The sequence below is a fragment of the Ochlerotatus camptorhynchus genome, unplaced genomic scaffold, assembly GCF_037179485.1.
Source record: "Ochlerotatus camptorhynchus isolate MF236.1 unplaced genomic scaffold, CSIRO-AGI_Acam_v1.1 ptg000139l, whole genome shotgun sequence".
NCBI lineage: Eukaryota > Metazoa > Arthropoda > Insecta > Diptera > Culicidae > Ochlerotatus > Ochlerotatus camptorhynchus.
The window spans coordinates 93,214-215,109 of record NW_027040629.1 but is presented as its reverse complement, the minus strand read 5'-3'; the positions used below and the strand labels follow the sequence as shown (position 1 = coordinate 215,109).

Sequence of the window (121,896 nt, the reverse complement as noted above, 5' to 3'; positions counted from 1 at the left end):
CAAAATAAGCGCATTGTTTAAAAAACTAGCGCACATACAAAATCAAATTATTTTTCTTTCTTAAGTTCAATTAGTATAAAATACAGACAAATTATTCAGCTAAGCTTCCGGTTGATCGAATCTGAATTGCCGGGCTATTTGGTTGACTCATACCATATTATGTACAGCCACCTCGTCCACTTTGTTCGCTGCAGAACGCCAGTTTGCCTTAAACTGCTTCTCGGTCCCAACAGTTGTTTGGGTCTGCTTCAGGTTCCGCTTGACGATGGCTCAATATTTTTCGATTGGGTGGAGCTCTGACGTGTTGAGAGGGTTCTTGTCCTTGGGTATCACTTGCACGTTGTTGGTGGCATATCACTCCATGGGCTTTTTCCATAATGGCAGGATGCCAAATCCGGCCAAAACAGTACGGAATCATCGTGTTGCTTCAAAAAAGGCAGCAGCAGTTTTTTCAGACACTCGTTCACGTAAATTTTCTGGTTGACGGTCCCGGTTGCAATGGAAATTTCACTTTTCGAGCCACAGGTACAGATAGCCTGCCAAACCAGATATTTCTGAGCGAACTTCGACAGTTTCATATGCTTGAAAATATCTGCCACCTTTCCCCTTCCGGTGGTTGTATAAAACTCCAGTCTAGGAAGCTGTTTGAAGCCTGTTAAAAGATGTTCAAAACTTACTCCTACGTTGTGTCTCACTTTTTAAACAGTTGTGGTAGAGTCGCTTCTTCATAGCAAGTGGCTGACGTTGTGCCACCGAGAGACCAAGGAACTTTTGGCACCTGCTGATGTAATGCTCTTGCGAGCACACCGGACATTTGACCCCCGCTTTGGTAGTAGAAGCACACGAAGTAAGCCGAAACTGCTGCTGTCGTTTTTCCCCATGAGCATGAGCATGATTGACCGCCCTAGGTTGCTACTCTGTTATTGCCAGATCAGCTGTTATTATGCTTGGGAGTAGCAATCATCCTCAATGTGTAAAAACTGCTGATCTCAAACTAGGCAAAACCGGCCGCGCCCGAACGCAGGTCAAGAAAGGAATGGGTAGGAATGTGTTGACGTGACACTCGCTTTGATGGAAACCGAGAAATCCTCTGCACTTCCACGAGGGATCACTGGGATGTTGGGTAAGCGGGTAGGGTTTGCAGCAGGGTTCGTTTTGGTAAACGATAAGCTGAATTGATGTCCGAACGATAGGGAGGGGTTACTGTATAAATAAATAAAAAGGAATGATCTAACCCAAATAATCACGTGGAGCTGCACCAACAGCAACCGGCCTCCTCGTACACTTTCTTCGGCCCATCGCAGGTATCTCCTTAAAACACAGACGTCAAAATTCCGGATCTATCTCGTCGATATATAATTAATAAAATATAACAACATACAAACAACCTCAATTGCAGTCACTCAATTTCTTTAAACTTAAGCTATACATGAATATTTTAATTGCATGGTATGATTGAACTCAACTTTGACTATTTAATGAATCCACAATTCAAGTTAAGAATCAATTTGCTAAAAATCGAGGTTATGCGAGCATACAAGAGTTATTAAAACAAGTGTCCATGAATAATTCTTGAAATAGCAAAACTCTGCAAAGGTAAAACCATTTTAAAACATTAATCTAATGAATGATGATGTATTATTTATTCTCTGGGTAATCCAAATTCGGAAAAACACAGATCATATTATATTAAAATAAAATAAAATTTAAATAACAATGCTATGCTATTTGATACACCTTCAGGTCCTTCAGGATCTGCAGGACAACTATTTTCTATAAATGAAAATTATAGTTATAATGATATAATGAGATTTCAAATATGTGAAGAAAAAGGTAATTTACTAGTCATTTAATATATAAAATATAAAGAATTTAAACTAAACAAGCATTACAAAATACAAATAAGCTGGATTTTAGTTAACCTTAATACATTTAACTGATTTCAACTTTTGATATTTTATTGAAATTGAAACAAACACTTTATTATGCACCATGGAATGGTTTAACACAATATTGAATGCTTTTAAAAATATTGGTTAACTTTAATAATTAATCAATAGTCAGAAAAATCGAGGTTATTTGGACAGTTTTCATGGAACTGTTGCATGGTTGGAATGTTTTTGTATTTTACTAAACGAAGGCTGAAAAAAGTGTGAAGAGCTTTGAGTGGGTTGGTTTATTTCCTTTAAATTCTGTTAAAATTGCTTATCTTTTGACAGATACACGTATTTCGTCTACTTCTTGCAGACTTCATCAGTGCCAAGTACTAGGATTCCGTTAAGAGGTTCGACAAATTAAAAGAAAAAAAAAAAGATTCATTATAATATTAATCTAAAAATGTTCCATCATCGAAGAGCTGCAAATAAACTTAAAGCTTTATATCAACAAATTCTGCCTTAACGCAGCTCCCTCATCACTCATAGTCCAAATCTGAGTAAATATACAAATAAATATATCAACAAGTAATGTAATTTTCTCTCCTAGAAAGGAAAAATAAAATGGTTAATTGTACTATCATATAAACGTTAAACATATATTAGATAAAATCAAATGATGTTACGATGCTTTTTCCAGTTGTGTTTGTTGAAAATTAAATCTCCAATCCGGCGCAACCGGCATCCCGCCCACGAATGCCAACACCATCATCAGATAGGGGAAATTTTCCCCTACCTGATTGCGGTGCCAGCACGTCCGCCACACCAAACCAACCATCAAACGCAGACACGTTCCCTCGAAAATGAAATTGAGAAATGTATTAGAACAATCTTCAACTGGAACGTACTATGATTTGGTGGAATTGGTATATCCGGGAGCGCATTCCCGATGTTTATTTTTCTCTAATCATTTTTAAACAATTCCTCCTCCAGCGATTCCAACAACAATAAATAATAAATATCACTTTTCTTTTTCAAGTCACTCTGTGCACAAAAGCAATGCACATCGCAAAAACCTAAAAGATCAGCACGGTCGAGTCACACCAGCAACAAAGGGAAGCGACAGCACACCAGGCACCTAAGCAACATGATGCGACGAACTTGGAACGGATGGAGGACCATGGTGGTTTACTGAAATGGATTCCAGCACACGTCCAGTCTATAGAAAGAATATTCATGAAATTCTATGAAGAAAGAGCTGTCGCACTGCATGTTTTTGAGTAAAAACGTAATTGCCCCCTACTACAGGTTCCCCCGGGGGTATCCCGTGATTCCGAGAGCTGCCAATGTGGTCACTGATCCATTTGAAGTTTAATGAATGCCTATTCATGAAAAACCATGAAGAATGAACTGTCGCACGGCATGTTTTGGTGTAAAAATGCAATTGTCCTCTGCTCCAGGTTCCCCCGGGGGCATACCGGTGGTCCCGAGAGCGGCCAATGTGGTCACTAATCCATTTAAAGTCTATCAAAAGCCTATTCATGAAAAAGCTTGCAGAAAAAGCTGTCGCACGGCATGTATTGGTGTAAAAACGCAATTGACCCCTGCTACAGGATCCCTCGGGGGTTTCCCGTGATTCCAAGAACGGCCAATGTGCTCAATGATTCATTTGAAGTTTATGGAAAGCGTATTCTTGAAAAACCATGAAGAATGATCTGTCGCACGGCATGTTTTGGTGTAAAAATGCAATTGTCCCCTGCTCCAGGTTCCCCCGGGGGCATACTGGATGTTCCAAGAGTGGCCAATGTGGTCAATGATGCATTTAAACTTTATCGAAAGTCTATTGACGAGAAACCATGAAGAAAGAGCTGTCGCACGGCATGTTTTGAGTGATTAAATGATCTGCCCGCATTCAAAACCCTTCACCAGAACCGATTCCAGGGAAATGGCAATATCTCGGTTGATTATAAGCCGATTTTAGTTCTTGGCATATCATTCGCTTTAAAATTGGTTCTTCTTTTGTTGTATTCACTAAAAATATATAGATTTAACCACCATCATATATAAAATTTCACCAAATGTTAGCACGTTAGACAAGCCCTCCGGAAACCCGGAATATCTCCGGTATCCGGTGACCAGTCGTAGAACAATATTAGTTTTCCAGTCAAATGCTTTTGGAAGATTTAAAATCGGATCATATTTGACGAAGTTACAACACTCTAAAGTTGACCAAAAATTTGCCTATCCTAGTTATTTTGAGTAACCCCTGTACTTGTCGCTGCAGAAAGTCGATGAGGCACGGATAGTCCGGATTCTCCACGGTCGATGCGTGCACCTCCCACGCCTTGAGAGTGTCGTCATGTAGCCGAGTACAGAGCAGATGCTCAAGAATGCTGCTCCATTGACCGGTAGGTTCACCCATCTGCCTCAAGGTCTTCGTGTGGCTTTCGAACTCATCCACCAAGGCGTGCAGTGTCGATGCTGTCTCCTTCTTCATACGCTGAATATCGAAGAGTGGCTGCAAATGTCGTTTCTTCAAAAGATAGTCGTTCGCATAGCGCTTTACCAAGGTATCCCAAGCTGAGTTACGATCGTTTCAATTAGCTGTGCAGCTTCCCCTTTCACTGCGGCTTTCAAGTAATGAAACTTCTGAAGTTCTGGCACGTCGCGATTTGCGTGAATTAAAGCCAAGAACGTGTCATGGAAACCCAACCACTGCATATAGTCCCCATCGAACTCGGAGAGAGAGACTTCTATGAGAACACTCTGGAATGTCGGCAGGAGAATGCGAAACGCGTCATCACCGGTTTACGAAGGCAAGGAGTACTCAGACAGTTGGATATTCAGCTTCGCGCTGAAAGTTTGCCCGGATTCGGTGTCGGTTCAAACCAACGTTCGTGATCGTCCGTCGTGTAGTAACGAAATAGATTCCCCGTTTTCGATCGTGAAATTCCCACTTGCTCTCCATGTAACAACTCTGCTCCAGGAATGGATAGAATCAAGTTCAACTTGCTCAAAAATCTCCCAGACGTCGCGAAGAGATGCTTGTTGAACTTATTCAATCAATTTCTGGAGCACAACATTGTTCCGGATGACTGGAGGCAAGTAAGAGTTATCGCCAATCGAAAACCCGGTAAACCCGCGTCGGATTATAACTCGTACCGTCTCATCGCGATGCTGTCCTGTATACGGAAATTGTTGGAGAAAATAATTCTTTTTCTTCTAGACAAATGGGTCGAGTCGGATGGTTTACTTTCAGACACGCAATTTGGATTTCGGAGAGGCAAAGGAACGAGCGACTGTCTTGCGTTGCTTTCTACTGAAATTCAACTGGCCTATGCGCAAAAACAGCAAATGGGTTCAGTTTTCTTGGATATTAAGGGGACTTTTGATTCTGTTTGTATCGGTGTCCTTTCGGATAAACTCCACGATAGTGGGCTTTCACCAATTATGAACAACTATTTGAGGCTGTTCATAAACTACGTAGACAGTTGTTTGGGATTATTGACCCCCCCCCCTCCCCCTGCGTAGACAATTGTCCATACAAAATTTTTTAAATTTGTATGGGCCGTGGATAATTGTCAACCCCCCCCCCCCCTAAACTGTCTACGTAGTTTATGGACAGCCCCTTGAGCAACTTGTTGTCTGAGAAATATATGAGCATTTCTCATGGAAACTCGACAACTTTACGAATTAGTTACATGGGTCTCCCCCAGGGCTCATGTTTAAGCCCCCTTCTTTATAATTTTTATGTAAAAGACATTGATGGTTGTCTTGATGAAAATTGCTCGCTAAGGTAGCTTGCAGATTACGGCGTTGTGTCCGTTATAGGACCAAGTGCACCGGACTTGCAAGGACCATTTCAAGATACCTTAGACAATTTATCTACTTGGGCTATGAAGCTAGGTATCGAATTCTCTCCGGAGAAAACTGAGTTGGTTGTTTTTTCTAGGAAGCATCATCCTGCACAGTTACAACTTCAGCTAATGGGTAAAAGAATCACTCAAAGTTTTTCTTTTAAGTATTTAGGTGTCTGGTTCGATTCCAAATGCACATGGGGAATACATATTGTGTATGTGAAACAAAAATTCCAGCAAAGGATTAATTTTCTTCGTACAATTACCGGAACTTGGTGGGGAGCCCACCCGAAAGATCTGATCAGGTTGTAAGGAACAACCATCCTTTCGGTTTTAGAGTACGGCAGCTTTTGCTTCCAATCCGCAGCAAAAACACACATCCTTAAGCTGCAACGGATTCAATACCGTTGCCTTCGTATTGCGCTAGGCTTTATGCACTCGGCTCATACGATGAGCCTCGAAGTACTCGCGGATGTTCTCCCAGAGACAGATCGTTTCGCTGAGCTGTCCTTCCGGTTTCTCATCCGTTGAGAAGTAATTAATCCTTTGGTAATAGAACACTTTGAGAAGCTGCTCGACCGAAATTCAATTTTTTTCAAACAAGATTTATGAGTTTGTACTATGAGTACATGACGCTGAAGGTTGGTCCTTTTTCAGCCCATGCAGCGGCAGCCCATGACAATGAAAAACTAGATGATGATGCTCTGCACACGATGATTGTAGAAGCAGAATCCATAGTCTACAGCATGTCGTTGACCGACCTTCCGCTGGACTCTGCGGTGCAGGAAGCAATCACCCCTAAACATTTCCTTCTAGGGAGCTCATCCGGCGCCAAGCAACAACGCACTCTTGAAGCGATCGTGGGCCATGATCCAAGTACGGCTGTACTCGTTTTGGAAGCGTTTGGTACGGGAGTACTTGCCCACGCTAACTAGAAGAACGAAATGGTTTGGCTCGGAGAGGAATGTTGCAGCAGGGGACCTAGTAATAATCATAGATGACACCAAAAGGAATTGATGGACGCGTGGTCGCGTTCTGGAAGCCATAACTGCTGCGGATGGCAGAGTTCAGAAGGCGATCGTCCAAACGAATGGAGGTTTACTCAGAAGACCGGTCTCGAAGCTTGCAGTTCTTGATGTAGCCAAGGAAGATGGAACCAAGGAGGCTCAGTGGTTCCACCGGGGGGAAAATGATGCCACAAAGGCAGACCAGCTGGGAGCCCAGCCACACAATGACGCGAAGGAGCTGCGTTCTCCATGCGTGACGGTTGAACCTGCTGTAGGACGAACTGTCAACGATGACAAAAGGAACGACGAACAATGATATACTGGCAGACGCCAAAGAAACTATTAATATAACGTGTACTAAGAGAAAATATTGAATTTACTAATGAAATTTGCTAACTAAAATTGTTGGATACTGGAATTGTAATATTACCGGTTTATTGCAGCTTAATAGAAATTTGAAATAGGTAATATAAAAGTGTTATTTACGCAAGGTCTAGATTGCAGGTCCTCGACCAAGCCGAACGATCGTAAGATTATTTCTTGGAGATTTGTATTTTCGTAGGTAAAGTTGAATTAGATATTAACGTAATAAGATTACTCACTAACTGAATATTTTTGGGCCCAGTACCTTGAGCTTGAGCTTGATTGACCGCCCACGGTTGCTACTCTGTTATTGCCAGATCAGCTGTAATTACACAGAGAACCAATAGACGATGCTTGGGACTAGCAATCATCCTCAATGTGTAAAAACTGATGGAAGCCGAGAACACCTCTGCACTTCCACGAGGAATCACTGGGATGTTGGATAAGAGGGTTGGGTTTGCAGCAGGGTTCGTTTTGGTAAACGATAAGCTAACGATCATATAACGCGAAGGAGCTTGGGACTAAACCCACGATCTTCTGCTCAGTAAGCGAAAACGTTTGCCACTAGGCAGACGAGCACCTTTTTAATCACCGAGTTGCTGTTATTACCATGTAGTCATATTAACAAATAAAACGATTGACGAATCTTGAATGTTGATGGGCCTAAGATTAGACTCATGATGTTCTGCTCAGTAAGCAAAAACGGTTGCTCTAAGGTCACCGAGCCCCTCATATCACATAATACCGTTGCTCACATTTTTGTATTCATTCAAACCCGGAACCAACGACAACAACGAGTTTCGCAAAATACACGATACACAAGCGATTTTACCATAAATCTCTTTGATATGTAAGGACCTAGGACCGTGTTTTTCTGCTCAGTAAGCAGGCCACTGTAACCGACGATCTTTCAAATCCGAAAACTAAAAACTACGAAAAAGTACTTAGGCCTTCATTAAGTTCCACTTTCACGCGACGTTCAATGTTTCAATTTGCTCTTTACGTATTGTTCAGGCTATAAATAGGCCCTTTTCAAAAGTTACGCGAGAAATACGCACAATCGTCGCCTACCTCGCAAAACTTGTTCCAAACGACAACAAAGGCATAAGCAACGATGGATTGTTGAACTTTGCTGGCTCCAGTGATGTAGTGCACAGCAAAAAAAAAACAAATTTAATATCGATCAACGTACTTCAAGCTGATGATTGAAATAATGATGTAATTGTAATTTTGTAATTTATCAGCACACACCCTGGTCGACCTCTGTAAACCAATCTGCCGTTAAGGTGATACGATACGTCACGCTTTTTTTGCTTCTTCTTCTCTCCTTTCTATGTGTCAGTGAATTGATTATCATTGATGCTGTAGTGGTGTGAGTGTACATCATGCACTACCGCAACTACCGTAAACATAGCGACTAGAGTTCGTTATTATTAGGTCGAATGTGGAACAGTTGAAGAAAAAAATAAGAAAGGTAAAGAATAAGTTATGTCCATCTTACTGTAAATTTCAACCTTCGTCATTTTTAAAAAGATAAAGATATCTCTGTATCATCCAATATTGAGACTATCACTACATTTCTATTCAATTTGCCAATATTATCGACCTACCACCTCACAGGACACCCCTACCTATACAGAAAATAATTATGCACCTAGCCACCAAGTCCAACATGTCAAGTCATCATAGTAGTTAATTGATTCAACATCACACTTTGTACACTTTAGTTACATACGACCTGTCCAAAAGTGATTCCAGAGCTAAAACCTTCAGGTACACGGTAAGAAAAAATATCCCAAAGTGACCCATTTTCACAACCCAAGTAACATTGCAAGCTTTATAGAGGTTTTATAGCATTCTACAAGCCTAAATTATGGTCTACAGAACCCTCATAAAACCAAAATTGTTACTTGGGAAATCTCGGCACTATATTGCAGGAAGCCAAAAGTAGGTAATGTGAGTCGAAGAGTTTTCATTTAATTGTGTTCAATTAGTGTGGAATTGACAATTCGCTTCTACTCAAAAATAGTAAGTTGTACCCAAAAGTAGGTGAATATGATTATACTCCACGTGATTATACTCAAAGTTAAAAGTAGGCAAAAATGAACTGGCCGCTGGATATTTTTTCTTATCGTGTAAGTTTTTGTTTTCGAATCATCCTTTTGCCGCCTTTTGCATATCAGCTGATGGCCTCGAGCAGTGCAACCAAAACGACACATATGTTTTCTATAGAAGATTTCTAGGTTCATTTACTTGCATTTTTTGCCTTGAGAAACAAAATAAGTTTTTGTTTTAAACATTTATTAGTGGTGGTTTCTAAATTGAACACAGTTTAAGCACCTTAAAAGGCAATAAAAGCATTGTTTTTACATACTTTGTTTCAATTAAATCGACAACACTGGATACGATGATAAATGATTTGTACGCACACCTTCGTAATGCGGTGTGTAGGAAAAAGGTAAACAAAACAGTTTCAGCTTGCAAAATTATTCGCGGCTCGCGTTTTTAACGATGCAAATGATATTATTTAAGTAAATGTCGTCTTTAAAAGTGAATTAAGTTGAAAGTGCTTGTAGAAGCACGTGTCGTAATTGTTTTTAGTGTGGTTTTGAGAAGTGAAAGCTAGTGAAAACAGTTATTGAAATTTCATGCCCTGAGCAGAACAAAATTGGCTGATCGTACTTTTTAATGCAAATATTACCAATGCGTGAATGAATTGGCAATATTTTGATGGAAAAGTATTGAAATATGTATCCAGAACTTATTCATACAATTCAGGCCCATTTTTTAAGGTATGTACTTAGTAATTTACTGTTTTGTAGGAAGATGTCTTTCGTACGCATACCAAAACACGTTTATTTAATGATTGTAGGGACAGCCATTGTTGCATGACGTGCCGTATCACCTTAAGCGAGTGTGTACCTACTGAAACCTGGCCGTATGCCTATGCTAGACCGTATAAATAGCATAACGAACTTCTTCCACTAGCCGGCCTGTTTCTGTTTGCACAGGCAGTCCCACTAGTTTCCGATACATTTATAGGGGATATTTAGTAGGAGATTAAAAGAATGGAGAAGAGTTATAGAGGTTTTTTGTTGTTGTTTTGCTGAAAAGAGAGAAACAGAACTATACGAAATTACACCTGCTGAAAAAAAGATAAGTCTATTATTTTGGTTAGTGATCGTTTGGATTTGGGTCACCCCACGTTGTGTTTAGGTTAGTATAAATAAATAATACTATATAGTCATATAAATCACCACAGCTCATTATCTTCAGCGTTATCGGTTTTTGTTTCTGGATCTTTAGTTGCCTCTGTGATATACTTACTTGCGGCATACTATTTTGGGAGTGTATATGAGCGTGTACCATGTACGGTAGCTCATCTCTCATCGTGATGGTGGGACATAGTAGACAAATTAGAGAGAAAACAAGGAGGTATTAGTATTAGTTATATGTAAGCAAACAAAACAAAAGAAGAGAAGAGGAAAGAAGAGCAGAAAAATAAAAAGGGGATAAAGTAGATAACAAAGAAAAGAAACGTAGGCAGATTATTAGAAAAGGCATTATCCGAGACCTCAATCAAATGTCACTCCCGCCGAGACCCGCACAGCCGAGCTCGGTAGAAAAAACTAAGTGTGTAGATAGATTAGTAGGAAAATAAATAAAACTACTTTATGACTCAAAGTGCAATGAATGAGCGTTAGTTTCGGAATCATTTCAGTGTTAGAGTTATGTTAGTTTTGATCCGTAATCAGCCCAGCCGACCCCTCCAACATTAGTTGCAGGCAGTGGTTGTTAGATAATGCAGCACTGTAACTACTACTATTTTAGAGGTATGATTCGTCAAGTTTATACAACTCAATGTTTCAATTGAGGCAAACTATCTATCTTACAATTACAAAAGCAAACCTAAACTTACAATTATATGCAAATTCAAAATGAAATTTGTCAAATCATCGTCAATTCCCTTGTTCCAGGGCAGGGCCTGACGATTTGAATCTAATTTTGATCAGTGAACGGGCACCATATGGTACATTTTCTTACCATGAACCTATCATTTCCAGCCTATCTGAACTATTTAATAAATGGAAGCCATAACATGGGTTACGTTCCCCCTAAGCGGGCCCTCCGCATCCTGTCTCTGTCTTATCTCAAATACAAAATGCCAATGGTATGAATGTATCTATATATAACTAGGAAATGACGTACAATCAAATAAACCCGGCTTCAGAATCGTCCAGTGGGCAGTGCGCTCTACACTCCAAGTTCCCTTTTTTTCAAATTTACCGCAAATTTGATATTTTACCCATTGAGTGTTGATTAGTCACAATGAAACCTTGTGACAGAAGTTGAGGTTACTACTTAAACAATCTAGGTCCTATTTAGGATTATATCTGAAAAATCCAAATCTGGCCAACGCCCACCAAAAAAACCTAAACCTGTTCTAATCCACCTGAAATGACTAACGAATGGATGACTTTGACTACCCAGTAGACTGATGAAAAATTTGACATTTTCGCTCCACGGTGTTCAAACGGTTTCAAATCGGGTCCTGATTAACCTCCAAAAGTTTAAACTCATTTGATTAGAAACTGACTTTGCACAAACCATTTGAAGTTTATATGGAAATTACCATGGGAACACAAAACCTTTTGTTCATTGTCTTTTAGCCTTTTTACATATTATACTGTCAACAAATTCTATTGCTATTCTTATGGGAGTTTTATCAGCTACAACTTTGCAGAAAATCGTTTTTCAGCCAAACGTCAAATTAAATAGTTATTAATTGTTTAAGAGATTGATAATCTTATGGCATGATTAAGCAACTGTATTGTGGGCAACACTGTATTCTGCAGTGTGACATAGTAGCCATGTTTTTTGTCCTCTATTCTACACTCCATAAACACCAATGTTGCCTGCTGAACAGTTGATTGAGCATAATCATAAGATATCAGTGACTTGAATCATTAATAACTTTGGTTCCTTATATTTGATCGAAAAATGGTCTTCGACAAAGTTGTAGCTGAAAAAAATTTCAACAAGCTCAGCTATCATTTTTTAAAGTAGATTGAACTGGTGAATTTTGAGATAGATATGAACCGAAATTATGGTTTCTCCATAGTTATTCCCATATAAACTTGAAATGGTTTGTGCCAAGTCAGTTTCTCACTAAATGAGTTCAAATTTTGGGAGACTAATCAGGGCCCAATTTGGGACCGTTTGAGCTCTGTGGAGCGAAAATTTTAAATTTTGCATCAGTCTACTACCCAGCCATGCAATAGTCTCATTCCGTGCCTTATGGCAACTTGATGATTCTATTGCGCTTATCTTCTGGCACCACCCAGGGGAGACTTGGTCCTGTACCCAATGCTTAACTTATCTCCATTCCACTCAGCTACTCGCAATTTCTTGTGATATAGTGGGCGAAATATTATTATATGAGACAATTCAATGCAGACGTCTTTCCAAATTTGGCAGATCGACAGGTAATCGGTGAGTTACCACGATAGTTGCTATTCAACAACTCGACAACGTCCCATCGTCAACGCCTGCTATGACAATTTCCCATTGCAGACGCCAACGAAATGACGTCATCGAGCTATCGATCAACTACCCTGGTTATCACCTGGTACCTTATAGCACGACGCTAGGAGGCGAACCGGAAGAATCGATGAGCTACCTCCCCCTGAATATTTTTGGGCCCAGTACCATCGATAAAGCATAGTTGAAGTGAGCAGTGGATTATATATTCGAGTAATTGGGCTACTGAATCGTAAGTAAGGTTATGGAGGAAACTAACAGTTTATTAATTATTTAACACCTATTTTAGTTTTGAAGTAACTGATAATAAAGCTGAAGAAAATCAGAACAAGCTCAAACGGATACCCTGCTCTCTCTCTCTCCTAAAAGTGCGAGTAGTTCAAATTTTCACGATGCGTGTGCCAAATGTTGATGCGTTGCTCCTCTTGCGTGGACGCCATTTTGATAACTGAAGAGCAAAGGTTAAAATCAAAATAGCGACATCATTCTGCAGGCACACACCTACAAAAAGAGAGGTGTTCAGGGTTTAAAATGCTCGATTAAAAGAAATGCCTCAAAAGTTTAGGTCGTTCAAATTTTGATCGTAAAACCTTTTAAGGGGGTATTCCCGATCTTTTTTTTTCAAAAAATCAAATTTTTTTTTTCACGTTTTTTTGTACTTTAGACTATATACTTTCATTCCCCCAAGCCGTTTTCCGATCAGCGAATTCGGTGTCCAGGCATAGCTGACTAATGGTAAGAACCCCCAAATGGTTTTAACTAAAGTCAAAACTTTAAACGCGTTTTTCTCGAAACCACATTTTTTTTATCGGGCGAAGATTTTTCTCAGAAACTATAAGAGATATTGACTTGAATCTTTGCGCATTTTGTTCCTTATTAAATTCTTTGGAGCTTCTCCCACTTTCAGCCAAAAATATTAACATTTAACATTGTTTGAAGCACCTTAAAGCTGCAAAAAAGCGGGCTAAAAATCGCCTGTTTTTTCATATGGCCGCCATTTTGTTAATTTGCAAGATTTTTTGCTGCCAACGGGAGAAGCTCCAGAGAATCTTATGCAGATTATTAATTTCATCACGAAATCTGTTTCAGATAAGGCGTTCCAGAGAAAAGTCTTCGCCCGTCCAGGCGTTTGCGACGAACAGGGGTCTGTTTGCCGCCATTTTGTGACGTCAATAATGTCTTTTTTGTGTCGAAAAAAATTTATTTGTAAACTTTAATGTTCAATAAACAAGAATCCCAAAGAGTTAGGCGCATTACTATTCATTTTCCTTGAAAAAAAATTAATTGAAAAACAGGCCGAAAAAAGGCAAAAGATTGGGAATACCCCCTTAAAGTATTTTCAGGAACGCATAGGAAAATAAACAAATAGGTTCTAAAAACTAGCATCGCTAATAAGTGACAATTTTGTGCAACAATGCCTATATTTTTTTATAAATCGACATGTCGGTTTGCTCTATAAAATTTTTTGAAGTAGGTATATCTTTCATTCTAGGCTTGAGTACCATGACTTTTCAAACACCGATTTTTTTCGGGACAGTTTAATGCTCATCTATTTGTTCGATATAAACATGAAACTAACTAATTCCAACCAAACATGAGCATCCCAACTGGCGATAGCTTTTTGATGGTTGTCCATGGTGATTATATTTTCATTGGCCGTGAAGTAAGTTACTCTACAACGAACGCATGAATCGCTATGCATCCACATCACGACTTGTGATCAATGGATGCTGCGAATCCATCGAACGATAGAGCATTGAAAAATTCGACTGTGTCCAAAGGAAAATTCAAAACAAAAAATAGATGCGCGCGCTGTTCTAATAGACGTGGGAAAACCACACCGAAAAGAAACTAAACCCACACGGCCACACACCCCAGTACCGGCAGGCATACTGTCATCAGGTCTATTTGAAACCAGAAAAACGTAAAACAGTGGTAGGTCTAGTGTTCCGGGCCACAGACACTAGTAAGCGAAGCCGAATTTGTTACGAAAAATAAAGCAACGCGATTCGAACATCGCTCGCGTCTTTACCAATGTGATAGACTTTACTCTGTTTCTTCGAGCGTTGAGATTTGCACACAAAACCTCTGTTTTTGTGTTCAGGTTTTTTGTTCTTGGCTTTTTTCGTGTATCCTTGTTTTTACTTCCCCCAACCACATCCTTCCCACACGTGTCCGGCAGTTTGATCTTCCATTATTTTCTTGCCTCGGCAATCGGTTATCGTTTTCACGCACGCACGATCTTCAAATGTACGCTAGTGTTCGCGGTGGCATCAGCGGATTTATCACGCCAACTTCAAATAATTGAATGCGGCTTGCGGCGGTGATCCTAGGTGATACTTTGTGCAAGTGCATCGTGACAGTGTTTTAGATTAAGTACATTTAAGGTGTATGTTAAGCAGCGTATAGTCACGATAGTTTTGAAAGAAGGAAGAAAATCATTCAGTCGAGATATTTTTGACGTTGAACAAGTGTGTGCAAGTGAGTTACAGTAATTTTCGAAGAAGAAAAATCGAAATTTGTGCTCGTTCACGAGAAAAATTCTGCAAAAGAGAATTTTTACTCAGTGCGGCCGACGAGAGGAATGCGTCAACGAAAATTCGCTATAAATAAGTGTGATAGTATATAATTCGCAAAAGGCACCGACAAAAATTGCCGGTTTCGAAATTTGGCTGTTTGTTACGATAAAACTATCCTATAAGTTATGATCAGCTGCTGATCATAATAAGCACCATGGATAAGGATAAAACTGACACCGCCAAAGGTAAGCTCTTAAAATACTAACAATTCTACGTCTTAATTGCTACTCTGCAAGCTTAAATACTCTTCTAAGTCTCCTCCTAAGCCTTCCAAACCTTAATCCTTTGATCCAACCCTATCCTGAAACGAGGACTGCCGTTACAATGAGTCACATTGACACTAGCAGGAAAGCATCTTTTGCTCAGATGTTACTATACGTGGCACCTGTTGTGGGTAAATATATATCGCACGTAATGAAGTTCGATTTGTTCATTTTTCGCCAGCCATTCTCATATATATCTTCTTACTTGGCTCTCAGTTTTGTCTTCGACATACTCTTGTTCGTGTTTGTTCTAAAATTATACATTCGCTTGTCTTTACTCAACCAGCGCATTACATCAAGCAGAACCAGTGTCACAAATGACTGGGTGGCTCCACATAAAAATCCAGGTTCATTTCATCACTCGCGCACTCTTGTGCACCGTAATATTTGACAGAAGTGAAATACAGTGCCGATATAAATACAACTCAGTGGCAATTTTCACACTTGTAGGCGTACGGCTATAGTGGCGCACGTTGATTCACTCACACCGAACGAAAGGTGTGCGCCGGCGAGGTAAATATTTTGGAGCATTGGCAAGCATGTTAATTGAATACGAAAAATATGACTTATTCGATACTTCGATCGCTCTGAATGCCGAATGTTTATCTAAAGCTCAACATGGGAAATTATAATTAATGTTCAATATCAAGTAATCTTCGAATATTATGGATTACTTCTATGCATATTTTCATCAATATATTTTAAATACAAATAAGCTGACCCGAATCAAATGTTAATTGAGTCTCCTCGGCAATAACAATATTCTCACATTGAACATGAAATAACTGATACAAAAATGTTTTCCACATACCTAGCTGCGTCTTTGAACGCGATGTTTAGTTTCTAAATATTGAGAAGCAGTCCTGCTTCAAAGTAGATAAATACTAATGGGAATTTGAATAGCTGAACTGGCCAGAAATTCAATCCACGCATACACGTGTATACCTTAAGAATCTTCAGGTTCTACAAACTATTATTTTATGGTGAAAATAAGAATCTTAGGTCTCCTCATAACACAGAATTTTCTCAGAACTATTCAGTATTCCGAATGAATAAATGCTTAATCTAAGAAATGTATGTGACCTAAGCTCCAGAAATTCTGTAAGATTTGTTTATTGCTCCTATACATCAATGATGTTGGTATTGATAATAGAAATTATAACAATCATAATAAAAGTATTTATATGTTACTTTTATTATGATTGATATAATTTCTATTATTAATACCAATATCATGAATGATGATAATGGTTCCACCTCTTACCCCTACAAAGATTTGAGCTGGACGATTTATCTTTAAGATAATTAAATATGACATTTTTACCAGGTTTGCAAACAAAATCGAACTGGTTTCAGTTACAGATATAAATTCCCTCTACAGTTAACAGTTGCTTCACATCGATATAAATGTGGAAAAGCTCAGGCGTCCACCTCTTAGTTTACCTTTTTGTCCACCTTAAATATTCATAAGTATTACAAGCAATCAAGAGTTAATGAACAATCAACAAAGCATCCTATTATACTAGCAACCCCGCAATCTGATGCTATCATAATTTTCAGCAATGTCAGGAATGCTCACGAACCCCCGTCATTTGCCAGAAAACTTACTACTAACTCAAGGTATCTTCCAAATAAGCTTCAAAATTGCATTTTTATCAAACTTTAAATTCAGTCCTTTATATCCATAATACGCGCGCGAGGCTCAAACCTATGTAGACTACTTTTTTTTTTAAATCTACTTTTAAATCAAATATTAAAAATCCATCATCACCATCGTGGAGAACAGAACTAGTTTCTGCAGTGCTACAATAATTATTTAAATTTCGTTTTGACAGCTATCCATATAAAATAATGCGTTAGCGATAACTTCGTCAAGATACATAATTTGTCAATTCACAAAAAAAATATAACTGTTCAAAAATCAGTTTTGACGTGTGAAATGCAGTGTCTTTTAAATTTTGTAAGTGTTACTGAACGTTTGGTTTGTCTAGGCATCGAATTGAAAACCTTTATTCCTTTAAAATATTATGAATTTTGAGAAGCACAAGTCAAGAAATGTGGTATTCTTATTTCTAACGCGTTTCTAGTATTATATCTACGCAAGTCACTTCCTCTTTCAAGTCGACCACACAAATATCGAGGCAGCAAACCATTAACTACTTTAAAAATGAACACAATTCTTTACTTCACCGACAACCATTGTAAGGCGTCTAGCATCAAAGTTGAGGAAGTGAATCTATTACATCTCAAAATCAAACGCATTATTTATTCTGCAAGCGCTGTAATCTCGATATTTGTGTTTCATTGGCCAGAAATAAAATGAAAGGGCAAAAGTCTAGATGAGGAGAGATAATTGATTTATATAGCTGTATTTTACTGACAATAGTTAAATCGTTTTTCAGTTTCTTGATGACATTGTCAATGTGAGAGTTGAACTTCAGGTTGTCATCAATAATCACGCCAAGATTTTTAATCGCCCGAACGCGATCAATAGCGTCAATTCATCAATTACAACAGAGACGTTCTCATTTAATCGATTCCGCGAAATTACCATACATTTAGTTTTACTTGTATTCAATTTTAACTGCTTGTACTTCAACCGTCTACTTAGAGAACACAAATCTTCATTCAAGTGTAAAACGGCATCATCTAAATCCTTAGCTGCAATGAATAACACAGTATCATCTGCAAAAAGATTAATGTCGTAAAATCGTAAAACACGTCGCAAGTGCATCGTGACAGTGTTTTAGATTAAGTACATTTAAGGTGTATGTTAAGCAGCGTATAGTCACGATAGTTTTGAAAAAAGGAAGAAAATCATTCAGTCGAGATATTTTTGACGTTGAACAAGTGTGTGCAAGTGAGTTACAGTAATTTTCGAAGAAGAAAAATCGAAATTTGTGCTCGTTCACGAGAAAAATTCTGCAAAAGAGAATTTTTACTCAGTGCGGCCGACGAGAGGAATGCGTCAACGAAAATTCGATATAAATAAGTGTGATAGTATATAATTCGCAAAAGGCACCGACAAAAATTGCCGGTTTCGAAATTTGGCTGTTTGTTACGATTAAACTATCCTATAAGTTATGATCAGCTGCTGATCATAATAAGCACCATGGATAAGGATAAAACTGATAATAAGGGCAAAAGTCTAGATGAGGAGAGATAATTGATTTATATAGCTGTATTTTACTGACAATAGTTAAATCGTTTTTCAGTTTCTTGATGACATTGTCAATGTGAGAGTTGAACTTCAGGTTGTCATCAATAATCACGCCAAGATTTTTAATCGCCCGAACGCGATCAATAGCGTCAATTCATCAATTACAACAGAGACGTTCTCATTTAATCGATTCCGCGAAATTACCATACATTTAGTTTTACTTGTATTCAATTTCAACTGCTAACACTTCAACCGTCTACTTAGAGAACACAAATCTTCATTCAAGTGTAAAACGGCATCATCTAAATCCTTAGCTGCAATGAATAACACAGTATCATCTGCAAAAAAGATTAATTTCGCAAAATCGTAAAACACGTCGCAAGTCATTAATATACATAATAAATAACAGGGGCCCTAATACACTTCCATGGGGCACTCCAAGGTTATTCCCCACGGGACTGAAAACAGAATCATTAAAAACAGTCCGTTGAGTTCTGTCAGACAAATTTTTCAAACATATATTGTTTGGATTCTTCCGGTTTAATCACAATGACCGGACGAGTCTCACGATTATTCAGTTTGTTACTGTTACTAATATTTTTATTTGTACTTGTACAATCACGACTAGATCTTTTTACAACAACCGCATTTTCTTGAAAAACATCATCAGTCAAATCGTTGTCACTATTTTGAAATTTACGTTTTTTGCGTCTGGATTTCGGTCCGATTCAGAATGAATCATCGCCCTAGATGTACCATTCGTTGCAGCTTATTTCTTTTCCGTACTAATTTCAAAACAAGAACTATTTATCGTATTCCATTTCTCACTAATTAATTTTTCAAAGCAACTTAAAGAATCGTTCAAATTTTGTTGCATTTTTTTCCATGCCAATTCTCAACGCGTTGTCTATCTGAGCAGTAACGTTGTTTCGTATACCAGTGATAGAGTCAGCAACAGCAGACAATTGCTTCATTGCTTCCCCCATCATTTTGGTATCCGAAACCGATACATTCTGCTCGTCACAACTCTGATCTGACAGATAATTACTACACTTGAATAGAGCATTTGCATTATCTGTGATAAGCTTTGCCTGAGTCCACGTAAGTGTATGCATTTGCAATGAAATACAGGAGCACACTTGCCCACACAGATAACAGGCAAATCACTTACCAAAATCCCCAAATTACATATTACACACTCTATCACTCTATCAGCACCATATCTATCCACATATACACATAAACTTTACATGCAACACTACAGAACCACACGTAAAAATGAACGAAAGCAGCAATTTACAATGCCGCAACTTACTAAAGGGTGCCTATAGCATCGCGGGCGAAGTAAAAAAAAAACCCAAATTAAAAAAGAATCAGCTGCAGCAGCAACCGTTTTCCTACTTATCCACTAAATGATCACTACGGGGCACGTGTAGGATCAATTCTATCGTGGCACAAGCACAATTTCACACTTAATTAATCGAATATTTATCACAGCACTGTGAAATAAACTATAACGTTCGTCATTACACACAATAAGATAAACAAAGCAACATGTTCAAAATATAAAAAGTCAAATTAGAATACACTAATTTTCTCTATCAAAACGGATGAAAACCTTCGACGAAGCGCATCTCGTGTCATGTGGAAGTCGAAAACAGATGCGACTCTGTTAAATGCATACTGTAGCCCACAAATCGCACCGTATTTTAAGCGTCGGTGTATTTTAATGTGACGTCGGTGAAATTCTTGTTCTGAAGATGATTCCTTAAGTGAAGGCGTCTATATAGGACTTAAGTAAAGTCGTATATAAACGCCTTATCGACTACATACGAAATGTGTTACCTGAATGATAGTTCGAATCTAAGACCACACCTAGGCCTTTCACCTGATTCACGCGTTCGAGTGCCGGTTCAAGCAGATCACAGCTGGACACAATCGATTGCTTTATTCGTGAGAACGTTATGGCAGAGCACTTGACTTAGCGACGATCACACCTTCCTTCGAAAGGGATGTAAAGTCGTGATCCCCGGTCCATAGGTAGGGTCTAACTGTGAGAACTGTCTTCCTGGCGATCGACGGAAAACAAATCAAGGAAAAAAAAGCACTTGACTGGGTCCACTACCATACCATTAAAGTAGAAAAATCAACGATCCCAGATGGCTCCCTGCGGCATACCTGATGTCGGAGTTAAATTAAACATAGCCCACTTAGTAATGGAACAACGTCATTTGGGTCTATTTCGGATGTGAATTAACCAAAAGCCTGGCATGTCGTATTCGCATTGTAGCCAGCATTCAAAGTATAACATGACTGGTTTCCATGGTAACACATTCGCATGCATACGTTGTCAGGCTGGGCCCACAGTATGAACCTTTGCTTATGTTGACTACTACCAGTTATTGCTTGTAGAGTTAACTGATTTGAAAACGGTTTTCACTCAAGTGCATACTGAAAATTTAGTCGATTTCTGAATTTATGTATGGGCTTGAAGCGGCGTACAACAATTTTAAATTGGCTTACTACTTGACTAGCCTATTGGTCCCAAGTACATGTATAAGCGTACCCCATTCTAGTCAAAATTCTAGAACTGCATTATGTTTGTTTTGATTCGCTCTGAAAGCTTGATAGATAAAATGCGGGGTTCGTGGATTTTTCTATGTTTCGAGGGATGCATCGATTACCTTGGGACCGAAGAGAGTACCAGAGCTGATCCAAAAAGTTTAGCACGTTTCTTCGGGACCGTCTGGTCTTAGCCATTTTTTTCTTGGAGTACGCCTGTGCTTCGAAAATCAAAACTTGAATGCAATCGATGGTAGCGTCGTTTGCGGGCCCATAAATCCTCATAAAGCGAGTGATGACTACCGAAATGCAGCACTTTACAAATCACACGTTCTACGGGTGCAGTTTGGTTTACGCCGGGATTCAAAATCCTTTTGTGGCTTCTTAAATAGCAGGAGAAAAAAATCTGCCAATTCCACCCAATGTGGTCTTTGACAGCAGGGAGTCCAAGAGGGAAGCAGAAGCGTGCGATTTCTTCGCGACACTTTTTGCATCCGTCTTCCAATCAGAGTCATCGTCCGACGCCGAGGCCAAACTGGCTGCGTCAAACATATCGCTGGACGCAGTTGATATGGACACGTTCGAAATATGCAATGATCCTGGATGGGAATCCTGCTGTTGTTCTCCGTCGCTGTGCAAACGCTGTAACTGAGCCGATAGCCTTCATTTTCAACCACTCGTTCGAGGAAGGAGATTTTCTCATGAGCTTGAAACTGTCTTACATGCTTCCTGTGCCCAAAAGCGGTGACCGTTGAGATGTCAGAAACTACCGTGGGATAACCAGCATTTCTGCCGCTTAGAAGCTATTCGAGATCATCGTCAGCGATCATATTCTGCGTGCTACAAAGACCCACATCTCGACCAATCAACACGGATTCATTCCCGGCTGTTCGTAGCTAGCTACTAATTTGTTGGATCTAACTACCACCTGTTTTACGGCTATGGAAGAAAAAGCGCAGGTAGACGTAATCTATACGGACCTGAAGGCGGCTTTCGACAAAATCGATCACAAAATGTTACTCAGGAAACTATCACGATTAGGATAGACTGGTGTCATGGTTTTCATCGTATCTGACTGGCAGGGGCTGCATATTAAGCACGGATCTTGTGTTTCATCGCCATTTGGTAGCACGTCTGGCGTCCCACAAGGAAGCAATTTGGGACCGTTACTATTTGTCATATTTTTCAATGACGTTGCATCTTCACTTGGTTATAGATGCAATGATCTAAAGATATATGTGGTTGTACGCTGCATCGAGGATTGTCTTCACCTGCAAATGTTGCTCAACATGGTTGTTCACTGGTGTCGCTTGAAACAACTTGTCATCAGCATCGCAAAATGCCACGTGATGACCTTCCATCATTCCAAAGACCCGATAATTTATGAATACCACATCGATGATACTGTGCTTGATAGGGTGGACCATGTGACCGGTCTTGGTGTTGTGTTGGATTCGAAGCTCTCTGGACTGGCCAGAGCCCGAAAAATACGGAAGACCCGGGAAAATCAGGATCGGAAGAACGAGTAAAAAAACGCGTGCGAATTACTTCACCGATTATTCAATTGATTGTTATCTTCCAATTCAATACCTTTGAAGTTGGTTGTAGGAAAGAAAATACAGTAAATGTAAAGAAAAGAGACAAACTTATCGATCAATAACCGCTACAGGGGATGCTGCAGGGAACAACTGTTCATATCTTAGTTGGAAGGGGAACGTCCAGAGATGTCGCTCGAACATAATCCGCCCACCAAATTCCCTATGGGAATTTCCGATAGAAGTCTTCTTGGAACATACTCATCCTAATCCAATGGTATGGCTCTTATCTTCCTGACATCGCGACGAGTAGTACCAGATTCTGTTCGGACTGATACCACTCTGATTGCTCCATCTGCTCCTGGAAAGGTTTCGATGATTCTACCCGTAAGCCATTGCTTTGGCTTCGAATTGTCGTCCACTAGTAGAACGAAGTCGTCGACCGAAACGTTGTGGGATGACCGTTGCCACTTTGCCATCCGCTGCAGAGATCGCACGTATTCTGTCTGCCATCTAGTGCGAAATTCTTGCGAGAGACGCTGAACGAACTGCCAGCGTGACATCGAGCTAATTTGCCGCTCCAGCGGGAACGGTGGTGAGTGCACGACCGATGAGAAGGTGAGCAGGAGTGAGAGGTTGAGCATCCATAGGGCTATTGGAGATCGGTGTAAGGGGCCTCGAGTCCATGGTGGCAGCAATTTGAGCTATCAGCGTGGACAGTTCTTCGAAGGTAAAGATGTAACTGCTGGTGATCTTCGACAAATGCTGCTTAGCAACCTTGATCGCTGACTCCCATAATCCTCCATGGTGTAAAGACTGGAATGAAATTCCATTCAGATCCCTTGTCGGTTAGAAAGTCGACCACTTAATCGTTGTGTACAGAAAAGTTGAGTTGCGCGTACATTTCTCTGAGGTGCTTAGCTGTTGCTCGGAAGTCCGTTGCATTTTCCGAGAATATTTTCGCTGGCAAACCGTAGCGGCTGGAAAATCGAGTGTATGCCGCTAAGAACGCTGCAGTAGTAAGCTCAGACACAGCTTCCATATGCACAGCCCTTGTTGTAAAGCAAACAAAGAGTGCGATGTACCCCTTGCTTTATTTCGCACCTCTGGTCCTACGTTCAACAATGCTGATTGGACCGGCATAGTCCACGCCAGTAATCGCAAATGGTGGATTCGGTTGAACTCGATCAGATGGCAGCTGACCCATTTGTTGATACGTTGGTACTGGCTTAGCACGTGCACACGTCACACACTGACGATAAGCTTTCCTTGCTGCACTTGCACCACTAATGATCCAAAATCTCCTACGGGATACGGCTAGCAGTGTTTGTGGCCCGCAGTGTTTGTGGCCCGCAGTGGTGATGGACGATGTGGTCATGGTTTAAGAGATAAAATATGAGGATAGAATGGCGAGGTATCAATGTAGCATGTTGAACGTCGTAGCTTCTAGGGCTTCGTTGCTATTAGAAGCCCACTTCCGCAGGTGAAATCCCCCGGCAGAAAAGATGATGGAAAGCTCTTGTCGAAGTTGCTTGGCTTCATCAGCAGAATCAGCACCCGTCAGTACGTCGTCGACGTAAATCCCCTTGATAGCCTTCTCGACTGCATCCGGAAATTGCCCTTGATGGGAGAGCAGAAGCTGCTGTACACATTTTGTCGCTAGATACGATGCGCTTTCGGTACCGTAAGTAACGGTATTTAGGCAGTATTCATGGAACGGCTTGTCCTCTGACCAGCGCCACAAGATTCGAATGCAGTTTCGATCCTCATCGTAGAGAAGCACCATTCTATACATCTGTTTCACATCACCGGCGAGTACAACTGGGGGAAACCGGAATCGCAAAAGGATGTTGACCAGAGAATCCTGTAACACAGGGCCCGCCAAGAGGATGTCGTTGAGGGACTTGCCACTGCTTGTTTTAGCTGAGGCGTCGAAGACCACCCGGCCCTTTGTCGTCGAACTATCCTCCTTTACGACGCAATGGTGTGGAAGGAAAACACAATTCTCCGATACTGGTGTAGTGGCGAGACTCATGTGCCCGAGGTCGATGTACTCTCGCATAAAAGAATGGTACTGTTGTTTCAAATTAAGGGTTCCTTTCCAATTTGCGCTCGAGGTGTAGCAGTCTTTTCTCTGCAATTTCCCTCGATTTGCCGAGAGAAGTAGGGCTGTCTAAGTATGGAAGCCGAACGATGAATTTTCCGGACTATTACGAATCGTGTGCTTCGTGAAATGCTCTTCGCATCGGATCTCTTCATCGTTGAAGTGTGGAGATATATTAGTGTATTCCTCCAGTTCCCAGAACTTGCGGAGCTGATCGGAGAGAGGATCATTGGGAGCCGTCAGTAAGCATGAAGGACAGTTAGTGTGTGGTTTATTGTATCAGTCTTCGTAGCCACCAGAAACCACCCATCCTAATTTAGTATTCTGGAGTACGGGAAGGCAGTCATCCAAACCAAGGTTGATTGTTCCAGGCTCGAGCAGCTGGAAGAAGAGTTTGTTCCCGAGAAGGATGCTGACCTTTCCGGGATGGTGAAATTGGGGATCAGCCAACTGAATCGACCCTGGAATTGGCCAATCCGTGATGTTGATCGGCTTTAACGGGAGCTCAGAAGTAAGTCGCTCAAAAATAATGCATGACACTACATTCCGATAGTCTGAGCAACGTGAAGCGAATGTAACCACTGCTCCTTTATTCGCGTGCCCAGAAGTATTAGCAATTAGCGGATGAATCCTGTTGCTGTGCCAGTTGTTGAATGGCTGCGTCGCCATCTTGTGATGCTGCCTCATGGCGGGTCGAAGAAAAATCGAGCCTTTTTTGGAGCTTCAACAGGGTACCTTTCAGGGTACGAAATTACCCTCGAATTCGGCCTGATGTTTCAGGATTTCATCCATATCGTCATCCTTGCAACTATTTACCATTCGCGTGAACCGAGAGATAAGCCGCCCAAATTTCTTGAATGTTATCCAGCTCGGTTTCGATGTCAACGTCATCGATATCATCCCTCTTCTGAAGCTTCTGGATATTTTGCGATGCTCGGTATAAACGTGCTTTGAGCGATCTCCTCTCGCGTAGTAGCTTGTCCATGGTGGGTAAACTAGACGATGATAAATTTCAGTATCACCCACTTTCACCGGGAATGTTCTTTTCAGAGATGATATTCCAACCTCAATCTGGTACTCACTTTCGCGAATCGAAGGACCAATTTATGGAGTGGCCAGAGCCCGAAAAATACGGAAAACCTGGGAAAATCACGATCGGAAGAACGAGTAAAAAAACGCGTGCAAATTACTTCACCGATTATTCAATTGATTGTTATTCTTCCAATTCAATACCTTTGAAGTTGGTTGTAGAAAAGAGAATACAGTATATGTAAAGAAAAAAGACAAACTTATCGATCAATAACCGCTACAGGGGATGCTGCAGGGGACAACTGTTCACATCTTAGTTGGAAGGGGAACGTCCAGAGATGTCGCTCGAACACTCTTCTTCCATTCCTATTACGCATCGATTATTTCCAAGGCAAACCATCAACTTGGTTTTATCTCCAAAATTACCAAGGACTTCACGGATCTACACTGCCTAAAAACGCTATATAATTCCATCGTGCGACCGATTCTAGAAAAAACTTTACTCGTATGGGCTCCAAACGAGGTTACATGGAACCTAAGAATCGAGCGAGTCCATAAAAGATTCATAAGGCTTACTCTCAGGAATCTACCAAGGCGTGATCCGTCTACCCTTCCAGCGTATCCCGCTAGATGCCGTCTGTTTGGTCTTGAAACGCTTGATCGAAGACGAATATTACAACAAGCTACGTTTGTCGTTAAATTACTCAACGGTGACGTCGATTGCTCCTATCTTCTATAGATTGCTCCTTGACTTCCGTGCTTCAGGTAGAATATTACGTCAGCGGTCCCTGATGCAGCCGGGATTTCAGCTTACTCTGTATGGTTATAACCAGCCTATACTGCCCATAATCGCATATCAGTCCCATATGGATAGGAAATCAAGCAAAGATGGGACTGATATGCGATTATGGGTAGTATATCTGCAATGGTTCGTTTTTTTGCATATGTTGAATCCGCGTTCAATTTTGGTATGTCAACGCATCAATTTGTAAATAGAGTAAGAAGATTGAACATAATTTAGATATTCATTAAGACTGTTTTGTCAGATGATTTACTAAACAATAAATAAATCTGAGCTGCTGATTTGATAACTGTACCTTTTTCTTTAAGTTTCCTCTTCATAATTGCCAGAAGTTTTCAGTAGCTCAAAAACATCCATGACATATTAATTAACTTGTTCAGTTGCTAAAGAATCTTTACTGAAAATTTCAAGTTATTTGGTGTAATGGTTAGCTGTTTAGATTTTTTTTCGGGGAATATCTTTAGTTCTTCTTCTTCTTCTTCTTCTTCTTCTTCTTCTTCTTCTTCTTCTTCTTCTTCTTCTTGACTAGACACTCTAACCAGTACTTATGCCTGCTCTCAACTTTAAACCAGTTCTAAAGTTTTAAATTAGAAGCATGCATAGGGTACCACTATATGCCTTTGTATGTGGTAAGCACAGGTACCGAAAAGACTAGAAAACGTCCATCCTGTAAAGATCCATGGCAGGACAGGCAATCAACCCGCCATCAGTACGATCAGTTTTATGACCGTATCTCATTATGCTTTCGACTTTCTACGTGGCTCAGATGGGCAATCCAAAGAAATAGATTCCCATAATATTGACAGTCAGCGATAGTAACAAATTGCAAAGCTAATAAATGAACTAGATAAAAGAGGGATGCTGTCAGTGAGAAGCTGCAGTAATGTTGAAGAAAATGGCATTTAGACCAACTACTTTTACTTCACACCCAGCAACGCTGGCAATTATTTTCGCGATCATAGTTAACAGTTTGGCGTATAAAACACAGGATTATTGCGCTAAAGGATTATGTTCACGGGACGATAAGAAACACATTGGCTGTAATACCAATAGGGTAAGTGAACTGTCATAAAACATCAGCATGAGATTTATGTTCAGACCTTTAATTTTACAGAAATTCGCAAGTACTTGTGACAAACCTAAGTTGATTCCCATGTCTACGAAAAGGAAAAATCTGCTTCTAATGATACATAATCGACTACGAAACAAAGTTGCAAAAGGCAAGCTGAGTAATTTCAAACCGGCTTCGAACATGTCATTGATGGTACTTTATAAAAATTGGGTATGTTTTGGGTAAAATAGCTTATTCTTTGATGTTCACTAGATCTGGGACGACGAGCTAGCATATTTGGCTGAATTGAACGTCATGCAGTGTGAAATGAAGCATGACGAATGTCGGAGTACAGGTAGGCGAAATGCTCTAATGTTGGCCTATGAATCTAACGACCCAACTAACAATTTTAGCTGCAGATAAGCTTATACAGCCAAAATTTGCCTTATGCAGTTAATTTTTGTTTGTATAAGCTTGTCGGCAGCTAAAATTGTTTGTTGGGGATTGGGGAAATTAATGTATGCGCCCAATATTAGGGACACTTAGGCCGACATTGGGGACATTAACACTGGTTCAGAAACCTTGAAAAACGAAACTATTCAATGCTTTAAATTGTTTAGCAAGATTCAAGTACGCCGGGCAGAATTTGGCCCGCTCCTGGACAAGTGGACCACTGAAGAAGCACAATGAAAACATACGGGTAGGCATCCTTGGGTGGTTTTCAGAACACAAAGATGCATCAATGAAGTTCATACGAAAGTATGGATTTACTAGTAAAACGTAAGTTTACTGGAAGTATTGTAGCAGTGACCTAGAATAAATCAATCCCGGTATTTATTTATATTTGTAGGATTGGACATTTCACAGCTTTGGTTCGAGATGTTTCAAGTCACGTTGGGTGCGCCATGTCAGCTTATAGGAAAACGCGTGTTGTTCGTGGGAAAAGTTACAATGGTAATGAATTCCTTTTGGCTTGTAACTACGCAAACACCAACATCTTGAAGGAACCCATATACATCGAAGGGAAACCGTGCAGTGCTTGTCCCGGTGGGGCACGATGTCACCGTGTTTACACGGCACTTTGCGATCATAGTGATTGAAACGATATAAAATTAAATCAGAATTACAGTGGTGGTGATTTGCCTGATGCGTATTTATCGTTATATTTTACCAATTTTATGACAGTGAAATACAAGCTTGATAAATTGCTTCATGTATTTATTGAATAAAATGAGAAAAAAATTAAACAGGGTTTTTCATAGTCAATGCAGCAATAAATTTAAATTCTTCCCTTCTGTATCACATAATGGAAAAACAGACTCAGGGTCGCTTACGGATGCTGAGTAGTAGAATTCCTCTGGTTTTGTCCAATTGAGGAACACGATGTATCTGTTAGAATATTTTAACATTTTTTTAGTTGTTTCGCTAAAAACACGAATAATGTTTGGTCCCTTCCCTTCATTTCGATACAAGCCTAAGCTCTCGTTTGATGGGTGCAAGGTTGTAAATACTCATTTCATAAAAAAATAATTTTTTTTTAAATTATGAAATAATTAGATGCTATGATTATATTTTGAATTGGTAAGATACAAGAAGAGGTTGCAAAGAATGTATTTGACCTATTAAACCTGTTTATTTCACTTCATGAGAGTCACAATCAGCGATTTTTCACACACTCACTCAGCGATCAGCAAATCGCTGATTGTGACTCATAGAAAGCAAAATTTACAGGTTTTATGTTTCAAACGCATACTTTGTAACCTCTTCTAGTAAGTTACAAGTAACACATGTCATCATACCATCTTTTGGTTTCATTATTCTGAAAAACATTAATTTAGCAGAAATGAGTATTTGCAACCTTGGGTGGGTGTTTTAACAATACTGATTTTTTTACGTAGGACTACGTCTGTGATGTTTATATGGGGATACACTTTTTGAAAACCAAAAATGGAACATGTAACGAAATTATGAAAGATTGTGAACGTTAGTAACTTTCACAATCTTTCAATAATATTATCACCAATCGATCAGAAATATTTCTATGCAATGCTTCTGATTGTTGATTTTAAGCAAGAAACTATTGAACAAGTAGTAAATATCAAGCATTGTTCAAAAGCGTTGAAATAACTAACAAATCGACAAATTACGTACATGCATATGCTGCTTCCCCAACACAGTCATCAGAGAATTGTTTCTAGACGAAGCGTGTCGATGTAGCATTGCTGCTTCCCCAACACTGTCGTCAGAGAGTCGTTAGTAGACGAAACAAGTCGAAGTGGCATTCACCTACGATCTTCGAACGTGTGCGAATAGGGAGGATGCAAAAGCGTAATATTTTACACACTCATCGCCATATTCAGAACCACACGCCCCCAACGACAACACAAAATGCTTTCCAGAGTTGTAATCTTGAAACCAAACTTGGAAGCAGGGGTGCATATGATTTTGATCGATTCTCTTAATCGACTTTCTGTTTCGTTAATAACTCGACGGCAAACACATTCATTGATACGTTTGCTGTTCTGGATGATAGAAGAACATAGCAGGAATAATGTGGAATATGTTAGTGAAGCCATGGTCATCAAAAGAGGAAAACGATGAAGAAAATTGACTTTCACTCCTCTGAAAACTAGCATCGCACCGCTTATGTTTCTTGAGTTACACTTGCTGGTTGCAATTCTGATGTTTGACATTTTCGAAGGACCACCAAAAAACATGAAATTACAATATTTTCTAGGGATGCCTAAAAGTTCAACTATTCGATTAACGATTAATCGCAACGATTTTCAAGCTATTCGATTAAAAAATTATCGAATTTTCAATTATTCGAGCGCGTAACCGACAGACAGTTTGATTGCTCGGACCCAAACGGACGTTATTTACACAGATCCTACAGCAGCGTTCGATAAGCTGAACCATGAAATTGCGATCGCTAAGCTTGATAGGCTAGGGATCGGTGTAAATCTTTTGAGATGGTTTCGTTCATACCTTTCGGAGAGAAAACTGACAGTAACTTTGGGTACTTGTCGCTCAGCAAGCTTCTGCGCAAAGTCCGGTATACCTCAGGGTAGCCATCTGGGACCATTGGTATTTCTCCTTTACTTCGACGACGTTCACCATGTTTTCACAGGGCCACGATTATCGTTTGCTGACGATCTGAAAGTTTTTCTGCGCATTCGCTCACTCGCCGACTGCCGTTCTCTCCAACATCAGATTGACATTTTTGCTGACTGGTGTAGTCTAAACCGATTGGTGTTCAACCCAACTAAGTGTACAATCATTACTTTCTCACACAACAAACAACCGATTATTTTCGACTACAAACTACTAGGCACGACTATCGAACGGGTGCATTGCGTGAAAGACTTAGGCGTTTTTCGTCAACATGTATGTCGTCAACAAAGCGTCCAGAACTCTTGGCTTTGTCTTCAAGATTACTAAGAACTTCACAGACTTTACCGGTTGTAAAGTTCTGCCTGATGGTTTGTTGCAACAGGGTGAATCAGCTTCATTGAAGACCTTTAGAAGACAAAACGACCAGATCTGTAATCACGTGACAAGGGATTGGCAAATCCACGAACCCTCGTCCAGTCAACAAATCCTTTGATTCCCTTAGGCTGCCCCCACGTATATAATATGATATTTTAAAATATATGATTCACAGTAATGTTTCACCACATGCTCAAAAATGTGCAGACAATCCATTTGGCGTTCAATGATAATTTCAAAGACACAAAAATGGGATGCGTGGAGAAAACTCCATTAAGAATTTGTCAAATTTAAGAGAATCATGTAAATTTAGTATAAATAGATAAAATCAGATACGATCTCACCAAGTTAGTTCAAATGAATCCACAGGAAGCATCCGTGCTATTTTTGCATTTTAGTTCCAATCAAAGACGGTTCGCTTCATGGTGATCAACATAAACTAGTCCCGTCCTATGTAGAACCAGTTTGAAGTGTCCAAATGTAGTGATCCTCCAGCTTGGGATAAAAAATAATCGACTGTAGCCGATGGCTGGATCCAAGTGAAGGTAGCCAAGTATCAGGTCCAGTAACTTGCAATTTCTTGACACGAATACGACGAACAATGGAATATCTTGTTTCCTCTTCGTTTTCGAAACCGTATGTCAGCGGCAATCACAGTCAGTACAGCAGCATGACGTACAGCCAGTATCCTTTGGGGATGGGATGCAGTTCTCGCAGGGCTTCTTCTGCATAGATTGTTTTATTCCTTTTGAAACGGATAATCGCGTTCTTGGCCACCGCCAAAAATGTTAATCGGATTAATAACCAAATAGACATAAACAAGAGAAAAAAAACGAAGGTCAAGTTCGTTCACACGCGCAGCCTACTCTGACTTCACAGACATTTACTGCTTGAAATCGCTCTTTTCCTCTCTCGTACAATCTACGTTGGAATACTGCTCTGCAGTCTGGACTTCGTCTTGCAAGCTACGAGAATCGCTGCCAATTGATCAATGTCGAGCCATTACGTATCCGAAGAAATGTTTTCAGAGCCTTAACCGTCGCCGATACTCTGCAAGGAAGAATCGACTGCAAAGCAATTCTGCAACAAGTGAACATTAATGTTCAACCTCGATCACTACGCAACAGTCTTATGCTAAGACTTCCACTTCTTCGAACTAATTATAGCTTAGGGAGCGCTATTTACGGCTTGCAGCGAGTGTTCAACCGAGTAGCGTCGATGTTCGATTTCCACTTGACACGGAATATGCTTCGCCGAAGATACTCTGACCGAAGGCGCTTGACGCCCAACAGCTAAGTGAGCGGCGCGCTTCGACCGTCATCAAATGAGAATTTAACATAAACGCGACAATACTAACTTATAGAGAAGAACCACGACGTGAAAGAGGATCATAAATTCGCCGAAAAAAGTGTTGAGTGTCTTTCTGCTAAAGGCTAAGACTTACCAACTTGTTGAGAGAAGGAGTTAAACGAGAAAAACTTAAAATGGGAGGAGCTTTAACTTAACTGATTTTCTGCGGCCTACCAACCTGTCGCAGACGCCAGTTTAACCCCTGGTGATCAGCAGACAGGCCGAGACTCTTGCGAGTGCCTAATCATTGAACCAAAGAATATGGGATTGTCCGGTCCAATTTGCTGATCCAGCTGCCTACACGTCATCATCATCTTCCAAAGGCTTTAAGTTTGTACTACCATCGGCTTTTATCAGGGCCATCAAAGTTTTCCAAAAGAGTTAAATTTCTGAACATGTCCCAACTAAAATTCATATCAAAAGGTGCTTTTCAGAGCAATCATAGTCATACTAAAGAGTATAAACGGAGAGAACACTGCTCAAATTCCTATTTCTACACAGAACAAAAGCTCCTGCTGCAGTTAACAAATAACATTTATTACCTCAAAGGGCTGCCCCTTGTAGGGTTTTAAAAATTAATTTCCTTCATAGACACCGTGAGGGAGACTAAAAGAAGTGCCTTATTTTACACTAATTTACACAACTCATCTCATTTATATGCGACTGCCGGAGGTCGACAACCTTAAAATGCATTGAGAAGGATGAAATCTAATGAAACCAAGTTGAAATGTTCCCACGCTGTGCAGATCAAGGAGCGATATTGCTGAGCAGCTTGAAGTAAACGGAACTACTCAGCCGTGTTTTCGATGGACGAATAATAAGTCTAGAACTTAGAAGAAGTTGAAGGTTTTCACCATCACCATCGATCTAGCCGATACGCAGACCATATCGAACTTTCGTACCGAGTCGAGTTTGAACCTTCTCAGCCAGACCTTCCAACTGGAGAAAGCCGTCAAGCATTTCGACTTCCTCAAGTCGAGCTTCCGTGCATGTATCTGCATGGTACTGCGATCTTCGGAAGAACAGCAATTTGTTAAAGCTGTTGAAGAACGTTAATGTAAATAACAACACGCAGAATGGAATGCCTGGACATGAAAATGGCATGGGTTCTATAAGACCCATTCAAAAAGTAGGATTGAAGGGCATACATGTGAAAACATTGAAAATACATACCACCGACAAACCGACATGAAACTTAAACTTAACTCTTGATCGAGAATCCATAACGACCGATTCAAATGTGCAGCGATCCCATCTGTAAAAACCATAGAAATGTTTAATCTAGATAAAAATAATTTGTCCGAAATAGATTAGACACGAACTCATACATTTTGTACGCGTGTTCGTGGCTAGGAAAAATATTTTCCGCGAACACGGCGGCAGATGCCAGTTTTGTCCTTTGATCAGAAATTTCTTTGTAATCTATATGATCATTCGTGTCGGTTTGTCGGTGTACATACTCCAATTGCTACTAGATTGCAGAAAGTTCTTTCAAAAGATCATTCAAATGGCCTAGAAACTCTTAAAAAAGAGGATTGCACGTTTACTGGATCAGTGGAGGAAACGTTAGAGATAATGATGAAAACACACTTTCCATGTTCAACTTCTAACATCAATAAAGACCAGAATATATATGCAGCAAAAACTGTCTCTATCAGGAAACTATGAACGAGTCGACTGGATCAGATGCTCCAAATCTGGCCAACATATTTTTTACAGAGAAACGAGTTGAATGGGCGATTGATTCTTTTGAACCTTTCAAATAAACAGTTAGGGACGGAATTTCTCCAGTACTACTCCAGAAAGGGAAAGATACATTGACACCTGTTCTTACAGACATGTTTAGAGCAAGCTTAACATTAAGCTATATTCCAATAGCCTAGCGTCAAGTTAAGGTTATATTGATTCAAAAGGCTAGTAAAAAGGATAAAACGTCTCCTAAATCCTTCAGGCCGATTAGTCTATCTTCCATTATGCTGAAGATAATGGAGAAAATAGTAGATGAGTATATGTATGCATGAGTATGCATGTCAAACTGGTAAATCAACAGTAACAGCTACGCTGGTTAAAAAACTAGAAAAATCTTTTGAATCAAAAGATTGATATTGAAGGAGCATTCGATAATGCATCTTATCAGTTAATGAAAAACGCTATGATGAAACATGTGTTCGATAAAAGCATAGTTAATTGGATTAACGAAATGCTTAGCAAAAGAGAAATCTCAGCAAACCTTGGAAGCTCATCCATAACAGTGAGAGCCAGTGATGCAAAATATCATGACTCTCACGTGACACTCGTCTACGCATCAACCGACTATCGCTGACAGAACGTTTTGTCACGCAGTGAGAGGTAGAGCCATAGCAAACAACAATCACCAGTAATGGTCGCCGCTCACAAGCGAAACGTTACACTCGCTGCTGATGATGAAAAGCACAACGAAAGCAGTACGATCAGGAGAAAAAGCGAAACGACAGAAGATAATTAAAACAATGCCTACGCATTCCAAGTTCGTCTCGACAGGCACGACTGTGTGAGTTACAAACAAAGCAGGCAACATTAAACGGAAGCTGTTGAGCTCACTCACCAACACACTCACATTAGCAAGCAAAGCAGCAACTGCTTCAAAATGAGCACAGATGAGTGTCGTGATTGTCGGGAATGACCAGATCAGTGATGGATCACAATCGAACACGACATTCACCAGCTGCTTTTTACTTCTTTCGTCAGCTTGATGGTCATGGAGAGAGCTTCGACGAGTACATCGATAGGAATATACAAAGTGTTACTACCATCAGCTGTTTGGCGATCGTGATTGTGATAGGTCGCAACTCTGGTGAGAGCTGTAAAAGGGTGTCCTCAAGGAGGTATTCTTTCACCTTTACTGTGGTTTTTAATAGTTGACCTTTTCAAAAACTTAAAGCGCAGGGCTTCGAGATTATTGGCTTCGCAGATGATATAGTCATATTAGCGCCTGGAAAAAATGACTAAAGACTGGAACACGCAAAAATTGGTCGACAAAAAATCGTTTCATTCAGTCAAAATTCATACCACTAAAATCATCTTCTCTTGGTAGTTCAATTCATATATTTAAAGGAAAAATGTTCGTTTATTCTTTTGGTTTACCAAATCCGAGCTGCCGTGCCTTCCGCTTAACCCCTTCCATTAAATTTTGCACATTGGTCTCATAGACATAATTCACCGTCGAACGCCAGTTAGATTTAAACTGCTGCTCGTTTTCCATGGATTTATTAGTTTTTTTGAGATTCCGTTTGACCAAGGCTCAATACCGTTCGATAGGGCGGAGTTCTGGGCTGTTAGGAGGGTTGTGGTTTGTGGGTACTACAACCACGTTGTTCGCATCGTACCACTCGATTGCCTTTTTTTCCCATAGTGACAGCTCTCCAAGTCTGGCCAGAACAGCACAGGTCTATTATGTTGCTTTAGGAATGGTAGCAGCCACTTTTCCAGGCAATCCTGGACGTAGATCTTTTGATTGATGGTTCCCGTAGTAATGAAAATGCCGCTTTTTAGACCACACGTGCATATGGCCTGCCAGACGAGATATTTTTTTCGGGAACTTCGATAGTTTAATGGTTTTGAAAATTTCAGCCACCTTCCTTTTTCCTGATGCGGTATAAAACTCCTGTCCCGGAAGCTGCTTGAAATCCGCCTTCACAGAAGTTTCGTCGTCCATGACGACACAGTCGAACTTTGTGAGCAGTTTCGTATACAGCTTTCGGAACCGCTGCTTTGTCGACGTGTTTTGTTTGTAATCTCGGTTCGCCAACTACACCTGCTTAAACGTTGTCAACCCGGCTCGTTTCTTGGCCCGCTACACAGTAGTATGGGAGACATTGAGCTTGCCAGCGACGTCCCGGATGGAGAGGTTAGGATTCCGCTTATATTTCAACGCCACCTTCTTCGTCGTCGCTGCCACGTCCGGATTACGATTGCCACCGCTTCCAGGCTTCCTCGCGGTCGACAAACGCTCCCCGAACACTTTTAAAACGTTTGTCACGGTTGATTTGGCCACATCCAGCAATTTTGCCAACGTTGGATCCTCTTGCTGCCCGAGCAAAATTTTGACACGCTGCTCCTCTTGCTTGGACGTCAATTTGAAAACTGGAGAGCAAACGGTGAAAACTCATCATAGCAACCATTGTATATACACTCAACTTCCAATTGCAGCATTTCAGGTTTTTTATGGATTTTTAACAGAAATACACCAATTTGAAGATGACCAATTTTTACGCGTTCCAGATTTTGTCATTTCAAGTAGAATGCAAATTGCTTTAAATTGTGTTGCATCCTGGTGCACTAGCGAAGGATTGAATATTAATCCATCTAAAACAACTGTTGTACCATTCACACGAAGAAAAAAAATGTCATTAAATAATATTAAACTGAAAGGAATAATTTTAGAACTTTCAAACACAGTCAAGTATCTGGGAGTTACTCTTGACAGCAAACTAAATTGGAATTCGCATCTAGAGTAAGTCATCAGTAAAGCAACAAATGCTCTTTGGATAAGTAAAAACAAAAACTTTGGTAGGAAATGGGGACTAAAACCTAAAATGATCCACTGGATTTATTTGACGATTGTAAGACCCAGAATAACCTATGCATCATTGGTTTGGTGGCCTAAAACTAATGAAAGAAGCTGGGGAGGCCGCAAAGACTAGTCACTCTCTCAATAACTATTGCAATGAGCAGCACACCCAGTATGGTACTAGATGCTCTACTTTATCTGCTTCCGTTGCATCAATTTATTCAATTAGAAGCCGAAAGGAGTGCATTAAGGATCCGACGGTCACAGCACTTCCTTGAAGGTGATCTTAGAGGACATATGAGCATCCTAAAAATGTTCAATATTGATTCTCTTGTGATACAAAATGAAGATTGGATGAAGAAAAAATGTCACTTCGATCGTCTTTACAATGTAGCAGATGCGGTTCGCGATTTGTGGGACAATGGGGGACTAAACATTCGTCCAGGAGCAGGGGTAACAGGTCCAGGAATAAATATCTCAATATCTATTCTATGGGCTACTGGCCTACCGTGTTCCAAGCAGAAGTCCAAGCAATTCTTTAATGTTCTAAAATTCGCTTGCGTAGAAATTATAGACATTCAAATATCTGCATTATGTCTGATAGCCAAGCAGCACTAAATGCCTTGAAATCAGCAAAATGTAATTCTAAACTTGTATGGGAATGTGCAATGTAACTCCAAAAATTAGCCTACCAAAACCAAGTGAACCTATTTTGGGTTCCTGGTCAGTGCGGAATTCTAGGGAATGAGAAAGCCGACACACTAGCTAAGCTTGGATCATCCCAACAATTTATAGGACCAGAACCATTCTGTGGAGTTTCTGCTTGCTCTCTTAGAATGGAGTTCAAGAAATGGGAAAACAAATTTGGAACAACACTCTCATTGCTAGGCAGTCGAAACGGTTTATTAATCCGAGCATTTCAATGACTAGCAAAATTCTTGAACTATCAAAGAAAGATATGTATGTACACTGGCACACTGGTTTAATAACAGGACAGTGTCCATGTAAATATCACTTGAAGCTAATAAGAAAACTTCAAGAGGACATGTGTCAATTATGTGGCATAGAAAAAGAAGACTCTGTACACCAGCTATGCTCTTGTACAGCAATCTTCAATGAGAGGCGTATTTTTCTGAATAAGGGACTGACAGAACCCTTTGAAAATTTGAAATTCAGTTCCCAGCCAAGTAGTGCAATTCATTCCAAATGTAATACCTGGCTGGGAAAATGCTTTCGATCAGTCTATGTCGGTCGCTTCATAAAATGGTGATACGACATGCTGATAAAGCAATATTAAAACGGGGAATATATGACAATAGATCTAAGTACTGGTCGCAGTGATCAAAATACCCAACACGGAAAAAATAAGGTCATGATACAACCAAAATTGTTATTTAGGAGTGTCTTAGGGACTTTGTATGGGAAATATCCTAGTTTTGAAAAAGATAAGTACTCAGTTTAAAGAAGATTGAAATGTTTTTATCACAGGCATTATAAAATATATGACAGAATAATTCCTCACAAATCAAAGCTCTACGGTTTGCGACAATATTGTACGTATATAAACACAGATGCTTCGATCTATTTGCTTTCAATACACGAGCTAGTTTTCTGTTTGTACATCATCAGTATAAAAGACTTTCCTGACAATCGTTATTGATTAGTTATTCACACGTTAATTGATCAATAATATCACCGCATCGTAGTCATGGGAAGTTTACCTAATCGGAGCGGTTATGCACTATTTGCAGTAATTATCGTATTGCTGTTCGGGTTCAGTTTCGGAAAAAGCAAAGACTATTGCAGTAGTACATACAAAAGCTTATGCAAACACAAGGGCGATCATGTTGGATGCCGCCCAAAAGATGTGAGTTTGATTTTGCACATTTCTTCGGCACTCACTTAATCGAAGATTTGGCTTTGCTAGTTTTCAGATTACGCTTCGTGTAGTGGTAAGCACCCTAAAATAATCAAGATGACTTCCAAGTACAAAAAACAAATCATGAAACTTCACAACCAACTGAGGGATAAGCTGGCAAGTGGAAAAATGTCCTCAACTTATGGAACTTTTCCGAGCGCCATGAATATGTCAGAGTTGGTAAGCACTACGTTTGCTCCGTGGTCAATTGATAGTTTTATTGAATGAAAATATTTGCTCTTTGTTGAAGAAATGGGACAGCGAATCAGCTAAACTTGCTGAGTACAATGTCAAGCAGTGTACTATGGAGCATGATCGCTGCAGGAGTACATGTAATACAAGCTTGTTGGTTTATGGACATCAGGACAATTATTTCAATACTTCCTAATTGTAGCCAAATTCAAGGATGCTGGTCAGAATATTTACTATTCATCATGGTCTGAAAAAAGGTCAAAGGACAAAACAAAACTTATTGGAGAGGCAATTCAGGCTTGGTGGGATGAACACAAGGATTTCTACATCAACGAGGTGGAAAAATTCGAGGGTCAAAGCAGAGGGTAAGATATCACTGTGCCGCAAGCATTTTTTTTCAAGCCCTTCAATTAGCAGAATGAAATTAGCATTTAGGATCATTTTTGCCACTTGATAGTGATTTATTTTAATGGTGCTCGTTGTGTTCTAGTGTACTGCATTTCACCGCGATGGCTGTAGATTACCAAACTCACGTCGGTTGCGCCATCTCGGAGTACGATTATGCCGGAACGGGAGATACTTTCCTAATGACCTGTAACTATTCGTCGTGGACATGGCTAAGCCAGCCAATTTATCAAAAAGGACGCCCCTGCTCCAGTTGTTCCAAGAAAAAATGCAGCAAGACCTATAAATCTCTGTGCAGCGCTTAGTGAAATGGCGTAATATTGGACTGCTTTCCTTTATTCAGGAGATTTTAAAGCGTAGGCTGGTTCATCTTCGAAGGCTTGATAAAGATAAATAAATATAAACATAGAAATAACAAAGTTGATGAAGAACTAACACGCCTTTATATAATTTGCTTGCCCTACATTGGATGGTCTAAAACGTCCACAATGTCAAATGGGGGGATATTTTACGCGATTGTAAAATTCAGAATTTATTTTTGGGTAGCATTAACCAGTTCATGTACAACCATACCATAGCAAAACGGTATAGTGGTTCTCAGAATTTCGTAACAATTGGCAGTTTTGTTTCTTATCGAATTTTTTTAACCAAAATGATTTTTTGTTTAAATCATAATTTTTGAACCACAGGGCCAATTTGAATGGTCAACATAACAAATAAAAGGATATTAAAAATAATTTTCAGAAAAAAATATGAGAAGTTTTAAAAATTGGAGTTTTGTATAGAAGAACTTTGATTGTATTTGTTTTTCATGGTTTTGATGGTTTATAGACAATACACGTAACACGTTTTTATATTTTTCTATGAAAATTTATGCTTTTCTTCACAACATATAAAAAAAATCAGCGATGTGTTTTTCTTCGTTTTTGAGTTACGATTACAAATTCGACAGTGGATTAACACATATCGGTGCGTTTACTGTTGCCTTTGATAGCCAATACAACCTGTTATAGGTTACAGCACTACATTTAACAATTTTCAGATAATATTCAAGTTGAACATTGCATTAGGTCCTAAGTTAATTGGTCAAAAAAATTCTACGTAATTCATGAATGGTGCCTTATTTTTCTTCCAAGGCTGTGACCCAATTGGCGAGCTAAATTTAACTCGATTGCTTTTTCGAAGGGACGTATCAGCTTTTGTGAACGCATTTGATCGTCTATTTGGCTACATACTTAGAAATAATTACTTTTACACGAGACGTAATCCATATTGAACGTAAATCATGGAACGTAAACAAACATTTCATGTAAAATTAAGTGTTCTCAAACCAAAGCATAAGCAACTCGACGAAGAGAACGTTTGATTGAATTGATTTTCTCGTTTCTTTCAACTGATTCTTATGACAAAAGGGCCACTTACATGTGTCGGTCTCAGGGAACCGAAATTTACACGACTTTTTCATAGTGTGTAGCTTACCCACCCATGCTAACACTACCTCCAAGTGTGGAAGTTTTCCCCTACCTGGTATAGTGGTGTTAGTATGCGTGGGCGAGCTATCAGTTACGCCAAACCGACGATTGAATGCGTTGTTTAAAAGCTGATATGTCCTTTCGAAAAAGTAATCGAGATTTGTGGAACGCGGGATCGTTATCACTCAGACAAGGAGGTTGATTCACTTCGGAGCGCTTGCGCTATCAAGGCAACGGCGCTGCTTGCAGCCGAGATCTCGACGGGAACGATGCGCAAGGTTCGAGGTGGAAAACTACCTGCTCACCCGCCGTCCGAAGCGAAAATGAGTTCAAGCACAAAAGCAGCGCTGTTTTATAACTTTTCAGATTCAAGCAGCACGATGTGCAACCAAATGGTACTCGATTATGACGAATGGGTTTGGAGAGAACGTTTATTTCATGAAAACAGTGATAAAATTATTACTTTTTATTTGTACATTTTTCAACAGTTTTCTATGGAAAATTGAAAAAAAGCGTTTATTGTAGCATATTATGAGAGTTATTTCCAATCGATTGGTGTATTTGGATTTTAATTTCATCAATAAATGACAAAGTTATAAGCGTTCAAAACCTTACACCATTTCGTGACGGTGGCAATTTTAGATTTTCGATTTACCCCTGTACCTTCCCGTAAAACGTAGTCTACGTCAATAAAAAAAATCTTGAAATAAGGAAAAAATGAGTTAGTTAGTCTTCTTCTATGTGATTCCTAATCTTCTATTCGTTGTTCCCTAGTTTGAAGTGGTTAAGACTAGGGTTCTGATGCATGGTCATTATCGGTGTCATTCCTTAATTTTGCTGCTAAGGAATTCAATTTGAACTGACAAAGGGGCGCGCCTTTGGAGGGTGTTTCAACACTACGAAGGGACCTTTCAATTAGATTCGGATCCTTGCGATAAATGCGAGAATTTCTGAGAACCACTATATCGTTTTGCTATGGAATGGCTGAATATCCTCGTGAATATCTATATTTGTTTAGATAATTATTATATAAATACTTAATTACAATTGGTTGAAAGTCAAAAGGGTGAATGAGTAATAAAGTGAACTTAGAACGTAGGATTGCGTGTTTAAAAAAAATTCTCATGTCTTTAAAACATGATCATTTTCTTAATCACTGGTCATAGTTTGCAATGTTTCTAATTTAGTCACATTATGCTTAAATTTCCGGGAATATTTTGATTATTGAGTAAATAACGCACATTATTGCATCCGGTAGTGAGGCATTCCGGCTAAATTATAGCTAAATCTATTGTGGAACTGTCAACGTTTCACCAACTGATGCGTGTTCCTTTGTCTCGCTAAATCCTCGCATCGGCAATGGTGACACGTAATTGTATCAAATTTACAAAATTTTAAAAAGTGTGTCAAAATCAGTGAAGCAGCTAGAAATTAAGAAATCGGTAGGAATGTTTCAATATTTTCGATAGACTGATTTGATTTTCGATATCTGGCAGTAGCGAATCAACGCTCCCATATAAGAAACAATAGCTGAATTACGACAAGAAACCGTTCCTGGCAAAACAACATCAGCAATTTATTGCCCGTTAGACAACAAAATAAATCCAGGAAGCAATTGCTTGCTTCCCAGTTGAGAACGTTGCGCAGATTGTTTTGACAGAATAATGAATGTCACAGTTCGTTGCAGACGAAAAATATAATGCTTCAATAGACACAGACAGTTTTCATTAAATATGGAAACGGAAATATTCAGTTTACCTTCCGTAACGAACAATTCTACAGTGCAGCATTTGTTCGAAATGTCAAAGAAAGTGTACATCACTGTCATTACCATAGTCTACAAGGTGCAAATCATTACTAGTTTGTAGGTGATAAGTCGTATTGATTAGTACATCACGCGTCGTATTCCGAGGCTTTCATTGCGACAGAAAAGCCAATAAGCACGTTCTCACCGTCTTGGCTACTCAATCATGTTTGTCATCAACTTTCGTCAGTCAGTAAGTATCAATACTTTCACGCTGTGGCCAGACATAGGCCGCGGACAGTTCCTAAATGATCTAATAATACACCGAATATTGCATAATGGCAGACATCGAAAAATAGACGAGACACAAGTTCAAATAATCACACTCGAAGGAGGCAAAAATTTATTTCGAAAAAGATTGCTTGCTTTACTCATTCAGAAGTTTATGCTTGGCTTGGTTCGATTCTATACACCTAGGATAGTCGACGAAACACGTTTGTGTGTTTTCAAGTTCAACCGAATCCGGCGCGGCCACTCGCGTCATAGTATGTAATTAGCGTTTGGGCTGAAATGGCGCGTTTGTAGATTCACGAGCATTGCTCTAGGCCCACCCGCTTGAATTTTATCATCATGTAAACAGAGCAGAAGCTATCGCACCGTTGCAGAGTATTATCCAAAAATTGTATTACGATAACTGATGTGATAACAGTATAAAATAGTTTGTGCCGGATTGTTTGAAAATAATACTAACATTAGTGTAACGCATCTACATATTGTGCAACTGTGCTGTGCTGCGAGCAGTAAAACCGAACAGCTGAACGCTGGAGAGCAGTTTCCCTGGAGATATTACAGTTCGCGAGAGCATGAGATGATCGTTGTATTTTTTAGTGTGATGGCAAACTACGGTAATTTGGAATCATGCGCATATTGCATTCGATTAGGAGATGGGCAAATGCAGTGTAGTTGATGGTGAAAATTGTCAAACTTTTGTTGTCTGGCAGTCCTCTGGTGCAAAAGGTGTAAAACTCAGAGACTTTTAAAAATAATGGCTCCAAACATCCGCCATCGAGTGTTCCGTCTGTTTAGAAAACGTAATGGTAAAGGAAGGAAATTGGTGCAAAAATAAACTTGATAATATCACGCAGATCAACATTGAAAACATCCGGCAGCGCCAATTTTAGCCGGTCATGGAGAATGCGGGCGATTGGAATAGTGGATAATAAAATATTCCAAAATATGTGGTGGTTTACATTTGTTGGTGAACAAATCTTTTGATTATAGTGGCTTCCGACTTGCGGATGAAATGAAATCATCTGCCACTGTGGTGATATGACCTAAATATCGTGTATGCGCACGGAATTTTCTGGGTCATAGATTAATTTGTGATTATTATATATTCCAGATTCTGGGCAAACGGTTTCTTGATTTGATGATGGGAAAAATTAACTGTTAACTGTGGACATACATTAAAAGTTATCTCGGTTCAATTTCGATACTTTCCTACATCATAATAAGTACAGGGTGATTCGGAGAAACCGTCACTTAAAAAAATACTATACGATTTAACGCTTGCGTGGATTTTTGATATCAGTATATTTCAAATATGCTATATATATAATTACAACTCGGCATACTTCAATCCAAATCTCTCTCCCTTTACCTTAATTACCAACCACATTTGTCACGAAAATGAATCACAGCAGAGTCCTGGCGTTGCGTTTAAGTCCTGATATATAACAGATTTTCCAAGCATGGTTTCTTTGTACCTCCATAATTTTGTGAACAATAAATGTTTCATTCGTTCGAAGAGATTTTATGTTCTAGAAGACAACACACGAATTTATACATATTTATAACATCTTCCATTTTCACATCCATGGTTGCTTGAAATCGAAGACGAATTAAATTTCTAATCCTACTAATATACTCTAATATAAACTGACATTTGAACACACTTTAAAACAAAAGTACTTGAAAATATATCCATTTTACCCATTGATATTTGTAAAATATGCAATCGGTGAACTCATCTTTATTGGAACATTTTATGAAAATGAACAAGAAAAGCGATAAAAAAGTAAAGAAAATCTAAAAATTTATGTCACTAAAACTTGCCGGCAAAATGTTAGCAATAATGTACATATTTTCATTCAACCGAACTATCTCTGCTACCCAGGCATACCAAAAGTACTGCCTCATGACAGTATTCCAACGGCTGTCGCTTTCTTTTCCCTACGACAGCCTTGAGATTGAGCTATAAGCGACAGCCCACAGTGAGGCTGTTATACGACATGCAACGTTGCCGTCTTGTGCAGTACACGACAGCTCGTTCTTAGTCATGTATTTTGTTCGTTCGGCTATGACAGCCTCGGATGGTCATTCGTAACGTTCCTCGTACATACAACAAGCAGTCCGTCGAACTGCCGATTCGTTGCTGCTGTCTTTGAAATTTTGTTTGTATGTCGTAAGGCTGCTACTACACTACCAGTGTGGCGCCGGAGCTCGATCGGTTGCTATCACGTTCGTGCTGCCCATTGCAAAATTTTAATCCGATATTTTTTTAAAAACACGCGGTCTCCGGCGAAAAATATAAGCCTACCCGACACCAACCTGACTTCTACCAAACCCCAACCCGATGTTGACCCGACATTGACCCGACATAAACACAAAATTGACCCGACATCGACCCGACATTTGGCCGACGTCGACCATAAATTGACCTTACATTGATCCGACATCGGGCCGACATATCTGTTCGGGATCATTCTTCTGGGTTTCTTCCATACTCCACTGCCGTATATCAATTGTATATAATGTCTCGTGACAGCCTTTTCGTGACAGCCACTTGGGTAAGCTGAGGGATGTCGTCGGTTTGTGAAGGCTGTTATGACGACAGAAACATTGAGAACCTGGTCATAAAGAAATGTATAAATACAGCCCATTCGGTTCACTACGTTCCAAGCACGATGATTTTAGCAAAGCGGGTATAGATGCGACTTTTCTAATACAGCTTTCATTCGTTCGTGCGTGCGCTGTTGCCAATACACTTCGAATTCAGATCTGAACGTACGGTAACAAGCGGCAGTAAAGCACACAAAGCAACAGTCAATTCAGGTATAAACCAACTGTCGCGAGAAGGCTGTACTATTTGGAAGCCTGCTGCTACCAATATTATCAACAAAACCTGGATCAATGTACCTTTGATAAGAACTGACCATTCTTACAGTTTCCTTTTATCTTGTTTTTGAGGCTCATATATCGTTTTCTAGCATGGATTCACTTGCTGATTCTAAATCAATCCCTTTCGGATTTTAAGCCTTCAACCAGGAGGCTGACAAAGCCTTCAACCAGGAGGCTGACAACCCCATATCAATCATATACTTTTGACAGTAGGCAACATCACGGGCCTTATTTAAATCAAGGGGGGGAGGTGGCTGTCAAATACGAACAATCGTCGCCTACCTCGCATGCCTCGCATAACTGGTTCCAAACATAAACAAGCCATAAGAAACCTACAGCGATTGTTTACGTTTGGAGCCAGTTTCATACAAGAATGATCAGTAGGCTGATTTGACAGCACGTTCCCCCACCCCCCCCCCCCCAGATTTAAATACGGCCCTCCTGACGTATACATGGTGGAAAAGGACGGAAAATCCTGTTATAAGCACAAAGACAAGAGAAGATGATAACATCAAAAACATGGCCGCCAGTCAGGCCCCTGCTTTCAACCGATAGAAGAAATTCTTAGACGCGGCTTACATATATCAGGCTAGCTACTCCACTCCTGTTATATTTTGTGACGTCATCAGAATAGGTGAATTAAACAAACAAGTTTTCACTGTCAATATACATCAATTATCAAAATTTTCGAACGAATATTATACATCTGTGGTCTAAAAATCAGATAAAATTAATGATAACCTCATTAAATGCAACAACAATAAAATCACCTATTTATAAGCTAACAGATTGTTGCCTCTTCCCCACGAATGTGGCATCCGTGGTGATGAAGGTCGAACCGAAAAACTTCGATATTTCGGCGAATACCAAATGATAGAAGAATCATTCCTCTACCTGACTGTGTCAGCCTGAGCTTTTATTTGCGAACAAATTGGCGATTGATGTGTTTGTTTACAAAAGCAATTACACCCCAATATCAAATCACTCTAGAGTTTTCACGATACTCTACAACATCAAATGCAATTTCTTAGAGCTGCTTGAGTTCCGGGATTGCCATTACGTGCCAAAACTCGGATGAATTCAAATCCCGTCTGGCACGTCGAAAACCCGAGAGCTGCGAACAAAATGTTCCCTTCTGCACTATTTACTTTAACGGTACTGATGAAGTCACTTCTACCTGCTTCGGATGATGTTTACTCTCTAATGAGCTAGCCTGGTATATGTAAGCCGTGTTACGAGAATTCTTTCAGCATCTCGTCTATGTTGCTGTTATCCGTTTCGAGTCTTTGTACAGAGTCACTTACTTGGATGCATGTACACTAGGGTGTTTCATTTTGAAAAAAGTGATGAATTTTTGATAGGCCACCCTCCAGTTCGATTCATAGCCCCAAAATATGAACCTGTGCAAAAAATGGTAAAGATTGATGAAGGTTTAGAGGTCGCGCCAATGATTTGGATTTTGTATGGAGATTTTGGTGAATTAGTATGGGAAATTATTGATTTTCGTTTACATTGCTCTAACTTTGGTTGTAGTTGTCCAAACGTTGAAAAAAAAAAATATGTGGTTGTCATGACAATGATCAACAAGCCTGTTGTTGTTGCGATGAAATTGGCGTTGTTGCCTTGTACATATTCATCTGTCAATTTACCCTATTTTGCCATTTTTTCACATTTTTATAATTCTTGATACGCTGCAAAACTGAGCGTAGCAACTGTAGGCTTTTTGTTTATTGCCATAGCAATAACATACTAAATTTTTTCGACATTTGGACAAGTAGAAGCAAAGTTATAGCGATATAAGCGATTTTTTAAATTCTTCCATAGTAATTCCCATACAAATTTCAAATCATTGGCGCGACCTCTAAACCTTCATCAATCTTTACCAATTTTTGCACAGGTTCATATTTTGGGGCTATGAATCGAACTGGAGGGTGGCCCATCAGAAATTCATCACTTTTTTCAGAATGAAGCACCCTAATGTACACTAGAGTGGTGCAAAAAATTAAAAGTTCTAATTTTCCACGGGCCAACCACTAGATTTGTTATTTTAGGTAATTAACTCATTCTCTGAAAGTTTCAGTTAATTTGGTAGTAAGATAAGCTGGTGCTTTTAGTATGGGGATTTTGGCTTGAAAAATCGATCATTATTTTTTTTTTTTTTCCTAAAACTTGATTTGAGTAAGATTTTCAAAACTTGGAACTACAATAAGTAACAACTTTGCTGAAGACTGCATCATGAATCAAATTAGTTTTATTGAAATATTCGCTCCGAATATATATGAGCATTTTGTGTATGAAAAATTTCAACCAAATCCTTTATATAAACATTAAACCAAAAGCGCCAGCCCGTGTTACGTCAAAAACCGCTGATACATTCAGAGGGTTGTTATCTCATCTAAAGACACGAGCAGTGTTCGGAAAACCATCCTCAAATCTCATTCATTGAGCCTCCCTGAGAGAATAAGCTCACGTGCCAATGAGACTCTCATGTATTTTCATGCACTCATACCAAAGAAGAATACCCTAATAAACGGGTACCATACTCTAACGATATCATAGATGGTACGACTATCCCACATAAAGTTGGGATGATATCCCGAATTGGTGGTTAGGCGCTTCTTAAAAAAAACTTTCTATTTCGGTGCCCTCTTTCACGGTCCCTTTCATACAATGATTACCCCCCATGTGCAAGGTAATTTTGGGGTTTTGCTGCCCCCTCGCTAGAGATGAAATTTAGCGCACTGTTTTTATCAAAACAATCACACCAAAATCAGAGATGTCCCATTTTTTAAATTATTCGATTAACAACTAATCGATTATTTTTTGTTCGCTGTGCTGTCATGTTTCCACCAATGAGAGTGCAGCATATGTTTGAAACGATGGGTGATTATCCTCTGGAGAAGTTAATAATTATATCGGCATGATTTTTTTATATGTCGTGTAAAAAGCCTGCATTTTCAAGAAAAAAGATAGAAACAGATTGCGCCCTCTGTCTATAAACCATGAAAACCATAAAAAATACAATTAATTTAATACAAAATCCCAATTTTTATATCTTTATATTTTCACCTTTCATTAGATTTTTTTTTTTAGATTTCATTCTAATGGCAAAATGAAAAATACGGGTCTAATATTTAGCGATAAGGAACAAAACTACCCATTTTTACGAAATTCTGAGAACCACTATATCGTTTTGCTATGGAATGGCTGTATACTTACACTCCCGATTATTATAAGGTATTGAACGGAACTTTCTGCGTAGGTAGATTGCACACTATAATTTTTAAATTTTCTATACTAAAAGATCACCCAAAGTTTCAACATTTTCCAAAATTCACACTGTATAATTACACAGTGCAACACATAAAATGAAAACAAAATTCGGACTTCAGTTTCTGCAAGTACTCACCCAAACTAGCAAAACCCAAAGGGTGGTCACTAGAGTGATGGAAAATTTGAAATAAACGATTCCAAATCGGATCCTGACTAACCTCTCAAAATTTGAACCCATTTGGTGAGAAAATGAGATGGCACAAACCATTTGAAGTTTGTATGGGAATTACTATGGTAAAACCAAGATTTTTGTTCATGTCTATCTAATAATTCACCATATTGGTCTGCTTCAAAAGCTTTCAATTTTACTTGTAGGAAATTTTCCCAGCTACAACTTTTCTGAAGACCACTTTTTGATTAAATGCAAGGATCGAAAGTTATCAATGGTTCAATGCGCCTATGATAAAGGGTGATACGGTCAAAATTTGGTCAAGGGAAAACGCGTGTAAATAGGTGAAATCGTTTATTTAAAAAATCAAATTAAATTTCTTTTTCAAGTTCAATTAGTATAAAATTCAGGAAAAATATTCAGTTAGGCTTCCGCTTTTCCAAATCCGAATTGCCGGGCCTTACGCTTGGCCCCTGCCATCAGATTTTGTACAGCCACCTTGTCCACCTTCTTCGCCGCAGAAAGCCAGTTTGCCTTGAACTGCTGCTCCTCTTAGCAGTTTTTTTAGTCTTCTTTAGGTTCCGCTTGACAATAGCCCAGTATTTCTCAATTGGGCGGAGCTCTGGCGTGTTGGGAGGGTTCTTGTCCTTGGGAACCACCTGCACGTTGTTGGCGGCGTACCACTCCATGGCCTTTATACCGTAATGGCAAGATGCCAAATCCGGCCAAAACAGTACGGAACAACCGTGTTTCTTCAGGAAAGGCAGCAGACGTTTATTCAAACACTCTTTCACGTAAATTTCTTGGTTGACAGTCCCGGAAGCTATGAAAATGCTGCTTTTCAAGCCACAGGTACAGATGGCTTGCCAAACCAGATATTTCTTTGCGAACTTTGACAGTTTCATGTGCTTGAAAACATCTGCTACCTTTCCCCTTCCTTTTGCCGTATAAAACTCCTGTCCCGGAAGCTGCTTGTAGTCGGCTTTGACGTAGGTTTCGTCGTCCATTACCACGCAGTCAAACTTCGTCAGCATCGTCGTGTACAGCCTCCGGGATCGCGCTTTGGCTGTCGTATTTTGTTTATCATCGCGATTTGGAGTCACTACCTTCTTGTAAGTCGATAGTCCGGCTCGTTTTTTGGCTCGATGCACGGTTGTAGACGATACACCCAGCTTATTTGCGGCATCTCGGAGAGAGAGGTTAGGGTTTCGCTTGAAACTACCGGCAACTCTCTTTGTCGTCTCAGCGGCTTCCGGTTTTCGATTTCCCCCCGATCCAGACTTCCTGGCTGTCGACAAACGTTCCCCAAACACTTTAATTACATTTGTAACGGTTGATTTGGCAACTTTTAGCGATTTTGCCAACTTTGCGTGCGAGTAGCTCGGATTTTCGCGATGCGCGAGCAAAATTTTGATACGCTGCTCTTCTTGCTTGGACGGCATTTTGACAACTGAAGAGTGAATTCCAAAATCAAAATAGGAGCAACATTCTACACACACACACCTTCAAAATGAGGGGTGTTCAGGTTTTTTAAATGCAAAATTGAAAGAAATACGTCAAGTTGATATTGACCAAATTTTGACCGTATCACCCTTTATCTTATGATCATGCTCAATCAACTGCTCAGCAGGCAACATTGGCGTTTCTGGGGCGTTGCATAGGACACAAAAATCATGGCTACTATGTCACACTGCAAAATACAGTGTTGCCTACAGAGCAGCTGCTTGATCATGTCATAAGTTTACCAATCTCTTAAATATATAATAACATTTTCTTGTCTCGTTTTACATAGAAACGGTCTTCAGCAAAGTTGAAGCTGAGAAAATTTTCTATAAGAATGGTAATCGAACTGTTTCGCAGCTCAATATGGAAAAAGACTAGAAGGCAATGAACAAAAAGTTGAGATTTCCCATAGTAATTTACATGTAAACTTCAAATGGCTTGTGCGAAGTCTGTGCCTAACCAAATGAGTTGTAACTTTGGGAGGCTTATCAGTCAAATTTTGCATAAGTCTAGTGGTCACTCTACACACTTGTTTTGCACCAGAAGTAAAAAAAATTGAACTGACTTTTGTTTGCTTGTGAATAATGAATTGTTTTGCAACCCGGTATTTTGACAACTCTTGGTTTTGTTTTGTTTTTCGAAACCTGAGAACTCAATTGACGACGACGATTTTGGGCGGCCGGAGCCGGAAAGCGCCAGCAGCCAAGAAAGTGGAGGACGCTTTGTGCTAGTCACGACTATCGGATCTTCGGAATCGAAAGGCGCTAAGCGCAAAGCCATTCCAAGCGACGGACAGACGAAGAACACCAACGGAAGATCAAAGGCATGAGGCAGCTGTACAAACCGCCGACGGTAGAGGAAATCAATCGGTTGAAGGAAACGGAATATTTCTATCGCTCGAATCTGTTTCTTCGGTGGAAGAGATGCTAAGCGAGGTGAAGGTGATATTCAAGTTGTTAAATTATATTGAGCGTTGGTTGGGTGATTTCCGGAAGTTTTTGAGGACGATAAAAGATGCGTACAATGAACGATCTCTGAAGGATGTTGATTAAGAAGTGGTTGATTTTCCGTTGGCATTCCCCGAAGGATCGCATGTTCTCTCCAAGGAAAGCTTCAAATCCGTTCAGCAACGGATCGAGCACCATATTGGATCCAGTCGTTTGGGAACATCTTGCAAGCCACTGAAAGTAGATTTACTGCTGGAGATTCCGGACAAGTGTTTCCGGAAGGAAGATTACCTTAACTCACATGAAGAGGGCACATTTCCTGTGCCATCTGGCGGGCGAAAGCATTGAACAAACAGTCAACGTATTATTTGGCCAGTAGGATGCACTTCATTCCGCTAAAAGGGGACTTTCGATGAAAAATTTGCCAATCGCGTTGTGATTGTACGCTGCAGACTTCATCAGTGCCAAGTACTCAACACCACTGGACCAATTAAAAGGAAATAAACCAACACACTCAAAGCTCTTCAGGTTTTGCTAGTTTGGGTGAGTACTTGCAGCAACTGAAGTCCGAATTTTGATTACATTTGTTGACCTCGAAAATGCTGCACAGTGTTATGACTGATTTTCACGGAATAGGGTTGGTCAAATTTGAAATTAAAATAGTACTAGAACTCTTATTCTATATCCAACGGGTCGCTTTTGATCAAATTTGGAGAACAAATTTATGAAATATTTAATTCATAAGAATATTTATTCAAGTCAACCCACAGTATGGTGCTTCACTGTTGTAAGTTGAAGTGAAATTTTTCTTTAAAAAATAAAAATAAAATATGTTAAGCCACTTGTCACATACCGTTCTGATTCATGTTTCGGCATGTGCTTCAGAAAACGGAGATATACTTTATGGTAATATGTATCTGAGATCTTCTTTTTTTCTTCTTTTTTCCTTTATTTAACGTCGGTCTCTGTTCCGCAATCTAGTGCCAATCACCGACGGACATCGATTGCTATCCATTGACGGCAATCGAATGTGCAGGAAGGCAGCTTCCACACCTGCGTAGGATATCGCACCCATTCACAACACACATGGCCGGGACCAACGGTTTTACTTCCCTTCCGAAGGAAGACGTGACCAGAGATTTTTATGCCTCAGAAAAATCCCACCGACCTCGGGTGTTAGAAAGCAGTCCGCTCAGGCATGGAAAATCATTTGCATTCATTTCGTGCATTCATTTACATTCATTTGCCTCTAACTTTTTTCATTAACATCACTCCGCAAAATGATGTAAATAGCTTTTGTAGGTTTTGTTATTAGCTACAACTTTTGTTAACAAATCAAATCCATATCTCTGATGTATGACGAACCAGAGCGAACAGAAGCCACTACTGTTTTTCAGTGAATGTAATTTACATTCACTGAAAAACAGTAACAAGTTCTGCCAGCTCTAGTTCGTGATGCATAAGAGATACAGATTTGAGTTATGAGCAATTGTTGTAGCTAACAACAAAACCTACAAAAGCTCTACACATCATTTTGCGGAATGCTGTTGATGAAAAAAGTTAGAGGCAAATGAATGTAAATGATTGTATGAAATGAATGTAAATGATTTACATAGTTGAAGATGCTAATTTCAAATAACAGACTGTAGTGGTAATTTTTATACGATAGATGGAGTAGATGAAAGCATAGAGTTGATAGTTCCGTTAGAGTACGGCAGTGTGAAGATTGTATATAGATATTAGAATAGCGAACTAGGACAACTTTTAAGGAAGGTACAAATCGGTTTTTCATCTCTCTTTACCAAACTCCCCCTTTGGAGAGGGATGGTGAGGGGTGTCCCCCCCCCGCCACCACTGGCAAAAAGAGATGAAACCGACCCGTTCAAGTACCTCACCATCCCTCTCCAAAGGGGGAGTTTGGTAAAGAGAGATGAAAAAACCGATTTGTACCTTCCTTAAAAGTTGTCCTAGTTCGCTATTCTAATATCTATATACAATCTTCACACTGCCGTACTCTAACGGAACTATCAACTCTATGCTTTCATCTACTCCATCTATCGTATAAAAATTACCACTACAGTCTGTTATTTGAAATTAGCATCTTCAACTATGTAAATCGTTGACTTCACGTAGAAGTAATACTAAAAACATATAGTCAAAGTAAATGATTTTCCATGCCTGGTCACGCTTACCACTACATCACCGGCGCCGGCCGATATCTGAGATGATATTGTAAAGTAAATATCATAACTTTTCGAAAAGAAAAAGCTACCAAGATTCAAACTTCGAAAACATGCCTTTGAGAAGATTCAAATTTTGGACATCCAATTTTGATTTTACGAATAGTGAAAAAATGTGATCAATATTTCGAAAAATGTTGGAAGCGATTTTGTTTTGAGGGAGTCCCCAAACTTTTGATCGATGACTTGAGTACATGTTTTTATCATTCAAATACTTTTTAAGTTTTTCCTCTAAATTCCACAGTAGGATCCAAGTGAAATGTATGCGCCACTAGTGGCGGGAAATAGTACTAGTCGATGGTGATAAATTTATGACAGCCGGTTTAAATTCCAGAGTTTGAATGATAAATTATTAAAAAAAAAAAGTTCAAAATAGTGAGATACGATCATTATTATGGATGATACATGTAGGAAATTTGTCGAATAGTGTAATGTTATATTAAAGGGCGAACACGAAATTATTGCGACACATTCAACAGGGCATAACTTTTTTACCATTGGGTAAAACCAAATTTTGCACACTTTCTCATTGATGTGTATTGTGTACATGCTGTCAAACTCGAAGTCGTGTTTTTCGATTCAACGAAAATGGAGGTGAACAAATTCTTTCCAAACACCTGGAATTTCCTGACCTGTCGCACCGGCAGTTGGAAAAAATGTTGAACATTCACCATTCAACCGTCTCCAGAGTGTTGAAGCGGTTCCAGGAGCGGTTGACGTTGGACCACGGCAAAGGAGCTGGAAGAAAACCGGGACCGGAGAACAAAAAGACGGAGGGAAAGGTGAAGCGGACGATTAAAGCAAATCCCAACGTCTCAAGCCGTGATTTGGCTAAAAAGATCGGCATGTCGCAGAGCTACGTCCAGAATGCAAAGAAGAGAGCTGGACTACATACATACAAGGTACAGAACTTCCCAAACCGCGATGAGCGGCAACAATCGACGGCTAAAACTCGGGCACGGAAGCTCTACGAGAAGATGCTGACAAAATATGGCTGCTGTGTGATGGACGACGAAACGTATATAAAAACCGATTTTAAGCAAATTCCGGGGTTGGAGTTTTTCACCGGCAAGAGCAAGTTCGATGTGGACGACAAATTTAAGAAGAAGAAAATGTCGAAGTTCGCCTCCAAATATCTCATTTGGCAGGCCATCTGCTCTTGCGGACTGAGGAGTGAGCCTTTCGTGACAAAGGGCACAGTAAATGGCGAGATCTACAAATCTGAGTGCCTCGAGAAGCGCCTTTTGCCGTTCTTGCAGCAGCACGACGAAGCTCCGCTATTTTGGCCAGATTTGGCATCATGCCACTATTCTAAAAGTGTCCTGGAGTGGTATGAGGCCAATTCTGTCCATTTTGTTCCAAAAGACATGAATCCGCCAAACTGTCCGGAGCTGCGCCCGGTGGAGCAGTACTGGGCAATAATGAAGCGGGAACTTCGGAAGAGCAAGAAGACAGTCAAAGACGAGAAGGACATGTTAAGAAAATGGAAAAAAAAACTGAGAAACTGGTACCGGATGACACTGTAAAGACTTTGATGGAGGGCATCAAGCGAAAATGCGTTCAATTTTACACTCAAGGCTCCATCGATTAACTTTTCTTTTGATTTTTGAAGTAAATATATTTATAAAACTACCCTAAAATTTTGGTTTGATTCTAAACATTATAAGAAAATTTGCATGACATTTTCGGTGTCGCAATAATTTCGTGTTCGCCCTTTAATTTTCCTTGCAATGTCATTGAAAGATAATGAAAATACGTTTTTTGATTCACCGATATTATTTAGGTTATGTGTTGTATGATTGCAGATTCCCATCCGGATTTCCATTCCCAATTGACATACAAGTCAGTCTGCTGGATATACTGGATTATGTTAAGGACTCCGTGCTAGTGGATTTAGAGACCTAGCATATTGGGGCCTCCTTTAGCTCAGTCGGTAAAGGCGCAGCTACAAAGCAAGACCATGCTGGAGGTGGCTGGGTTCAATTCCCGGTCCGGTCTATGAATTTTTCGGGTTGGAAAATTTCTCGACTTCCCTGGGCATAGAAGTATGATTGGACTTGTCACACAATTATACCAAAGCAAAAATGGTACAGGCATCGAAAGCTCTCAATTAATAACTGTAGAAGTGCATCTAGAACACTAATTTGAGAGCACGCAATAAACTAATATGCGATATGCAATAAGCTTGAAATGCGAATAAGAAGAAGAAGATATTGTGTCGGGCTACACCAGAAGATCAGCAGCAAAGCAAGAATTGAAGGGAATGGTTTTGTGCTGCAAATTTCCCGTCCCGGGGAGCGGCCACATAAAATGAATCTCAAATTTCCAAACGACAACCAACTTTGGGACTTAAAGGCTGACTAAAAGTAAATTGGTACGCACAAAAAGACCTGTAATTCGTGATAAAATTTAAAACTTACTCAAAGATGGTTACATTTCTCCAGTTCGAACGAAATCTGCCCATGAGCACCCGCACAGTCGAAACGGACATGGAATCAGCGCATTTCTTCCATTTTGCCCGCATTTGCTGGATGTCCTTGAGTTCGCCGCCGCTTCATCGAAGTCGCTGCTTTGAAATTTCCCAGTATTTTTCGATTGGTCGAAATTCCGGGCAATTCGGAGGATTCATTAGCTTGTGGACAAAATCAATCTAATTGGCAGCATACCACTCCAGAACCACTTTGGAGTAGTGGCAGCTGGCCAAATCGGGCCAAAAGATGGCTTTGCCACTATGTTTGCGGATGAACGGCAATCCACGCTTTTTCAGACATTCTTCGATGTAAACTTGGGATGTCATCGTCGAGGATGTGACGAATGGTTCCGTTTTCAGGCTACAACTGCAAATCGCTTGCCAAATCATGGCCTTCTTCGCGAACTTGTCGGCAAACACGGACTTGAATCTTCCCGGCACATCCCTACGTCGAGTTTGACGAATGTTTCATCATCGATCAAAGTGCAGCCCTTGTGTTTTGTTAAAACACAGTCGTACAAGAGCCTTGCACGCTTTTTGGCTACGGAATTCTGCTTCATGTGCCGGTTTGGATGTCTACTGGCTTTGTACGACTTGTATCCTTCCCTGGCAAGGATGTTTCGCACCATTTTAAATTTGACGTTGTACCTTTTGGACACATCTCGGATCAAAAGACCGGGGTTGGCAATAACGCAGCTCAACACCTTGCTGCGCAGCTGACGATACCTGGTTCCAGTTTTTTCGTAGGTCCGCTGATTTCTTTCCACACTCAGGGTTTCCTTGTAGGTTTTGAGCACTCGACAAACTGTTGTTTTCGGCATCTTCAGCACATTAGCCCACTTGGAACCGGAGCACTCCAGATTTTCCAGGTGTTTGTGCACAATATTTTTCTTCTTTCGAGTTCCATTTGACGTTTTTTTGCTGAACGCGATCGATTACTTTGATCAAACTTGCACTAGTTGTTCTCTATAGAAATGTAAACAAATCACTGTCAAAGATTTTCTATTCCCAACACTAGAGGCGTGCTAGCAGCACGCGAGGGGCATACCAATTTAGTCTTAGTCAGCCTTTATATTCAACAAAGTCTGCTTCAACAAAATGATGGGAGCATATTCGCTCTTTCCCTGTTCCATTCTAAACTGCGCAAATTTGTTGCTCCCCGAGTTCGGAACCCAAAAAGTGGAAGTTTGTCTTCAAATGTGTCCTCGTTGCTTCCCGAGATACGTTTACGTAGGGTAAAAATCAATTATTTTCCTGATTGCAAGCAATTATATCATTGAAGCCACTTATTATTTCATAGAAGACCACTTTTGCTATGATTTGATTAGCTTTCTGATTACCAAAACGTACAGAAAAAGGCGAATTTTTAATTTCATAAGTGAAAATTCTGATGCAAGTCGCGGTTAACAGCAGTTTACATTTTTTTTATCACCGCTACGACAACAGCGCCACGGGTGGCCGATAGCTGGTCAGATTTCACTATTACCTGGAGCCCGTTGGATATTGAATAAGGGTTCTACCACCACTTTCATTTCAAAATTTTGCCGAACCAATTTTGAGAAAATCAGTCATGATTATTCAGTATAAATTTTGAAAAATGTTGCAAGTGAAGGCCCAAGCGCAATGACAGCGGAAGCAGAACGGCAGCGGCAGCGAAAAAGCCCGATCTGAGTAAGCCTACTTGTTGGATTAAAAACTAGTTAGAATCAAATCGACTTCGGTTAGGCATCTTGATGTCATTTGTGACAACTGTCAAACTTTGCGTTTCCGTTCCGCTTCCGCCCACATTGCGCTTGGGCCTTGAAGGTAAACTTTTAGTATGAAAAGCCTGAAAAATAAATTGAGCCATTTAGGTGCGAAGCAATTTTCATTCACTACCTTTCCAATTACCTAAAGAGTACGAAAATTGGGCGTAAAGTGACAGAGATATGAAAAAATACATATGCATGTTTTTTTTTAGGGTGACCCCAAACTTATGATCGGGAGTGTAAATATGGACAAGTCTAATCTACACTTACTCACCAAGCTGTTGACAACCGATAATGGTTATTTTGTTTCTGTATAGCTCACATGAGTGAATGAGTTTTCCCATGGTTGACTTCTATCAGAGATGAGTTATCAAATTGCAGGTACTGTAGGGAGAGCTGTATTCTCGAAGTTCTAGAAGAAAAAAACCAACTCAAAATATTGTTCCAAGGCTCGAGTAGTCAATGTTGAATAGCTCGAATGATGTGACTTCATGTTGATATTAGAATAGCATTTCCTCCCAACTCTGAAAATCGAAAACTTCACCTATGAAGTAACAAAACACGTTGATTGAATGTAATAACTCAAGGCGGGAGTAACCGTCAACAATGCTGATTATGGTACAGCACGCAACACCACCCTACTGCTTCTATTTTCAAAGCCAGAATGTTCTTAAAACCCAAAAGAAGGCTTTATACGTCGTGAATACTGAGTTAATCCAAAAAACGTCAAAACACCCAAAAGGCTCTCTCTCACTAAACAAGAGCCTAGAATTGCTTTGAAAACGCCAAATTGACATAAACATATTATCACCAACCTGAAAATTATATTTGTTTTTTTTTTTAACTTTATTAAACTGATGTTCAGTCGTAGAAATGACAATTCTCATAATAATCATGAAACGATAAAACCCAAGTAACAATTTTGGTTTTATGAGGGTTCTGTAGGCCATGATTTGGACTTGTAGCATGCTTTAAAACCATAATAAAACTATCAATGTTACTTGGGAATAGCCCTAAAAAAGCTAGAAATGGTCCAAAATAAGTTAAAATAAAATAGAATTTCCAAACTGGCTGTATAATTCTCAAATCAGATAAATTTCACATGCAATTTCAAAAACCTATGATCAAGTTACAGTGTATCTCAAAATTGATCGTGTAACAGTACTTAAATTTTAGAAAAAACGGCTCTTTAAGCACAAGTCAAAAAGATACGTCTCTGAATTTTTGGCAGCTGACTCAGCATACATTTATCAATTATTGGCTCAGAATTGGGTATATTTGGTTGAGTTTACAAAAAGTTAGAGCAATTTAAGGAAAACGCCATTTTTATTGAAAAACCTTTTTTTATTGAAATAAAATGAAAATAACTTCTTGAAATTTTTCTCATTTTAAGTCGTACTAAAGATCATTCATCTGCCACTAATTTTACTAAAATTCGTCCTCTAGGTATAAAGTTTAAAATCGAGCTTTTTAAAAATAAATCTAAATTCATACAGGCTCCTTCAATAAAGACCAACATTATAGCAATAAATCAATAAACAGCTGTTCAATAACCAGCCACGATTTGAAAAAAAGGCGTCTATACACCATATTTAAAAAAAAATCTTCTAGGGTGTAAGGTCAATTCTGAGATACACTGTATATATTACTACATATTTATTTCTACGACTCACCTGAGGGCAGCCCGTGACCCACCGGTGGGTCGCGACCAATAGATTGAGAAACGCTGTTATATGATATTAGCACCAAGAGGTTTGCAGTGATTGGCAAAGATTTTAACCTTACCAATTTTGAAATGCTCTTTCGTTGTTGTTGTTGTTGTTTATTATAAAATTTGTTGTTTATTATAAAAATAAAATTTATGTTTTGGGTCATCAACGTTTAACCGGACATGTAGAACTCGTGTAAATAATTTTGATCACTTCGCAACCGACCGTGAACAATCTCTCTAATGTCCTTATTTTTCTTATCTTTGCTTTACCAATTCAGTGTCTTTGCGAACTGCGGCAGAAGCAGAAACAACCGTGCTCGAGGAGCAGCGACTGGGAGTTGTCAGCCAGTTTACAGCTGAACCCAAGGAAAGCAGCACAGTTCAAGACACAAAAGTCACCCTGGAGACGTTGCCACCAAAAGAAAAACCCGCCCCTCAAAAACAGAAATCTGAATCTGAAGAAGAGGTAGAAGAGGAAGAAGAGGTGGAAGAAGAAGAAGTCGAGGAAGAAGTAGAAGAGGAAGTTGAAGAGGAGGAGGAAGAGGAAGAGGAAGAGGAAGAGGAGGAAGAGGCTGTTCAAGAACCGCAAAAGCCTGAAGAAGTGAAACCACTTGTGCAACCGACAAAACAGGATGAACAAGTTGAAGTTGTAAAATCAGTAGAGACCGAAAAACTCACACAAGCTGATCCCGTCAAGTCTATAGATGTTGAAACCGAAGAGATCAAAACATTTACCGATGTAGGTCCTGCCGAGTCAACTGATACAGCACCCATCGAAATTGAAGCCCCCCAGAAAACAGAAGAACAAGAAGAAGAAGCACCCAAAGACACAACCGTTAAAGAAACAGAGTCAGAAGACGAACCCGAGCATCCGACTCCGAGTGAGGTGGCCGAAATAAGCACAGTAACCATCACCGCAGATTCAGATGCTGCAAAAGGAGGACACCCAGAAAAACCGGCTGTTCCCCCACAAACTTATCTGTGGGAGGAAATCAAGAAATCGAAGGAACAGGTAAGTGATGTAAGGTATCGGCCAATTATCGCTTTCCCGATGTGAAGCTCGCTATCCACTAATGGCTCTGGATTGGTTATTTCGGATCAGCTTTGAATTTTAACGAGGACTGTTTGTGCCTTCATGGGATTTCCGGTACATTCATTTTGTAAGTTGGTGTTAGGACGGCTATACTGCCCTCGTGGAAAAGAGGTGGTTGGTAGCATCGTCAAGAAATCTTTTAGCCATATGTATAGTGTTGGGCTTAATTAGATGAGACTGTAAGAGGTTTTAAAAACTTACTAGAAAAGCTTTTATAGTACCTTTTTAATAAATGCTAATACTTGAAGTACAGTGAATACAGTGATACAGTGATATCATTTCCCAGATGTTTGTGAAATTTTATCGAAATCTCAACAGCTGAACGTTCGGTAAACAGCTCGGTGATATTTCTCAGAAATCTGCGAAAAATACAGGAAAACTGTGAAAAATCACCAAGCTTTTAACGGACCGTTCAGCTGTTGAGATTTCGGTAAAATTTTACAGAAATCTGTGAAATATTCTTCGTGTGCAATGAAGGTGAAAGGAAGCCATATCTTGAAACTTCAAGAGCACATATGCATGATTCCACAAAATATACAATGATGAAACTGTTACTCCACGTGTATTGTAGCCTAGCGCCTAAGTGTTGATATGGTACAATGCATTGATATTTGAATTAACACAGTAACTTTTAACGCTGCTCTCAGACACCCCGAGACAAAATGAGCACTCATAGAAAAAAAATTTAGATACTATTTTCGATTTTTAAGGAAACATTAAATTGAAAACCAGTTGTAACAAACGAAACTTTAAAATATATATATTTTCACTAAACGACGATTTTCGATTTACTCAAGTACATTTTTTAAGTGCAGAAACTAGTTTATATGCTTCGAACTATTGCGGAAACATTGTTCTTATTGTGCATCCGATCATAGCGACATTTTTCACTGGCATCACTGGTCTCCCTATGTTTCTAATGGTGCTAATGACGTCGGAAGTCACTAGTCCGACTAGCGCAGTTCGGTTTAGTGCTAGCGCCACTATATAGCCTACTCAATGTTTTGTTTAAGAAATAACTTCAATAGCTACTTTCGAGTTTAGGACACAGTCATGTGGTGTGCCGGTCTAGCGAATGGTGCCCATTTCACCAGGATAAGTGATTTATTTCAAGTGACTTGTTGAATTATAAAATTGGTATCTAACAATTAGATACACGTATTATAATCGTGATCAGTGTCTGATTTTATCATTTACCATCACAAGCAATGCCTATCGCTTCAACCCAGTGTAGATGAATTGCGTTTGTTTTGAAAATATTCGCTGTAACGTACGAGAGGAATCTAGGGCATCCCACTCTAAACTAAGCTACCTGTATATACTCAAAAATACTTAACCTATATTTTGCATTAGGTTGTTACCACCGTTGCTAAACACATTTTAGTTGTTTATTTATCCGATGGTCTTCAAATAAGGGAAGAATTGTCAACGGTGGAAAAACAGCCCCTGATTATTCTTCCAATTTAGAAACGAATTGAATCATTTTCGCATGATGCACATTTACCATGATCCGTTCGACATGTTACAGGAAGAAGTCAGGTTGACAATCATGGAACCCTTCCCCTCGTTGTTCGTTTGTTTTTATCGATCCTTGCATGATAAGATTAGGCACTTTTCGACCGTTATGATTTGGCCATGTAACACTAACTTAAGACTCTTAGGACTTAGGACTATCGAATCTGAACAAGAAGTTGTGAAGGTTTTTCACACCATTCGCATTGTACTTGTGGCATCTAGAGAGTGGCATCTTGTTGCTTACCACCGAACATGTTTATTCTGCCGTAAAGTGCCATAATTCTGCGCAGGCCTTATTCCGGGTTTTTTTTAATTTCTAAATAATTAGAAATTGTATATAATTTGAATTGAATTGAACATGATGTTAGGTATTAACCACTTGCACAGGGTAAAAATATCAATTAAGATAAAACTGTAAAATACTGCAAAATTTTGCCGAAATTCCCGGAATTAGGTGATGCGCAGAATTATGGCACTTTGCCGTACATAGTAAACATGAACTACAATACAATAGGAACTACATTTCCCCGGATTTGGAACCGTCAATTCAGATGAGAAACCATTATTAGAGCTGGACATGATTGATAAGCCATATCTGTTATGTGTTGATGTCGAATCAATTTTTCCATTGATTCTATCAGCTACAGCAAGGATTATAAAACCTAAATTTAATCAACTTATTTTAACATATGACATGTGAATAAATAAGTATCGATTATTAAAACATTTAAATAAAAACAATCAACTTCATTTACGTGTCGTGTTCTGAAACGATCGAGCTGTATAAGTCTCGCATGAAACGCTTCGATTCAACCGGGATAATATATTTGCCACCACGGATCAGAATGATAACGATGCTAGTGTTTTTAAAATCCTCAATCACCAGCACATTGTCGTTGGTGGTTCCAATTACTAAAACTGGAAAATTTATGCTCAAATGAAAACATCGACTACTAGCAAAATGCTAATTAAACTAATTTACCAGTCTAATGTAGCTCCGTTTTCCGATTTATGTTCCCCGAAAAGCGTATAGCAATCAGTACAATTTCCTACTGTAAAAGGTTCGCTTCATCGTCGTAGTTCGACAGGCAAATGCGCAGCGTAACCCTGGTCAGTCTTGTAAGCGGTCACCGCAGTCGACACATTTTCTGTGATAATCGACTGCCTTTGCTTGCGACACTTGCAAAACAAGCTATCAAATGACAGTACGAAACTAAAATATCATAAGACAGGCTCTGTCATACGACACTGTCGCCGAAGACTGAGCTGCTGATTGCTTGTGTGAATTCTGAAAATAGCAAGCAACGATGTCCTAGTAATAACATTTCTCATCAGAAATGGTTTAATTTACACCAAATTGAGGAATTAGAATGAAATCACACATGTCATATTATAGTTATTTGATAATTTTCTTTTTGCTCGAATGTTGTTCTACCGTTTGTGTTGTGTAAGAGAGACGACGGTAGAGCTTGAGAGTACGAATACAAACAAACTGTCGCGCACGACAACGAAGCGAGTGTATAGTAAAAAACGCTAGCCATTACGACCCCTGACCCTGGTATTCTTGACCTGTATAGGCATAGCCAAGAACTTATTCTTCTCCATACTTGCACAGCTTGTGCTAACACTCTTGGTTACATTCTTGGGTCTGCCATGCATGCTTGGCATACACAGTTTTGGTCACGAACTGCTCATATGCTAATAACTTTACACAGAGTTGACGAAACATCGTTCTTTTTGAAGCAGTAGATAGAATAGAGTTTAAGCTTGATACATAAAACAAAGTAGATTTTAAATCAAGTAATAAACTGTATTTGTTTTTGCGTTGTAAAAATTAAGTGAGAAATGCTCGCTGCAGATCTCGGACTTAAAGAGTAAAAAATCATTGGTGTTGATTCAAATGTTAAGATTTATCTACTTTTTGCATATCTATAGTAAGCTATGATCCTAATCTATCAATAACTCTAAAGAAAAACAAATTTCAATAAGTGAGTGAAAAGTTATTAACAAATGAGCAGTTGGTGTGTACAACTGTGTATGTCAAGCATGCTGCCATGTCTTTTTTTTTCCTTTGGTTTTGTTTTCCGTGCTGAGCACCAATGCTACCGACGCCAGGGAGGCAGCTCCCACACCTGGACCCTACCTATCGACCCATCAACTCATGAACCGGGGACCAACGGCTTTACTTCCTTTCCAAAAGAAGGCGTGATCAGAGATGTTATGCCTCAGAACATCCCGGCGGCGCCAACTAGGATTGAACCCAGGCCTGCTGGGGTGAGAGGTAATCACGCTTACCACTAAATCACCGGCGCCGCTATGCTGCCATGTCAACGATTCCTTATTTTCTTGGGAATCTGGAACAGCTCTGTCAAGGAGTCCAAAATCATGATAGCGCACTGGAAAGTCTGCTCAAAACTAGAGAGGTTCTTGAACCTCTAATATCTGCATATTTCTAAATAACTTTTGGAGCGTTGCATGTTTACATCATTGATGACAGGTACATTTTAACAGTACAGTATTTTATTTTGTGCGACAGATGCCATGATATCGTGATGACTTTGTTTGTTTGTGAATAATGGCATGTTTGGCAAACCAGTATGTTGACAGCTTGATTGTTTTCATTTGTTTCAAATCAAATTTCCAGCAAGAATCGAAAACGGTTTCCAAGTTTTTACTTAGTATTCCTCCTCAAATTGTAGCAACGCAGACTGGTGGTCTTCGCTGACGCCTTTCTGGAAGTTCTCAATAGCGACGGTAGTATCAGTTACAAGAAAGCTTTCCATGATCTGTCGGTCAGTTTGATGTTTTCATCGTGGTAGCGACGCTGTTCGATGCCATATCATAGTAGGAACCGAACATGAAAGCCACAGTTATGGTGAAAATGTGCTTTCGAATTGTCCAACGGATGCTAACTTCTGAATGCCATCCAAAAATTGGAACAGCGCTAAGTTACTACTCGTGCACTCCCCAGGATCATATAAGATCGAGCTCTACTCATTCTCTTTGTGGAAGTACATCCCCCAAATAAAAGACAGCACTAAAGAACCGATAATAATATACAATTCTCGAAACATTTCATTCAAAACACCCTGATTCTTGATCTATCCAGTATTTCATGAAACCCATTTTGTCTCTTCACCAAATTCCCTCCCCCTTTAATGTCTGTTTTGTAATAATAGAAGAATTACACTGCTGATATCAAGTTGAATAGGAATAAGTTTATGTTTTAGGAATAAAGAAATATTTGCATCGTAAATTATATTTCAAACCTCCTTTTCCCTCTCCCCATCCATGAAACTGTAAATCTCCACTAACCTCGAGACGACCGCGAGTACTCGGTTCAATTCCTTTAACTTTAGATTTTAAATTTAGATTTAAGACATTATTAATGTATAACGCAAAAGATAATTTGGCTCGGTAAAGTTTATTCGATTGAGCCTGTACAAATAAATTAATTTACAAATGCCCTACAACATTTCCCCCTGTGTGCACAAACCCACCTTCTGATGATTCAAGATGCTCTGAAGCTCAGTCTAATCGATAGTCTAATCTGCTTGCACCTGCCATCGTTGGCTCTTCATAAAGACGTACACATTTAAGGTGATACTCTAAGGAAGCCTTAGCGTTAGGCACAAATGTCAGCTTCCACATAACATACAAATTTGAAATTGCTACTCCTTGTTTACTGTGCTACTACAAACAGAGAATAGCAATTTCAAATTTGTATGTTTTGTGGAAGCTGACATTTGTGCCTTTGAAGTTTCGCGATAAGGCTTCCTTAGAGTATCACCTTAAGGTGTGTGTGAAATATACCGTGTACACTGCGATTACTCATCTCTCTAATAGAGAACTGCTTAAGTGACGCGGTCCACAGATCCGCTCCGACACGCAATCAAATCGCAACTGACCGGACATTTAAATGAAGAAGTAGGTAGTTGGGGAACTGCAACGCCAAATCTGCCTACATTGTATCCGTTAGCATTCGGTACCTGTCCCGAAGGTTATCCAACGCATGCAGACAACATTCGTAGTATCGTAGTAGGTGACTCTTCGCTCCAGTTCAATCGGTTGCTTTTTGCCCTTATGCTCAATGGAAATCACATCAATCATCTTGAAGCAGCATGAAGAAATAATAAGATCTGTTACATTCTGAGCAGTTTCGTAAAAATTGACGCTGCGAAAGATGTCAACAATGGCTTGATTGACACTAATGCACAGAGGCAGTGCAGTGTTGCCCTTAACTTTGAAGATAATGACAAATTATAGCCAAGGGTGCCAAACAATGCCAATGCATGTGCCCAAGTTTGGCCAACTGCGCTTTTGGCACATTGCCCAAGTAAGGAAGACTTCACAACTTTGCCAAAAGTGTAAGGTCTACAGATCACAACCGTCAACGCCAAAAATGGCACCTCTGCTGGACGCCAGATTGGCATCCTTTGAACGTCCTGTCTCATATGTTGGAGTGGACTATTTTCGCCCGGTGCTTGTGAAGATTGGGCGCGCTCAAGCAAAGCGCTGGGTGTCATTCACACTTAGAAATACCTAATCTTACACGTGTCGGAATCCTTCTTTGACATAAAGAATTAGACGTAAACAAACATGTCATGTAAAATTAAGTGTTCCGAGACCGAAAAGTTCGAAAGTACGTTTGATTGAGTTGAATTTCGCGTCTATTATGACTCAATTTTATGTCAAAATTGACGCTCGTATATGTCAGTCTCAGAGCACCTAAATTTACATTAATTTTTCTAAGTGTGTTGTTTACATGTCTGACGACTTGCGCAGTTCACCTCGAAATTGCGCACAGCCTGAGTACGGAGAGCTGCATAACGTGCTTTCGCCGATTCGTCGGGCGGCGTGTAGCCCCTTTGGAAGTATACAGCGACAATGGCACCAACATCCAAGGTGCTGAGAGTGTGCTTAGAGAACAGATTTGTAAAGGCCTGGCAGAAACATTTACCAATGACAATACCAAATGGTTGTTCAACCCACACTCAGCTCCACAGGAGCTTGGGAGAGGATGGTCCGTTCTATCAAATCCGCCATAGAAAGTATCGACACCGGAAGAAGCTTGATGACGAAGGATTCCAAACATTGCTAATCGAAGCGGAAAGTATGGTCAATTCTAAACCGTTAACCTACCTGCCTGTGGAGTCAGAAGAGCAAGAGGCCCTAACGCCAAATCACTTTCTGCTTGGAAGCTCCAGTGGCAACCAGTCACAAATCCCACAGATCACCGGGAGGCAGTCGTAACACCGGTTGGAAGCTAACGATTTAAAATTGGCTCACTACTTGACTAGTCTATTGGTCCCAAGCAAATCGATTAACGTACCCCATTCTAGTCGAAATTCTAGTATTACACTATGTTTGTTTTGATATCTACCAACGATTTGTAGGCGGACGAAATGGTTTAGCGATACCAAGCAAATAGAAGTAGGAGACTTAGTGGTCATTGCGTATAATAGCAAACGGAAGAACTGGATACGGGGTCGAATAATGGAAGTACAGCCGGGCCCCGATGGCCGGGTACGACGAGCTGCAGTTCAGACGAGCTCGGGATTCATAAGACGACCAGTCAGCAAGTTGGCCGTGTTAGACGTCGGTGATCCAGGTTTAACTGCTCCGGATACGTAGTGTTACGGGGGCGGGAATGTTGCCGTACAGTCTGGCAACGATGGTTAGCATCGTAGTACCAACTTTGCACGATTAACTTTAAACGGTGATCACGGGCGAACGTCAGATCTTGCGTTGGAAACTCAGATAGGGCAGAACAGAGCGGAATAGAGTTGCGTGAAAGGCGGAAGAAATTCAATAGTACAGTTAATTTATTAATTTTCCTAATACTATATACATAATCTTATTACTATTGATGCTATTTCCGTGCATATTTAAGTGATTTCGAATAACGTAAGAACAGAACTTAACATTACTATATTCTATCACAAATAAGTTAGAAGAAAATTTAATTGAATTTAACGTCAGCTTTCTGTATTAAAAAGTAATGAAAGATGCTCCTAAGTGCGATCCATCGCTGCTCCTTAGGGTGCCAACTTGAAACCCAACCCCCACATCTATGTGCCAATTCTTGTGTATTTTAACTTTAATGCTGCAATTCTCCATAGTATAAAGTAGAAGCCTCAAGAAACTTGCTTCGTTTAGATGAGGAGGCTAAGAATGAACTCAAGACAGCTTTTGCTTAATATACAGATCGGTGGCCATTGAGAAATCAAAAATCAAGCAAAATCAAGCATATGCACGAAATCAACATGCTTTTAATTCGTTGTGGCTTGAAGCAGGGAATAGCTTTATCATGACAAAATGACATACGACAAAAGAGTCAAATAGTAATGGGTGTCAGTAACGGCAAACAACAAAGAGAAAATTCTTTGCAAATTTGTCTGCAACAGACGCAGTATATGACATAACTTGATTGGAACGGTGTTATGACAAAACAAAAATTTCCCCAATGAGTTACGTGTATCAACCACGTATGTCACAAACATAATAAGTTGCAAACAATTTTATCTTTTTTGCTTTCCGATCAAGCTATATTGCTGATAGAGTTCCCCGAGTAGCACAGTTCCACCACAAAAAGTTGTAGAAACTTGTCGTGTAGAAATTTCCACAATTGATTAGCAACAAGCAAGCTACTAGGGTTGACATGACAATCGTCGCAAGCGGTTTGTCTGCATTGTTGCTTGCTCTCTGTGTTTTGATATCCTGGTTAGAAGCTCCAAAGCACGTAGTTTTAACAAACTGAAAAGCGTAGAATTTAATCCCGAAAACGGTACACACAATTATCATCAATTATCCCCATTTTTAATTTGTGGGCATAGTCCAACGAGTTTAACAACGAAACTTTAGTCCTCATTACTGTTAACGAAAACTTAACGTATAAAATAGTTTAATTAATAAGGTGTAGCTTATTGCTTACTGCTAAATGCTTTGGAAAATTGCCATAAACAGTGAAGTTATTCTAATATTATTTATTTTCCTATTTTTTCAGGGCGGATATCCATGGACTCATCTCTACAAAGATCCACTTGGCTCAGACGATGAACCCGAAGTCATCTTACGTTACAGTCACTCTCCACAAAATCTTCGGCGTAAGGTCGAAGAACATCTGATAGAAGGAAGCCCTCGCACAGAGAAGAAAGTTAAAACGGAACATAGTTACGAGTCAACTCAGCCAACTGAGACTGAACTCTCTGCCGAAGAAGTTCCGAGCAGTCCTGTGACGGAGCCGATCATTACGGCAGAAACCAGCAATGGCCAATCTCATTCACCTAGACGCAGCAGAACACGAACTGCTTCACATGAGCCGCAAAGCCTCAGAGATGAGGTCAAAGCACACGCCAAAAACTTTTTCGACGAACATCCAAGCATCAGAAGCTTTAGTAATAGCCTTACAAGAAGTGGTAGAAGAACGAGGGTTTTCGTCAGTAGATCGCTGGAGCGGGCCAAATCCGTGGCGGATAAACAGATTGACAAAGCAAAGGTTCAAATGAATACACTTAGAAGACGGAAGGCAGCGTCGGAGCCACCGCGAGATTTACCGGATCACAAAATCCTTATGTTACGCGAGTCTCCCAGATTCGGAAACCGTGAGATCCCGGCTTATGTCATACGGCAGCCAAGCGACGAAGCAATCGATACAACAGAGACAGAAAAGATCGAATACCCGGCTATTGAAACTACCACAGTTATACCAGATGAAATTATCGAACTGCCACCTCAACCAGTAGAAGAGCCTCCGAAGCAGGAATTGGAACCGGAGAAAATGGAAGTTGAAGAAGAACGATATGAAATAATTGAACCGCCAAAGGAAGATGTAAAAATTACCATAGAGGAAGCTAAACAGGAAATCATTGAACCAACGGTACAATCCAAGCCCGAAGAGGAAACCAAACCACAGCCTCCTCCGAAAGCACCACGCAAGAAGAAGGAGCACCATTACGAAGACATCGATGACTACCTTCCACCGAATGAGGAACCCCAAGAAAGTAAGCCTCTGACCGATGCCAAACTGATTCGTCAACATGAAATTGATGGTTTCGATCCAATCATTGGAGAAATGCTAGGAAACGACAAGATCAAAATATCCCTCCAACTCCAAGACGAGAAGATTGTCAACGATATGCTGAGTCGCAAAAAACGGTTAGATGAAATCCTCCAACATTCCTCGGAAGACGAAAGAGAAAAGGACCGAATTCCTTGCCTGGGACTCTTGGCTCCGATCTCGTCAATTGACTCAACCTCATCGGATGAAGATGCCAGGCGAACCCGTTTGTCTGCTCTAGCAGAAGAGAGCGACACCGGAAGCGTGGACAATGCCATCATCAAAAAGCAAGATTCGTCCAAGGAAACTGAGCTACCGGTTGTAACGGAAGCTCATAAAGAACTGGAATTGACTCCTGCAGAGGAGAAAAAGTTACTGGAGGAGAATAGCAACCAACTAGCAACTGAGGAAGCGGCTAACGAGGAAAAGATTGTTGAAAAGCAACTAGAACTGACCCCAGCAGAGGAGCGAATGCTATTCGAGGCAGAAGCGAAGGCACATATAACACCGGTCGAAGAGAAGGTCCTGAATAAAGAACCATCACTTGAGGAGCAGCCAACTGAATCGCCTGAAGAAGTTAAGCCCGTCGTGGACAACCGTTGGTCTAAAATGAGGTACGTGGAGAAAATAATTTGCTGTTTTAGTTTCGATCGAAAGTCGAAAAATAAAAATCAATCAGATTCATAACTGAAATTTGAGCAGTTAGTGTATGATGTAAATGACAATACTGGCCAGCGAAAACGTTAACTGACGCAGTCATTGTCCGCATCGGATTACGTCACAGTCGGCAAGCAGTTGGCTACCGTTCAACCCTGGTAATACGCCAAATATTTACATATGCTTGTTAGCAAAGCGCTTCGGTTTTGCGGCGAAATAACGATACAAAGAAGTAGATTTTCTGTTTTCCGTTTTTTTTTCTAAATGGTTCTAATGCGTGAGATGAAAATTTCAAAACCGTTTTTATGTTATCATTCATATCTCTGCTCCCGTACAAACATGACGAGAATCTCAGCCTGCCGTTGTGCTCGATATACTGTCAATGTAGACACGCTCCAATAAGAAGAGAATGAAATTCTATTTTTGCAACTGAGCGAAAAATAGCCCCATACATCTACACGTACGTCGGTGTCGGTGGATGGTTTGTGTTTGAATTGTTTCATTCAGATGATTTTTAAATAAATTTCGATTACGTTCATCTAACATGATCTAGACCCACCACACGTACGTGCGCGTAATTTATAGAGATGACTAAAATGTGGATGTGTCAGTGATCTGTTTTCATCATGATAAATTGTTCGCTATGAAAGATTTTTCCTGATGAAAACATTTTGCGAATACGAACAGACGACGTAGTGTGCGTGCAATAAACGTCAGCATTGTCTATTATTCTTTTCACATAAGAGAAGAGCGTTATAATCGTAAATTGAGGCTCTATTTGGTTCAAAAGGTAGGGTTGCCATAAAACCATTATTTGCTTGTGTGGGTTCCGCGACGAATAGCATAAAGCGCTTTGACCGAACAGATGTTTGGAAGAATGTACATTTGGCAGAATAGACGAATCTTAACTCATGCGTATGATTAAAAAACTGTGAACAGCAAAGTTTAAGGAAATTAATTGGGCTTTTTGTTAAAAATATTTTCAAGATTGAACACTACGAATAACATCTCAAAAGAGGGCATGTATAGGGTTAACTACCCCATTTTCAGCCTATTAAGCACAACCCGCACTTAGTCTTTCTTAATCTAGAGCAATTTAGCACCAAACGGAATGTTATTATTACTGATGGCTTCCAAACTTATTTACCTTTCCGTACGTATTGTAAGATTTGATAAAGAGAAACCAATCGTTGAGATATTGTCAAAAGTCTAACACTGCTTCTTGACGCCAAACTCGGCCTACGGATTCTAAACTCGGCTTAACACATTGAAACGCCATTGAAACGTCAATGAATTCACTTCGGCCTATCGAATGAAGATAAAAAGTGATTCGGTCGGAGCGCTTCTTTTGTTTTTGGGAATAATGGGTGCAAACCTTCATATCACGCGTTCTCATTGACTTCGTTCGGTAGCTTATTAACTAAAGTATCCTACCAAACGCATAATTGACTTGTTAACTCTGAAATCATGGATTTCTTTGAAGTTTTCTGCTCGATAGGCCCAAAATGGGCGATTAGGCCGAACTAGTTCTCTACCCTATGACCTCCACTTTTGTACGTATAAGCCATTTCTTTGCATTCTATACGAATTGTTTGTTTGGATATATGTTTGTATATCACAAAAACAACTTTGAATATACGTGCATTCTGGTTGTCTGGGTAGTCAGAAAACTATTTTTGAGAAAATTTAAATCATTTTCTGAAAAAAAAATTCACAAAAAAGCGAACTAAAAAAATTCCTAAATTTGACCAAAAGTTCTTGTTTTACGATTTTTGTCAGTTTTCAAGTGTCCAGGTTTGGACCTTTAAAAAGTTTGCATTTTCATTTCGACCTTATCAAGATGTTGCATTTTGTTTTTGTTTTGTTAACATGCTCCCTGAAAATCAGCTTGAGTGTTAGTCCGAGGTAGACTACCTCTTAGGACCACTCCACCACTCTGCCGTTTAGGCAGATTTTGTTATCCTCAGACGGAACAAAACTGGGAGATTTTGAGTGTGGAAAAATTATGACCTGGGTCTTCGCCACGTTGATACGGATCTTCCAGCTGTTGAAATACTCAGACAGGACATCCAAGCCTCTCTGAAGTTTGGTACTCAGAGCTTGGATGACCCTACCGTAGACGATAGATGTGTCGTCTGCGAACAGAGACAACGATCCACCATCAGGGAGAGCCGGAATATCGGAGGTGAATAGATTGAACAGGATGGGCCCAAGGATACTCACTTTCGAAAACCAAACTGCTCCTCGAGCAAGATGTTGTTTTATTCGGCAGATGTTAGCTCAGGATAACCCTGAGAGAAGGCTGATGGGTCGGTAACTTGAAGGAGAGGAAGGATCCTTCCCAGGTTTCCGAACGGGGATGACTTTAGCTAACTTCCAGCACGAGGGAAAGTAGCCAAGTCGGATGGTTGTAGAATCTGGAACTCTAGTGCTTGAGCTCCAGATTCAGAATATTGTCGAAACCTGGGGCCTTCATGTTTTTGGAAGTTTTGATAAAAGCCAACAGTTCGTCAGCCGTGATCTTGGATTCCTCGGGAAAGATGTTAGGAACCTGGTGGAGATTGGTTACATTTTCAGCAACCTCAACTTCGTGAGGGCTGGTGATGTTTTATCCGAGATTGTGGGAGCTGACGCAATGTTGACCTATCGCGGCAGCCTTCTCTTCAGGTGTTATCAGGTGAACTACTGAATCATCGGGACAGTTCAGTGGAACCAGCGATGGAATAGGCCTCGGTTTAGTTTTGAGGACTTTTGTTAGTTTCCAAAAGGGTTTTGCACAATCTGGGAGGGAACGGATGTTATTGGCAAAATTCTCATTTCTGAGTTCCACCATTTTGCCTTGGATAAGTTTGGTTAGACGGTTGGAATGGGTCTTCAAGGTAGGCAGTTCAGTTCTCTGGTACTGTCTACGCATGGCTTTTAGTATTCTGATCAAGGTTCAGAGAATTACTCACCCGTCTGGAAGCTGGCATGTGTTGTTCGCGGGCTCGGGATACCGCCTCCTCGACTTCACACAGAGATCTATCGATGTCATCAGTCGTCTCCAGTAGGGCGCCGAAATCGCTTCGACGACTACTTGTTGGAACCGATCCCAGCTTACCCGATGGTAATTCCGACGGGAAGCATGAAATCGATTAACGGAGGAGACCACCTCGGCCACCACCGGAAAGTGGTCTGAGCTTAACTCTTGGTGGGCTACCGGGTGGAAGATGTTCTCCATGTTGCTGACGAAGATATCGATGATGGAGCGCACGCCAAACCGGCTCAGCCGGGTGGGAGCGTCCTGCGACAAGATGGTGTACTGGACCTCTTGTAGGTCGTCGTTTAGGATGGTGCTGTTCTGATTCCGCCTATGATTGCCCCAAGCTTGATGTTTGGCGTTCAGGTCGCCAGCGATGATGAACTTTCCAGGGCGTCGTGTTATCTTGATAATATCTCTCCGCAGGTCTGCCGCGGATCCATCCCTGGCGTTGGCTTGTTTCGGGCAATAGGCCGCAATGATTGTGACGGGGCCGACGGGTGTGGAGACTTCCACTCCCAGTGCGTCAATCATTTTCAGCTGAAAACTGGGTAGCAGCCGGCAGCAGATGTTGTTCCTGGTTGCGATGGCCACTCCACCACCTTCAAAGCTTGTCCGATCCAACCTCACGAGCCAGAATCCAGGAAGAAAAACGTTTATCTCCGGTTTCAGGTGAGTTTCGGTGATGATGGCGATGTCGATGCTATGTTCGTTGAGGAAGCCAACGAACTCGATAATTTTGCTCTTGAGCGAGCAAGCATTCCAGTTTGCGATTTCGATGAGCTCAAGGTCCATAACTGAGCTTGGAGCTGGTCGGATTTGTTCTTGATGGTGTTGGCAATGTCCTGCATCTTGAGGAAGACGTTCATTGGTTCCGCTGCGGTGAACCACAAACCATCGTTGATTTCTGGCTGCGATAGGGACGGTCTATCCTGACGCCAGTTTACCCAGGGGCTTTGGGAAGATCCTGCGGCTGTGGAGCAGCAGTCATCTCTTGACCTGAGTTTGCAGGGACTCCGGCAGTTTGAACTTGAGCGGTGGCGGCCGCCGCAGCAGTAACAGCGGCACGAGCAGCAGCCAATCGTTGATTGAGTGGCAGTGGTGGCAGCACTGTAATCGGTCGTCATGGTTCCGGTGGGAAGTTCTGGTCATTAATTTCCGGCACTTTCTTGCGGCCGGGCTGGTTTCTCGTCAATGCTTTCTTTCGGATCTCGATGTACTCGGTGCGCTTCGGGCAGGCCTTGCTTGTAGCTTTGTGATCAGCACCGCAGTTGGCACAAATGGGATCGGCTTCATCGAGTCTGTCGCAAGCGTCGGTTTTGTGTTGTTTGCCACACTTGATGCAGCGGCTGACCATATGGCAATTCTTCGTTCCATGCCCGAACAGCAGGCAGTTCGAGCATTGGGTGACTCCACGACTGACCGGTTTATACCGATCCCACTTCACCACAATGTTGAACAGGACGCGGATGCCCTGGAGGTCCATCAAAGTATTTGAGTTCTTCTCAAGGTGGACCAGGTATGGCTAGTCGCGGTACTTGACGGCCTTGTTGTGGCGGACCATCTTGTGAATTTGGACCGGCTTTAGTCCATTATCCACCAGCTCTTCAAAGAGGACGCCTGTGTCCATGTCGACCACCTTGAACGGCATAACAGCCTCGATGTCGTGAGTGAAGTACTCCACCGTGATTGGTCCATTATGGTCTGTACCGCCTTGTAATATTTGAATGCCGGAACCATCAGTTTGTATCCTTCTCGCACAGCTGGATGGTGCACCGGACGGCGCGTGATGTAGAAGTTTATTTTTTTTTCCCGCAGTCCGGGAGGGAAGCCCTTCACGTAGAAGGGCGGCATTCTGTTCATCTTCGGCGGTTCTGTTGTTTCCGTCACCGGTTCTGCACCGTCCTTCAGAACGGAGAACCGATTGTTGTCGAGCAGCTTCTTCGCGGCTGTCGCACTGTCTCTGTTGTCTTCAAGCCTAGACCGTTTCCCGGGATTGCTGGCACTCGCACCACCGCGCGATTTTTTACCCATGGCTGGGTCAGCGAAAGCATCTATATTCAACGCGAGATAAAACGGAACAACGCAATCGAACGAACGAAGAGAGCGAGAGAAAAAAACTGCGACTGTACTGCTCAACAGTCTGGCAGCAAATGATTGCTAAGATAATTTCCTTATCATTTCACTTAACAACGTACCATCTACGATGCTTGGTTCATGTGTTATGAGTTTTCAAAGTACGTGATGTCCGGGAAAATCCAAACACTTCAAATAAATAGGTATATAGGGGAAATTGATGCAATGTCGGCCTAAATGTCCCTAATTTGGGCACATACTTAACTTCAGTAATCGACTAAATTTTCAATAGCACCCAAAAATATCCATTAGTACCGTCCCAATGACGCGTTCATCTAGATAAAATTGATAAATAGCAGATTTTTCGCGATGGGCCCAATTCTAGATCCATAGGCCAACATTAGAGCCATTTCCCCTATATAATCATAAATTCTACCTGCGGGCAACCTTTAATAAAATTTTAAGGCACCTATGTCCAATATTTATTCTATTCTTAAGCGCAAATGAAGAAAAACTATGAAAAACACTTACAACGTCATAACGTCACACAAAATAGCCGCTCATCAAAACGCTTTGAACTGCTTAAATCGGAAAACCTATTGATCAATTCGGATAGGAAATTGCCCTCTCCAAACATACAATAATATTTAGAAGCTACTTTGATTTATTTTTTTCAGTAACAGTAAAAGAAAACTTAAAATTAAATAGGCACCAACGTCGTCACGTCACGGTAGGAATGTGTCTGTTGTGTTTTCATTTGCGAAATTCTTAACGTTAAGCTCATATATGCAATTGTGTTGTGAATTTCCATTCAAAAAGGCTATCGAACCGAAACACAAAGACTATTCAGAACTAGCAAGAGTAATTCATGTTAATTTCTTTTAACGGTCAGCCAACACACCTTCACAAACAAATACCACTGATTTCTACATGACCGCTCGGTGACCATCATATTTTCAAAAGTCACTCTGTGTTCGTTTCGGACGTTTCGGATATCCACAAAGCTGTATTGTCTGGTTTCTGTCGGCAAATATTACGAAAATGCTCATCATCCTTCATTCGGTTCTCGAGAAACTTTCGCGGGATTCTTTCATGTGGCCCACTTCGTATTTCTCCGCCCTCCGTCCTTCCGTTCCTTCCGCGCAGCGCCTCGCTAGCGTACCCCACTTAAGCGACATTAAATTTAGCTCGTTCGGAAAATTTCTGGTGGGGAAAAGTCGCTCGCTTCTTAGTGTCCGCTAGAAAATGTCGGCGTTCGCACTGTAACGGTGTCTCCGGTTTCCCATTTTTTTTTTGTGCACTTTTTTTGTTTCCTTCTGTTTTTCATTTCTTAACTTTTTTTTCTTCTTATCCTTCGCAAAATTATCGAAACTCAATCGAAAAACAAATTGATGTGTGATTCGGACTAATCGACGTCCAACGATAAGCGCGGCCTCGAGTTTTGATTTATGTTTTGACTTCGAATTTGATTTTTTTTTTCGGTCGGCGATTCAAAAATGTTAAAATAATTTAAACAGTGTAAAACGATAGGTTAAGTGAAGCGAACGAATCTTAATGTGTTTTCCCGGGCCTCCCAAGCACAGAGGACACCGCTTACCACACTAGTAGTGATAGTATTCGTGTGTTTGTGCCACTAAAAAAATGTTCCAGCAATTTTGATATTTCTGTGTCGGTAAAGATCAGTGCGAAAGAAGCATTTTTAATCCGGAAAACGAAAGTGCATTTCAACGACGGTGTTGAGTGGAAATTTGAAATGCGCGCAGCACAGAGAATATGCAAATTTCACAGTTACAAAAAATAGCTCTCGCTTAAAAATAAGACGGTTCTCCTCTAGAGCTGCTTGAGATCCAAAAATAATTCACCTAGACGCCTGTTCGAAGCTGAGTGGACTACCGTAGGCATTATGAACTGTTGTGATCGATCCAGTTTGAGAGTGCAACCGTGTGACAGCTCGGTTTTCGCACACTATTTTTCACGCGGAATGGATTGCTAAATTACAATAAAATGAGTCACGTGTAGCAATGGCACCGGTCAACGAACGTGATGGACAGATAGTTGGCTCATTTACAAAATAAATACGAACTAGAATATTCACCCACCATTGTGTTGTGAAGCTCCTCCGGTTACACAATCATTGGATTGATTACCAAGAATGCCACTTGAATCATATTTTTCACTTTAATTTTAACTAATTGCGTTGTAATGTTCTCTTCGCAAGCGTATCATTTAAGTCCGCACCTGAGTTGAAATGTACTGCGATGATGGAAAGAAATGCGTTTCCAAACACATCAAGTCTGAAAGTCTATTCAAATATATGTTTGACAGTGGCACAACCATACGATATGATATGATGTGATATGAATTTTTTCAATGAAAGTGATTGGAACATATCTACCAAAAAGTGTTAAAATTTTAAGAATACCAAAGTGACAGTCAACAACGGAGAACCATGTCCACGCAAGATCTACGGGGTCGAAGGTCGACACTTCTCCAACGCTACCAACCAGGAGCCGGATCTCAGGATCCAATACAGCATCCGAAGGACCCCGCCACTATCGCTAGATCAACCAGTCAACGAAGTCTTCAGAACTCATCACTTTTGCAAAAGTACTACTCGAAAACGACGTCACAAGACCTGCGAACAGAACCTCCGACTCAACCCGAAACTGCTCCATCCGAACCAAAAAGATCCAGCAGTCAACGCAGCTTGGATAAATCAAAGCTGTTGCAACGCTATTACAAGCAACACTCACAGGATTCACCAGAAGTTCCGACGCCGGAACCACAGCGATACAGCAGTCAGAAAAGCTTGGAAAACTCAAAATTACTAAAACGGTATAATGCTGTTAACAATTCTCAAGAATTCACCGGGCTCGCACCTAGAGAAAGCACACCTGTGGCCCGATTTACACGCAGTGGAAGTTTGGATTACGACAAAGCGGCACGTTCATCATTGCTGTCCAAATATACGCCAAGATTTGGAAAATCATTAGACAGGAACAAAATTACACCGGTTACTAGCAGTTACAGTAACTATAGTAGTCAACAAAGCCTTGACCAACAGGACTCAACCCAAAACATTACTTCTTCGCAAGCAATCGGTGATTATGGAGGTGATCATTACGATCAATATGACGCTCAGAACATCCGCAGTCGGTCGTCAAGCGTGGCTCGAGGTCTCAACCGTAAAAGTTTGCATAGGGATCTGGGACCTCTGGAAAAGGAGAATATTCCACTTGATCCGGTTACTCCTGAAACACTACCGGTGGTGGCGGCATCGGTACCCATAATGGGTAATATAGCATCAGCACTACCAATGCCCATGTTAAGTGCCGTAACTCCCGCTCCTATATTCGAAATCAGCGAACCAATTCAGGAACCGGTTATCGAAACGACGCATCCTTCAGTGCCGACACAACCGGTCATAGGATCAGAAATACCAAAACGTAAGGAGCCGGTCAAGCCTCCTCGGAAGGATTTGGCTCCCTTGACGACCGTGAGTATTCCCATTCCCAACATCAAAACCACAATCACTGTCGAACCACCAACGCCTCTCATCCCACCCAAAAAGGAAGCACCTGTCGTTCCGAAAGACCCATCACCACCACCACCACCATTGTTCAGCAGTAGGGATCGCATGGAACATTACGGAGACGTTACCATTCCGTCATCTTCACCACCATCTCAAGCACCGTCGAAGCAACAGCACAAATCACCTGCACGCAATTCGGCATCGAAAAAAGACGCCCTCCTTCTTCCGATCAGTGACTTCAGTAGCCGCCGCAGCATGACTGACCTGCGCCAACACAAAGAAGAGCAAAACAACGCGTTTGTGATGGAAATTGACGAATTCAGTGACAGACATGAGCTGAGCACCTTTACGAAGAGAAGAAACTCTGTTAAGAGTACTCTTGCATCTGCTTTCGAACAAATTGCCGTACTGTCCGTGCCACAAGCGTCGAATGTATTCGAACAAACTGAAGAAAACATCGAGTCACTTCCTTCAGATCGAAAACTTAAAAAGCGCGACCATACCTATCATCCGTCCTTTGTGCCAAAGCAAGCCAAGTTGGAAGAAAACGAAAGGAAGAAACAAGAAGAAAAGGCAAAGCACGAACTACACAAGCAGGAACAGGAACGCAAGAAAGAGGAAGACAAATTGAAGAAAGAAGAGGAAAAACTCCGAAAGGAACACGAAAAACTGAAAAAGGAAGAGGAAAAACATCGCAAGGAAGATGAGAAGAGAACAAAAGCCGAGGAAGAAAAAAGTAGGAAGGAAGCCGAGCGACATGCTAAGGACGAAGAGAAACGAATGAAGGAGATGTTTGCCAAGGAAGAAGAAAAGCGCCTAAGAGAGAAAGAAAGGCTTTTAAAAGAGGATGAAAAGCTATTGAAAGAGGAAGAAAAACGATTGAAGGAGGAGGAAAAGCGAAAAAGAGATGAAGATAAAAGGAAGCAAAAAGAAGAAAAGAAGAAAGCAGCGTCGCAAAAGAAAACTTCAGTAGACCAAAGTCCAACAGAACAACCGGAAGAAGAAACTTTGGAATTCGGTAACCATTTGGAACAGTACAGCATTTCGGGACCGGAACAACAACGAAGCATACCAGTAGGAAGACCACGGTCTGGTGGGACACCTCGCGGCAGTCAGGGTGCTCTTAATCGTCACACTTTACCGGCCATGTCTTCACCACCCTTGTTTGGCAGCCAACAAAACTTGGACCGAAGCGGTGGAGCTCAATCAAAAATGTTGCAACGCTATGCCAAACGAAGCGGATCGCAAGATTTCACGCATTCCACGGACATTGCAGAGGCTCAAAAGTTCATCAAAGATGTGCACATGAGCCAGGGCAGTTTGGATCACCAACGAGCGGCTCGTTCAAGTCTTCTCCAGAAGTACACCCCGAAACCCCTGAGTGCATCTGCGGCGACCGGAGGACAAGCTGCAATACCAGCACAGCCACCGACACCAAAATCCACCAGTCAAGTTAGCCTGGACAAGACTCGTATCGAAAAGTCATCGCTTCTACAGCGGTACAAGCCGAGAAGTGAATCCGCCGATGGTCGGGTAACAACTACAGACGAACCATTCGATTATCCGGACAGAGAACAACGAATGGCTGCAGTTGTGTTTACACCCAAAAAGCTGTCGGATAAACCAACATTTGACTACCGGTAAGGAATGAACAATTGTATCCTTTCGTGTTTTCAAATCATCGGTTTTCATATGCTAAGGACAAATTTCAATTCAAATTTCGGCGAAGACCATTACTAGCTACACTGGAATCGTTTCGAGAAATTTATGCATCTTTTCCTAAAGTTAAACAACACTAGATAGAGCTGGAATTAGGGCGTAACAGCTTTTGTAAACAATGACTTCTTTAGATGATTTCTAGAAAATCAAGGCTCCCCAACGCAAATCAACATTACCATCGGGTAGGACAATGACTTCCTCTACCCGAAGGTTATGTTAGTTTGCGTGGGCGTGCCTTGAATTCCTAGAAATCATCGAGAGAAGTCATTGTTTACAAAAGCTGTTACGCCCTAATTCTAGCTCTATCTAGAACAGTCGTTATAAACAAGCTTGAAGTTACTTCAAGCTTGTTTATAACGAAAATGTGTCGTGGAAATAGAGTGATTCTAAAAATTTCACGCTATATTGCCTGGTATATGTTTGACGTTGACATCGATTAAATTGACAAACAAATAAACTTTTATCCACATTTGATTAACTTTGTCAAGGTGAAAAATATTCTCCTTGTATTAAAGCGTGTTATTTAATTAAAACCGGAAACTTAGTTCACAAATCCGAACACTTTTAAAGTTGATTTTCAATGCCTACTATGCTAAAAATAGCACGTAAATTTGATCATGGTCTCTTATGTCGTTTTGGTTTTTGCTACACTACACCGGTGTAGTGTAAGCAGCAATAAGCGCGAGTCATTGACAGCTCATCATCATTTGTTTGTAAACAAAGGTGCAACCGATAGCTACACCCTGATTTTTTTCGGTGTTCGTCAAAAACGAAAACGACATTAGTTTCATTCTGAATCACACATAAAAATGAAATGTTCGGATTAACGAACCGTGACTTCACGCAGAAGAATGGATTTTTGTTACAGGGCCTAATGTATTTTGTTATTGATTCAAACATATTGTATCACTATTTCAACAAAACATATTTTTGAATCAACAAAATGGTTTTTAGAATCAACAAACAGATTATTGACTCTACAACCGGTTTGTTAATTCAAAAATATGTTTCTTTGAATTTATCGAATAATATATTTGAATTAGGCCCTGAGCCAAAAATATATCCATTTGAATTTAAAAATCATATTTCTGCGTGTTACGATGTATTCATGCTGTTAAGGGGCTGTTCATAAACTACGTATACCGATTTTTAGAGGTTATAGACCCCCCTCCCCCCGCGTAGACAATCGTCCATACATATTGTTTTTAAATTTGTGTGGACCGTAGACATTTGTCACCCCCCCCCCCTATAGTCTACGTGGTTTATGAAGGTAGGTATGAAGCTGGCAACAGGAATGCAATGGCGATTGATTTTTGCAATTTAAAATAGTGCGCGAAAAAAGTGGGTTTGATGTTTTGGAAAATGTTTCTAATTAATTAAAATGTGATTAACTACCCCATTCCCGTCCTATTAAGCACAACCCGCAATTAATCTTTCTTAATTTAGCGGAGTTTAGCACCAAACGAAATATTATTATTACAGATGACTACTTGTGCCTTTTGTTTTCGAGATCATATTTTGCGTTCTTCAACACTTCGTCTTGCAGCTATTGAATAGAAGCATCGTACAAAACGTGTGTTTGACACGTTCACGCCGCAATCATAGATATATTTGATGGTTTCTGCTCGATAGGCCCAAAACGGGCGATTAGGTCGGATCTATCCTATATTGTCGTCTTAGGTACTTAGAGGATTGATCACTTTGACGGTCCTATGGATTTAATTCGCTCAAATCGTTCCGTTGCATTGGATATTATTCTTTAAACAATACATACGTTGCCTGTCACTGAAAGATGACATGGTATTCTTTGACAATCTTTTTCGTCTTGCGATAAATAATGATGCCGTAAAAGAATTGTTTACACTTTGCTATCATCGATAATTTTGAGTTCAAGACTTTTGAAAAATTGATTCCTGACATTGCTGAAAATTATGATAGCATCAAATTGCGGTGTTGCTAGTGTAATATGATGCTTTGTTGATTATTTGTGAACTCTAAGATTTTTCACATTTATATCGCTGTGAAACAACTGAAAATTGTTGAAGGAACTTATATCTGTAACTGTAACTAGTTGGTTTTGTTTGCTAATCTGTTGCAGATGGCATACTTAATTATCTCAAACATAAATCGTCCAGCTCAAACCTTTGTAGGGGTAAAAGGTGGGACCATCATGATCATGTGCTGGAAAACAACTTATATGGACGAAAATTGCCTTATACAGTTAAAAATAGGCTTATTAACCTTTTGTGTGTACCTTGGGGTCAATTTGACCCCAGTCCACTTTGAAAGGTTGAACCTTTTTTATTTGTCGTAGTACTAATTCTTTCGTGACTAGGTGCGACCATCGGAGGATATTAGATGAAATCTGATCTATATAAATAACATTGCAAGCTTTATAAAGATTTTATAGCATTCTACAAGTCTACTATAACAAAACCCTTATAAAACCGAAATTGTTACTTGGGAAATCCTCATACAAAAAATGAAACTTAAGTCACACCTCTGACGATAATAGCTATTGCCGGTATTGCCGATGCCGTCATTTATTATGAATATGTTTAATTTTCCACTAGTAAAAAATAAAATTAATAAAAAGTTAATGAAACTAAAAAAGAATTGTGTAGAGGGAAGTTTCTTCTCTGGTTCGCATCCACTAGATGGATCTAGTAGGTAGTTGAAATCCACCATCACTAATAGCAGGCTTGTAGCATGGAGAGCCACTGTACACACTTTCACATTCAGATCACCGAAGTCGGTAGAATTTTACCGGGTTTTTGAACAGTCGAACAAGTCGGTACAATTTTCAAATGACCGCTCAGGGTGTCGACTCAATGAAGAAAACCAAATTCCTTGAGATTTCCTGATTTTCCAGTAAATTCCAAAATAATTCCAGGTGCCTACCCGTTTTTGGCAATCCCATCGGCTATTACTTTCCTCAGTACTATACTAGTGCCTTTTGGACATGTTTTCATTAAATACCACATGGACCTCTAGCCCATGAAGATTGATCCTATACAATTTCAAATTGAATAAAGCGTTCGATACATTTTATAGAATGCAAAAAATCTACTTTCCTGGATCTTGAATATGGCTCAGGGACACGTTCGAAGTATTCACAATTTGTCTATGAAAATTCACTCAAAACTTAACAGGATGTTATTTTATTGTTCTTAAGCATTTTCTTTAGAATCATTTCCTTTCGCAGAGCACTTTTCATAATTCTTCTCAATTTTTAATTCCTCTGGGAATCCCTTGAAAATTTCTGTAGATACTGCAAAAAATTCTTGAAATTCTTTCCATGAAGCTTAATTTTTTTTAATTCGCTTTAATTCTTGGTATTCTCCACACAATTCCCATGAATTTCACCTCAGAATTCTCGACCAACAATTGAAAAGGGCCTATCTGCTTTTGACAGCAACACAGGGGCAGAGGAAATTCTCCCGTCGAAAATTGTCTTCAAATTTTGTTTAGGATTATCTTGGGGTTCTCCTCTAAATTCATCTGGAAATTGCTTGGGGACCTCCTTGAAATTAACCAGAAATTCTTTGCGAAATGCGCATGGAATTATCCACAGAAGTGTCTTTGGAATTGTACCCTCCAAATTCAATTCCCTTGGTATTTTTTACGAACCCTGAAGTCCTCTTCGAAATCGTCTAATGGAATTTTCTAGAGAAGTGCTTAAATTGACATGAGAGTTCTAGTCGAAACTCTCGTGGAGATTTTCCTAAAACTCTATAAAATACCTGAAATACCTAAAAGTCTCTTAATAGTTCTTCAAAGTGATGTATCCTGAAAATCTAGTCAAGTCTAGGGTCTTAAAATATCATTTATTTTTTTTTTAAGAGAGGACGAAGTATATTTTCCGGTTTATTTTTATCGAAATTCCCGGGATTATTCCGGTTTTTTTTTCCCGGTGGCTTCAGCCTGGTTTCTCGATTTGCTAGATCACTGGTCACCCTGCATTTTAGATATGAAACACTAGTCTTTAATCCCATTATTTGTTTTGTCTAGAAGTCATTTTGAGACCCAGCTCCGTTATAAAATTATACGGATAATACGCTTAACCAAAAACTAATTCGCGGGCGGATTTGGGAAATAGTAAAAACAGCGATTTCCCACAAAAAAAATCTGTAAAATTCAAGCTTTACGGCTGTAGCCTAGTTAAAATGCAGTTATACGTCAAAAATAGACGTCACATTTAGCCATTGTCATTTCGTTGCCATAATTGGTGAGAGGCATTCGAATGGAATATTAAGTTTTAATATAAACGGGGGAGTTTGGTAAAGAGAGATGATCAAACCGATTTGAACCTTCATAAAAGTTGTCCTTGATTGCTTTCTACTCTCTATATATACAATTTCACACTGCCGTACTCTAACGGAACTATCAACTCTATACTTTCATCTATCATATAAAAATTACCACTCAAGTCTGTTATTTGAAATTAGCATCTTCAACTATGTAAATCAAATGATATTTTTCCACTCTCATACGCTCTCAATATCATGCGTGATATTGGAACAAAATATCATGCTTGATATTGATTTTACAAGCTCCTTTGATATTGCGAGACTATTCACAACATGCAAAATCAAGCTGAGAGTTGACTCGACACAAAAATGATTCCGTTGCACATCGTTTTCTTAGAAGGAGATAGTATAGTTTGCTATTTCTTTTTACTCTTCACCGATGGCAGACACGAAGGGACTGCTGCCAGCCGTTAAGGAAGTTTCGGTTACGTTCGGGTATAAAGCAAAAATCGTGGAACTCAATCTCACCACAGTTTGTTGAGGTTTGCAGCTGGTGAGTTTTGTTAGCCTGGTATTCCGAGCTGCGATATCACAGGTTGCAAAATCAACCGCAGTTGTTTGCTTCTTGATTTTTGTCTACGAAAATCAAGCGTGATCTTGGGCATTGGTGAGATTTGATTTTTTAATATTTTCCCAACACTGTTCACCTCAGTGTTTTTTGACGTTTGATAAACCAGCCAAGTTAGCGAGTGGAATTCACTAACTGGGCTGCACTTTTAGCCCAGCTAGCAAACAAGTACTGTAATCGGAAGAAACATCGTTCTCTCCTTTTAATTCATTACCATTCGTGCATTTATTGACAGGTGCTCCAATGCACTCCAAGGATTGATTTTTGTTGAACACAATTGGATCGAGCAGACACACCAATCTTCTCAAAGGTTAAATTTTGTCAGACGCAACTAAGTGCAACATATATTAAGAGACGCACATACTCATTTCGAGATTAAATTTTGCAATAACTAACACCGTCTATCGGCTCCAAAAATGGGTTTTCATCAACCCTCAGGCTCTCAGTTGAACTCAGGAATGTGCCAACACCCAGTGGGAGCTGAATTTATGTTAGACCCAAAATCATCGAAATAACCTTTTATTTTCAGTAATTTTTGCTCAATTCGCAAAAATGCAACATCAAGCATTGAGCAACCACAAGTTCGCAACTCTGTTTAAAACTTTAAATGAACAACCATCTTTATACTACACCGAGTTATTGTTTAAGACTAGCCAACTCAATCATACTTATTAATAAGTTTCTGAAGAAAGATTTCCCTGAATTTGAATGAAATTCCCTAAGATTCCCTGATTTTCCAGACTAAAAATGAATTCCCTGATATTCCCTGATTTTCCAGGTTTTTTCAGGTAGTCGACACCCTGCCGTTACACGGGAGAAATTAATACAATTGACAATTAGTGGATTAGTGCGTAGGTAGTTGGCAGATGCCACCACGAACAGCATGTGGCAAGTCCCCAAGTAACCATAAGCAATAGTACAAAGCCTTAAATCTGCTTTTTTTTTTCAACATTACTAGTGCTAATAAGCCCTTAGACAGCATTGATAATGCTAAGAAGCATTTAATCAACATTGTTAATGCTATAAGCCTTTAATCAGAAAATGCCCTTAATCAGCATGATAAGAGCATTAATAATGCTTGTTAATATTTTGACTGGAAAACCACGCGTTCAGTATTTGTGTGTAGTAATGTAAAATTTTCACAAACACCAACATAAGAGTTTGTCTAAGAGGATTGTGTAGAAGATGTACGGATGTCCCTTCACACGCGATTTCTTTTACCACTACGTATTTTCTCAGGCTCATAACTCTCGATCTCTACGACTTTTAAAATAATGCTCAGTGTTTGCTGTAGGGAAGCCAGCATAGAAGTATTGTTATTGTTAGAAATAACATCTTAAAACAAAAATTACTCTGCAACCAAAAAGTTAAGGCCCAAACGCAATATGGGCGGAAGCGGAACGGGAACGGAAAGTTTGACAGTTGTCACAAATGACACCAAGAGGCCTAACCGAAGTCGATTTGGTTCTAACTAGTTTTCAATCCGACAAGTAGGCTTACTCAGATCGGGCTTTTCCGCTGCCGCTGCCGTTCCGCTTCCGCTGTCATTGCGCTCGGGCCTTAAAGGCGTCCTCGTTTTTTTTCAGTTCAGGAATGATATTTTTAATGTTTTCACACAATTTTCTACAAATCACTTTTGGAAAATATGTTTGTGGGTCTTATCGTTTTTGTAAAATTTAATGTATTTTTTTTAATAGGGCTCCGCACTGTTCAAATGCTAGACTAGATTTTTTTTTAAAGAAAAATATGTATGTCAAGTTGATAACTAGACAAATTCTTTACACCCACAATGTTTCATTGGAATCTGAGAGATTCTGTCAGCTCCATAGTCGAGTTGGCGAGAAATTCGACTTTTTAGGCGAAAAAGTTTGAGTTTGTTTTCAAAGCTCCAGAATTTACTAATGGATATTTGTAAGGTCACTGGTCATTAGTAAGAGCTAACGGTGTTCAATAAAAAATTACAATTTTTTCCGTCATATAGCTAGTAAAAAAAAAATTTTCAACGAATTTAGTATTTTTTATTAAAAACATAATGTTTATTCTTCAAAAAACGTTAATGAATATTGGAGAAGGGGCCCTGGTCAGCCGTACGACGCAACTTAGTCGCGATGCTCTCACAAGAGCGCTGGACGGCACTGAAATCATTCTCATTTTTTATTGAACACCCGTTAGAAAGGATTTAAGAAAATGTCTTTGATTTATGACATTTTTTAGAGATTTATGACCTAGACAAATTTCCCGGATCCTAGATTTAGACAAAGAAAGTAAGAGGTTGTATCCAAGACACGACCGTAGATGTGACGTAGGATTACGTGCTCGGTATCAATACACGGCGACTGTGTTAGGGAAACCACTATTTCCCATCACGGAAACGCCTCGTTTACTGATGACAAAATTACGCATTTTCGTGCACAAAACGCACGGAAGTTTTGGTTTATTCAATAGATGATAAAAAACGAAAATTGATTGGATGAATTTCTTGCTTAAATTTTCCAATCCCGAGATATCCGCGATCAATTAAGCGTCCTGGAGAAAACCTTACCTTAATTCGAAGTGTTTCTATTTAATTGACAATGTCATGTGGTATTCGGTCATTGCGAGAATAATGCGAATAATGCGAATACTTGACGCATTTGAGCACAAAAGTTTGGTTGCTGGGTACATTATCAAAGAGCTTTGGGGTGATGTGGCTGGCAGCAAGGCGAGCAAACGTTCAATGAAACTCTTGAACAACAATAATTTATGGTGGTCCTGAAAATAACCGTTTTGTCATGATGGTTGAGTTATGCTGAGCTATTAGGGTCTTCAACACGGATGAGATTGGCGAGCTGTATGTTGTTTGGGACGAGGGTGACACGCTTGCCATAGATGACCCACAGCAGCTCACGACGAGCAACTGAATCCGATCAGTAGCGGTGCGGCTTTTTCCTCCTTCTTCGGTGAATGGACGCTCATGTGGATTGCAACTCGCTGCTTGCGGGTAGCCTTTCGTTGTTTACTCGAGAACAATGTTCAACGCCACGCGCCGAAAGCACTGCTGCTGCTGCTGATGATGATGATGATGACGACCGACGGGTGATTGAATAAGCACCGTTCGGCGAGACCGGATGGAATTAGATTTTGAAATATGTGTTAGAGAAAGCGCTTTTTGCAGGCAATCGGTGATAATTATGATCACCATTGCAGCAGTTGGACATTTATGTAATCTTCAATAATGACCTATTGAAAATTGATAAAGTGTTCATTTCAGCAGATTCGAAGTTAAATTTTCAATCGATTAGCTTGTTTAGAATTAAAATCCATCCGCTATTGTCAAAGTTATAAGCAGACTTGATGGAGCCTCGCTCGCGAGTTTGAAATGAGCCGAGCGTAGCATTTTTTTTGGGGAGTAGAATGCCTACTGCCAAATCATTCAACTGAGCTTCAGAGCTTGTGAGCGAAGAGGGATGAATTGAGAGTGAGGCTTGCTGCCATTCATGTCCATGTTTTCTATCACACGCTCTTACTTCTTGCGTCGAACAAAAAAGTCATCCGGAGTCTCGAAAAGCGCACCTCACGCCAAATCATCCTCTCGCTGAAGCTCACTCTCCCTCTCTCTCTCGAGGAGTTTTTGTTTGCTTCTTCCATATTCCTGCCGCCACTCACTTGAGGTGAGGGCTGAATAAACTCGCAGGACAAGAGTTTTTAAAACCTCCAATGAGTTTAAGGAGTTGCAGCAAGCCTGGTTATAAGTGGTTAAAACCTGACCACTTTTCGTAAGGCGGCCGATTTTGATTTTTTGGAATTGCCGAAAGACGTAATCCTACGCCAAAAAACAGAATCGTATATTTTTTCAACAATCTGAGGACTGAGAAAAATACTCAAAATGAGGAATTTTGAAAAATGTTCAAGATCCTAGATTTGAACCAATCAATTATTATAATCGGCCCTGGAAAATTGTCAATGGTCTGGGACTTGAATAATTTTCAGGTTTCAATTAAAGAATAATCCATAGAATTCTGAAAATGTTCTGATAACTTATGGGATTTTGAGCGAAATTAAAAAAAATTAGAGTTCATTTAAAAGAAATGTCGAAAAGGATTCCTACAAAATTCCAGGAAATATTCTATTGAGTTTTGCCTAGAATTCCAACCTAATTTTGAGATGAATTCCAACGGATTTTTGGGGAGAAGAAGGCAAATTTTAACCTTCCTATGGTGGTCGGGTCATAACTTTTGGCGGTTACCATTTATCGCTCTCAAATTTTGTGACTTTTAATCTTTTATGGAAAACACAATTTCTCCGTTTTGACCGAAATTTGTGGATGTTTCTGAAGGGATTCTAAAAAAATACATTTAACGTGTTCGGGTCATATTGACCCGGATTTGACCCAGCGATTTCGGTGCCATATCCGGAGTGTTTTGAGATTTGGGCGTAATTGCTTTTCTAAACAAAGACGTCAATTGAGGATTTCTCTTGAATTAAAGCTCAATCTCATAAACAAACTATACCAAATGATAGAGGAATCATTCCTCTACCTCATAGCGTTATTAGTTTTTGAGATTGCGCTTTTAATCGCGAGAAATCAGTGATTGACGTCTTTGTTTAGAAAAGCAATTACGCCCAAATCTCATTATTACCAAATTTCAAATTCTTTGAACTCAAACTAATCTTTAAGGCATAAATTTTGTGAATCAGTCCAAAAATATAGCATTGAAAGGAATTGACCACTCGGAATCGGTGGCGAAATAACCAAGGTTTGGTTATTTCTTTGGAACAGGTTCCGGAGGCATCGTAAATGTGGCCAATTTATAATTTTCATAGAACCAATTCGTGTGATACTTCAACATTAGCAGAATTTCATGCAGAATTCAATAGAAGCCATACCAACATGTCCGGGGCAACTTGGCGGTGGTCTCGAAACAGGTTCGGAGCCCTGGGAAGGTTACCAATTTCTAATTTTCATAGGACAAGTCGAGTGACACCTCAATATTCACAGAATTTCATGGAGAATGCATCAGAGGCCTTGTAAACTGTCTAAAGCAACATTGTCCACCTGGTGGCACCAGTACAGATTCCGGAGGCACCGTATATGTGGCCAATTTATCACTTCCATAGAACCCAGCCAAATTTCACGAAGATTTCATCATAGACCATGTCAGCATATCTGAAGTAACATCGGCCATCTCGGGACAGATTCTGGGAGATTTCGGGTGGTCTCGGAACAGATTCCGGGAGCCCCGGGAAGATGGCCAATTTATTATTTTCATAGAATCTATTCGTGCGACCCCTCAAAATTCGCATAATTTAAAAAAAAAAATTCATCAGAGACATGTCAGGGCAACATTGGCCATCCAGTGACCTCGGTACATGTTCCGGTAGCCCTGGAAAGGCGGCGACACATCAAAATTCGCATAATTTCATGAAGAATTCATCAGAGGTCATGTCAACATGTCCGGAGAAGCAATGACCATTCCGGGAACCCTGGAAAGGTGGCCAATTTATAATATTCATAGGACCAAATCATGAGACACCTCAAAATTCGCAGAATTTCATGTAGAATTCTTCAGAGGCCATGTCAACTATCTAAAGCAACAATGGCCACCTGGTGGTCCCAGAACATGTTCATATTGTTTTGAAGCAGGTTCATAAAATTCTACGAATTTTGAGGTGTCGCTCAAATTGGTTTTATTAAAATTATAAATTGGCCACCTTTCCTGGACTCCCGGAACCTGTTCCGTGATCACCGGAGGGACAATGTTATCCCGTAAATGTTGATATGGCCTCTATTGAATTCTTCATGAAATTCGGCAAAATTTTGCGGTGCCACACGGCTTCGTTCTATGGAAGTGATAAATTGGCCACTTTTACGGTGACTCCGGAACCTGTTTCAAAACTACCATGTGGCCAATGTTGCTTGACATAGCCTATGATGAATTATGAATCCTGTGAATTTTAAGGTGTCGTACGATTTGGTCCTATGAAAATTATAAATTGGCCACCTTTCCGGGGCTCCTGGAACCTGTTCCGAGATCACTGGAGGGTAAATGTTGTCCCAGACATGTTGGCCTTTGATGAATTATTCATGAAAGTCTGCAAATTTTTAGGTGCCGCACAGCCCAGTGGCAGGCGCGTAGGCAACATGTTATACCGTGACAGTGCGCCCAGCACAGCAAAATAAACAATTTGAGCCCGGGACATGCTGCCTACTGTCAAACGCTACTGTTGATATAGGCCTTATCACTGGCCTGGTGCCGCACGACTTGGTCCTATGAAAATTATAAACTAACCACATCTACGGTGCCTCCGGAACCTGTTCCGGGGCCACCAGGTGGCCAACGTTGAATTAGATATATAATTTTCAGGTTTCACACGAATTGGTTCTATGGGGGCCACCGGATCCTGTTCAGTGGTCACTGAATAGCCTATGTTTCCCTGGACAGTACACATGGGCAGTGAATTACATTCTGATTGCAAGTTACAACACATTCAGCCTTTTGAAATGCAACGCAGATACATTTTACGACACCTATTGTTAAAAACACACCCGTACAAAAATGGCCAAACCGATGGCCAAACCGAAAAATGGCCATCAATTCCGACCAATCCTAGATTTGTAGCTGGATTTACAAAATGTATGCCCTTAAGACTAGTTTAAGGGCTAAGAATTTTAAATTTGGCAAGAAAATGCTTCCGAAATCGTTGGGTCAAATCCGGGACAATATGACCCGAACACCTTAAACGCAACTTTTTGTAACTCAATAGGAAGGTTAATCTGATTTCCTAGAATAATTCCAAGGGAGTTGTGAGGAGAACTTCAAAGAGGGATCTTGAGGAAAACATCAGGTTAATTTTAATGAAAATCTTTATGAGAATTCAAAAAGAAATGCCATCTAAACACAACTTAAACTTGTAAAAAAAATGAAATATTGTCTAAGCATGGCCAAAATAGATTGGTAATGGGTTGAGATAGTGATACAGGTATACCTCGATATAACGTAACTGTCGCTTTTGACTTCCACCGCTGATTTTTCGTAAGCGATCATTCAAACGAGCAAAGAAATAGCACCATCGGACAGATGCGATAATCTCCCATCTATTAATATTATTAATTTGTATGATTCAATTGTTATTAGCGAGATATTGACGACGTTATATCGAGGTATACCTGTAGTGCTCAAACGTTAAACCACAGACAAACAGACATAACACATTGAATATTTCTCACTGTAAAACATCGTCGCTAAAAAAAACATTACCGTCATCTGTTGAGTACACTGTGGTGGGTAGTACGCTGAATAGATGGCGGTAGTGTGCAACCGTCAAACGCAAGGGAATTGACTATGCATGCACAGGTGGCGGTACTACCAACTATGATACTTTCAAATTGACCGTTGAATGCTTGTTCGATGAACAACTTGCGAGTGTTATGTCTGTTTGTCTGTGGTTAAACTGAACAGCATTGAAGGGTGCTACGTTTCTAATTAAAAACGCTCTATAACCAGTTACAAAGCAGCGATCTACACTTACGCCATTAAAAGCTACGTGCCACATTGCTGATTAATTGTCTTTACACAGACGTACACAATATGCTATAAACAGTAGATTTCAACATAATGAATTTCAAATGTTCTGTAGCTGCCAAGTTTTCGTTATGGTATTTAAAAAAAATACAAATTACAAATGATTCAATCACAGACATTGAAAATCACCTACTCAAACCGGAAAGACATGCATATTTATTGAACACTTCGTTTGTCTATTCTTTCAGCGATCACGAATATGAGCCAATCGGTGAGCCAGTTGACGATAAACCAACCGAAGCGAAGCCTACGGCAACTAAGGGCAGTTTGGTACCACCGACCGACGATCAAAACAGAAAACTGTCCAGCGCCTCGCTGCGTGTCCCAACCGATGAAGGCGATACGATCAGCATGGAGGACCTTCAAAAGGACATTGAGGATCGATACTTCAACCGTACCATGGAGGAACAAGCCACAACTGATGTAGCCGAACCGGTCGAGGGCTTAGCAGCTACACAGGAGAAAACTAGCAAAGTTAAGGCAGCCATGGCCCGAGCTCAGGAAGGTGGCAAAAAGGCAATGGCCAGAGCACAAGAAAGTAGCAGAAATGCAATGGTCAAAGCACAGGAAGGCAGTAAGAGCCTACACCAGAAGCTTCGGAAACAAACCGATAAATTCAAGACCAAAATGTCCCATATCAACATCAAGAAGGACAAAGATGTCGCTCCTCTAGCGACTCCAGAAATTGTTACGACACCCGAAATTGAGAGACTGGATTTCACTCTCGCAGAGCCCAAACCAGAACAGGAGACAGGCGAAATCGAACCCGCTCCGGTAGCAGCTAAGGAAGCTGCACAAGAAGCAGAAACCGAAGAAGGTGCCCCCGAAAATGGCACTACAAAGAAGAAATTCAGGGGTGCTGATTTTAGCAAAATCAAAAATATTCATATGCCGAAAATCCAGAAACCAGAATTCAAACGCCCAGAATTCACGAAGATCAGTAAACCGAAGATGCCTAAGCTCAAAACACCCGACATGTCCAAATTCAAGCGCCCGGAAATGCCAAAGTTCTTAACTGAAAAACCAGATTTCTCAAAGATTAAGATGCCTGAGAAGATCGGTACCATTAAGATACAACGAAGCAAATCTATGAAGGAACCGACCGTGTCTGCTGCTGCAAGTGCTGCGTCTCCATCGGACGCTGAGACACCATCGGTTATTGGCGCAGATGGTACTAAAAAGAAGCTGGATTATACTGATTTCAGCACCTATCCACGACTGTTGGACAAATTCAAGCGCCAAAAATCTACTCCTAGCAATGTGAGCGTACGGGCAGCTACTCCTCCGCCACTGGAGTTTACAAAGGCTGGTAAGACATCGCGATCCAAGGGCACCACAGTCGTCTCCAGATGGGCTGAGAAGTCATCAGAGGATGCAGGCAGCAATCGCTTCTTCTCTGGCAGTGAACTGGGCGAGCGTGAAGGATCTGTTGAAAGACGTATGCGTCAACGATTGGAAACAGCCGAATTAGAAGCTGCAGAACTTCCAGTTACCGCCGAACAGAAGCAACTTGAAGAATACGACAAAGAGAATCGCGAGATTCATCTTTTGTCTGCCGCCCGACATGACGAGTTTATGAAACGCAAACCACCTATGGAGCGTCAAGAATCTGACCTCGCGTCGGAGGAAGAGAAGCAGTTCTGGGCAAGCTCGCTGGGGCAGAAGATCAGACAGAATATTGATATGAATAGCAATGATTTCGATTTTCTCGATGAAGAGGATCGCCTTCGTACAGCTCGCGAAACTGAAACCATGGGACTGAGCGCACAAGATCGTGCAAGATTTCTGGGTGAAACAATAGGCGAACATTCGGAGAAGGATTACGACATGCGATCGACAACTCCCTATTCCAACAAAGAATGTCAGTCTTCTGGAAGCTCCGGTATCCGTCGTCGTAAAGGCGTTATTGAAGAAATTGACGACGACGAATTCTTCCTTCGTCAAAAGGGTATCTCCAAAGACAACATTCAAATGGGTGAATACATTAGTTCCGCTATAAAGGAAGGTCTGAGCACGCCTAAGAATGCACTGGCTGAAATGGGAAGGTACGACTCCTACTTCGACGACGAAGCAGATGCTAGTGAACGGATGAGCATGGAATATCGCGCAGAACAGGGTGCTGGAGGACGCTACTATCAGCCCAGCCTCGAATCGGATGACATTTCTAACAAACAGAGCTTCACTGATGAATTCCGCAAACAAGCTGACTTCTACAAAACATTCCCTCCAGATCGCCCCATGAGGAAGCATAAAAAATCATACAATGACGAACAGTATGATGAGGATGACCACCAAAAGGTACCTTATGATTCGTACCAACAGGAGCAGGAGGAGGAGGCCAATATGGATTTCTACAGAAGAGATCGTAAGTATGGTAGCGAACAGCCGGAAATCCACATTGAGCAAGAAGAACACTTCATGGATCAGGAAAGCGTAGGTAATGGATTTTTCCGCAACGGTACGGCCGTGCCACCAACGCCACCCAGGCGTCGCAAGAAGCGCTTCCGTGATGTCACACCATCAGATCTTGCACCATTCGGAAACGGTTTAACATCCAAGCCCATTTACAATAGCTTTACCATAGGACCCGAAACGGTACTTTGACATGTTTTAGTGTACCTTTCCGATTCCAAAGTTAAAATTTAATTGGCAACTCGTTTTTGGATTTCAGCACATTTTCAATGCCGAGATTCCATTGGCACAGGAGGAAAGTTTCACAACACCTTTGCCAACTCCAAGAAGATCGCGCTCACGATCACAGATTTCGAAGCTCAACGATGACGATAGAACCTCAAGAGGAGCGGAGTCCTACATCTTCGGAGCCGAAGACAACGCCCCGGTTAAGCATAACATCGATATGTCTGACTCAAACGGGTACGTATCGAAGGATAAGCTCTAAAGCAAACTGATTTGAACTTGATCCTTTGAACAGCTACGCAATCGTACGGAAAGAACCCCCGCCACGTCCACCAGCTCCGATCCGTCGTAGGAAGTCAACCCATTCTTTGGAAGAACATCGTCAATTCAGCACACTACCAAACTTCCATTCGGTGTCACCAGCTCGCCCGACCCGTAATTACAGTACGATAAATCCCAACAGACCCCCACGTGGTAGATCAGTTATAAGTTTGAACGAAAATCAAGCGTAAGTACTCTTTTCCAAGCATTCCGTGAATTCTATATTTCATGCTTATTATTTGTAGGCAACCATCGGGCATTAGCAAGGAAGATATTACTCAGTACGAAGAAATCGAGGCCGTCGATAATCAAGCTAAACTACAGCTTCAATCAGGTGAGGTTGTGAAAAAGATGAAAGATCGACCGCTACCTCCTCCACCGCGTCCACCGAGAGATACCAGAAAACCTCGTAAATTCGACCAGGATGACAGACATGACTTCGATGGAGGTGCTGAAAGGATAACACCCTTCGATATGATCGAAGCACGAGTGATTCAGGAAGTTGAAATCGCTATACAAACGGATCCTGTTTCTGATGATTTTGATCTGGATATTGAAGTATCCGAAACTATGGGTGAGGTTGACAAATCAGCCAAAACTCTCCAACAAATCTTGAAACAAGAACAACAAGCTGAGATAGATCGTGCTCGCCAACTGGCTGAGGCAAACAATTTAATGAGGGATATTCAGAAATTTAGAGATTCTTCGTCGTCGTTATCACAGCACGGCAGCCGACCGGAAACGCCATCCGCAATGTCGTTCGAGCGTAGAGTTTCAGCACCTTCTACTTCCCATATGATGGCATCTTTGAGTAACGAGAATCTTACCGAACAAGATTTGGCCAACATCGATGATGACAAGTTTATAGCAGAACTAGTGAAAAAGTACGTCTCGGAAGAGAAGGTCACTGACGGATTGAAAAAATCACAGAAACCAGCAGATGAGCCTAAGAGGAATTATTCTGCTGAAAAGATTGATTCGACCAGACTACATGAAATGGAATCAATGATTGTTCAGGAAAATATGCTGAAGCAAGAGATGAGAGTCGTTCAATCCGAACCATCCGCACCACCTCGGAGACGATCATTGGTAGCTTCCACTCAAGATATACCGACAAGCATCGAAATTCCATCCGATATGATCGAGGAAATTGTAGAACGACTAAGAACCAACGAACAACAGCACATAGCAGAACTAGAACAGCTACATCAACATCAGCTGGATGATGTGAGAAGAGAGCAAGAGGAGCAAAGAAAACTACAAGAGCAAAAGTTGGAAGAACAACAAAAGATACTGCTGGAACAGCAAAATCAACAGCTTCATGAAACTCAGCAACTTAAGGAACAAATTCTACAACAACAAGAACAGCAAACGTCGCTTCTTCTTCAACAGCAACAACAGCAACAGCAGTTGCTACTGGCTCAGCAACAGCAGCAGTTGCTACTCCAGCAGCAAGAAAAGGAGAGGGAGTTACAACGTGAAAGAGAACGCGAACTCCTTCGAGAACGTGAAATTGAGTTGGAGAAAGCTCGTGAAAGAGAACGGGAACTGCACCATGCCAGGGAGCTGGAATTGCAGCGAGCCCGCGAATTGGAACAGCAGAGAGCGAGAGAAATTGAACAGCAAAGGTTACGCGAACTGGAACTCCAACATACAATGCAATTGGAGCACCAACGTCTGAGAGAACTAGAGATGCAGAGAGCTCAAGAGGTTGAAATGCAACGTGCTCGGGAAGCTGAGCTACAGAGGGCTCGTGACGCAGAAATACAGAGAATTCGCGAAGTTGAACTGCAACGCGCTCAAGAAACGGAAATGAAACTTAAGGACATTGAACGCCGATTGATGGAAAGCCAAGCCAGCGAAACCCAAGGAGATGACGCTGTATCGGTTGAGGAAAAGTCAGAAACTGTAGCTGAATTGCTGCGTACCCAGGACGCGGAATTGTGTAAGCTTAAGGAAATCGAACGCAGAATGAGAGAAAATCAAGCCAGGGAAGATGAGGCTGCTTCATTTGAGCCAAAGTCAGAAACAGTAGGCAAGGAAAAGAAAGAAGCTACCGAGCCAGTAACAGTTGCATCCGGCGAAAATGTAGCTGCAGAATCTTCCCCAGTGCGTCCACCACCACCACGAATAAGCTCTCATATACCGATGGCATCTCAATTCCCTTACCAGGAATATTTGCCATACGCACTTCCACCACAACCGTTCTATCCTGCTAGAAATTATTCCGATGAAGAAGGAGCTTACCCACAAGCGCCTCACCGTCGCCGAAGACATCACCGCTCCAGAAGGGAATCTACTTCGGAGGAGGAATTCCAGCGTGAACAACGGAAACAACGCCACGAAACGCGCTCCCCAGAGCCTTCGATCCCGGCTCTGAGCAGCCAGCTAATCCGTGCCTGTGGTACTTCCATTCGCGACACGGGAGATGAACTCATGACGATTTTGCGAGCAAGCAGCAAAGACGAAAACAAACGAGACCTGCACATTGCTCTCATTATTCTCATTGTCATCGTGGCCGGACTGATGGCTCTGGGAATGAGCGGAGAAAAATCTGTCCACCACCACCATTGGGATTACTTCAACCCACCCGGCAGCAGCGGGAACGCCTAAGAACACAAATCATGTTGTGATAAGACCCACAATACCGATAAGGCGCTTCCATCGATTGATAACCATTGCTTCTTGGATGAAGATACCTACTTGTTCACACCGCTTTTTACTATTATAGATTTTTCATAGCATCAATATGGAATTGTTAGCTCTTGTCTTAATGCATCGTGTTAATCTTAGAAGATCGTTAATTTTATTTAAAAAAAAATCTACAATCTGCATTTGAGCGTTTACTTAACATTAGAACTCGATCATAAACTTGTTAAATTATATTTATTTCACCACCTACTATTTACTAATCATTGTCAATTTCTCACAGCGCACATAAGCCCGCACATTGTTACACTGTACTGCACTTTCTAACAAAGTTCTAGGACAATTTCTTTGGAAAATGAATCGAAGTTTTTTTTTTTTGCTAAATTTGTACAGTAGAAGCTAATATCGAAAGCCAATACGAACTTCAAATAAATAACACACATGGTTCGAAAACCACGAGTTTCAGTGCTAGTCAAAGAATGTATATAGGGAGTAAAGATCTGGATATCCGACCCTTCATTGTTAATTTATTTGTTTTTGTATCATAATCACATTTCGAGAGAGAAATAATAAACTTTTTTTGGCAAATTAGAACCACTGATTGAAGTAGACTTATATCACAGCATCTGGAAGTAGTGTGGGCAGAGTGACCCACTAGGGATGTTTACTCATGTTGGTAAATAAAATTCTCAGGATTTTTCAGGACCATCAACTAAATTTCCAAGCATGCAAAGGTATCATTTTTACATTTTTAAATTAATAGGATTGTTATATGAATTCCAGTTATCAATCCGAAAATACCGCTCCACGACATATGTTCATCCTCGCCAGCAAGGGTGTCAAATCCGCGTCAAGGGAAAATATTTAATTTATAATTCAGATTCCCCCAGAAATGTGTTTTTTTTTTTTGCAAGGAGGAAACCTTCAAAAGGCCATCCACAGCTTGACGACCGGACGCACGATCGCGGTGACACGGTGGGATTCTTACCGCACTAAAACCTCCTTGTATGCCGCCTTGCCCTTTTTCCCCCAGAACCACTTGCCATATTACTTCGGAGAGGGCTGTGCATTACGCACCTCACTTTACCTCAGCTAACTGGCGCTTTCACTTCGCTGATCGTCTCTCCAATTTGTGAGCCATTCAGCTCCCAGCGTCGCGTTCTACTCAACTAACCCCCGGCGGAGGATTCAGCCTACTCTGACGGAGAGTTCTCCCGCTTTCGTTTTTCACTTCGCACTTGTGTGAGCAAATTACTACTTTCTAGCTGGTCTTCTCGCCATTTTCGCTGCACCGCTGACATGATCTGCGTTACTGCTCTGCTGACGGCGTTAAAGATGCCCTCCTATCGACACATTTCTTCGACGACATTCTCCGCACTAAGGGCGAGCATATCCTCTCGCACAGCATCAAATCTAGGACATTCGAAGACCACGTGCTCTGGTGATTCTTCCACATTCCCACAATCCGGACAGAAGGGTGACGTTGTGTGTCCGAACCAATGCAGGTACTTCCTGAAGCAGCCATGACCAGACAAGAACTGCGTCAATTGGAAGTTGACTTGCTTCCTGTTCACCCAGGTCGAAAGAATCGGTATTAGCCTGTGTGTCCATCTACCGTTCTCTACCGTTCAATCCTGCTGCCACTTAGCCATCGACACCGTTCTCACAATTTTTCGTACTCCTCTGGTTTCGCTCGTCATATAGCACTCGTAGTCCTCCGCCAAGGTGATGCCGATTGGGATCATACCGGCGATAACGCATACTGCCTCCATCGAAATGGTTCTGTACGCACTCACGACCCGCATGGCCATGAGCCGGAACGTACTGCTCAATTTCCTTTGGTTCTGCTTCGTTTTCAGCGCTTCAATCCAGGCTGAACCTCCGTACCTTAGTATCGATGGGGACACACTAGCCAGAAGACGCCTCTTGCTGCAGCTTGGACCAGAATTGTTCGGCATGATTCTGGCTATTGCCGCCTTCTCGCAAGCATATTCGATGTGGCTTTTAAAGATTAGCCGGTCGTCGATCATCACTCCCAGATACTTCAGCACGCGCTTCGAAACAATGGTGTGCTCTCCAACGGTGATTTCTGCCCACTGCACTGCTTTGCAGTTACTGTCCAACATCACTTCTGTTTTGTGGTTGGGCTATCTGCAGCTTTGATCCTTGCATCCAGTTACCAATCGTATCTATCGCCTCGGCCGCCAGCATTTCCACTTCTTCCAGCGTCTCCCCGGTTACCATCAAGACGACATCGACATCTACACCGACTTCAGTCACCACCGGTTGGTGGTCGGAGCTGAGATCGTTGTGCGCCTCCGGCTTGGATAGTACGATGTTTGACAGGAAAAAGTCCAGGGTGGACGGATTTCCCGCCGGAGAGATAAAAGTTGGTTCGTCCGGAAACTGCACAGTGTACAGTCCATGTTGTGCGTGGTCGAACAATAGACATCCATTCCGGTTCCGCTGGTAGTTCCGCCAAGCTTCATGGCGGGCTTTCATGTTCATGTTCATGTCGCCCCCAACGATGAATCGGGAGCTAGTACGGGTGATGGCGGTCAGGTCGTTCTTGAATTGAGTTCCTAGTCCATTGTTGGCGGTGCACTGGCGTGGGCAGTAAACAGCGATAAACCTGACGTTTCCAGTTGGTGATTCCACCTCCACACTAACGGCCTCGATGATAGAAGTGCGGACGTGGGACAGAGTGCAGAACTTGATTCCCTTTCTGACGATGACCGCTACACCACCTGGAGCTGGTGCGATCAGGCAACCAGAAGCTGTCGCCGGACTTTAGATGGGTCTCGGTTAGAAGGCCTACGTCGATGCTGTGCTTGCGAAGGAAGTCGGCAAGCTCAATCTGTTTTGCTTTTACAGAGCAAGCGTTCCATGTAGCGATGGTTAGCGGTTTAGACACCATACTGGATGATGAACTTACCGAGCACTTGGATCTGTTCGGGCTTATTGCGGCACTTACGAAGAGCACCGGACATGTTGACGAAAATTTCCATCAGTTCATCCGCTGAGAACAGATCGGGGTTGTTGTTTTGCGCTGATGGTTGTCTCCAGAATCCAGGAGGGGATGGAGAGCTTTGGCCAGCAGAATCACCAGAAGTTGCTTGAGCGGAATGCACCCGCGAATTCTCTTGCCTTTGCTGAGGAGCACGAAGAGGCGGGAAATCCTCCGTCCGAAATGCCGGGACTTTGTCCTTCTTGTGTCCTGGTTGGTTGTTAGTTGCCGCCTGTTTTCGGATGCGTTTGAAGTCCAACCCGCAGTCGGAAGTGGCGTGGTCTTGAGCGCAATTGCCACAGCGTGGCTTAATGTTGCAGTTGCGGGTGCCGTGTCCAAAGTTCAGACACCGTTGGCACTGAGTCGCATCACGATGGCCGCCACGGTATGGCTCCCAGCGGACGATGATGGAATTGATGGAGCGGATGGCCTTCAGCGCGTTGAGCGTCACCGTTCCCTTCTGGAAGTGTACCAGGAAAAGGCTATCCGGATACGCCTTCACATTTTCGTCCTTCCTTGTCATCCGATAGACGGCACTTGGGGCCAGCTTGTACCGGTCTCTGACTTCAGCTTCGATAAACTTCGGGTCGAAGTTTGGTAGGCCCCTAATGACGACCTTGAATGGCTTCTCACCGGGAATATCGTGGGTGAAGAATTCCACCTTGGAAGTCCTCAGGTGGGCGACGACCAAGTCATACTCCGCTTTGGTACGGAGCACCACCTTGGTGCCGACTCTGCCCAACTTGTATTCGGCTTTAACGCCCAGCGTCGCTAGATCTGCGATGAGCCGGTTTTAGTTTGGGTGATTGCCGATGGAGGAACATGATCGCTTGTGTTTTGGAGGCATTGATTTTTTTTTCCACGTGGTGGCATAATCAGCAAAGGCGTTAAGGCATCGTTGAAGTTTGTTCGTTATTTCGCGAGGCATCCTTCCTTTGACGGCTATTGCGGTATCATCTGCGAACAGGAAGAACACGCAACCGTCACCGAGGGGAGGAATGTCGGAAGCATAAATGCTGTAAAGCAAGGGGCCCAGCAGACTGCCTTGCGGGACACCTGCTGGGATGGAAAACGTGTCTGAAAGACAACCATTCAACGATACCTTAAACGACCTTTGCTGGAGGTAGCTACGGGTAATTTTAACCAGATGTAAAGGAAGGTTGAAGTTACAAAGCTTGTACACAAGTCCATCATGCCAAACATTGTCAAACGCCTTTTCAACGTCTAACAAGGCCATGGCTGTGGACTTGGATACAGCTTTGTTCCCTCTTATTATGCGAGTCACGTGACTCTCTCTCACCGGTGAGGTGACAATAGTCACCTCGTGTGAGGTGACTCTCCATTTGATTTACATGGAGAGTCACCTCACACGAGGTGACAATTGTCACCTCACCGGTGACAGAGAGTCACGTGACTCGCAGAATAAGGGGGGTTACTTCGGATGTTATTCATCACCCGTACTAGCTGATGATTGGTGGAGTGCCCCTTTCTGAATCCAAACTGTTCCGAAAGGAGAATGTTGTTTTCCTCGACAAACTTGTGCAAACGATTGAGAATCAGTTTCTCGAACAATTTGCTCAGCGCTGAAAGGAGGCTGATTGGTCTGTAGCTTGAAGGCAATGTTGGATCCTTACCGGGCTTGGTGATGAGCTAATGCCATACAGCAGCGCTCTTTTATATCTTTTCAGGTTAAAGCAGAATGATGTGCAACCAAGTAGTATAAAAGCTACAAAGACTCCTCCCATTATGAGTAGTTAGTTTGCAAGTAGCGACACTGGCTCTTTTCCTTTTGCGTACACGGCGAATGAGAACGACCCAAATTTGAGTTTAGTTCACTCATAATCGCCAAAAGTGCAGGAACTCAGCGATGAGTAAATTTGTCTCATGGTTTCCTGTGGAAAACCTAAAAAATCTGCCAGAAAATGAGGAAATTGACGAAAATTTTATTCAGCCTCGGAGTAGTACCAATAGACTGAGTGAATCCAATCTTTACTTTTCTCAAATTCGGAAATTTCCTGGAAAACCCTGGGAAAACATGAGACAAATTTACTCATCGCTGAGTTCCTGCACTTTATTTCTTATTTCTGAGATAACTAAGCTCAAATTTGGGTAGTTCTCATTCGCCGTGATATCACCTTGAAAGATATCGGCGCCGGTGTTTAGCGTGATTACCTCTCACCCCAGCAGGCCTGGGTCCAATCTCAGTCGGCGCTACCGGCATATTCTAAGGCATAACATCTCTATTCACGCCTTCCTTCGGGAAGTAAAGCCGTCCGTCCCCGGTTGAGTTGATGGGTCGATTGGTAGGGTCCAGGTGTGGGAGCTGCCTCCCTGGCGTCGGTAGCATTGGAGCTCAGTACGGAAAACAAATTTCGCGTCACTTTTCAATAGGTCCTATCTACATTGATCGATTCTCTTCATCGACACTCTCTTTCGTAAATAAGTCGGCTTCACAAATGTTTCCTGCAGTCTTCGTCGAATTTGATGCTAGATTGTTGCTTCTTCCATCGAAAATATCCGGCCGTGGCGATTCAAAGTTGATCAAAATAATTTGTACCCCTGCTTCCAGTTTGATTACATGAGCATTTTGTGTGATCGTTGGTTTTGAATATGGACAAACAGGCAGATGAATTCTATTCCTACTCTTTACTATAATAAGCTTGGTGACCCTGAAAAAAACCCTGGTGAAACCTCCAAAACCAAACAGAGAGCGTCTCTGTTACTTCAAAACGTAGATGACATCCATGGCCGCTCACGCTTGGCGTGTTTAGTGTAGGTGATAGCATCACGGATCTCATTTTTCAGGAACACCTTCAGCACACCTCGCAAATCAGACCGGAGATACATCAGACACCACCACGGCAAGCCAGACGACGGATGGTAGTTATCTCGAAGAATTTGCGTTTGGTTCTGAATATGGCGATGAGTGTGCAAAATATTACGCAATTCCATCCTCCCTATTCGCACGCGCCCGATGACCGAAGGCGAATACCACTTCGACTTGTTTCATCTACTTACTACTCTCTGACGACTGTGCTGGGGAAGCAACATATGCATGTAGGTAATTGGTGGATTTGTTAGTTAATTCGACGCTTTTGGACAATGCTGGACATTTACCAGTTTTTCAATAGTTTCTTGTTGAAAATCAACATTCGGAAGCATTGTGATCGATGCGTAGCCATATTTCTGATCGATTGGTGATAAAATTATTGAAATTGGACCAGGGGCAGCTGAGTTATTAACGTTCAAAATCTTTCTTAATTTGTTACATGTTCCATTTTCGGTTTACACAAAGTGTACCCCCATATAGAAATTAAAGACGTAGCCCTACGTCAAAAATTAAAAAAAAACTATAATTTGCTGTTAAATAAATCCAGTGGCCGGAGAATGTTCATTTTAAAATCCCCGGTTTTCAACGTTGCAAATAAAAAAAAAAATACGGTTGTTCATATTCAGCAACAAACGAAAGTGTTCAGTAAATTTGGGATTTAAGAAAACCTCCAAGATTGCCTTCAACATATGTTTGAAGTCTTAGACTACGATCACACGAGTGGAACTTCGGATCAGAAAGTGGGTCCACTTGTCATTTGCGAACACTAGCGCACCTAGCGGTAGATGGCATCTTCTACCTGCAGTTAAGATAGGTAGCATGCTATGATAGTGTGAGTGCACATAGAAAGCCCATGCGGAAAGCTACCACAACAAATTGCTTGTTGAGCAGAAAAACGAACCACTTTTTGATTCATCGATTTGTTTACACTTCCCCTTCTGTTCTGTGCTACGATATATTTTCGTGAGCATTATAAAAATGTTTGCACTTCTAGATTAAGAAAAAGTCAATCATGGATCAAGATCCCATCGCCCCCCCCCAGATTCCACTCTGAAAGCTTTGAAGGCATTGGAACTTGTACGGACTTTGATGGATCTAACGTACCAGCACCATATTTGACGCGTTCCTAAGGATGACGAACAAGTCTATTTTTCATCGCATCTCGATTATGACAAGATACCTATTTTAAAAAAAAATTGTTACACTATTATGCCTAGAGCACTGGAACTAATACAGTCAAGATTCATATAGTACGGATTCGTTCTTGCCGGATTCCTATAGTACGGGTGCCACTGGATTCCTATAATACGGTCGATCCGGCATTAACGAATACACGTACCATATGGGATTTGAACTAATTGGAACCAAACACTGATTGTACGGCAATTTGAAGAGATAACTTCCTGATGTCTTTGGAGAAGTTGTTCAGCAGATTCCACCTTTTGAGAATAATCCGTTTCCGGTAGGTCACAAGTCGGGCCCTGTGGAAGATCCGGAATGAAACTGATCCTAGAACTCATACACTTCTTATCAGAATGAATTCGATGTTATGACCGCAATATGGACTCTGCAGACTACGGGATGGCCCTCCGCAAAATTCGGAACATCCGGTCGTAAATCCGGTCGTTTTACGCATCCGTAAAAGTGTTCAATTCATGAAACTGATCCTAGAGCTCCGCGGTTTTTTTTTCGACACCATTCATAGACGTGTCTTATAACGATGAATTCGAGATGTGACCAGAAAATTGACACTAGGGACCACGGGATAGCCCCCTAAAAGAACCGAAACATCCATCAAAGTGGTTAATTCATGAAACTGATCGTAGAGCTCCGCGGTTTCTTAAAAACCGCTCATAGACATCTTATCAGAATGAATATGGAGTTATGTTCGGAATATGAACTCTGGAGACTACGGAATGATACACCAGTAGATTCGAAACATCGTTTCGTATTAGGGACTGTTCATTAACTACGTAGACACTTTTTAAGGATTCTTGCCCCCACCCCTTCCTTCCCCTGCGTAGACATTTAACCATACATTTTTTTTTCAATTTGTATGGGTCGTGGATTATTTTCCAACTCAATTTATCGCAGAAGTTCTGGAAAATTCTTCGAAAGTTCTCCGAAAAACTCAAAAAGATTTAGCGGTGATATTCAGCTACGATACCGAAAAAGCTATATATTTGTGTTTTACTGTATCAAGTTTATTGTAAGATATTCATAATCCTATTATACGCATTTTATAGACACGGTATTATTAGTTAATAAAGGCAACTGCATAATGTTGAAATTAAACCTCTCAAAATTTCAAAACTAAGTATAGTTGTAACAGTGCGGTAATCACCAATATACAATTCACTAATTTATTTGTATGATTTTGCATGTCTTGTTAGGCATAGTTGACTGTATTTTTTAAATAACTAAGACGCACAAACCGAGTAATAAGCATTTAGATTGAAATGGTTATTTGATACTGTTTATCCGAAGTTGTGAACTCACACAAAAACCAAAAAGTTATCAAATCATGCTCCAGATATTTTTACAGCGCCTCAAAGAGTTTCATACTTCATGGTGGCAAAAACTTACCAATTCCTTCGACATATTTAGAATATATCATCATGATCGTAACACACTAGTTCACGATTATCTTTGTGTTTACCCTTTTGTGATCGATTTGTCGCTGAAATAAAAAAAATAAAAAACCATTTTTTAGGCAAAACTGTTGAATTTGAATGGTTTTAATATTTAGGGGCGATCCATTGAGTACGTCACGCTCTAAGGAAAGAGGGAAGGTGGGTTACAAATGTGTGACAAGCAATGCATAAGGTATAGGGAAAACGTGACGAAACGGGGTTGGTGGATGAATTTTTCCTGAATTTCGCGTGACGTACTTAATGCATGCTTCCTTAGAGACCGACCTAAAGCTGACCACGTCGCCGAAGATCCTGCATCGTTGATTGGGTTTATCTGCGGTTGTCGTCTTGCCAGCTGAACCTGCAGTGCGATTCCTCCTACAGTTTTGCTGTGAACCTGAAATTAAAAAAATAACCGTCAACACACGTCTACTTTTCTCCCAGACACACCAGAATTACCTCGCTGATTGCACGATCAGCCGACTCGGTTTTTGAAAACGTAATAAATCCCCTGCCCTTTTCAATTTCCATAGAAATGTTCAATATTTCACCGAACTCGACAAAATGCTTTTTCAGGAAGTCCTCCGTCACTTTGTTGCCGGAAACGTATACCGTATTGCCGGAACGAGGCTTGTCGCGGGGTGAGTCTCCAGCTTTACCTGCTTGTTCCTCTTTATCGCGTTCATTTGCAAACTGCTGGTATAGATTTTGCACGCGAGCCGGATCTTTCTCCGTTGGCGTATCGGGACTAGTAGGTACAACCGGATTGGCGGGAGATGTTTCAACTGATGAAAACGATTGATACGACTGAGTACCGGGACTGGATTCTTGATGTGATCTTTTCCGTTCCTGTCCTAAAAAAGATTGTTGATCACGGTTAGAAATTTCTTAATTATTCTCACGGAACAAACAATCGCAACATTTACCTTTGGGACGTTTGAAAGAACTCTCCTGTTTGAGCTGTGGTTTCTGAATGGCTTGTATAGCTCCGCTTTTGATAAGTTTTCTGGCAACTTCCCGAGCATCACGAGCATCTGCCGGTCGCTTTGGAATTAGATTCTTCTCCGGTTCCTGCTTAGGTGCCTTCAAGGCTTGGAGTGCCTTTTTCTATCACAATTTTAAAGATTCAAATGATCCGCAGCTCTTGAAAGTAAACACCAAACGGACTTACCTTTTTCTTCAACTTGGCATATTTTGTCTGGAGCATAAGCTCTTCTTCAGTTAAATTTGATGGAAAATGTATGTAAACCATTGTGAAAATGGATAAATTAATATTTTGTAAAACTTATTTACCAACACCTCACTGCAAACCGACGCTGACGATCACTCAAACTACACGGTAATCGCAAAAAACTCTTTTATGACTATAAAGTACACATTTCAGTGCCAACATTTCAAAGGGGCGTAATTGCATTTGTAAACAATGGCTTTAGCCGTCGATTTCTCGTGAATAAAAGCTCACTCATGAAAAATAATGACACCAGCAGGTAGAGAGATGTTTCCTCTACCAGTTAGCATTGTCATTTTGGAGAGGTAAGATTTCATTCGCGAGAAATTGACGACTAAAGCCATTGTTTACAAAAGCAATTACGCCCCTTTGAAATGTTGGCACTGATTTTTGAATGAAAACGGGACTACCCACAAAATGAGTAAAATTTTACACATTTATGAGTAATTACTAGTACAAAAATGAATAAATTTTATGCATTTATGAGTACCAGATACTCATAAAATGTGTAAAAAATACACACATTTTAGGTGTAGTCCCGTTTTAGCCGAATATGCATACTTTATAGTCAAAATTGAGTCCTTTATAGTCATTTTTGCGTACTTTGCGGTTTCCGTGTACGCGTCAGCATATACGGGCCTCTACTGTTGTCTGTCAGAGTAAACACGCTATTTCAAAACTACCCAAATTTGGGTAGAATCCAACTAGATCGGTCAAAAATGAACCTGCCCAAAAATTTTAAATTGGCTCACTACACAGTTAGAAAATATACCCAAAATTAAGTTTTTTTCACTCATCTCGGCATTATAGTGCAGGAACCCAAAAGTAGGTAAAGCGGGTCAAAGTAATTTTCATTTACTTGTGTGCAGTTCGTATGGAATTTTCCACTAGCTTTTTAACCAAAAGTAGGTAAATATGATTATACTCAACGTTGGGTTCCCACACTTTACTACCCCTGTTGGGTGGTTTTGCTCCTCCGTTTTTGACAACATTAGAAGGAGAAAAGGAGACAAACTAGTCAAAAGTAGGTAAAAGTGAACTGGTCGTTGGGTGCTTTTTTCTTACCGTGTACTTGACTAGCCTACACGGTAACCGCAAAATGCCCAATAATGACTACAAAGTAAGCATTTTCGAGGGAGACTGGGACTACCCATTATATGAGTAAAAATATTACCCATTTATGAATATGTGTTACTCAAAAATGAATACTTACTACTTGTTTTTGTAGTTGTAATTACTCATAAATGGGTAAAATTTTACTTTTTTAGTCCCAGTTTCCCTCGAAAATGCTTGCTTTGTAGTCATTATTGGGTATTTTGCGGTTACCGTGTATAGAGATTAGTGACGTTTAACGCACGCACACTAGTGGGAGCAGCGCCGTGTAATGTTGTTTATTATTTTCCTCTGGCTAACCTAAAAAATGTACACTCAGAGATAAATTAAATCAAAACAGCTTAAAATTAGCGGTGCCGGTGGTGTAGTGGTAAGCGTGATTGCCTCTCACCCCAGCAGGCCTGGGTTCAATCCCAGTCGGCGCCGCCGGGATATTCTGAGGCATAACATCTCTGATCACGCCTTCCTTCGGAAGGGAAGTAAAGCCGTTGGTCCCCGGTTCATGAGTTGATGGGTCGATAGGTAGGGTCCAGGTTTCGGAGCTGCCTTCCTGGCGTCGGTAGCATTGGTGCTCAGCACGGAAAACAAGATCGACGGAAAACAAATCAAGGAAAAAAAAAGCTTAAAATGTATGCAGATTTCCGCTTAACCTTATTGAGTCCGAGCCATGATTACTTCGGCAGTAGCAAAGATATTTCATTAACAAGATATTCCTCGAACAAGGCAATGGATACACCACCTTTATGTGATCGCAGTGCCATCTCGTGAGTGCACATTGAAACTGTTGGGAGTCCCCCGCCAACTTCACCACTAAGTTCTTTTCACTCATTTCCCATGTTCCGTTCAATAAGCTAATTTTCAGTAAACCGCTTATAGTAGTTTGCATTTGGCTACGGCAAAAATAATTACTTATTTGTGTGTATTTTCTACCCAAAATTGAGTTCAATTGACTCAAATTGGAGAATATCTCATATACTCACTAGTAGCTTATTGAACGATAGTCATGAGAAAGTCGAATCTCTCGTTCCGTTTTTGACAACAACAAAAAGTGCGAGTGGGATGCAAAACTCAAAATTACCCAAAATTAAGTAAAAAGAACTTAAATTTAGGGTAATTTTTTTTCTCTGCGTAGGATGATCGATGTCATCATCATTATATCACCGACAAACCGACATGACACTTAATTTGGACTTATGCCCGAAATTCGTAAATGGTCGATTTAAATGTTCAGTGATCCGAACTTTCAAAACCATAGGATTTTTTGATCTAGATAAAAATAATTTGTCCAGAATAGATCAGACACGAACCAATTCATATTTTTTGCATGCGGGTTCATGGCTTATCTAAATGTTTCCGGCGAACACGGAGCCAGATGTCAGTAGTGTGCTTTGGTCAGAAATTTTATTGCTTTTGCTATGGTCATTCATGTCGGTTTGTCGGTGATTATATTGCGATAGCAAGATTCTCACTTCGTTATGATTGCATCGATTTTCAATCGTTACCTCGATCATTACCCCGTTATACGTATCTGAAACGCTTGAGAAAACAATCACTAATCCAAGCTCACTTTATAATGGACTTGTAATATGTTTTGCTATCGAGTGAACGATTTTCCAATATCACCAATATTTCCTTTATTTAACATCGGGCTCTGTTCCACAATCTAGTGCCAATCACCGACGGACATCGATTGCCATCCATTGACGGCAATCGAATATGCAGGAAGGCAGCTTCCACACCTGCGTAGGATATCGCACTCATTCAACACACATGGGCCGGGACCAACGGCTTTACTTCCCTTCTGAAGGAAGACGTGACCAGAGATTTTTATGCCTCAGAAAAATCCCACCGACCTCGGCTGGGATTGAACCCAGACCCATCGGGGTGTTAGAAAGCAGTCACGCTTACCACTACACCACCGGCGCCGGCCAAAACAAACATTGTCTAGTACTAGAATTTTGACTACAATGGGGTACGTTAATCGATTTGCTGAGAAAAAGATTGATGACGATTCTGAAGATTTCTTGCAAAAAGATGATGAGCGATGCAAGTAAATGCGAGCAATGAAAGAATTTTTTTCAAAGATTAATTCGCTAGTGTGAGATATGTTGAGCATCTATAATTGAGATTTAGATGTGTCGCCTCCTCAACAATATGGGTATTTTTGGAATCGGTATGACGTGTAGAGTTCGGAAATCCATATCTGACGCCTTTTCAAAATCCAAATGGTGGTTTCCAGTTAGAGAAAAATATAAAAATACTGTGAAATATCCCTCAATATGGGTATTTTTGGAATCGTGTTGATATGTAGATACCGGAAATTCATGTCTGACGCTATGTTGAAATCCAAGATGGTGGCTTTTTGTAGAAGAAAAACTTGGAAACACTGTCAAATACACAATGTCAATACAAATACACAATATGAGTATTTTTGGAATCGGGTTGACATGTATATAGAGATCTCCAAGCGCAATCTCACGAACACTAAAATCCAACATCCATACGTAAAAACGAAGAAGAAGAAGAAACAAAAAGGTATCGCGATATCACAACTACTTAAAAAGGTAGCGCGCGGTCTCACGCACACTTTTGTGCATCTGGAGAACTCTATAGGGTCCAGAAATCTATGTCTGATGCTATTTTGAAATTCAATATGGCGGCTTCCGGTTACAGAAAAACAGAAAAATACAGACGGGTTCTCCGTCCATACACGTCACTCCGATTCCAAAAATACCCATATTGGACAGAATTTTCAAGTTTTTCGCTAACGGAAAGCCACCACATTGAATTCAAAATGTCGTCAGCCATGCATTTCCGGTCTTTACACATCACCAAGATTGCAAAAATACCCATATTGAGGGGTATTTCATAGTATTTCTCAATTTTTCTGTAACTGGCAGCCACCATCTTGAATTTAAAAAAGGCATTAGATTCCGTCACGTCACCAAGATTCCTAAAATACTCATAAGGTGGTGTATTTGACATAATATCCCAGTTTTTATTTAAACGGAAGCCGCCATCTTGGATATCAATATGGTACCAGGCATGGATTTCTGGTCGTCACTCCGATTCCAAAAATACAAATATTGTGAGGTATTTGAGTAAGTTTTTCTCTATCATGAAACCCCCCTATTGAACGGCTTCAGACATCGATTTCCGGTCCCTACAAGTCACCCCAATTCTAAAAAATATCTAAAAATATTGAGGATAATGTCCCTAATAAAAAATAACCATAAACGAACGATAACCCAAATCATTGAACTATTCCAAAAATGGTTTGGATGATACCCAGAACACGTCGTTAAGCAAATTAACCATACAATTTTTATTAGGGGTTGCAGTAATTTATTTAACCGGAAGCTGGCATATTGAATTCAAAATGGTGTGAGACATGGGTTTCCAGTCCTTACACTTCACCAAGATTTCAAAAATACCCATATTGAGAGGTATTTGACATAATTTTCAAGTTTTTCTTCAACCGGAAGCCGCCATATTGAATTTCACCATAGTCGCAGACGATTTCCGGCCCTTACACGTCACCCCGACTCCAAAAATACCAATATTGTGGGATACTTGACAAAATTATTAAGTTTTTCTCCAACCGGAAGCCACCATCTTGCATTTCAAAACGGCCTCAGACATCGATGCCCGGATACACGTCACCCCGATTAAAAAACATCTGGTCATATCTAAAAAACTATTTGTCCAATACATTTGCCCTTGGAAACACATCAAGCAGAAGATTTTTTCGAAGTGTGGTGAAAATTTGAGCCCAAAATATTAAGAAATAAAAAATCCCGCCCATGGTGAAAATAGGCCATTTTTTAATAATGATGATAACTTCAGGGAAATGTGAAGAACTTCATACCTGTGGCGTGTTGAGCTGTTGAATATTTCCAGAAGAATGATCATCATATATCATTTGGTGTTTATACCCCGTTCACATTACAACCTATATCACGTAATATAGGCTGTCTTGCAATGAGCACTCATACATAGGATTTCCAGTGAAAACTAGATGTATGAGTGCTCATTGCAAGACAGCGTATATCACGTAATATACGCTGTAATGTGAACGGGGTATTACGATAATTTCTGAGAATGCTGGTATTTTTAGATTTTTTCGAAGAACTTAGAACTCTCGGACAGTCTATTGAGTTCGCTCTTAGTATTCTCCCGGTATTTCAGATGAATTGTCTCAGGAATTTTTTTTTTAAGTTCGGCTAAATACTTCTCCGGAACTCACCTTTGAATTCATTTGTCATACTCCTAAAAAGTTCAATGGAATTATTCTCAGAACTGAATTTATTTCTAAAATCGCTTTAGATTTTCTCCTTCCCTTGGAATTCAACTTACAGTTTCTAAATTCTCCTTATAAATTATTGTAGTTCTACTTACATATATCTTAGATTTAGCATAGCATATGCAATTGTATAAATCGTGGGTCAACTATCCTCACAAATACCTTAGATTTCTCCTCCGGAAGCTTCTTTGAAGGGCAGTGAGTTTATAGCACTTGACCGATCTTTGTACAAGTTGAGCGAATTCCAAGTAGAGCAAGGAATTTTGTAGAAGTTCTTGAAACTACATAGAAGCTCTGCTAGAATTTGGAGAATTTCGGGGGGATTCCGGAAGTTTTGTAGATGGAAATATTGTAGAAATTCCAATGATAGTCTGAGATCTTGATCAAATTTCAGGGAGCAGTAAATTAAATTTGTAAGTTCAGACATCTTTGAAAAACATAGTTTCGAACCAATTCTATTAAGGTTTCCGTTTTTGCTATTTCTTTATCACCTGAAAATCACTTTCAATACAAAAAACCGCGCTTCTTCGGCGGCAAAAACACTGCAGACAGCGAATCGAAAGCGAACGCAAAAGAAACGCTGCCAAAACGCGTGAAGAGCGTCAACTTGACGCGTTGGTTTGAGCGCTTCCGTAAGCCTCCATGCATTTAAAACGCGGTGAATTTTCCACCGCGAACTATTGGCTGCCGCCGCGTTTAAAACGCGCCAGTTTGTGGGGACCTTCACTGAGCATCCAGCAAAATATTGCAAATTACTGAACATACAGCAGAACATTGTTTTGCTGGAAGCTGTTCTGCAATTTGTTTTGCTGAAACTTGATTTCAAAATTGAGTGAGCCAAAAAGTTGAGCAGGTTCCAGAAGGTCCCGAAGACACGAGCTCAACTTTTTTGCTCAGCTCTGGTACTATCTTCAGTCCCAAGCTAATCGATTCACCCCTCGAAACATAGGAAAATCCACTAACCCCTCATTTTATCTGTGAAACTTTCATAGCGATTCAAAACAAACAGTGTAGTACTGAAATTTATACTAGAATGGGGTACGTTAGTCGATTTACTTGGGACCAATAGGCTAGTCAAGTAGTGAGCCAATTTAAAATCGTTACTTTCGTATTGATCAACCGGTGAACACTCGTGTTTATTTCAGTGTTACTGTGAGGACGTAGTTTGTGATTAGCCCCGGTCCCTTTCAAATTGTATCATTATTTATGTACGGTCCTTATATTTTAAATGACGTTTCACATTCATCTAGTGATGGCCGATTTTCATTCGAATAATCGATTAATCGATTAACGAACCGAAAAGTAAAATATCTGTAATCGGTTATATCACAAACGAAGTGACAGACGACTAACTGGCGAAGAAATCAATTAAAATAATGTGGTTCGCTGTAATAGAATTTTCTTAGAAGCTTGTGCCATCATCCACCAGATGGGATAGTATTTTTGTTTTGGTTTTGCACAACGTTGATTTTGTGTTCAATGATTCTTTGATAGTGTGCAAAGAGCGAGGGGGAACACAGTGAGAAACTCAGAGCAATCCAGAGTGACTCTGAAGAACTCTCTTGCTCTCTGATGAACGGTAGTATTATCTCGATTGTTTTGACAGCGCAGTCCAAGCAATCACATTTATCGGAGTTTGAACTCGCAGGACTTATCATCAAGTACATGTCCTCACCGGAGCTGGTTGCTAGAAGGGAATATCTATCTATTTGCTTACTCTAAGCATCTTGATGCTCAGCAGTATTAAGGTGGCAATATCCTGTAAAATTTTATTACCACTGCAAAACGAAAAGTGTCGTCCAGAAAGCCATCGCCCGTGATTTAAGAAAATAGCCAAAACCTCTATGACAAATGCAACGGAACAGTTTCTGATTGTAAATCCTAAGTTCTCACCAGCAGCAGTCCAATCACGACCCTACCAATTAATTGCAAGTTGCTCCCATTGCTTGGTCCTTCTTCCCAGGTGGCACATGTCAATTCATCGTCCTCCTGTAGCGAGAGGGTCAATGCCCGTGTCCAGGACTAATCTGCACACCAATAACAGCAAAGGAATCGCAGGGGGATTTGTCATTTTCGGCGTTATGTTATGGTTGAGGTCCTCAACATGAGGATATGATTGCCAGCAGAGTTGATAATAGAAGAGTTAAGTCCAGACAGTAGTCATGGATGGCACAAGGGTTGAGTGGGAGGAACAAGGGAACAACTGGTAGAAAACGAGATCATTTCCATTATTTAAGGACACTAATGACGGAATCCATTTTACACACAATTTGGTTTAACCACTTCGCAATTTCACGGGCACACATCTGGTGATCTACTTAATGGACAAAGTTCAAAATTAATCTACATGTCTGCTGCAGAGAGGCAAGCATTTCATTAAATTTGCCCACCTGTATGACTTCTGGATGGCCAGTGCCAGTGAAAACGCGAAGTGGAGGGATTCCATGAACCTCAAATATTGCATCCGAACTGACATTTACATGGTCAGATTTCAATGTCTATATGTCAAACTAATTCTGCAAAAGGGTTTATCTTCCATTTAATTCCACTTAATTAATTTTTGTATCCATGACAGATACGTATTTCGACTACAATGTGCAGTCTTCATCAGTGTCATTCCCACTAAAGAACTTATCAAAATCTAACCTCCTTAAGTACTCATCCCCTAGGTAAAAAAGTCAAGATCATAGGTATAAAAATGAAACTACAATGTGTTGAATCGGAACCTACCTAACTAATAAAAACCAAAGATTTAAGTAAGCTAAAGGAGAAAAATCTATACAAATCTCTAATAAGGAAAATCCCCAAAGGCTTGGTAGCCATCATAATGAAGTAATGAAATTGGGTTGTTAGCGGAATGCTAAATAAAACAGCAAAAGGGTTTATCTTCCATTTAATTCCACTTAATTAATTTTTGTATCCATGACAGATACGTATTTCGACTACAATGTGCAGTCTTCATCAGTGTCATTCCCACTAAAGAACTTATCAAAATCTAACCCCCTTAAGTACTCATCCCCATCCCCAAAATCTAACCCCCTTAAGTACTCATCCCCTAGGTAAAAAAGTCAAGATCATAGGTATAAAAATTAAACTACAATGTGTTGAATCGGAACCTACCTAACTAATAAAAACCAAAGATTTAAGTAAGCTAAAGGAGAAAAATCTATACAAAACTCTAATAAGGAAAATCCCCAAAGGCTTGGTAGCCATCATAATGAAGTAATGAAATTGGGTTGTTAGCGGAATGCTAAATAAAACAGCAAAAGGGTTTATCTTCCATTTAATTCCACTTAATTAATTTTTGTATCCATGACAGATACGTATTTCGACTACAATGTGCAGTCTTCATCAGTGTCATTCCCACTAAAGAACTTATCAAAATCTAACCCCCTTAAGTACTCATCCCCTAGGTAAAAAAAGTCAAGATCATAGGTATAAAAATGAAACTACAATGTGTTGAATCGGAACCTACCTAACTAATAAAAACCAAAGATTTAAGTAAGCTAAAGGAGAAAAATCTATACAAATCTCTAATAAGGAAAATCCCCAAAGGCTTGGTAGCCATCATAATGAAGTAATGAAATTGGGTTGTTAGCGGAATGCTAAATAAAACAGCAAAAGGGTTTATCTTCCATTTAATTCCACTTAATTAATTTTTGTATCCATGACAGATACGTATTTCGACTACAATGTGCAGTCTTCATCAGTGTCATTCCCACTAAAGAACTTATCAAAATCTAACCTCCTTAAGTACTCATCCCCTAGGTAAAAAAGTCAAGATCATAGGTATAAAAATGAAACTACAATGTGTTGAATCGGAACCTACCTAACTAATAAAAACCAAAGATTTAAGTAAGCTAAAGGAGAAAAATCTATACAAATCTCTAATAAGGAAAATCCCCAAAGGCTTGGTAGCCATCATAATGAAGTAATGAAATTGGGTTGTTAGCGGAATGCTAAATAAAACAGCAAAAGGGTTTATCTTCCATTTAATTCCACTTAATTAATTTTTGTATCCATGACAGATACGTATACAGATACGTATTTCGACTACAATGTGCAGTCTTTATCAGTGTCATTCCCACTAAAGAACTTATCAAAATCTAACCCCCTTAAGTACATTGTAGTTTCATTTTTATACCTATGATCTTGACTTTTTTACCTAGGGGATGAGTACTTAAGGGGGTTAGATTTTGATAAGTTCTTTAGTGGGAATGACACTGATGAATACTGCACATTGTAGTCGAAATACGTATCTGTCATGGATACAAAAATTAATTAAGTGGAATTAAATGGAAGATAAACCCTTTTGCTGTTTTATTTAGCATTCCGCTAACAACCCAATTTCATTACTTCATTATGATGGCTACCAAGCCTTTGGGGATTTTCCTTATTAGAGATTTGTATAGATTTTTCTCCTTTAGCTTACTTAAATCTTTGGTTTTTATTAGTTAGGTAGGTTCCGATTCAACACATTGTAGTTTCATTTTTATACCTATGATCTTGACTTTTTTACCTAGGGGATGAGTACTTAAGGGGGTTAGATTTTGATAAATTCTTTAGTGGGAATGACACTGATGAAGACTGCACATTGTAGTCGAAATACGTATCTGTCATGGATACCAAAATTAATTAAGTGGAATTAAATGGAAGATAAACCCTTTTGCTGTTTTATTTAGCATTCCGCTAACAACCCAATTTCATTACTTCAAAACTAATGTGTGTATATCATTTTGTCATTTTTTTTGTGCATTTCAGTTTTGAGTAGAGTGAAAGAGATAGAACCAAAACATTCTAATACATTTGGTGAAAATGCTATAGCAACTATAGTTCAATCCAGTAGTAGTGTTGCCATGTGGTACAATCCAGTGGTAGTAGTGTTGTCATGTGGTACACTGAAAAATTGCAATAGCAGGTTAGTCACCAAAGTTTTCGAGCCGCTCCGTCTGTCACTTCGTTTGTGGTTATATCATGCCGATATAAGCATTAACATCTCCAGAGGATCATCACCGATCGTTTCAAACATGTGCTGCATGCTCATTGGTGGAAAAATGGCAGCACAGCGAACAAAAAAAATAATCGATTAGTTGTTAATCGAGTAATTAAAAAATGGGACATCTCTGATTTTGGTGTGATTGTTTTGATAAAAATGAGCGCAAAATTTCATCTCTATCGAGGGGGCAGCAAAACCACAGAATTACCTTGAATACGAGGGGTATTCATTGGATGGAAGGGACCGTGCAAGAGAACACTAAAATAGAAAATTTTTCTTCCGACAGTTTCATCACAAACGAAGTGACAGACGACTAACTGGCGAAGAAATCCATTTAAATAATGTGGTTCACTGTAATAGAATTTTCTTGGAAGCTTGTGCCATCATCCACCAGATGGGTTAGTTTTTTTGTTTTGATTTGAACAAAGTTGATTTTGTGTACAATGATTCTTTGACAGTGTGCAAAGAGTGCGTATCATTTTGTCATTTTTTTTATGCATTTCAGTTTTGAGTAGAGTGAAAGAGATAGAACCAAAACATTCTAGTACATTTGATGAAAATGCTAGTTCAATCTAGTAGTAGTGTTGCCATGTGGTACAATCCAGTAGTAGTGGTGTTGCCATGTGGCACACTGAAAAATTGCAATAGCAGGTTAGTCACCAAAGTTTTCGAGCCGCTCCGTCTGTCACTTCGTTTGTGGTTTCATCTTAGTATTCATCTTTGTATGAAGTATGTGTCTGGCACAAAAATAGCATTTGTTCATCACATTGCAAAAATTCATGTGTGGGGCACATAAAAACAATCTTTGAGTTTATTTCAGTGTAGGTACGGGAGACCAGCGCAATGGAGGAAACGACTACTTCAGTGCAGCAGAGGATGGAACTGACCCAACTCCCACGCTGAGGGAAGTTAAGGATGCCATTCAGCAGCTCAAAGCAGCTGGTAAGGATGGTATCGCAGCCGAACTCATCAAGATGGGCCCAGAAAAGTTGGCCATATTTGGCCCGTTGCACCGGATGATAGTCAGGATCTGGGAAACAGAACAGTTACCGGAGGAGTGGAAGAAAGGGGTAATCGGCCCCATTCACAAGAAAGGCGACCATTTGGAAAGTGAGAACTTCAGAGCGATCACCATTTTGAATGCCGCCTACAAAGTGCTATCCCAGATCATCTTCCGTCGTCTATCACCTAAAATGATCGAGATCGTGGGAAGTTATCAAGCCGGCTTCATTGACGGCCGATCGACAACGGACCAGATCTTCACCGTACGGCAAATCCTCCAGAAATGCCGTGAATACCGACCGCACAGAGCTATGGAAAATCATGGACGAGAACCGCTTTCCTGGGAAGCTGATCAGACTGATAAAAGCAACGATGGACGGTGTGCAAACCTGCGTAAGGGTTTCGGGTTAACTATCCAGTTCATTCGAATCTCGCCGGGGACTGCGACAAGGTGACGGACTCTTCAACATCGCTCTAGAAGGTGTAATGCGACGAGCCGGGCTCAACAGCCGGGGTACGATTTTCACGAAATCTGGTCAATTTGTGTGCTTTGCGGACGACATGGACATTAGCGCAAGAACATTTGGAACGGTGGCAGAACTATACACCCGCCTGAAACATGAAGCAGCAAAGGTCGGACTGGTGGTGAGTGCGTCAAAAACAAAGTACATGCTAGTATGCGGAACCGAACATGACAGGATTCGTCTAGGAAGTAATGTCACGATAGACGGGGATACTTTCGAGGTAGTGGAGGAATTCGTTTACCTTGGATCCTTACTGACGGCTGACAACAATGTGAGTCGTTAAATACGAAGGCGCATCATCAGTGGAAGTCGTGCCTACTACGCTGATAAGACCGGTGGTCCTCTATGGACACGAGACATGGACTATGCTCGAGGAGGACCTGCAAGCACTCGGAGTTTTCGAGCGACGTGTGCTAAGGACGATCTTCGGTGGTGTGCAGGAGAACGGTGAGTGGC

General features: G+C 40.6%; 4 protein-coding genes across 12 annotated transcripts; 3 read left to right on the top strand and 1 right to left on the bottom strand.

The window, feature by feature from the left end:
• The first annotated feature begins 14,668 nt into the window (after positions 1–14,668).
• Positions 14,669–100,392, top strand: LOC135700598 (titin). Of its 8 annotated transcripts, none has more exons than XM_065221135.1 (7): positions 14,669–15,406; positions 60,366–61,108; positions 69,702–71,368; positions 94,386–96,792; positions 96,869–97,071; positions 97,130–97,342; positions 97,401–100,392. In XM_065221135.1, the coding sequence occupies exons 1-7, from the start codon at positions 15,376–15,378 to the stop codon at positions 99,766–99,768; spliced, it is 7,632 nt and encodes a 2,543-aa protein (XP_065077207.1). In that variant the 5' UTR covers positions 14,669–15,375; the 3' UTR covers positions 99,769–100,392. The 8 variants fall into 8 exon arrangements, with proteins under 8 accessions (XP_065077207.1, XP_065077206.1, XP_065077205.1 ...); XM_065221134.1 differs by lacking the exon at positions 14,669–15,406 and adding an exon at positions 43,625–43,751; XM_065221133.1 differs by lacking the exon at positions 14,669–15,406 and adding an exon at positions 43,861–43,943 and having other exon boundaries at positions 60,366–61,099.
• Positions 27,516–28,963, top strand: LOC135700570 (antigen 5 like allergen Cul n 1-like). Its single transcript, XM_065221098.1, has 5 exons — positions 27,516–27,730; positions 27,791–27,940; positions 28,001–28,082; positions 28,348–28,507; positions 28,578–28,963. The coding sequence occupies exons 1-5, from the start codon at positions 27,560–27,562 to the stop codon at positions 28,825–28,827; spliced, it is 813 nt and encodes a 270-aa protein (XP_065077170.1). The 5' UTR covers positions 27,516–27,559; the 3' UTR covers positions 28,828–28,963.
• LOC135700569 (antigen 5 like allergen Cul n 1-like) lies at positions 38,795–40,322 on the top strand. Its single transcript, XM_065221097.1, has 5 exons — positions 38,795–38,982; positions 39,043–39,213; positions 39,284–39,365; positions 39,428–39,590; positions 39,716–40,322. Exons 1-5 carry the CDS (start codon positions 38,824–38,826, stop codon positions 39,933–39,935), a joined length of 795 nt encoding a protein of 264 aa, XP_065077169.1. The 5' UTR covers positions 38,795–38,823; the 3' UTR covers positions 39,936–40,322.
• Positions 100,393–107,838: 7,446 nt separating the features above from the next.
• Nelf-E (negative elongation factor E) lies at positions 107,839–109,570 on the bottom strand. Of its 2 annotated transcripts, none has more exons than XM_065221178.1 (5): positions 109,446–109,570; positions 109,201–109,381; positions 108,734–109,128; positions 108,533–108,671; positions 107,839–108,321 (listed from the first exon to the last, which is right to left on the bottom strand). In XM_065221178.1, exons 1-5 carry the CDS (start codon positions 109,524–109,526, stop codon positions 108,245–108,247), a joined length of 873 nt encoding a protein of 290 aa, XP_065077250.1. In that variant the 5' UTR covers positions 109,527–109,570; the 3' UTR covers positions 107,839–108,244. The 2 variants fall into 2 exon arrangements, with proteins under 2 accessions (XP_065077250.1, XP_065077252.1); XM_065221180.1 differs by having other exon boundaries at positions 107,842–108,321; positions 108,560–108,671; positions 109,446–109,567.
• Between the last annotated feature and the right edge of the window lie 12,326 nt (positions 109,571–121,896).

What these genes read in the sequence shown, in the direction of transcription:
- LOC135700570 (XM_065221098.1), top strand. Translation starts at nt 27,560, where the DNA reads ATGTTGAAGAAAATGGCATTTAGACCAACTACTTTTACTTCACACCCA. An exon ending in TGACGAATGTCGGAGTACAG is followed by an intron (nt 28,083 to 28,347) that starts GTAGGCGAAATG and finishes TAAATTGTTTAG; the next exon opens with CAAGATTCAAGTACGCCGGG. An exon ending in TATGGATTTACTAGTAAAAC is followed by an intron (nt 28,508 to 28,577) that starts GTAAGTTTACTG and finishes TTATATTTGTAG; the next exon opens with GATTGGACATTTCACAGCTT.
- LOC135700569 (XM_065221097.1), top strand. Translation starts at nt 38,824, where the DNA reads ATGGGAAGTTTACCTAATCGGAGCGGTTATGCACTATTTGCAGTAATT. An exon ending in TTGGATGCCGCCCAAAAGAT is followed by an intron (nt 38,983 to 39,042) that starts GTGAGTTTGATT and finishes TGGCTTTGCTAG; the next exon opens with TTTTCAGATTACGCTTCGTG. An exon ending in TGATCGCTGCAGGAGTACAT is followed by an intron (nt 39,366 to 39,427) that starts GTAATACAAGCT and finishes TCCTAATTGTAG; the next exon opens with CCAAATTCAAGGATGCTGGT.
- LOC135700598 (XM_065221131.1), top strand. Translation starts at nt 78,956, where the DNA reads ATGTCCACGCAAGATCTACGGGGTCGAAGGTCGACACTTCTCCAACGC. An exon ending in AAACCAACATTTGACTACCG is followed by an intron (nt 81,679 to 94,385) that starts GTAAGGAATGAA and finishes CTATTCTTTCAG; the next exon opens with CGATCACGAATATGAGCCAA. An exon ending in GATATGTCTGACTCAAACGG is followed by an intron (nt 97,072 to 97,129) that starts GTACGTATCGAA and finishes TCCTTTGAACAG; the next exon opens with CTACGCAATCGTACGGAAAG.
- Nelf-E (XM_065221178.1), bottom strand. Translation starts at nt 109,526, where the DNA reads ATGGTTTACATACATTTTCCATCAAATTTAACTGAAGAAGAGCTTATG. An exon ending in ATGCCAAGTTGAAGAAAAAG is followed by an intron (nt 109,382 to 109,445) that starts GTAAGTCCGTTT and finishes AAATTGTGATAG; the next exon opens with AAAAAGGCACTCCAAGCCTT. An exon ending in CTGATCGTGCAATCAGCGAG is followed by an intron (nt 108,672 to 108,733) that starts GTAATTCTGGTG and finishes TTTTAATTTCAG; the next exon opens with GTTCACAGCAAAACTGTAGG.